This window comes from Sphaerodactylus townsendi, linkage group LG13, assembly GCF_021028975.2.
Source record: "Sphaerodactylus townsendi isolate TG3544 linkage group LG13, MPM_Stown_v2.3, whole genome shotgun sequence".
In the NCBI taxonomy this organism is placed as follows: domain Eukaryota; kingdom Metazoa; phylum Chordata; class Lepidosauria; order Squamata; family Sphaerodactylidae; genus Sphaerodactylus; species Sphaerodactylus townsendi.
Genome location: NC_059437.1, coordinates 765,514 through 909,692, shown reverse-complemented (window position 1 = coordinate 909,692; position 144,179 = coordinate 765,514). Strand labels below are relative to the sequence as shown.

Here is a 144,179-nt window from a genome sequence, read left to right as displayed (position 1 = left end):
TAAAGAGCAAGGATTGCTTTCCAGAATGAAAGCCCGCTACAGAGGAGCGTTCTGCTTGCAAAGAGACGGAAGGGTGGAAATGCACCCAGCTCCATCCAGAAAGACATCTTCTGCCCCAGGCGAGACCAATCTCATCCGATTTCGGACGTTTGGCAGGGCTGGCCCTGGTCAGTACTTGGATGGGAGACCACTAAGGAAGTGCTACGCTGAGACAGGCAATGGCAAAGTGACTCTGCTCATCTCTTGCTTTGAAAACCCCCTGGGGTTGCAGGAAGCCTTCTGAGGCTTGATGGGAAGGAAAAACACGTGCTGTGTTTTATTTTAGACTGCCGAAAAACTGCATTCTTTGGGCCTTGAAACACCTTTCTCTTATTATTATCCACGTTTGTAAGGAACATTCGTTGCATTGAAGAGATCTGGGGAGCTCACTCATTACATTATGCTACGCGGGCTGTGCCGCATTATCCAGCTCCGTGCACCTGTTCAGTGTTTTCTCTCAACCAACCAACCGATGCAACGTTGCAGATCAGCCAATGAACAAAGACGCGTTGCATCAACCGCTTTACGTGTTCGAAAAGTTTTCTCTCAACAGGCCACCAGCAGCCCCATTCCAGACTGAGCTCCAAACCGCTGCGGCCAAGCATGCTGGGGAGAAAATGGGACTTGGCCACTAGGTTCTCCTGAGCCAACCAAGCACTCCCTCAAGAAATGCTCTCTTGCTAAAAGGCATCTCATCCCAAGCAGCCAACGTCTTTGTTAAGGATCACAAACAGATCTCCAAGAACTGTGTCACTGGATCAGTGTTTCCCAACCTTTTCGACGTCACAGTACCCTTGACCTCACTCTTCATATCTCACGGCACCCCCGCCATACCACTCCCACCGTCCCCTCCCAGTGCCCCTGCTTGCCGCCTCCCACTTTCCCTTCCCTGGGGGAAGGGAATCACTGGGGGAGGGGCAGGAAGTGGCTGCTGACCTTGCGGCAGGCCCTGCCCCATGGTCCAGCTCCGTGTCCTTGCTGGGGCCGGCAGAAGACACCACAAAAGTGAGGGAGGCTGGTAGCATGGCACCCCAGGGTACCACGGAACCCTGGTTGGGAATCGCTGCACTGGATCTTTGAAGAAGAAGAAGAGTTTGGATTTATATCCCCCCTTTCTCTCCTGCAGGAGACTCAAAGGGGCTGACAATCTCCTTGGCCTTCCCCCCTCACAACAAACACCCTGTGAGGTGGGTGGGGCTGAGAGAGCTCCGAGAAGCTGTGACTAGCCCAAGGTCACCCAGCTAGCGTGTGTGGGAGCGTACAGGCTAATCTGAATCCCCCAGAGAAGCCTCCACAGCTCAGATGGCAGAGCTGGGAATCAAACCAGGTTCCTCCAGATTAGATACACAAGCTCTTAACCTCCTACGCCACTGCTGCTCCTTTGGTCTCACCAGTTGTCTGGATGGCTTTGAACATCATTATCATTGTGTAATACTGCTGATATTCGGAGATGGACCAAGAGCAGAATTTCTTATGAATAATGTACAACGTTGGTATCCTCAGGGCCACAGAATTCTCCAGTCATTTGCCTGGGGCCAGAAGGATCTGGCCAGCTCACTACAGAAACACCACCTGGCCTAGTGGTAAGACCTTAATGTGTATGCAGCACTGAGGTCACAGGCTGAGGGAGGAAGCCAGAATGGGCAGCTTGCAAGATTTTCCCCCAAAGCGGATTATGAGCAACGGGTTACCTCTCCAGAATCCATGTCCTGAGGCCTCTGGTCGAAGCGTGGCAGAGCATCCGTGTTTCAGGTGGAAGAAAATACCACGTCCTAATATTGACATCTCCAGTTAAAAGGATTGCCTGAGAATCTGAAGGGCCGACAAGTCTGACCTGGGCAGACCGATAGCGTGACTCCACGAGTGACCTATGTTTAGACTGATCTCCCGTCCAGGGAGCCAGACCACCGGTCTGCCAAGCTCAGGTGTCTCCATCTGCCAATGGTTATCCAGAGTCTTGGGCAGATCTCTCACTTCTACCTGACCCTTTCGAGGGATTGAAAACGGGATCTTCTGCATGCAAAGTGAAAGCGCCAACTGTGAGCAAAACCTCTCGCCCTATTCAGGGACATAGGTATAGATTTTTAATGGGGAGGGTTTGGGGGTGGGGCCACACCCCCACCTGCCCCTAGGGCATGGCCACACCTCCCCAAGCCCCGCCCCTGGCCTAGTGCTTATAAAAGCAGCTCTCCAAGGCCGGGGACGGCAGACTCCCCCGCCCTGCCCTCCCCTGCCCCCCACCAGCTGGGCTCCCAGCCGGCAGCCGGCAGTTCCTTCTGCCCTCCCCTCTGGGCAGAGGCATAGAGGGAAAATGGAGCCCAGTGCAAAATCTGAGTTTTGCGCCCCCCCTCCCCCGGGGCAGCCGCTGTGATGCTGGAATCCACCCCCAAACAGCATCACTTTCAATGGTATTTAAACTAGAGAGTCCAAATTCTCCTTTTAAATCCACCTTAAAGGGAGAATCTGGGGTCCCTAGTTAAACAACATTGAAAATGATGCTGTTTTGGGGTGGACTATCCCCCACCCTGAAACAGCATCACTTTCAATGTGGCGTAGTGGTTAAGAGCAGGTGTATTCTAATCTGGAGGAACCGGTTTTGATTCCCCGCTCTGCCACTTGAGCTGTGGAGGCTTATCTGGGGAATTCAGATTAGCCTGGGCACTCCCACACACGCCAGTTGGGTGACCTTGAGCTAGTCACAGCTTTTCGGAGCTCTCTCAGCCCCACCCACTTCACAGGGTGTTTGTTGTGAGGGAGGAAGGGCAAGGAGATTGTAAGCCCCTTTGAGTCTCCTACAGGAGAGAAAGGGGGGACATAAATCCAAACTCTTCTTCTTCTTCTAAACTGAGGACCTCAGATTCTTTCTTTAAATTCATGCCAAAGGGGGTGGATTTAAAGGGAGAATCTGGGGAAATTTGGGGGGTGCCTGCTTTCAGGGGTGCAATTGTTAAGCTAGAAGCACCAAACTTTCAGGGTATCTTTAGGAGACTCTCATGATGATACCACCCAGGTTTGGTAAAGTTTGGTTCAGGGGGTCCAAGGTTATGGACCCTCAAAGGTGTAGCCCCCATCTCCTATTAGCTCCCATTGGAAACAATGGGGGATGGGGCACCCCCTTTGGGAGTCCATAGCTTTGGACCCCCTGGACCAAACTTCACAAACCCTGGGTGGTATCAATAAGAGACTCTCCTGATAATAAATCCCAGGTTTGGTGGAGTTTGGTTTAGGGGGTCCAAAGTTATGGACCCTCAAAGGTGTATCCCCCATTTTCTATTAGCTCCCATTGGAAACAATGGAGGATGGGGGCACCCCCTTTGGGAGTCCATAACTTTGGACCCCCTTAACTAAACCTCACCAAACCTGGGAAGTATCATCAGGAGAGTCCCCCAAACAATCCCTGAAAGTATGGTGCTGCTAGCCCAAACAATGCGCCCCCTGCAGCCCAAAAACCAAAAAAACACTAAAAATGTTTTTAAAACCCACAAACGGAGGGGCAGAGCTTCGGACATGAATGGGGGGGCTGAACCCAAGGGAACCCCCCCCCCTTACCTACGTCCTTGCCCCTATTGCTTGTGAAGAAAAAAAATACGAGTATTTGAAATACATATATTGGCCCTTTTTGCACAAATACAATAAAAACATTTCTAAAATGTTTTCACGTCCTCCTTTACCATGACGTTTGCTTGCTCGCATCCCCTCGATTCATGGCCATTACGTGATTTTTCCCTTTTTTGTGTGTGAGTTCGTTGTCAAATCGATGCTTTACAACCTCGTGCTGAGATTCTCAGCGCCGCCTATACTCAATGCAACAAAGAACATTACCCCTCCATTTAAAAATTCACAGAAATGATCTAATAAATAGGAATGGAGAGTGACCCTAGAAAATGGTGCCGGGGGGGGAAGTTCAGGGGCAGCTGAGAGGCGAGGAAGACATTTTAAAGCGATTACATAGCAAGTGAAGCTGTTTTTGAAAACATTTCAGTCTAAAAAATAGTTTTTAAAGGGGATTTACTGAAAACGTTTTGAGGCTACAAATAAAACATTTTGGGTAAAGCAATGCGGAACATTTTATTTCCTGTCTCAAAAAGTTTTTAAAAGTTTGTGCAGAAAGGGCCAATGATTTATTGCTGCTGTTCTGGCAGAAAGGCACCTTGAATTCAAACATCTAACACAAAAAACATTGACTGGGAGCTGGATCTAATCAGTTGAACACTGCTACCCGACACAGCCGGCCAGAGTACATCACTTCCGTGCCCCTACATTTCATTGGACAGCGACAAGATACCTGAACACAGCCTCCAGATCCTTGAGCACATCAAGCAGCCCAATGTAACAATACAGATGTGTTCTTCTTTAATATAATTGACTGCCAAACTGCTTCCTAAAAGCAATTTCTGCACAAAAAGGCCTAACACCGTGGTGTCGAACCTTTGGCACTCCAGATGTTATGGACTACAATTCCCATCAGCCCCTGCCATCATGGTCAATTGGCCATGCTGACAGGGGCTGATGGGAATTGTAGTCCATAACATCTGGAGTGCCAAAGGTTCACCACCACTGGCCTAACACATCCCCATGTTGGATAAAGGGTCAGTCAATGCATGAAGCTGTAGACTCAAAACTTATTTAGATTTTTTTTTATTTCAAAAACTTCAAGGCATGAGGTCTATTGAAAAAGTGGCTATTGACTTTGTAAACAGAACAGAAGTGTTAAAGACAATTAAAAATGCGTACAGTTTAAACCAGGAGACGTGATGAGTTACAAAGAATGTTTTAACCGTAAGCATAAAAACTGCACAAAAGTTGCACAAACAGGAACGTATTATATGCAACACTGTTGACTAAGATGGTTGTACACGGAATATCATCACAGTTTCCACCCCCCTGCCCCTTATTGCTCAATGCAGTGTTTTCAGGTTAAGGGGATAGGTCAATGTCAGGACACGAAGATGCAATAGTCACAGTTTGGCATATGGAGGTTCATGTCGCTTCTGCGTGAGAACATACACTGCTGCTTGTATGACAGCGCAGCACATTGACTAGACTGGAGGTGGAGGGGGGAGAGAAAGAAGAAACAAAGCAGCCCCCTTCACAGTAGTTTGACATGCTGACGGTCCGTGTTGGGAAGGACGATCAGAGCATGGGCAGAGTGCTGTTTCCAGTTGAGGCTGGCCTCACCATCGCCCTGTCTCCCACCTCTGCACAAAACCTAACCCCCAACCACATCAGAGAGAACAAGATGGTATGCTTCTGCACAGTACCACTTCAGGGGGTGGGGGGCAGACTGCCGTTCTACTGTGACGCGTATTTGCCAAAAAGTCCTGCATATAGTAAAATAGCATAGCAGGAAAAAATATGCCTGCCCATGTGCATATTACCACATGCAGGGAATTTTTTTTTTTTTACTGTTGAGCATTCATACAACACCCCCACCTGCAGACTATAGTGGTACAGCCCGTAAGTCTGCTTCTGCCAAGGCTTGACAGCTAAGACATGCTGTGGAATGCCTAAAAATGCTCCAAGCCTTGTAGGGAATCTACATTTAAAAAACGGCTTGGGCTTCCCGCTCTGCCAAAGAGATAGACGGCCAAGGGTCAGGTCTCCAGCTCACTGTGCTATTTTCTAGCTGGAACAACACAAGGCACTTCTTCCTCTGTTAACTAGGTGTGTTTCTGTAGATCTACTCGACAAAGTGAGGCTATCTATGAAAAAGAACACATACTTGTCAGCGGGGCGGGGGGGGCGGGCAACAGAGCAAGGAGAAATCCAAGAGGTGAGGCTCAGGAGCTCTTGCAGCATCACAGGGGAAACAAGAGAAAAGTGGCGCACATCTAGCAAATCCGGGGGGCACATGATTTTGAGATGCGCCTGCTCGAAACAGGGAAAACCATTTGCCTTTAGCCTGCCGGCAACCTGCTGTATTCTGGAAAACTTATTCCGAGATATTAAGAGACAGGTAACCAGGTCATAAACTGTACTGGCAGGAGTCTTTTGGATCTTAGCTACTTTCTATGCAGTTAGATACACCACAAGCATAGCAGAGATGCACTATCGCCATACCCTATTTTCCTTGCAACGCCCAAGGAAATGAAGGGTTTCCCATTGCTGATGAATCACGGGGGTCTTGGGGGGAAGGAGGTGTCATACTGCATAAACAAGCCTTACATGTTATCCTTGTATACTAGCCAAGACACAAATTGGTCTGGGAAACACTGCCCATCTCATTGGGCAACAAGCTATTTCCCGTAGCCACACTGTCTTGAATCTGTCTTGAATCTGGCACTTGCACGCTTTGGTAGGATGAACAACATTTTTATACCAGTGGAGTTTTTAAAGAAGTCACAAGACCTATCCGTTCTTTAACCTCTTATTCCTTTTTAAAATTAGGGTTCAGATTGCCGTCTGGTTTTTGAAGGTGCGCCTGGCCTTCAATTAAGACACAGCGCCCAAATGAGGAAAGCCGGCTCATGTTCAGGCTGGCTCAACAGTGGTGCAATTATTTGAAATGTAGCACAGAACAATGTCCTACCAAGACCAGAGGGCGGCACCATCTCAACACTGCAAATTATAGCTAAAAATACAAGTGGACAGAGGGGAATCAAACACCTGCGTGTCCTTCTCACCAATGACTATTCAAGAGAGTCCCTCTCCCAGGGGACTGTGTTGGTCTCATGTGCTATTTGGAAGGGATCATTCCAGCAGCATCAAGAAATCAGGAGGTGAAGAAATGATATTTAATCACCATTGGCAATATATAACTATCTCAACACCACTGATAATGATGGGGGGGGACCCATTCTGTTCTATTTTGCGCAATGTAGTAGACTTGGTAAGAATTTTCACTTTTCCAGCCCTCCTCTGTATAATACTGGGGACATTTTAACAGAGCATAAAATGCCACACAAATGGCCACGTTCTATAAAAAAAAAAGTTTGAATGAGCAGAGAGAGCAGCCCAGACTTTACAAAGGTCATATTATCAGTTTTAATACTTGACATTCCATTTTTAAAAAGCCAACTGGGCAGTCGTCTGCCATCGGGGATTTGCCCCTCCGGGCCAGGAAGTTCATCTGCGAACGCTAATACTGGGAGACTCCAATTTGAAGGCTGGCCGTTCTGTTGAAATTACAGACTTTTTTCACTCACATCTGTTTAAAGAACCCTCCAAGGACGTCCATGGCCACAGGCACTTTGATGCCCACCCAAAGCTCCCAGCGAGCAACAGTTTCTTGGTTCCCCTGCATCGTGGGGCAATGCTACACAGTTCAGACCTTTCTTGGCACTTTGGTGCGCCCTCTGCTGGCCAGGATCACAACAGCCCACTTTCTGGTCCCCACTATACTGCAGCAGAAGATATTGCAAAGGAGTTTTTGGGCTGCCCGGTTCTCCGTCACCGCCCCGCACTTGAAGTCAGAGGCTCCTTGGATGGAAGTGGCCTGACTTGCTCAGTATGATTCAGCCGGCTGCGGCCTGTGCCCAAGCGAGAGCCTCTTCTGGCACAGTTTCCAAAATCAATCCTCTGAAAAGAATCGATCAAGCAGGCCTTCAAGGACACCGCTCCGCCCAGGACTACAGGGACAGAACGATACGGAAAACAGTTCCTTGGTCGCTTTTGAAATCTGCCACGCCATTTTGGTAGGACACTCCACTCAGATTTGGGTGCAATACCTTTGCACCTTTAAGGAATAGAATCGTGGGGAACGGCCTCAGTAATTACCATGAAATCATAACCATTCAGGCAAATGATTTAAAATTGCTTGCTTCTAAAGTTTTTTTTAAAAAAAACTTTTTTAGTCTATGGCAATGATCCAAAGCACCCCCACTGGGATTTGTAATTCTTTCCTGCTTGAAGAACAGACCCTTCGCCCCCCGCCCCCCTGCCAGATCTCAAACTGCATTAGAAAGCCCTCAGATTTGCAAAAACAGTTTGATGAGAAATGCAGGCCCCCGTCCCTCAGTTCGCTTTTCTTTGAATCCCACATACATAAATATTTAAAGTGAGGCTTTCAGATCTTGTGGTCACAGATGTGGGATGCAGTTTTCTCATTCATTCGCTAAGCGAAATCCAACCCATTATGGCTTTTGCCACTTCATGGCACGTGGATGGGCTCGTACAATCGAAAAGAGGATCACAGACGTCATTCGTTCAAAAACAAACACACCTATGCGTAACAGTTGGCAAAATAAAAGGCGCTATATTACATTTTGTAAACCTTGGCATCATACCCCCATTCTGCATTACGCAATGACTCAATATTTACAACCCTGCTGTGTAAAGCAACTGATATTCCCGCTGCCCACCCCTGTGAAAACCAAGCCATTTTGCACATCTAGAAAATGACCAGTCCAGTTCTATTGCAAGTCTTATGCAAGAAGATTATCATAAAAGAATTACCGAGTATTGTAAGCTGACCTTGACTGTTTCCGCTGAGAATTGGAAGGAGGAGTGTGATGCTGGAACCAGTAACACAACACGGTGCCGCTGAGTCAGAGTGGGAAACTAATAAGGCCGCGTGCTCAGAGCCAGGCTTTCAAGCAGCACTGAGATTATATTGTTAGTGGCAATTTTTTATCAATTACTATTATATTAAAAAAAACCCAGAGTGCATGTACAAGCTTCATTATGGAACATAAAAATGTGCAAATTGTTTTCTTCTTAAAACAAAAGAAAATAAACATAGCAAAGAAGATATTCTGCCTAAGAACATATTTTTGAAAAGAACCACGGCAAAGCAGACCATCTTCTCTCCAACATCCCCTACAAGGCACTACAGGTAGGAAATGACAGGTAACATGAAAGGTAACGCTGCTCCTCAGTCGGGCCGAAATATGGGATATTTTGGTAAGAATTCTATTAGTATCACCTACAGAAGGAAACAAAAGCAAAACAAAAAGATACGTTAACGGGCACAGTCATCTATTTGAAGCTGGGAACATTGGGCACGCTGTTGGATTTTATGTCAGGACGAAATATGCCTGAGAAGGCATTTAGATTTTTTTCTCCACTCCGCATCATGTAGGCTCTCTTTCCCTGAACCCTCAAAGACAGCGTCATAAGGGGACAATGATGTCATAAGGGGACGACCAAGTGGCCCCAATGTCTCAGGGCAGATGAATACCCTGCCAAGACAACCTGTTCTCCGACTACATTATTAATCCCATGCGAGCGTGGAATTATGGCAGCATATCTTCGTCTGCTGATTAATCCCACCCAGAGGAGAGCCTTGGCTACTGCAAGATGTCATGTGCTGCCATCAGCTCTGCTGGAGGGAAGATTTAAGAATATGGAACGTTCTAAAAGAGTTTGTTCATATGATATGACTACAGTTGAAACACTTGACCATTCTTTGTTTCTATGCCCTAAATACAATAAGATACGCATGAAATACACGAATTCCATTTTCTTGCAATGTTCTCAGTGGCATGAGTGTTATAAGATACCCAATCTCCTGAACTGCTCTGATGTGCTCTTTTGTGAAACTGCGGCAAATTTTATACTGGAAATTAGTAGTTTTAACTGCATTTCTTAACCTTGTTTTGTTTTAAAATGTTGTCCTGTTTTATATGCCAATAAAGGCTTGGGTTGTTGGGCAGATGAATACTTCAGGATCAGCTGCTTCTTTGCCTAGCTAGCCAAAAGCTTTGCTTCCATGAAAGAAATGAAAAATTCCCTTTCGAGGTGAGCCTCCAACATTACATAACCAATCCATGTAACAGCAGGGAAGTCAATCATCACTGAAGCCCACCATAACAAGAGGTAAAACTGAGGCGGGTTCCACAGAGGCCAAAAACAGCAGCGTGAAAACGGCAAAAATGGTTTAAAGCAGCATAAAAGGGTTTCCACACCGCTGTTTTTGGCCCCTGTGGAATCCGCCCGAGGGTGACTCGCCTTTGAGATGAGAAATCTATCCACTGTATTCCCTTGGACAGCTTCTCCACTTTTATTTATTCATTTATTCAGTGCATTTATACCCCGCCAATCTCCCAAAGGACTCGGGGTGGCTTACAAATAAAAGCACGTAAAACAATACAATAAGTAATATAAAAACATAAATATTATAAGCTTTAAAAACAGATCACAAAAGATGGCATGAAAAAACTACCTGGGGACATAAAAATGGATGCACACGCCGTATCCAGACGAGGACCAGAAATGAATTTAGAAAAAGGGATGCCCGGCTGGCCCGGCGGAACATCTCTGTTTTACAGACCCTGCGGAACTGAAACAGACTCCGCAGGGCCTGGAAGTCACCAGGGAGAGTGTTCCACCAGGCTGTATGTAAGCCCCACTGATTTCATTGGACTGACTCCCAAGAAAGTGTGTAGAAAAATGCAGCCTTTTGAGCTCTTATTGCTACCGGTAGTAAATAACATAAAATGGCCAATCAGTCCAACGGAGAGAAAAATGTTTTTTTGTAACCAAAGACTGAAAAACAAGAAATACTTACATATTCCATCATATTGCTGGTTTCACATTTCCGTTTGCTCAACTTCCAGTGCAACCCAAGCTGGGAAATAATTGACAGCATTGGACAGCAATCAATATGGGCAGCATAACTTTAATGTTACCATTTGTTTCAACTACTCTTCCAGGAGTCCATTTCCTTTGTCAGCAGCTATTCTGGAGACACTGAAGCCCTTCCGGATGGCCCAGGGGCTGCACGGCTCTAGCTTCGTGCATTAAACACCTTCCTTGCAGGGGTAGCTTAGCACCACATGACACACACCGTGCTAGGAGGAGGGGAGGTTCTTATACCCTTCTCTTCTCTATCTTTTAAGGAGTCTCTCAGCAGACTTCTTTCCCTTCCCTTCCCCAGAACAGGCACCTTGTGAGGCAGGTGGGGCTGAGGGAGTTCTGAGAGAACTGTGACTGGCCCGAGATAACCCAGCAGGATTCATGGGGAGGAACAGGGAATCAAACCCGGTTCTCCACATTAGAATCCACTACTCTCAGCCACTATGCCGGTGGTGGCGAACCTTTGGCACTCCAGATGTCATGGATTACAATTCCCATCAGCCCCTGCCAGCATGGCCAATTGGCAGGGGCTGATGGGAATTGTAGTTCATAACATCTGGCGTGCCAAAGGTTCGCCACCATGGCACTATGCCCTGCTAGTACCGCCCTCTACTGAATGTAAACGAGCTGTGAATTCAGCCACAGAGCAACCTCCAGCCTGCCCTGCTTTCCCATGATGTGCCGACTCCTCTGGCTACTGCAGGAGCAGGTGTCGTTTCCAGCGTTCAGGGCCCACGAGGGAAACTTCTTGGAAACTAGCAGCCTGCAGGCGATCTACGCAGTTTATTTGCACGTGGTTTTACAAGCAAGGTTTCTTTTCAACCAGCTGCATGCTTTCAGCAAGCTTGGATGACCTGAAAGGGATGAGTAAATAGGCATTTTCTAGATACCAACAACAGCTGCTCTGCTATTAGACTCCTTCCCAGAAGGAGAGGATGAGTTTGGATGTCTACCCGTCCTTTCTCTCCAGTAAGGAGCCCCAAGCAGTTTACAAACTCCTTTCCCTTCCCCTCCCCGCATCAGACAAACTATGAGGCAGGTGGGTCTGAGAGAGTTCAGAGAGAACTGTGACTACCTCAAGGTCACCCAGCAGGCTTGATGCGAAGGAGCAGGGAAACAAACTCACTTCACCAGATAAAAGTCTGCCACTCGTGTAGAGGAGAGGGGAATCAAACCTTGGCTCTCCAGATTAGAGTCCATCACTCTTAACCACTACAGCAGGCTGGCTGCAGAACCAGCAGAATTAAACTGGGGGGCGGGGGGACGGGGCGGGGGGGGGGGGGGGCGTGCCATCCAAGATGTGGTTTTGAGGATCTTAATGTGATGTTGCAGGCCACAAAGAAGAATGTCTGGTCTAGCGATCAGGTAGATATGGGTCCAATAGCACCTGGAGGCCCAATGAGATCTGGGGGATATGTGCTTTCAAGAGTTAAATCTTATACCCTGAAGATCTTGTTGATCTCTGCCTGGAGCCAGCACTGCCAGCCAGCCCAGACTTCCCCGCCTGGCCATCATTCACCTCGGGGGGAGTGGACACAACTCCCCCAGGCTCAGGGCAGCATCCCAGCCAAGGCTCTGCTGAGGAGGGAGGCAGGGGTGGGTGGGAGACATCATCCCGGGGTGGCGCCAGGTGGATGGGGACCCAGCCACAGCACCGGCAAGCAGCAAGAGGGCCCTGCCAGGCCAGGCCGCAGCCTGGATGCGGGGGGGGGGGGAGTCGGGGGCCAAAGGGAGTGATCAGGACAGTCCAGGGAGGCCAGCCAGGAGGACAATTGGCAAAATGCCACAGAAGAGCCTGGCCCCGCCCCAGTCCCTGGCTAGGTGGGCTTTTGAGTGGAAAAATCAGACAGACAGCCTGAGAGCCAATCAAGGCCAAGGGTGGGGGGTGGGGGAAATTGGAGGCAAAGAGGAGAGAGAGAGGAGAGAGAGAGAGAAGAGAGAGAGAGGGAGAGAGAGGGAGAGGAGAGAGAGGGAGGAGAGAGGGAGGAGAGAGAGGGAGGAGAGAGGGAAAGGAGAGAGGAGAGAGGGAGGAGAGGAGGGAGAGGAGAGAGGAGAGAGGAGAAAGAGGGGGAGGAGAGAGAGGGAGGAGAGAGGGAGGAGAGAGAAAGGGAGAGGAGAGATATGAGAGAGAGGGAGAGGAGAGAGAGAGAGGGAGAAGAGAGAGAGGAGAGAGGGGAGAGAGAGAAAGAAGTGCGGCATTAACAGAGGGGGAGACCAAGAGCAAGTGGGGAGCATCAAGAGTCAGGCTGGGCTCTTCCCCAGTTGAGGCTCTGAGGGGATGACCCCAGAGGGCCAACAGCCTGTGGCCCACCCACAAAGGGCCCAGGTCATCACACAGCCCAAAGATCAGGTCCCAGAACAGACCAAAGGTTGCCCATGAAGGGTAGGAGGGAAGGAATGACCCCGGGACTGACCCCAGGCCGACACAGGGGGTGCTGCTGGACTCCTTAGTCTCTCGGGTGCTACTGGACTAAAATCTCGCTCTTTTACTGCAGACCAACACGAACCTCCTCTGAAACTACGGTTCAGCAACGTATCCCCAGTAAGCCACACACAACTGATTTAAAATAACAGCATTCGACCTACAGCTTAAAAAAAAGATCCATAAAGCCCCTCCTTTGCTTACCTTATGATATAATCTGTTATTTTCCCATTCTAACAACTTCTGAATTGATCTTCTAGTCTAGAAAAAGAAGCCAGGAGCATGTTAGGGTGTGGTTCGGTTCACTTTCTTAACAAGGTCCCATGACTCAGGCAGAGGCAATATGGTTTTGCACAGAGCAACTCTTCCTGCCTTGCTCTGCTCTACTCTAGGGGAGTCTGAAACATGAAACACGGTGCAAGAGAATGGGAGGTATGCCGCTTTCTCCCCCAACTCAGGAACAAAATCCTACCACTTGGGGTAGATACTGTTGTTTAGCACTAGTGATACCAAACCCTCCAGGGGTGTCTCTTGTTACGGGAGACCACAATGTCCAGGGGCCATCTCCCATTTCCTACCTGGAGAGAGGGTAAGCTGGCATGCTCCTTTCAACCCTGCTGGCCCAGAGGGTGCTAAAGAAGAGGTCGAGTTCTATCCTGCTCCCTACATGAAAGCTGCAATAGGTGTCCCAAGGACCATCTGTATTTGAGAGCTTCTAAAAGAACAGACGAGGCCCAGCTAGGCACCAAATGTCTGGACCAGAATTCCCTTTGGCCAAGGGGCAAAGAACACGGCAGTGATTAAAAAAGTTGGAGGTGGGTGTTCATACAGCTTTGTAACACATGGGCTCAGCGTTCTGAAAATGTCAAATAGGCGAGACGTTTGTTTTCCAGTTTAAAAGTTGGAGCTATCTTCCCCCCCCCCCCATTTTTTTTATGTATGCAATTACTTGAATGACAGAGCATCTCCTGCCTCCTCCAATGTATTTCTACACAAGTCTTAATGGGATCTTGCAGGCCACACAGGTATATTTTCACTAGACCTCTCCCTGTGAAGAGGGCCAACTCGGGGCTGAAGCTCATGCAGAGGTGCAACGGGCAGTGTTCTCCATGGGCAAGCAATTATTTTACACATATGTACTGGGGAGTGTTTGGCAAACTCAGGGTTAAATGACGCTGTTCACCCTTCCTGGGTCTGTCCCTAGGCCACGTCAGGAGATGTGGTCCAGGAGTTCTGCGCTTCTAAAAAGCATGTGGGTTTGATTCAGATCAGGAGCATGGCATGCTGGGAGAAAGTTTACACCCCCCCCCCCCAACCCGTGAAATGGTCACAGGAAGCTATTTTGCCAGCTGGTGAAACTTGTTATTTATAAGTTATACATTAAAGGGGGAAACAGCAATTGCTTGAGAGTTTCAGGTTGAGAAAATGGCACTGGGTGTGTATATAAGCCCCTCTGAGACTGAGCGAGCTTTGAAAACACAGGGGCCCCTTCCGCACAGCAAATGTATAATGGGTTGCAGTTGGCATACAGTAACCCGTTTTCCTGTTTTCACGTTCACATGCATCCGTGCAGGCAGCGATTGGAGCCCACAGAAACAATCCGGGTTGCTGTCGTGTCTTCACATGGAGACGCATCTCTCTCTTTTTTATTTACTTCCCACCGGTGCATAGCTACGCAGGCACGAACAAAGGAACCCCCACAGCCATGCTTGACATCTCACGATACGACTATCTGCATCTGCGTAGCTATGCAGATGTAAGATGTAAAATTTTTAAAAAGGAAAACGGGGGCGAATAAAGTGCCTCCTGTCCAGCTGTCTGCTTGCAAGCAGCTGCGACCCGGGATTTTTGAAAAAAATTCACTAGTAGTGTGATTCTCAAAAAAAAAACTGGTTTGGGGGAAACAGCACAGGGCAGACTCATTTTGGAGGGCAGGATCGATGCAAAGTCCCCTCCCCCCCGCCCCCAAACTGTTTTTCAACTGTCCTGCACTCATGTTGATTGGCTCATGCAGAACAGGCCAGGGATGGATCCAGTTGCCCTTTGAGTGCCCCTTTTCCAGTCTAAGAAGAGTTTTGGATTTATATCCCCCCTTTCTCTCCTGCAGGAGACTCAAAGAGGCTGACAATCTCCTTGCCCTTCCCCCCTCACAACAAACACCCTGTGAGGTGGGTGGGGCTGAGAGAGCTCCAAGAAGCTGTGACTAGCCCAAGGTCACCCAGCTGGTGTGTGTGGGAGTGTACAGGCTAATCTGAATTCCCCAGATAAGCCTCCACAGCTCAAGTGGCAGAGCTGGGAATCAAACCCGGTTCCTCCAGATGAGAATGCACCTGCTCTTAACCATTACACCACTGGGGGAAACAGCACAGGGCAGACTCATTTTGGAGGGCAGGATCGATGCAAAGTCCCCTCCTCCCGCCCCCAAACTGTCTTTCAACTGTCCTGCACTCATGTTTATTGGCTCATGGGATGGATCCAGTTGCCCTTTGAGTGCCCCTTTTCCAGTCTAAGGAGACTTCCTCCATCTTAACGGGCTCTTCCTTCATGGAAGGCCACTTAAGTTGGAAGGTTCATTAGAGCAGGAAGGCTTCACATCTGAGTCAAAACTAAAGGTGGGGTATAAATATTTTAATAAACAGCCTTTGCTTGGTGAAACAGTTGGGTGCGGTTGGATCCACTCCACAGCATCCCTATTCTACATCTGTCATCCTGACCTGGGATAAGCCAGTCATATAGTTAGGTCTTATTAAACCCTCTTTTACTAAACATGAAGGAACTTCGGGACTTCCTCAAAGTATCTTTCCTCTTAAACAACTGCGCTTCTGAAATAAAGGACGGTGGGGGAAAATGTAGCTCAACCCAGTCAGTCACACTCAGGCCGGAAGAACTGCCCCCCCTCCCCCCCGCAGGCTCACGGGAAAGCAGCAAGAAAAGCCAGCTGGGTTGGATCCAGCGCATTTTCCCAGTCTCTTTCCCCCATTCCCTTTCCCCCCCTTTTCACCAGTAGACACGCAGGTCAGACGCAACCTAGTGAATCACTGAGAAATGCAGCGTGACTCCTCTCAAGATGGGCACTGCGGGCTCACAGGAGCGTCCAGTGGATTTTTACTTATCGTGGCACCCAATCAGAGAAATGCTGCATTCCTTGAACGGTTTGGAAATGAAGGCGGCTGGTCAGCTGCGGGCCACTCTGGATAAAACCACTGCCTTGATCTGTGTACTTACTCTTTTGTTCAGACACACAACTGGCCACAAGCTGCACCCCAGCGTACAGCAGCAGCACAAACAGCCACAGAGAAGCCATTTTACACTGACGGGGAGATTCTTCTTCAAGCACCCGTTCACACGACTGATGCTGGTCTTGAATTCTTCAGGGGCAACCTGCAAAGGAAAAAAAGGGGGGGCATGTGAATTCACGTTGGGATTTAAACACAACTAAATAGTATCAAGAGCAAAGAACTCCTGTTTCGAATAAAACAAAAGCAATAGTCCCTCCAATGGTGGTAGGGAACTGCACGGAAGTTCCCTATCACTGAGCTGCACTGAGCCACCTGATAGAGCGCTGCAAGAGCTCCCCCTGCTGGACCCGCCAGATCTGCACAGCACCAATACAGTGTCTGGGCAGCTTACAGGGAACCCTGAACAAAAGCACAATGTTCCAGGGGTCATTTAGCACAGTTCTGGGTTTTAAAAAGAGACAGACAAATCAGAGACTTCCTTTTTGCACAGGAAACAGGGCTACATCATAACAGACTGGCCCAGGAAAATGCACCGTGTTTCTGCTGATGTGATATCGAATTCTGCATAGTTAACATGTCACATTTTACACTCATGCTTTGTCCAGAGGACAGCTCCATTTCCAGATCCTGCAATTCCTAGTCCTATTACATTGCTTATTAGAGACACCATTCTCTTGATTGGCCTGATTTACTTTCTGTAGTCTGCCTAGAGCAGTGGTCTGCAACCTGAGGCTCTCCAGATGTTCATGAACTACAATTCCATGCTGGCAGGGCTGATGGGAATTGAAGTTCATGAACATCTGGAGAGCCGCAGGTTGCAGACCCCTGGCCTAGAGTCTCAATGGGAAAGGTGGACCAAAAATAAACAATAAAAACATAAACCTCTTATCACCTGATCATCTAAATCAGATCATCAGCGCTAAGTGTGGACATGGTATAATATTGTTCTGTCTTAAGTTGTCGTCTCTACCAAGTGGGAAGGCTCCTGGTATTTCCTGGGTGGGTAGATGAATTATTTTTTTGACACAGAGCAAGGGGGTTATTATCCTGACTACAGAATTCTTTGGGGAACATTTTGTCTTCCCTATTTCTTTCCTGTGGTTTGTCAATTTCAAAATGCCAAGGGTCACTTGGCATTTGAAATACTGACAGCCCTCTTGGGGGATTTCATTCGGGTTTTTTTTACAATACAATACAATACAATACAATACAATACAATACAATAGACCTTTACTGGCATAAGATACAAAAGCGTGAGTATAGACCATCACTAAATTTAAAAGAGTTGTACATGGCGTCTATGAGTAGTTTTACATTCTAAAATTACACTTCATTTATAAAAATAACGTAGATTAAAAAATTTTGTCCATTCCATTGTACACGGGATTGTGAACAGGTACAGTAAAACTACACTTAAAAGACAGGATTAAGATATTCGTTATTCATAGCCTATTTACTAAAAGGTATAGCCTTCCCCAAGATCTATAAATTGTATATACTAATTAATACTATAAATTACTATAATACTATAAATTACTAATACTATAAATTAATTAAATTTCCATAAAATGCAATAAATAACAGTGAGCTCCTTATAAACACCTTCTAAAATACCCCAGGAGTATCAGAGGTATGGAGTATTTCACATTTAAATAGTTTTGTACTTGCCTATTTTATCGGGGTTTTTTAAACCGCGATTTGCATATTAGCGTATATTAACATATAACCTACAGGCCAACTTGAAGCGTTGCATTCAGCATCCGATGGCCGGCCATTTAGTAAGGAATCTATTTTAAGAGCGCACAGAATCCAAAGGCTACGAAACTTTAGAATGATGGGAGAAGTCTGAGGCCTTCTGGGGCAGGATGAGCGGCCCGTCTGCCGGCCCTCAGCACCGTGGATCCAAGTGGCCCACAGAGGTCAGCATCCTTCCTTCAGTTCTGAACCTCACAAGGAAAAATCCCAGCCACAAAGATGGAAAGAAAACGAAGCCACTTGTGACCCTCCTAAGATTGGGCGACCAACTACCAGGTGGGACCTGGAGGTCTCCAGGCTCTAGAGCCGGGGGTCCAACATGCAGCCCAGGAGCTGCAGCTGGCTCCTTCAGAGGGTTGCAATAGAACCGAACAACTCGAAAATTCAAAATTGGCACACTGACCTGGATTTGTATGTAGACATCATTTACAATAATTCAAAGCAATTCAAAGAAAAATGAGAAATTTTTCCATGTACCATCTATGAATGGACTCAAGGTACAGGAGATGTCAGCTCTGTTGTGAAGTTCAATTTGGGAATGATTGTTTGTCAATACAGTTGGTGAAGATTTGTGTAGTTCCATTTTGAAACCATACAAAATATGGACACATCAAGAAATTTGTGGAACTCATTAGTTTGAAGTCTCATATGGACCTTTGTCATTATATCTTGAACAAAATGATGAAATTGTATTTTGATATGATTTATTGACACTGGCACTTTATATATATTATGCACTTTAATTTTCTCATTATAGTATATTAGAATAAGGTTAGCACTAGTGTAAGTGGATTTACATGTGTGCAATAACAATGAAAAAATAACTTTGAGTAAATGTTGCTTTGAATTATTGTAAATGATGTCTACATACAAGTCTAGGTCAGTGTGCCAATTTTGAATTTTTGAGTTGTTCGGTTCCATTGCATTGTGCTTGGCACACTGTTTTCTATCTTGTGGTCCTTCAGAGGGCTGACTGGGCCTACGAGCCAGCTGAGGCAACCCTCCCCGCATGGCCGATCTGGCCTGGCGAGCCCCCAGCAGGATCATCGGTCCGTGCAACCTGCTCCCAACCTGGCCTGGTGAGCCCACTGAGGGCTTACCAGGGCAGGCAGCCATCGCACCCCACTGTGGGCTCGGCAGGCCAGGCACTCACCCCGCCCTGCTCCCGATCTGACCTGGTGAGCCCTGCCCACCCCCACCCCCCCAAGCCAATCTAGGCTGGTGAGACTGCCGTGGGCTCAGCAGCTGGGGCAGCCACCGCCACCACCCCCCCAGCTCAGCCAGATCAAGTCACATATCAGCCCTCCTAACAAATTAGTTTGACACCCCTGCTCTGATTCCCCTGGAGAAAAATGTCAATTTGGACAGCAGACTCTATGTGTCTGCAAACTCCAGATGCTCATGGACTACAATTCCCATCAGTGCTGTGCACTGGCCATGTTGGCAGGGGCTGATGGGAATTGTAGTCCGTGAACATCTGGAGAGCTGAGTTTGCAGACTCCTGCTCGACGGCATCACCCTTCCCCGGCTACCCTCCCAACTCTCCAGGAATTTTCCAGCCTGGAGCCGGCGGCCATATTCGAAGGAGCCTGCTGGTCTTCCAGAGAGCTGGGAGGCAACCATGTGAAGAAGCAGAGTGTCTGCCAGCATGATGACTGCAAAACAAAAACCAACCCCCACCCGCACCCCCCAGGGCACCTTAAAGGCTCACCCTGAACTGGTGGCACAGCTACAACTCACCGGCAGGCCCAGCCGAACTCATCTTCAGCGGCACCAGAAAACCAGTTCTCCCCAGAAAAACTTATTTCAACACCCTGCACTTTCATGCCAAAGGAAAACAATCAGTCTGCAGCAACCCCAAAGGCCTCCGTTTCATTTTTATGCCGCCCTTCCACTAAGGAACAGGTAGCAGACATGGCTCTCCTTCACCTTTCACCCTCATCACCCAAGAGCCAGATTGTCTGGAAGCCTTTGAAAGATAACGAAGGAACTATCTCATTTTTTTTAACACCCACAGAGCAGCTTGCCCCCTCAGAAGCACACAGAGCCGCAAAGGCAATGAATGGAACTCAGGGGAGAGAATCCAGTCCCAAATGGGAAATAGCTGGGCAGGGGGCCAGGAAGCCTGCAAGAGCAGCCCCCCTCCCTCGCTGGAATAGCAGGGAAAGCACACTGGCATTTGAAAAAGACTCTCAGACCCATCCAGGGGAACAGAGCTCTCCTGAAAGTGTACATAGCATGACTCACGCCAGACACCACAAACAGCACCCCACGGATATCTGTGGGTCAAGCTCCTGCCTCAACAAGAGACTTTTGGATAGCGAGAATCTGAGGTCCAGCACCGATCTGATCATCCACGAACGGCAAAACTTTTAACTCACCTTCCTGGGACTTTGCTAACAACAATGCTAACAACGTGTCTACACACATGAAGCAGAAGCAACAGGGGGGCAGCATGTGAATGTCCCATCAGGACTCTGCTGACTTATAGTCACCCCGTAGCAACTCTGGAGTTCCTTGGAGTCTCCCATCCAAATACTAAGCAGGGTGGACCTCGATTAGCTTTCCAGACCTGACAAGATCAGCCTATCCCCGTGGTGGCGAACCTTTGGCACTCCAGATGTCATGGACTACAATTCCCAACAGCCCCTTCCAGCATGGCCAATTGGTTTGGCCATGAACAATTGGCCATGCTGGAAGGGGCTGATGGGAATTGTAGTCCATGACATCTGGAGTGCCAAAGATTCGCCACCGCTGGTAGCCTGAGCCCTCCATTGGAGACTGCAGGGGGGAGCCACACTCACTCGCTTGCTTGCTTGCTCGAAAAGGAAGTCAGCACGCAAAGGCCAAAGTTTCTGGCTGCCCCATGTCATCGGAGGATGGATCATTTTTTTCCTTAAGCACAGAGAGTGTTTTGAAATTGGTTCTTTTAGCTGTACTTTTTTTAAAAAAATATCATTTAAAGTGGAATTAAATTTAAAATATTACTTAAATTATCATTTAAATATAATTTAAATATTATTTGGATTGGATTCAACCCGCAGTCTGGATCCACAGATGCCCTTTAAGGAGTAGCGGATACTTCCTGTTGAAAAAACCCACAACTTCAACGGCAGGTCTTTTGGCTGAGAGGAAAGGCCCATTCTCAGAAGGCGTTCCCTTCGTGTTCTGTTTGTTGGCATCTGATTGGTCCCTGATGGAATGCTGGACAAGATGGATTCTTATGCCGCCCAGCAATCTCTATGCAGCCCGCTCTATCACCTCTGGATTCCTAATTCTGTCTGCGTGAATCCAGCCGCTAACAATGGCAACTTTACAAGCACCCCATTGCTCAAGATGCAGGGGAGCACGCTCAATTTTACAAAGAGGAGCAACCATATCAAAAGCAGAAGTCTCCGACACTGCGGCCGCATTAAAAACTGGCCAATTACATGGAGCCCAGAGCTAAGCAGCCCAGGAGCATAGGAATGCAGGAGGAGGTGCCCTTTAAGTTGGAAGCATTTCCCAGGGACTGGAAGGTAATGTGAGGGACCTCAAAGAACAAGCAAACAAGAATTGTGGTCTTCAGTACAACTACATTTAACAGCACTGGAATTTGTCTGGCTCTAAGGAAGAAACATAACAGCAGCAACCCCAGAGCACACTCTAAAGAGAGTTTCTGCCAGGCCCGGCACACCATAAAAGGAACGCGGGGGTGGGGGGTGGGGGGGTGGGAAGGGTCGTAATATTTTACAACAGGATACAAGAGCGGAAGAGAACAAGCGAGGCCCAGCAGGCCCGGCTCTGTCTGCTTCTGCCATTGTGGTCCCAGCCCTATCAATCACACCTTGCGCTGCATCACAATACCAAGGGTAAGGTTTACGACTTATACTTCCCTACTTTGCCAAACACCAATTTCCCCAGAGGAGCCCTGCTTGGTTTAAAATCAGGGCCGGAAGCCGGGCTTTCTCCTGGGAGGCTCCTTGATGGCTCCAGGCGAGAGGAAAATGGGAATTGGGAGGATCTAAGGCCATATATCAGGATGAGGTACACAACTTCATTCTCCAACAGAAAGCCAACGCTAAGAACAAGCCTCTCGTTTCTGAGTACCCCAATTCTAGACACAAGCTGCATTTTGAAACAATTACGAGAAAAGTATGAACAAGGCTATGAAGGAAAGGAAGGTCCAGTTAAAATGGATCATGTGTTTATTTTTTAAATTATTATAATGTTAAAAATGGGGAGAAGTGTGCTATGGCTTGTTGATTAGATCTGTGTTCTATTTTGCATCTTTTCAACACATGTATATGAGTTATGCACTTATTTATATACTTATGGATTTACTGGCTACATGCTATGAAAAGGTAAACAAAAGATCCTAATCCAGCCCTGAGCAACTTTCCAAGAGTCCAGCCTAATATTTTTGTCTCACTGGCACTCAGGAAAGCATGCCACGTTATCAGCACTCACAAAAACATGCCACAAAAGCAAAGAACCGTAACAGCCTGAGCACTTTTTTATTAGAACAATTTAATTAATGATTATATGACTTCAATCTTTTTAATAGTTTGTCATTACTCTTTTAGAACTTTACTGAAGCATTATTAAAAGTTTCCTTGTCTGTATTTCTGTATTTCTGACTTTAGCGATGTTAATTCTTCAGTTTCCACAATGTACCATAAGACAGTACAAGTTAGTTATCACTCATTTTAAGTCATTTTCCCTAGCACAAAAAGGAGCATGCCACCAATACCAGATCAGTGGAGTACTGAAGAAATCCACTATTATGTTAGCAGCTTAACTTGAGCTCAAGGCTTACTTAAAATGAAAAAAGAAGTTTTGGGGAATCTTCGTTCTATGTACTATTTTATACAGGCACATGTCTGTAAAAACCACATCACCAGTGGCTAACTATTAGTGGAATGGCTTAAAGCAGTGGTGGCGAACCTATGGCACGGGTGCCAGAGATGGCACTCAGAACCCGTTCTGTGGGCACATGTGAACAGAGTTCATCATGTGGGGGGGTGGAAAATCACCCCCCCACACACACACATCTAGGCTAGCCTGGGCACGATCCTTTACCTGGGAGTAAGCTCAGCTGCTGGCAATGGGGCTTGCTTCTGAGTAAACCCTCCTTGGGTCGTGATTCACCCATTTGAAGCGTTGCACAGTTGCTTCACCAAGCTTACTCACGAGTAATGTGCGCCTCAAAGCCAACCGTTTTTTCTAAACTAAAACCTCAGTATTCAGGTTAAATTGCCGTGTTGGCACTTTGCGATAAATAAGTGGGTTTTGTGTTGCAATTTGGGCACTCGGTCTCAAAAAGGTTTGCCATCACTGCCTTAAAGGAACCATGTACAGTTCCAGCTCTGCATTAACAATAAGATATTTCTCTCAACCAGAGAGTTCGACTCTGCATTTACATGTCAACTTGAGCACAAGAACAGCAGAATGCAAGTTCTGCAGTGGCTTCTCGCTCATTCCGTGGCAGGCCCGATGAGGCCGATTGTTACAAGTCACCTCCATTTTCCAGGCATTGCACAATCTTGCCCTAGCAACAGCCCAACACAGAAGGCCTCCAGGACCTCTGTAAAACAATTTGTCATGTATCTCAGGGCAGCGGAATGACCTGCTGGGCAGCTGCTGGAGGTGGAAACCATCCCCATCATTGGACCAGTCTAATTTGAGGCTTCTTCCAGGTGTTGCGGGATCAGCCCAGAGCCTTTTCCTTCCACGCCCAAAGCAAGGTCAACAGGACCAGCGGGAAGGAGATAATACTGCTTAAGAGGGAAGGTGGGTGACTCCCCTGTCGGATGAACAGAGCTCCACAAATGCTTTTGCCAAGGCGATTTGTTCTCTCTCCAGCGAGCGCCTCCAAAGCTCAGCACGAGCCTTTCCTCAAGAAAAAATCAGGGGCTCATTCCGCACATGCAGAATAATGCACTTTCAAACTGCTTTCAATGCTCTTTGAAGCTGTGCGGAATAGCAAAATCCACTTGCAAACAGTTGTGAAAGTGGTTTGAAAACACATTATTCTGCATGTGCGGAAGGGGCCAGGACTTCTGAGACACTCTGGAACTCAGCAGAAAAAAGCCCACTTTTTCAGGCAACCCCAATAGAGTCCAGATACCAAAGTCTGCTGAAATTTGCAGCCTTTGTAAAGCCCCTCCTCTTAACAACAGAGTCCCCCTGCAAGTGGAAAATCAACACATCAGGGAGAGACCTTCTAATCTGCAGCTCTCCCTGCTGTGCTAGCTTGCTGCTTGCATAGAGGATTTTTTAAAAATAGGATGACTTTAGCTGTCAACTTCCTGCAACAGAACTGTCCACTCAGTTATTTTAGGACTTCCTTATCTCGTCCTGTAGGAAGTAGATGAGGAACTTTTATTAAAGGAGTAATTTATTAATGCTAAATCATTGTTACGAGACTTATAGCCCAAGAAAGTGCTCTGCTGTTCTTAACATGTCCAGTTGATACAGAACACGGAAGCAAAATTATTATCAGGAGTTGGGTGGATCATGCACATAACATCGACTCTGCAGTCGCTCTGTTGGCTGCCAATAGGTTACCAGGCACCATTCAAAGTATTGGCTAAAACATATGGTGGTGACAGAGGAGGTGGGGGCTATTCACGGGTGGTGAGACCACTCAGACAGAGCGAGCCCGGCTGCAAGTTAACACCTGGTTACAGCAGCAGCCTCCTTCAACCCCCCCCTAGGGTGGCAGCGGGGGTCAGTGGCAGAGTCCCTTGACTGGCACCCTATAGGAAACCTACTAGACGAGTCTACTGCTGAACAAGAACTATGTGGCAGCTGCAGAACTCTTGGCTATTTGTTGTCAAGGGAGGAGTTAACCCATATAAGTGTCCAATCAAGGGGATAGAGTTAGTTTAGAGTAGTTAGTCAGATGGGAGTTTTCCCTTGGTTAATATTGTTTAGAGTTAGTGGTGAAATTGTATATAGCATGTTGACAGCGTTAGTAGTAGATTTGGATTTTGTATTAGGCTTAGCTTTGTAAGGTTAGGAGGGTGGGTTAGTGTTAGTGGCTAGGAGGTTAAGAGCAGCAGTGGCGTAGGAGGTTAAGAGCTCGTGTATCTAATCTGGAGGAACCGGGTTTGATTCCCAGCTCTGCCGCTTGAGCTGTGGAGGCTTATCTGGGGAAATCAGATTAGCCTGTACACTCCCACACACGCCAGCTGGGTGACCTTGGGCTAGTCACAGCTTTTCGGAGCTCTCTCAGCCCCACCTGCCTCACAGGGTGTTTGTTGTGAGGGGGGAAAGGCCAGGAGATTGTAAGCCCCTTTGAGTCTCCTGCAGGAGAGAAAGGGGGGATATAAATCCAAACTCTTCTTCTTCTTCTTCTAGGCTGGGTTATTATATTTCTTTTGTATCAGTGCTATTGTTAACCTGTTAAGTGTGGAGGGAATTAGTTTGGAGGAAGGAAGTTGTTCGCCATCTATAGGTGTTTCTAGTATTTGATTTTTGTGTTTTCGGTTTCAAATTTACAGAGTTGTTTGTATTCTATCGTATTTGAATGATGTTTAAAATTATTATGTATTTTACTGATATTTAATTATTTCAGTGGCGTAGGAGGTTAAGAGCTTGTGTATCTAATCTGGAGGAACCGGGTTTGATTCCCAGCTCTGCCGCCTGAGCTGTGGAGGCTTATCTGGGGAATTCAGATTAGCCTGTGCACTCCCACACACGCCAGCTGGGTGACCTTGGGCTAGTCAGAGCTTCTTGGAGCTCTCTCAGCCCCACCTACCTCACAGGGTGTTTGTGGTGAGGGGGGAAGGGCAAGGAGATAGTCAGCTCCTTTGAGCCTCCTGCAGGAGAGAAAGGGGGGATATAAATCCAAACTTTTCTTCTTCATATATCTTGCTATTTTGTATGTTATATTGCTTGATACTGTAATTCCTATATTTTGATTTATAGTTGTTGATGTTTGCTATTCTATATTGTTATAGCTTTTTGCTGTTGCTCTTTTTGTTCGCCGCCCTGAGCCCTTCGGGGGAGGGCAGGATATAAATTAAATATGACATGAAATGAAATGAAATGAAATGCCCTTCATGGCCAAGGTCCCTCCTGTCCACAAGACCGGCTCTCTCGCTATGCCCTGCCTTGGAAGTGTAGGTAGTCTGAGCTGGGCCTTCTTCAAGTGCCAACCTGCAAGTGGGCAAAATCAACAACTGCCCAGAAACATGCCCTCTCTGGCGTGGAATGACCTGTTTAACAAGGCGAGGAAGGCGCCCGCATTCTCAGCTTCCACAAGCTACCACGTTTCCCCGAATATAAGACAGTGTCTTATATTAATTTTTGCTCCCAAAGATGTGCCATGTCTTATTTTCAGGGGATGTCTTATTTTTCTGTGTTCTGTTCGTCAGGCATGCTTCCAAACAAAAACTTTGCTACGTCTTACTTTCGGGGGATGCCTTATATTTCACACTTCAGCAAAACCTCTACTACGTCTTATTTTCTGGGGATGTCTTATATTCGGGGAAACAGGGTAGGCAGAAATGAATTATTCTAGAGTGTTTTCTTACACAGGTAGTAGCACCATACTGTAACTACCTAATTTAGAAAGATGCTCCAGTAAAGGGATTATACTACTTTCTATTGCAATTAGTCTGCTTCTTCTATGTAATTTTTGCATTGGTTAAAATGTCATGTTTAAATGCTTGGGTTTTGAGCTCAGGCTTGCTTCAGCAAAGTTTCAGATTTCTGACTGGATCCAGATGTCTACTGCACTGTTTATTGGATTCCCCCCCCCCCCCCCCCCAATCTTGTTGATAGTATTTGACTTACACTATGCAATTCACTTCAAGTCTCAGTGAGAAAGGGGGACCAAAATTAACATGAACTAAAATTTCCTCTCCTAGGACCTTTCCGCACGGGCCAATAATGACGCCCTGGGGACGGCAAAAACGCCGTCCCCAGGGAGCCGTTCGCACAGGCGGTGCTGCCAAATCACAGCAGTGCCGACCTGGCTCCCTTCCCCCTCCCCCAGGTGGCCTCAGGCCGCCTCCAAAAACCTCCCTCCTGGAGGGAGGTTTTTGGAATACAGCATATTCCCGGCGGCGCGGTGCGAATAGCACCGCTGGGAATGCACTGTTGTCCCCGTCCTTCCCCACTCACCTCGTCGCCATCGTCGCCCTGCTGTCCTCCGAAGGCCCTCCCTCGCTGTCCTCCGACCCCTGGAGGTCGGAAGGCAGCGTGGGTGGGTCTATGGAGGCCAGCAGGGCGACGACGGCGACGAGGTGAGTGGGGAAGGACGGGGAAGAGGCGGGTCAGCCAGGCGACGGCGTTCCGCGGCGCAGTCGTCCCAGCGTCGGTGGGTCGGTGTTTATTACGCCGACCCAAGCCCTTCCGCCTCCGTGCGGAAAGGGCCTCAGTAATCTCCATTACATTTTTATCAGCCCTGCCAAGAAGTTCTGAATTCTCCCTTTCTGAGTTCTGAGAGCCAGCGTGGTATAGTGGTTAAGAGCAGGTGCACTCTGGAGGAACTGGGTTTGATTCCCTGCTCTGCCACTTGAGCTGTAGAGGCTTATTTGGGGAACTAGATTAGCTTGTGCACTCCAACACATGCCAGCTGAGTGACCTTGGGTTAGTCACAGTTCTTTGGAGCTCTCTCAGCCCCACCTACCTCACAGGGTGTTTGTTGTGAGGGGGGAAGGAAAAGGAGTTTGTAAGCCCCTTTGAGTCTCCTTATAGGAGAGAAAGGGGGGGGGATATAAATCCAACTCCGCCTCCTCACAATTTTGCCAAGGGGGTTAAGATAAGAGACAGAGAGCACAGCTGATGCAGGTTGCCCAGAGAGCTTCACGGCGAGTGAGAATATAATTCTAGGCCACCCCAAAACAAGCACAACACTGTGACCACTGGAACACCCCACCTCTTGGTAGCAAAATGGCATTCGCGAGGAAGCATGCATGTGACCTACCTAAGCTCTGTAGTTAAACGGGGATATGAATTTGGAAGGATGCTCAGTCCACAGCAATGTGATGGGCCCTGTTTTTACTCTTCTCCTTAATACAGCCAGCAAAGAGATGACTATTTACGAGGCAGTCACTGAAAGGAGAGAAATACTGCCACTCAAGTCAGAGCTCAACGTGGAAGATAGAGCCTGCACATTTCTCTTCCTTGGTTTGACACAAACACTCTCAAAAAGAGGATGTTTACCGCAATGTCTTCCCCTTTTATAAATCCATTTTCTGCATTTTTATAATATGTCATGTCTGAATCTTTTGCCCTGTTCCTACTTTTTGTACTCTTAATCCTAATGCATTGTTTATTGAATGCCTCACACTATTTGACCACACTGTTTTACACTGCATAATCTGCACTGAGGCTCAGAAAGAGGCGGGGGGGGGGGGGTTTACAAATTAAGCAAATGAACAAACTTGGATAAGCCCTGTATTAGGGCTTTATTTTGAGAGAGAAGAAAAGATTATTTGCCACATGGGCAGCCCCATCCAAAATGCCAGGTGGCGAAAGTCCAAAGGCCCGGCAACCGGTGTAACAGAGGCAATGGCCAGATATAAGCCAACGAGTGTCTATTCCTCCCTCAGCCACACCTCCAGATTGCCCCTGCTATGCTGGCGGCGGGGGCGCAGGGATGCTGACCGCCTTGTTCCACCACTGTGGAGGGCCACAGCGACCGCCCACCAGTGGATCCACCCCCAGGGCAAATGCCCCCAAAGAGGGTAAATCTGCCGGAGCAACCCCGAATGGCTCCCAGCGGCAGATTCAGCCTCCTCCTTTGGACAGGGCTGTAAATTAGTTGGACTAAGGCACATTTTCTGTGGATACTGTCAGGAACAAAAGTTAATAGCTGCAATTCTGTTCTGCTCAGAAACTGGCTAAAGGAGGGTCATCAGAAGCGGTACAAATATGTCAATCCCATCCATTCCTTTAAAAAAAATCTTTTTAATTGACATGGCTGCCACGTCATTAACAACACTGCCACGCAAGGGATACCCAAGTCCGCTTGAATCTCTGAAAACCTTGTCCAGCATGAAGTCAGTGGATCGAAGGGAAGATATATATATGTTAATAAACTCCAGCAGGCAATTTTGAACTAGTGTCACCATTTAACATCTGCAGGAGTGTTTAAAATATTCAAGGCACTGTGCAAGGATAAAAGTGTATCCTGCAAGATATGCTTGAAGTAGCTTGTTAGCAGGAAACTGAAATTAACCCAGATATAAGAGAACCAGGGAGAGTTACACTGGCATGGGTTTCAATAGGATGATATGACTAGCAGGAGTTTAAGAAATCTGCCAAGGATCCAGAAGGCATCCTGCTCCTATATGTAGCTTTTCCTGCACTTGGTGAACGTTTCTGCAAATTATAAGCATTTTGGTCTACAGTATTTGATATGAAGAACAGTTTTCAATATGCAGGCATACAAGTAGCTGAAGGGGGAAAGAGGCTTTTTAGGTTAAAGTTGGTACAAACTCTGACTTACCTTCCCTGTCAGAACAGAGGGAAATTCTGTGTCAAACTTGTTGCTCAAGCCAAACCTTAAAAACAAAAAAGAAAATGCATTTCCACCCAACCTAGGCTTCTTTCTTTTACCATGATTACACAGTACTTGTTTTAATCAATAAAGCATTCAAATGGGCACAAAAGTGAGCAGTTTGCAGAGCAATGCAAGCATGTTAACAGAAACTTGGTTTAGCAAGTAACTCCAAGACTGCCTGGTTTTCTGGGCTGCATGCCTGTGGTCTGGTAGTTTTTGCTCCTAAGGTTTTGCATGGTCTCTTCAGAGGCATGTCATGGTAATGTGTTTCTCTCTGTGGCACAGTAAAACACATCTTACTGTGAATATCTTCTGAAGACACCATCTGTAGATGTGGGCAAAACTTTAGGAGCAAAAACTACCAGACCACGGCCACACAGTCCTGGAAACCCAAAACAGCTAGTTGATTCCGGCCACGGAGGACAATACATTAACTTCAAGACATTAACTTCGGCAATGCATTAACTTCAAGACACTAAGAACATAGGAACTGGGTCCTTGTGCTTTTCTTTATAGCTGTCAAGGCAATGACGTTTTCTGTTCTGACAAGTCCACTAACTCACCACTTAAGCCGTCAATTTGATTAACTGTTAACTGATCTCTTTTGGTATTATTCTAAGGCTTGCAAGCTAACCGTGTTCAGAGTTTAGAACCATTATCCACTGGAGCTCACTCCTCTTTCTGTACATGAACAGTGACATTACAACACTTTAATAGTCACCCCAAAGGATTTGTGATAAGGTAAGATCACCCAACAGTGCTACCTTGGCTTCTTAGCTTATACTCCAGTATAACTTTGGCTTCAAATACCAGTCTTGCCCCTTCTCTCATGCTTCAGGAAAGGGGTTCATTGTTGTTTGTGTGTGTTTTAAACATGGAAGTATGATATATATTTATACTATGCACATTCGTCTTTTAAAACTGCTCTGGAATTTGGGGCTGTACCTGGTAATGGCACAATGGCAGCCAACAGGAGACTCCCACAACTGGCCCCAACCTCCTCCTGCGTTGAACTAAACCATGCTAGAAAACTTGTCAAATCCAAATCCAAAACCTTTATTAGGCATAAAACCAGAGTGTGTCATGAGTCCCAAATATAATAAAAAAGATCATTATTGCACAACTTGCAGTACACAGAGTAAAAATGTAGCAACAGCTTCAGAGATTTCAGCATTAGAGTTATTTAGAAGCTTAGCCATTTTTATCTTATCAGAAAGGAGCATAAATCCTGTTGGTAATACAGTTCTCAAATCAGTTCTGATGTTGTTGTATTTTGAACAGTGAAGCAGAATATGAGAAAGTGAATCAGTTGTATTAGGACAGAAACGACAGCAACACTCATTTTGTGGGATATTAGAGAAGCGACCTTGAAGATGTACTGAGGGAAAAGAGTTACACCTTGCTCTAGTCATGACCCATCTGCAATTGTAATTAACAAGATGTTCCAGGTATATAGCAGGGCTAGATTTCTGAGGGATAATCCCAAAGAATATTGGAGAGCAAGAGCTTTGCGCTTTGCTCAGGAGAAATTGATATTCTTGATCGAATAATCTAGACTTTAAGCGATGGTAAATCTCCGGAGCGGTGAGCATTTGTAGGGCCTCCCAAGAAAAGCCCAAGGAAAAGATCTTTTTTTCAATACGTAGCCACCATTTCGAAAGCTGAAGCTCTCTCATTTCTAACTGGGACAAACTGTTAGGGTCAGTGCAGAAACAAAGACGCAGCCAAAACTTAAAAGTAACAACCCATGCCCTTGTAGAAAACTTGTCATAGTTTTCCAGAACTCATCCAGAGACAAAAAAGGGAGGGGGGACACAGGTAATGAATGCAGTAAGCGTGTGTCAATCATCTATTAAAGCATAATATTTTCCTACACTCCAGGTGAAGAACTTCAGCACTCTGAGGGACTATAGGCCCCGTCACAGAATCTGGCATCAACTTAGCTGTGTGCACAATAAACAGACTTGTTGATGAAAGTATCAAGGGGTTCTGTAAGCAGGCTCCTAGTTAAATGTGCCTTTTAAGGTGCAATTCTTTGATTCTGATCGTTATCATATTCTGAATATCACACAACAATGTTACATTAGTTGTAATACTCGGGGCTGTATTTGAGAACAAATATTCAAAGCCCGTGGTGGCGAACCTTTGGCCCTCCAGATGTTATGGACTACAATTCCCATCACCCCCTGCCAGCATGGCCAACTGGCCATGCTGGCAGGGGCTGATGGGAATTGTAGTCCATAACATATGGAGGGCCAAAGGTTCACCACCACTGCATCAAAGCTATCTCCAAGGCTTTATCCACAAACACAACTCAGGTGCTAGCTCTGAAATGTTTCAGATTCATTTCAAGAAGAATTAAATCTGAACCAGCTGCTGGAAGAAAGAAAGAACTTCACCAAAACAGAATAACAGTGCCAAGCGCTGCCCCTCAACCTGTTGCTTTTCATTCTAGCACAAGCAGTAAAAGGAAGAAAGGCAAACAGAGCACTCGGCCTGGGTTTTGTGCGTCTTTGTTCAAAGAAGGTTGACTACCTGCATATCTGGTTGTAGCCTCAACTTTGACGGCGGGCATCAGGTGGCAGAGACAGGCATTTTGGATCAACTGATGAGTTTATATCAGACCCACAAAGCTCTGGCCCCTTCCGCACATGCAGAATAATGCGTTTTCAAACCACTTTCACAACTGTTTGCAAGTGGATTTTGCTATTCCACACAGCTTCAAAGAGCATTGAAAGGAGTGAAAGTGCATTATTCTGCATGTGCGGAAGGAGCCTCTGCATGTGATCAGGGGTGTAACATTTCCAAACATTTTGGAGACACAGAAAATACACAAAACAAGGGGGGGTGGAGGGGGGGACTAGGGGGGACTGAAATATATATAATACTTTCCTATCAAACTTAATATTCCTTAATTTAGCACCATGCACTAATTTAGCACCATAAAATGCACCTCTTATAACTAAGTTTCCATGCATATTTATGGAGTTTAAACTTATATTTAACACATAATAGCATATGAATTGTTGCCAAAATTGTTTATATTTAAACAAAGAAAACCCTGAAAATATTCTATATGTCAACAATAGATATATGAATTATCATTAACTAATGTTGTAGAATGCCTTAAATAAAAATTGTCATACTGTGCATTTTGAGTAAAGCCTTGTCTTTCACTCATTCCAAAAAAGGTGGGGGGAAAGAGTTTTTTACGGTGTTTTCCAAATTTTGTAGTCTTTCCATTGGAAAAGATTAAGAAAGTCTTCAATCTTTTTCATTCTAAACATTTGGAATGAATGAAATGCTTTTTCTGACCATTTGTTTAATTTAAAAAGGGAAAATATGTCATAGGAGGTTTTTTTCAGTGCTCTCCAAAATATCCCAGTTTTTCTACTAAAAAAAATTGAAAAGTTCTTAAGACCTTTGCATGCTGTACATTCTGAGTGTGAAAAAACTTACTTTAAGATGCAGTTCATTCATTCTAAAAGAAAAAAAGCCCACATTCATTGGAAAAGTTGACAAAACTACCCGGGGGGAGGGGGGGAATGTTTGTCCCCTGATTTTCCTCTTTTTTCGTGGGATTTAAAATCTGTAACTATGATGCTGGCAGCCATGATTCTGGGTAATAATTTTAAATACATTTGACAAATCAAGAATACCTTTGTGTAATCCTGAATCTCTATTTATCCAGTTAATTAAAAAAATATACAGCTGCACACCTGAGAGGTGGAAGTCATACCCTTAAAGTAATAGTAGTGACAACAGGGGAAAGTATCCAGGTTTTAAAAGCTTCCTTTCCATTTAGCTCAACGTTTTCTAGAATGATTTAATAAAAACCGATTCCTATACCAGTAGAAGTCAAGTAAAACTACAGTTCCTCCCTATAGTATAAGGGGTTTCTGCGAGCATCTGAAGGGTAACTTGATGAATTGTGGAAGCCAGCAGGGATTTGTTCCTAACAGGCCCTGCCAGACTAGCCTTGCTTCTTTCTTTGATTGAGTGCCGAGATTCAATGTGATGAGCTCACTGGATCGTGGGAAGGCTGTTGATGTTATTTACCTTGATTTCATTAAAGCTTTTGACAGGGTCTCATGTGATGTTCTGATAGGTTAGCCAGAGTGCTGCAGACTAGACTCTGAGATAGTTAGACAGACAGAACTGGTTGCAGAACCACACTCAAAGAGTATGCTGACACCCAGAGAAATTTTCCAAACCTTGAAAAGTAAACTTCTAGAACAGGAATATCATATCTTGTTGGGGAAAGCAAATAAATCATGCTCACCCCTCTCTGTCAGAATAATACCGGAACAGGGGCACATAGCCAAATATCTTGAATTATTAACTGAACCCCAACAGAGATGGATTATCACAAGAGCCAGATCCAATACCTTCCCATCGGCCATTACAAAGGGTCGCTACTTATCCATACCTCTCCAGGATCGGGTTTGTCCACACTGTAAAAATCAAGTGGAGACTCTTGCTCACATTATTCTTGAGATATGTCTGAGATATGTGGGCATTAGGAATTTCTCTCCCAGGCTGGCCCTAGACAAATCTGAACGTGACTCTGACTGTTCTGTTGTGGAGCTTCTGTTAAACAACACAGATGGCATGCTCTTGGAAAAAGTAGCAAAATGTCTTTTACAAGTGACAGAACTTTCTAAGTAATGTATACTGCTATACAGTCTTCCTGTCTGTGCTTTGAATGTACTCTTGATTTGTATTTCAAAAATGTCTGGCAATGTTCTAGAACCTATTTTTAAATGCCAAATAAAGGTGGTTGTTGTTAAAAAAAAGAGTAATTGCCAAGGGGATTTTATCTGATTGGAGGGAGGTGTCCACTGGGGTGCCACAGGGCTTGGATCTGGGCCTGGTACTTTTCAATATTTTTATAAATTATCTGGAGGGGGGGAGGGACTACTCATTAATTCTGCAGCTGACACCAAATTGGGAGGAGCGGAAAATCAAGACAAAATTCAACAAGATCTGAATGCCCCAGAAAAGTGGGCAGATGTGAACCAGATTCAGTTCATCCAGGATAAGTGCAGAGTTCTACATCTGGGTAACAAAAATGAGAAGCACACAAACTGGATTTACTGCATGTGAAGAAGATCTAGGGGTACGGGTGGATTGTAAGCTGAATATGAGCCGTCAGTGAGATGCAGCGGCAAAAAAAGCCAATGCAGTCTTGGGGTGCATCAACAGGGGCACAACAACCAAAGCACAATATGTCATAGTACCACTGTATACTGCATTGATCAGGCTGTACATGGAATACTGCGTGCAGCTCTGGAGGCCTCACTTCAACAAGCATGTGATCCAGGTCATGAGACCAAGCCCTATAACAGGGGCGGGCAATTATTTTTTCCATGGGGCCACATAAGAAACAGAAAATATTGTGGAGGGCTGGGCCAAAAGGCAGGGGGGCGAGGCGGTTTTGAAAGCCCCGCAGAAGCCGGCAGCCAAGGCAACCGGCTTGTGCGGGGCTTTCAAAGACTCCTCGCTCCCCAGCACGGCAGGGGGGCCAGTCAAGGTCATCCGGCGGGCAGGATGTGGCCCGCGGGCCATATAATGCCCAGGTCTGCCCTATGAGGAAAAGCTCAGGGGCTTGGGAATGTTTAGTTTGGAGGAGTTGGGGGGAGGGTGTGTGTGACTGCTCTTTACGTTTTTGAATGGCTGTTACTGGGAAGAAGGTAGGAAGTGATTCCTGTTGGCAGCAGAGGATAGGACTTGCAATAATAAGTATAAATGAAGGGCGGAAAGTACTGGCTGGACATTAGGGAAAGGTTTTTTGCAGTGGGAGTAATGAAGCAGCAGAAGTGGCTGCCCGGGGAGGTAGGGAGCGTCTCCTCTCTGGCAGTTTTGAAGCACCAGCAGGACGAACATTTGCAGGGATGCTTTAGGTCAGTGGTGGCGAACCTATGGCACTCCAGATGTTCATGGACTACAATTCCCACCAGATGTTCATGGACTACAATTCCCATGGCCAATTGGCCAAGCTGGCAGGGGCTCATGGGAATTGTAGTCCATGAACATCTGGTGTGCCATAGGTTTACCACCACTGCTTTAGGTGGATCACAAACTAAGCAGAGGGTTGGACTAAATCAGTGGTGGCGAACCTATGGCATGGGTGCCAGAGGTGGCACTCAGAGTCCTCTCTGTGGGCACGCACAAAGAGAGTCACCCCCCCACACACACACACATCTAGGCCAGCCTGGGCCACTGGGCTCAATTATTAGCATTAAACCTAAGACCCAGTTTTGGGGAAGCAGTGCAGGTAACCCTGTTAAGCGCTGTTAAACCCCACTGATCTTCATGCAAAGAGGAAAAGTGCGATCCTTTACCTCGGAGCAAGCTCGGTTGCTGGCAATGGGGCTTGCTTCTGAGTAAACCTTCCTAGGGTTGTGATCACCCATTGGAAGAGTTGCACAGTTGCTTCAAAGCAAAGCCATCGACTACCACCAAGTTTACTACTGAGTAACGCATGCATCGGAGCCAACCCTTTTTTCTAAACAAAAACCTCAGCATTCAGGTTAAATTGCCGTGTTGGCACTTTGCGATAAATAAATGGGTTTTGGGCTGCAGTGTGGGCACTCGGTTTCAAAAAGGTTCACCATCACTGGACTAAATAGCCTTCCAACTCTATGATTCAACAAAAGTGCCATCTCTTATTTTGCACTCACTGACCTCTGGAACCAAGATGGCGAACCCTGTCAGCCCCAAACTCTGTTCTGGCAAACAACAGACCTGACAAATAGAACTCATTAATCCTGAGACAGAGAAAGAAGAGTAGCCCAGCATTCAAGCAGACAACCCAGGTGGAATCTTGGAAATGTCCTTATCTGAATGGCCTAGGATCAGCCCTGGTCAGTCCTTGGGTGGGAGACCACCAAGGAAGTCCAAGGAAGCAGAGGCAGGCAATGGCAAACCACCTCAGTTCATTTCTTGCCTTGAAAACCCTACAGGGGCGCTGTAAGTCAGCTACGACATGATAGCCCTTTCCACTACCACAAGTCTCATAACCATAGTCCATGAAATTAGAAATTAGCCGATGAAAATGTCTGCACACTCTATTATGTCGACTTAGCATTAGATTAAATTGAGAGTCTTCCAGACTAGGGGACTTCCAGACTAACCCTGACTGCACAATAAACACAAAGAGATGGGGGGGGGGGGCAGATTAGGGAACAGATTAGGGAACGCCTCAATTCAGACACAATTACCATATTTTTAGAAGATTTAGCAGATGCTGTTACCAAAGCAACATTTTAAAAACCCTTTCCAGGCAATTAGATTTCCAACGGCCAATCAGAAGCCTTGCTGGTCAAAAGCTTCACCTATCCCTGTCCACTTTCTAAAAATACCTGGTGGACATCTTGAAAGGTATCAGCAGGCACTAGCAGCAATTAAGCACAAGAGTTTCAAACAGAATCCAGCAAGAAGCTGCTGTGAGGTGGAGAATATAGGTATATTCAATACAATCAGAGTAGGACTCACTTTGTCTGGCTCACTCACAACAAAAATGTCTTCCTTATAGGTTTGGATTTCCCTCCTTTAAGGCTTATGCACACTACTCTGGTGCATCTTTCTCTGCCAATTGATCAACATGTGCCGACCTGGCTGGCCCAGGCTAGTCTGATCTTCTTGGCTCTTAGTACTTGGATGGGAAACCACCCAAGGAAGCCCAGGGTTGCTGTGCAGAGGAAGGTCACAGGAAGCCACTCTCTGTATGTTCCTGGTCTTGGAAACCCCTCTGGTGACTCACATACACACACGCTTTATCTCCATCTGGTAGTTGTCTGATAGGACACTACCTCTTTTAATCAGATCTTTTCTCACCTGTGACTCGCAATTTAATACATCAGTTCTTGTTCGGAGCCTTTCAGACTTTTGCAGTAACTGCTTCCATTCTCCTCACCCTTCGGAGGTGTGCCTCCCTCTCACTGAATATAATACTTTCTCCTTCCCGCAAAGCAGCCTCCGGCTCACAAAAACTTCTGCTACAATAGAGGTGCCATTATTTAAAGGTGCCACAAAATTCTTTGTTATTTTGGCTGTAGCAGCCTAACACAGTGACCATTCTGGAGTAATGACTGATCATGCACTCATTACTTGATTCATTTCCATTTCTTTGGATGACAGGAATATCAAACTGTCATCTCACTTTGTTATGATCTTATTAGCCGCAAAATCAAAAAGAAGGTGGAATGACATATGACAAATTCCATTTATAACTAAGCTCCCTCTCACCAAGTCTGCTATCTTGGATGCCACCCGCCCTCAATTTTCTGCGGAAATTTTAAGTTAACTATTGCCTTCTCTGATTTTAAACATTAGCTTGATTTTATTTTTGCAAACTGTGGTAAACTGCGTCGTCCCCTGTGCCCTATATTCCACCTTGGGGGCTTGTCCATATTATGCTGATCACCCGATGTGTTTGTCATTGTTTATGTTATCATCTGATTTTAAGATGAAGGTTGATGGTTTTATTGGTTGTATACCGCCCAGAGCCGTTTGGGGATGTGGCAGTATATTAAATCTGATAAACAAACAAACAAACTACACTTTCCAGACAAGATGGAAATAGGTCCACCTATAGCAGTGGTGGCGAATCTATGGCACTCCAGATGTTCATGGACTACAATTCCCATCAGCCCCTGCCAGCATGGCCAATTTATATCCCTCCTTTCTCTCCTGCAAGGAGACTCAAAGGGGCTGACAATCTCCTTTCCCTTCCTCCCCCCACAACAAACACGCTGTGAGATGGGTGAGGCTGAGAGAGTTCAGAAGAACTGTGACTATCCCAAGGTCGCCCAGCTGGCATGTGCTGGAGTGCACAGGCTAATCTGAATTCCCCAGATAAGCCTCCACAGCTCCAGCGGCAGAGCGGGGAAGCAAACCCAGCATGGCCAATTGGTTCGCCACCACGGACCTACAGAATGAATTTCCTTCTGATGGAATGTTTTGCTCTCTCTGATTCATTAATATCTGTTCTGCATAACACATTTTCCCAAGTAACTACTGCCTTATTTGTCACTAGGAGCTGGCAACTGAGATATCTCTCTTTGCCCGACCTGCTAAGGTCATCTCCTGCTTCATTCATCTGTGAAACAAAGACAAGAGGTCCTGGTTGCAGTAACAACACTGAAAAAGCAGTCCTAATGCAGATGAAATGCACTACCTCAGTTTTTAAAGAGAGGCTGGGTGGCCATCTGTCAGGAGTGCTTTGATTGTGTGTTCCTGCACTGCAGGGGTTGGACTTGATGGCCCTTCAGGTCTCTTCCGACTCTCTGATTCTAAGCAGGTCTACTTGGAAGTAAGTCTCATTTGACACTCAGGAAAGTGCTTTTAGTATTGCAGCATGAACTTTTTTTAAAAAAAAATTCTTAATCACAGGAATGGGCTTCCATAGAGGAGACCTTCAGCCTAACAAAAGGGGCTCTCTGCCACTGCAGTCCCAGAGAACAAGTCAGCGGGCAACATCACTGAGTTCTTATCCAGTGGTTGGGAACTGGCTGGGATAAAGCTGGCATTAAACGAGTGACCCTCCAGGGGTTTTGGTCGTGTTTATGTGACCCAATACAAGGGGTTTCCACCAGCAGAGATGAGCCAGCAGGGTGGCATTGGTCCTGCGGAGTGCCTCAGGACTACATTCTCTGCCACGTGCTCGTCAACACTTGCGTGTTACAGTGTGCAGCAGTGGCGCAGTGGTTAAGAGCAGGTGCAACAGAAGAAACGTGGCTCCCCCCAATCACTGCCTACTAGCCATGGTCTCTTAACATGCTCACTAAAGGGAGACTCCACAACCAGAGGCAGGAGCAGCAGTGGCGTAGGAGGTTAAGAGCTTGTGTATCTAATCTGGAGGAACCGGGTTTGATTCCCAGCTCTGCCGCCTGAGCTGTGGAGGCTTATCTGGGGAATTCAGATTGGCCTGGGCACTCCCACACATGTCAGCTGGGTGCCCTTGGGCTGGTCACAGCTTTTCGGAGCTCTCTCAGCCCCACCCACCTCACAGGGTCTTTGTTGTGAGGGGGGAAGGGCAAGGGGATTGTCAGCCCCTTTGAGTCTCCTGCAGGAGAGAAAGGGGGATATAAATCCAAACTCTTCTTCTTCTTTTACTGCATGATGAAGACCTGCCTCTTCATTCAGGCATTTGCTTAGCCTTCCTGGAAACCCTCCCTACTGCTGCTAATCTGGGGTGCTGGGAGTGGAGGTTGGGTGTTATTTTAATGTGATTTTTATTGCTGTTTTAATTGTTATATTTTATTGCTGTTTTAATTGTGGTTTTTATTGTTTTTTTTCCAACCTCTGTAAGTCACCTAGAGAGATGCTAGTACGAAGCAGGGTATAAATATAAACAATAAATCTATAATGAAAAAACTAGAAATGTAATAAAAGACCCAACATGAGATGGATTGATTCAATAAAGAAAGTCACAGCCCTCAGTGCTCAAGGCCTGAGCAAGACCGTTAAGGATAGACAGTATGTTTTGGAGATCATAGGGTTGCCATTGGTTGGACTTGCCAGTGCTTCTCTCTCACTCACTCACTCACTCACTCACTCACTCACTCACTCACTCACTCACTCACTCACTCACTCACTCACTCACTCACTCACTCACTCACTCACTCACTCACTCAGCAGACGTTTTAACATATACAAAGGCATGTACATGTACACATGAAACTCCCTTATACTGAATAAGATCATAGGTCTATCAAAGTCAGTCTTGTCTACTCTGAACAGTGACCAGATTACAGTCAAGAAATGATGTCTGATACAGCAATGGTCACTGAACTGGATCCAAACCATGGGGTTAACTCCAAAGGTGCCCTTCTGGTTCTGGGAAGGCTTCTTAGATTTCAGCCTTTGGATCCAAGTGACAACAAATATCACAAGCAGAAAAAAAATAGATAGCAAGGAAGTGTCAAAAAAAGACAATTAAGGGATTTAAAAAATGGATCATTTTGTAAACATTAGCAATGACAAAGAAAGGAGAATAGAAAATAAAAGACAAGTAAAAAGAACAGGATTCTCACCCAATCAAGATTTTCTTTGGTCATCCTGCAGGATATATATTTTACAATTTCCCAAGAGACTGCGAGCAAAATATTTTAGGTAACAACAAGAAAAACTGTGATGGAAAATGGACAGAACAGAGAATGTTGAAATGTAGCATCAGAGGAAAAGATAAGACTGAGATGCAGCATCAGAGGAAAAAATAAACCAGATGCATGGTGAACACTACAGCAGTCACCTTGTGCACAGCAGCTAATCGGCTAGTGCAGTAGTGGCAGCTATAACAAGCACCAATGCACACACGCACACACAAACACGACCAAAAATGTCCCGGTTTTTTAAAAATATGCACAAAGTCTGAATTAATGCAAAATGCAAATTAATGCAAAATGACTAATAATAAACCTCAGGGTTTTTTAAGTTTAAAAGACTGTACTTGCTCATTATTAAAAAGGTTTAGAAAAAACTTTTAAAACATAGGAATGCATTTAATGGATTAAAAGAGAAAGAAAGAAAGAAAGAAAGAAAGAAAGAAAGAAAGAAAGAAAGAAAGAAAGAAAGCAAGCAAGCAAGCAAGCAAGCAAGCAAGCAAGCAAGCAAGCAAGCAAGCAAGCAAGCAAGCAAAGGCCCTCTGCTTATATTACAAATGTTTCAGAATTAAACTGTTTTCTTCATATTAAGAAATGTCTACCAGACCGTCAAACGCTCGGGCAATTTTGACCCCGTTCCCCTACTCAGGCCACTTGACTATTGGCCCATGTGGGCCTTGTGACCCTGGGTCTAAACTTTCCCAGAGGTCTCCAGGGGAAAGACCACGCAGAGGAAGCCTCCTGGCATTCAAGTATTATGGGAGAAAAACCAATGATTAACAACCAGAGAAATTTTGGAAAAAAAAATATTCAACCTCTGATTTAACAATCAAAATGAAGACAAACCATTACATTTAGAAAACAATGTTAACAAAAATGTGTGTGTGTTTTAACCTAATTTTGAAGGCTGTTTTTTAAGCGAGAAATGCTAAAAAAATGCAAGAACTGTGGGGGGGTGGGATCGAGAACTCCCATCTAAGTGAATATAATAAGCTCCTGCAGCTCTACAGCAGAACTAGCAAACATGTTCAGTAGGGATGTCAGCCTCCAGGACCCCCCAGAATAACAGCTCATCTCCAAAAGGCAGCAATACGTTTCCCCTGGACAAAAAAAACATTCTTGGGAGGGAGGCCCCTCTGCGGCACTGGACACACCCCACGGAAGCCCCCGTCCTCCCCAAATCTCCAGGAGTTCCCCAATATGGAGCTGGCCACCTAGAAGAAGAAGAAGAGTTTGGATTTATATCCCCCCTTTCTCTCCTGCAGGAGACTCAAAGGGGCTGACAATCTCCTTGGCCTTCCCCCCTCACAACAAACACCCTGTGAGGTAGGTGGGACTGCGAGAGCTCTGAAGAGCTGTGACTAGCCCAAGGTCACCCAGCTGGCATGTGTGGGAGTGCACAGGCTAATCTGAATTCCCCAGATAAGCCTCCACAGCTCAGGCGGCAGAGCAGGGAATCAAACCCGGTTCCTCCAGATTAGATACACGAGCTCTTAACCTCCTACGCCACTACTGCCATCCCCTTGCAGATGTCCAGGCAGGACCTGGGTAACGTTCAGAGGCCATTAAATAGTGTCAGTTCTATACTGCAAAAAACTTTTCTGGTCTGCGCTGCAGCATATGAGCCACGGGACTGAATTATGCAAGGTTGAGGAAGGTGCAGAGGAGGAACCGCAGCAAAGAATAAGTGGGCCGGACAGGCCAGTTGTGTTTCGCAGCAATTCAGCCAGGACAACAGGGTGTGGAAGAGCTTGCTCTCCACTGACAGGACTCTCATCAGGTCCGTAGTGACCCATTTGCTATAGTTTTGGAGCCCCTCAACCATTGTGTTCACACACGCACCAACTGGGCTTCAGACTGCTCTCCTCCATGGAGTAACCCGGTCACAAACTTTCTCCCCGGCCCAGTTCAACTACCATAGTAAAAGAGGGGGAAATGTCAAAGTGAGGTTTGTTTAGTGTTGCCTGAAGACGCCAAAGCAGTGGACGGGGAGAGACGACCTCAGCCACATCTCACAGATGTGCTATCTACACTCCTGTCATCGACTCCTCCCAGACATGCCCCATAAGGCTCTTGCCTTAAATCCAGAACTCAGCTTTGCACATCTGTCTCTGGTATACAGCTGTTTATAGGAACACTGGCCCCTTCAGATCCACAACCGTTTCTCTGCAGGAGTGAGAAGCACAGAGAAAGTTGGTTGGGGCAAAAGAAAAACACTCTACATGCGCTCAGACATGCCTCATGTCTGAAATCAGGTTCCAGGAGATGCCCTTTATATATGCTCAGCCACCTGTCTCTGCTTCACAGGCAACTAACTTGGCCTAGAACGAAATATGAGGCTCCAGAAAAGGCACCGTGCACCTCCTTCAGGCCTCTCAGCCTCCTAAATGGGCACAGAAGTCTTCTGTCGCATGTCCTTGAATAAAAGGAGTTCCAAGAAAAGCACTCTGCACACACTCAGAGACACTATAATTCATGGATTTCCTATGCCCTAATACTGAAGACAGGAGAATCTGGCTGCACTCACAAGTCCCGGATGGCTTCCAAATCAATTCACCAACGGGAGAACAGGGAGTTTTGGGGAAAGCACTCTGCACATGCTCCAAGATACCTCCCCGTATGCAAACATCTTTACACCTCGCATGTCTCAGAGAAAGGGGTGCTGATGGGGTGGCACTCTGTACCCCCTCAGGAACACTCTTGCGCTAAGAACCCGAACGCCCGGGGCCCGCCCACCCCACCCCACCCCACCCTCGGCCCCGCCCCCTCCCCGTCGTCCCCTCCCCAAGATCCTTACACAGTGAAGTGCCCGGCGCCCCTCACAGCCACGGGTTCGGGCGCGTCCCGGGGCCGCGGCAGCTCCTGGCTCCTCACCACAGTCTCGGATTCCTCGCCCTCTTCCTCCTCCTCCTCCTCCTCCTCTTCCTCCAGCTCGTAGATGGTATCGAAGTCCGCCATGTTGGGGAGCAGGACGCTCATGGCCCCCTCCGCCACTGCGCATGCGTCACACGGGAGGGGGCCGGGAGGGAGAAAAGGCGGCCTTTAGTTCCGCGCAGGCGCAGGCGGGTCGAGGGCGGGCGGGAAAAGTGCCCGGGAAGAACGGGCGACGGGGAGGAAATTTCCCTCTTTGGAACGCGCGTCATCAAGAGCCCTTCATACGTGGTCTGTGACTCGTGTCAGCGGGTTGTAAACTCGGGGCTGTAACGTTAAAAGTACGATTTTTAGCGCACTTATATGGGAATGAAGTGGTCATGAAAGCGAGGGCTGACCAATGGGCCTGTGACCCGTGGGAGCTTCTGTGCAAGGTGAACAGTTCACAGAGAGCTACATAGTTGCACGTGTGTGGTGGATCCTGCACAACATCAATATAACGTCTTTAGGTGTAAAAAGATCCATTTTGAGGTTTTGTGTTCCCACAGCACAGGAGAGCACCGGCGTTCCCAGCCAAAATGGATCTTTTTTAAAAAATAGTTTATAGAATAGAATAGGATCTTTATTGGCCAAGTGTGATTGGACACACAAGGAATTTGTCTCCGGTGCATATGCTCTCAGTGTACATAAAAGAAAAATACATTTGTCAAGAATCATAAGGTACAGCACTTAATAATTGTCATATAGGTCTAGTAAGCAATCAGGAAACAATCAGTAGTAATGAAAACATAAAATGTAAAATCATAAAATAAAATAAAATGTAAAATAAAATGTCAGCACAGGCTATAGTCATACAGTCATAAGGGGTGGTGAGGAGATGGGTAATAGGAATGATAAAAGTAGTGCAGTAATTATATTAATAAGTAATATAATAAATAGGGTTTGACATTATCGAGGGAATTATTTTGTTTAGCAGAGGATGCAGTATCTCGGAAAAAAAACTGTCTCTGTATGTCTAGTTGTCTTGGTGTGCAAGTGCTCTGTAGCTAATGCTTAGAGGGTAAGTAAGGGAAGAGTTGAAACAGTTTATGTCCAGGGATGCGAGGGGTCAGTAAATATTTTCACAGCCCTTTTGACCCGCAGTATACAGGTCCTCAATGGAAGGTAGGTTAGCAGCAATTGTTTTTTCTGGGTAGTTCTGATTTATTCTCTGAAGTTCATTGTGTCGATTCTTGTTATTGCAGAACCAAACCACACAGTTATAGAGGTGCAGATGACAGACTCAATGATTCCTCTGTAGAACTGTATCAGCATCTCCTTGGGCAGTTTGAGCTTCCTGAGTTGGCGCAGAAAGAACATTATTGGTAGTTCATTATCATATAATTCATAATACAATCATTTATAAGCAATTAAGCAAGAGATCGCAAGAGAAAAGAAAGAGAGAGAAAGGAAGGAAAGAAAGAAAGAAAGAAAGAAAGAAAGAAAGAAAGAAAGAAAGAAAGAAAGAAAGAAAGAAAGATGAAGGAAGGACTTCCAGCTAGGTTTACATATCACTAAACTCAAAAAAGAAACATTCTAACCTTTACCATCTTACAGTCTATACATATTTATTTACATACACACACACACACATATATACATACACAGAAACTCAATAATGTACAATTTGTTACATTCATGCAAGTTCTTATTGAATTTAAATTGCAGCAACAAGCAACCAACAATCAAAGTAATCATAGCCATCATCATAACAAAGATAACTCAAAAATATTTTTTTTCCTGGCGAAGAAGAACTTTTCATCTGATATCACATTCTATCTTAATAAGTACATCTTCTTTCCTGCCTGCCACACAGAGCTCTTATCAGTTTCACCTGCCGTTTTGTGTTCTGCAGAAGATTCTTGGTGGAGATTCCTCACACAGGTTTAATCTGCTCGCAGCTCATCCCTTTGTTATTTTGCTGTAGGGGTGGGTTAAAGAATTAGCTCTAGCAATTCTCATATACATGTCATTTTTTTTCCAAAAAAGTTGAAAAAAATGACACAAGTACGGAATCGCTAGGCTGAACAAACTTAATTCCTCTGCATTTGTAGACAGCCCCTCAAAACAATAACAAAAAGGAGAAACAACACAAGCACGGAATCGCTAGGCTAAGCAAACTTTATTCATCTACTTTTGACAGCGAAATAATTCAGGGAAACTGTCAGGAGGTCTGTTATTATGGGGATTTTGCTATTGCTACTTTCTGTATGTTGGGGTGGTGGAATGGGTTAATTGCATTTCTAACTGACTTACAACTGTCTTCTGTATGGTGTTATACTGTACCAGGTGCTGCTCAAGGTCAGTGCCTGGCCATCTCTACTGTTATCTCTTTAACAGTTCCTTTTGGGCACACTTTCCCAGGATGGGGGGTGTAAGCTGTTTTAACTACTGGGTTTTGCGTGGGCAAGCCTCAGTTCTGGCATGACCAGAGAAGATCCTCAATACTCAATAAACTACTGTTCTTACACATGAGTTTGTTTCAGTTTTTGGGATTCTGACAGAAACCTCCCTGGGGAATCTCCACAGAGCTTCACAGAAATCCCTGTCAAAACAACAAAAAGGAAAAATAAAACGTGCACAGGATTGCTAGGCAAAACAAACTTTGGTTGTTGTGGGTTTTCCGGGCTGTGTGGCCGTGGTCTGGTAGATCTTGTTCCTAATGTTTCGTCTGCATCTGTGGCTGGCATCTTCAGAGGTGTATCACTGTGTTTAGTGAGAAGGGAATGTTTAGTGGGGTATATATTGTCCATGTCCAGAGTGGGGAACCAATCAGTAAGTGTTTGGGTAGAACTTGCTATGCAAAGGTGTGATTGAGTGCATTGTATTGTGGGTGGGGTTATCAGTCTATTAACATTTGTAGTCGCGGTTGCATTCCTTGCAGCAGCACTATTGGTGAATGCAAATCCTGTGTCTGGGTGGAGTCCATTGTCTTGGCATGCCCTTAACCTTTGATTCTGGTGTTTATAAGTACTGGTAGCCAAGCTTTGTTAATTCTCAGAGTCTCTTCTTTCTTGTTGAAGTTGTCTTGGTGTTTGTGAATGTCAATAGCCTCCCTGTGCAGTCTGACATAGTAACCTTCCAAATTGTCCAGAATTTCAATGTTTTCAAATAAAATGTTATGTCCAGTTTTGTTTAGGACATGTGCCTTCAACAATACATTAAACAAACCTCTGAATTCATGTGATTTCTATTCCAAAGCAACACAAAACAACTTTCCTGTCCACTACAGGTGGTTTAATAATCATGGATCTAGTGCTCATGATGTTGCTGTAGCGCATTAGAAAACAAGAGTTCTGAACAGGATAAAAGACCTGATTTGACTGCCTCGAAATTAGAATAATCTATACCGAGCTTTGTTAGGTAGGCACTAGGAACATTTTAAAACGATCCAGCGTGTGGCGAATGAAGTTACAATTTTGGCTTTTTCTTTTGGTGAGTTGCAATATACTAAGATTTGTGAAAATATCTATTGTAGTAATGCACTGCTGACCCAGCAGCACCGTGGTAGAACGTTGGGACGCCAACGGACCTACGGCCTTCTGGTCGCACCGCACCCCCACTCCTCATCCCCCCCCCAGGAGTCAATGGTCATGAACTGTTCGCCTGGCTCACCGGGCTTAGGGACACGTGGTCTTGCCCCCAGGTGAGGATTAGGTCTTCAGACGCCACGCCTCCTCTCCTCAAGACGTGAACAGGTGAGATCATGCATCACATGATGATCTCCCCGACCTCCCGGCCTCCGGCTCTCCCTGAACTCCCCCCGGTCCTCCCTCCTACACTCGATAGAATAACAATAAAAGGTGCCAGGAACCTACGCTGGAGACCCGCTTAGGAACACGGACCGTTCCGGGCTTGCTGATCTCCACCAGATAGTTATCTCCGCTGGCCTTCGCCTGCTTCTGCTGACCACGTGGGTCGTATTCATGTTGCGCCAAACCCTCGGGAATCCCTCTGAACCTCCACCCTGCTCTACCGTCAGCCTGGGGAAGGGCCGCTGATACCGAAGTCCGGCTGGATCGGCGCATCCAGGGACCACCGCTTTCAGACATCGCCTGTCGTCCGGATCGCATCCAGAGACACCGACACTCTCTCGTCCGGTCGAACACCGGTGAGGTATGGGAGCTTGCAGCAGGGCTGGCGACAAGCACGCTGGACGAACTGGTGCTGCTAGCAATCAGGGTCCCCAAGAAGAGGAAGTGAGCTGCGAAACTGGTTGGAGGAGATTGAAGTTTCCAGTGTCCATGTGAAATTCCAGAGGGGGGGGACATTGAATCTTATGATCATCGGGCGACTTCGCATAGAGCCCGCTACCGGCTGTCACTGCTACTGACGGAGACATGTTATGTCGCCATCAGCCCGCAGACCTATGGTTCCTTGCTGTAGGTCACTCCTTCTCGATCTTTCACCTTCAATTTCAACCCCGACCTTTCTTCGTTCACTAAATTGGACGCTCTGTCCTCTTCTGGCCCCTTTGCTCTTCGGCCCATTTTCAAACTTCCCGCGTCAGCCGCCTCCCCTTGCTCCGGCTTCATTTCCAAAGCTACCAAGACTACCGGCGCTTCACGTAATGGCGCTGGTTCTTTCAAAACTGCAGAGCCGATAGCCACGATCTGGCAGCAGAAACCCTGACGGAAGACGGCGCCTATTCTATTGTGCCCCGGCCCATTTACAGATACCGAGGGAGAGGATGGCGCTGTCCGGCGTGGGTTGTCGAAGTATCGCCTCTTGTTATAAATATCCTCACTGAGTTCGAAAGCGGTAAAGCGGACGTAGGAGTCACCAGTCCCTAAGTGTGAGAGGTATGCTAGAGGCAGTCGCTGTAGGGAATCACTTAATGGTTCCGACGACTGGAAGACCACTCTTCCGCGATGCTCCTGAGCCCTGCACAATTTGTGATCTGGGAAAGCGAACTCCGCCAGCAGTGTTTCAGCAAGGTAACCGCCTCTGGCGGGCGCCACACCGCACAGCTTACTGCCTTTATGCCTCTGCAACCCTGCACAATCAGATTGTTCTACCTGAGGCCATCCCACGATCGCCTCCAGTAAGCCATGGGCGCTTTTCAGGTCATAGTTCCTAAATGCCAGCCTAACCCAGAGCTTCCACCATCCGCAAAACCCCAAGAACCCTATGCCGAAGCCTAGAGCAGGCTCCAGGAAGTTTCAAAAGGCAGGTTGACAACGGGAGGCTCAGGGCTAGCCCTTGCTGCCTTTGCCAAGGAGAACGCCTCCGCTTGAGTGCCGCAGCAATCACAGGTATAGGTAGGAACCCTGAACTGGCCGACATGCTTACAAGGCTTGCCAGGATATCGGGTCCTTTCGCCCACTCACGCTGACCTCCTGGGTCAGCAGCTCCCTCCATTGCTAAAACCAGCCCTGCAGGCAGATGTGTTTCAATTGCCACCAGTCCGATACACTCTCAGAGTACTGTAGGCTGCCCAGTGGGGGCCTGCACCAAGGCCGTGGGGGGGTCTCCCCTGTGGGAAGAGGACCCCAGGAGGCCCGGCCCCTCGGCTTTCTCCACCTTTTTTTTAAACAAGAACTATCCCTTATTGTAGGGGCCACTGACTCAAGGTTCGGAGCTCCCAGATACACTCCTAAATGTAAGGGTATCCTGTAGGAACGGGCTCACGAGGGCAGCCGTGACCAAGGGCTCCTACCAAGAGCATCCCGCCCCACCTCTCACACAGTCCAGAGGCCCAGGTAAACCCCAGGGTGCAGAGAGCTCCGGCACGGCCATCGGCGAGGGTGGACCGGGCTGCCTGACCAGTGGTCATTGGGGCACACGGCGCACCTGGGAAGAGGGAGGGAGCAGGCTGACCGAAGCCCCCCCAGGACTCGGGCGTGGCCCATCGCCTCCCATTGCTGGAGAGCCTGAGGCGCAGTGAGCCCCCACTGCCCTCCCCCACATGGACCACAATGGCACCCCAGTATGGGTGGGTAGAACAGTGCCCCACCGCCCAGAGAAAAATTGACTGCCATGCACCAACCTTCGGAGGGAACAACTCACAAGTGGGCCACATTGAGACCTCAACACGCCATGGAACACTTCTGTCTTTGGTGATAAAAAGAAGAGTGGGTCGGCGGCTTATCAAGTTAAGCAGGATCTCAGGAGCAGCAAATGCCTGCATCCAACCCATGGGCTCCTTTCACGCGGCTTTACCCAACCCCAACCTTATCCCCTCGACTACCAGGTCCTGATTGTTGACCTGAAGGATTGTTTCTTTTGTATTCTCTCTCTCCTAAGACCGGTATTTCGCTTTCACGGTACCGTGCTTTTAATCATCAGCAGCCCAATGGCCAGATACCAATGGAAAGTATTGGGTTCCCCAGGGAATGCTCAACAGCCCCAATTCTTGTGGCCGCTTTTTTGTCCATCACTCTGAAGCCCCCCCGCTACCAAAGCCTGGCTATAATCTCATCCATTACATGGATGATATCCTAGTAGCCGCACTGCATCTATCCTCTCTGCAGTGGGATACAACGCTGCTGGCCGGCTACATTAAAACAGTTGTACCTATACACGCCCCAAAGGTACAAAAGAACGAAGCCATTCTTGTATTCAGTATAAACTCCTCCACTCCTACTCTGTCATACCAGAGATGTAAATCAGACACGCCCACGCCTCCAGTTTGTGCAGCTGCTCGAACCCTCAACTGGTCCGGCCCCTTCTTTGCCCTCACCACCTTTGCTCAGCCCCTGTTCTCACTACTCTGGCCAAAACCCAGGGACAGGATCCAACTCCACCCAAAGCACAAGGACGCTTTTCGAAAGTGCAAGGGAGGGTCCTAGCTCCGCTGACAGTGGATCGGGTCCCTCAAGGATCAACCTCTCCCCTTCCTCTTGAACACCCTCCCAACCGAGTCCTAGGGTACACTGACCGCCACAAACCCTCTTGGTCGAATGGCTCTACCTACTCCTATGCGTGTCAAAAAATCTCTCCACCCCGGCCAGCTTTAATTTAGGATCTCATCAACCAAGGCCAGCGACTATGGTAATAATGGTGGGTGGGACCCTCAAAAAATCGCCATGCCTCTAAACAGAGCAGAATTCCAGCATCTCTTGAACGCTTCTTTTCACCCTCCAGCTGGCCCTGAGGATTTCGCGGGAGATCCTCTTTCCACCTCCCCCCCAGAGTCCTCACTCTCTCTCCACTCTACCTCTGTCCCGCTCGCCTTTAGCGCCTCTCTGTCCCACTCCAAAGCTTCCACCATCTTCGCTGACGGGCAAGGCCGGGCGCCATTGCATTTCCAACAAAATGGTCAATGGCAGACCGCTTTACACGCCGCCTTCCCAAGCTCTTCCTCGCCAGCCAACGGAGCGAATCCCGCCGCAGCCATTTGGCTCTTTCAAACTTTCCCCAACCTCTTCTTCAACCTTTGTCGATTCTACTGCGGGCGCGACGTGGATCGCTTCACCTACCCGAGCCTACTAATCGAATTTTAAACCTCATGAGTCTCTTTCCTTACATTACGGAACCTACTAGCATCCAGAACCTCTCAATACTTCAGAGGGGCTATACGCGCAGCCACACGCCCGCCTCTTAGGTTTCTCAGCGAGGGGAACCAGCTAAGTAGACAACGCAATTTTACATCTCCACCCCTCTTCTCCTCACCCTTCCAGTCACACGATTTTCCACCAGGGGCAAAGCACTCACTGACCTGTAGTATCCTCTCAACCATACACCTATCGTTAAATCTTGTGCTCACTGCTCACGCCTTGGCCCTCAAGCCAGACCCCGGGTAAACCCGGAGGGGCCCTTCTGGCAATGACTTGTGGCAAATGGACGAACTCCCGTCCCTGCCCTAGCCCTGGAAGCACCTACATGTAACTATAGATACCTACTCGATACGCCCACACCAATTCCCAGGCTAAACAACCAATCACCGCCATCCAGCACCTTTTGCATGTATAACTGGCTATGGGTCACTTAAAACGGGACAACGCGACCCGGTGATATTCTTCCCAGCTACGTTCCTAGTTCTGTAACTAACTGGGAATCGTATAACACACGGAATTCCCTACAACAGCACCGGCAAGCTTATCGCTGAGAGAGCAACGCAACTTCAAAGAAATTCTAGCCAAACAACTAAAGAAAGGGGAGGTAGCCCCCCTCATTTAGGCCAAAGGCCACATACAACAGACAGTATCAAAAGTGCACTTTCACTATCAATCATTTAAATCTGCTCGCTTCTACCATCAGGGTAAATAGATCACCCTCAGAGGAAAGACACTTGTGGCAGTCAGACTCTCCCCACGCCAAGGTCTACTAACGCTAGTTCTAGATCAACCTGGAGCGGGACCGCCCCTCATAACCTGGGGAAGGTATGTTTCAGTCCTTTTCTCCCAGGTCCTTCTATGGGATTCCATTCACATGTCCCACCAGCTTCGAGGGAACGATGCTAAACGGTTGTACATACCCACTTAAGATGGAACAGGTCCTCTCGAGTACCCCCCCGGCCCCATAGCTTCAGCAGACTTACAATCAGCATCGGAATCAATTCCTCAAGATCTGAGAGGGATCCGCAGAGGCTTCAGAGCTACGATCAGCTCTAACCCTCAAGACTCCTCGCGAGCAGCCGCCCGCCTAGACACCCAAGAATCCCAAAGCTGCAGCTCATGGCTATTGCCATGGGATTTTACAGCCATCAGCAGCTACCACACAACTACCCCCCCACCGGGTGACAATCGGCCACCCCCTGCAGGATCTTCATCTACAACCGCCATCCTCTTTTCCTCCCAGAATCGCCGGGCTGGAATTTGAACTACAGCCAAACATCCCTGATTGGTTAACCCTTGAACTTCTCCGCTGTTTTCAGCCGCCATCATTGTCGAACACGCCTTCTTCACAACCTTTTGCTCGTGGAGAATCACTGGAACCCGTAATGCTAAAGACTATCAGTAGCTCTCTCATTTATCTTGAGAAATCCATGGATTCTAACGCTTATCACTCTGTAGCCTTATAGTCAAACAGCAAGAGCCATGCATTGGACAATTATGCAAACTAATGGCTGCTCTTCCGCATATCATCCAGCCCATGTATCATTTAGCCATGTTTTATTGTTTAAATTTTATTGTATGCCCTAATTCTTTTAGTTATGTTATTTATTGCTGCATTTCCGCCTGTCTGTCTGCTTCTGCTACCCTGTACTCCACCAGGGAGCTCCTTGACGCTGCCGCCGCCCGGCCTGCCTTTCGATCCTCCTGTCGGTTCCGACGCGGGTCGCCTTCCAAAGCGGAGTTTGTCTCCTCAACTTCCCCTTGTGGGAGCCCCCCGACTTGTTTCCTGTAACACTGGCAGACTATTGGTCGGGTTGGTCGTGCCTTAAAGTGAAGTCCATCAATTTAATTCCATTGCTCTGGACGCCTTGGCCTCCGGAAAGCAGCAGGAACTTCGCTGCTTAATTCTAGACAATCGTGGCCGCTATTGATTACTTATTGTTATTACATCACCAAGGTTGTGAGAATGTACATAATATGTGTTGTTTTAATCTTCTGATAATTCCCTAAATTGATTCATATATGAAAGCACGGAGCCAGCAAGAAGTTGTATCTAATCTGAAATATGATGTTTTGTCTCATTGGTGGTCAGCCTCTGGAGCTGGCTGCCGGGAGGATGGTTGAGTGCTATTGTGCTGCTCTGCATTGGTTTAATTGTGTGCCCTCAAGTATCGGATCTTGTTTCGCTCCAATGTGTGTCTAATATTGCCTGTAATCGCGTAAGAAGCCCCTCGGACTTCCCCACCAAACTAAGTTCTAATGTTACACGCAGCTCGGGTCAGCTTGACCAGACGCATGGAGGAGACAAGCGCCCCTTTAAATCGCCTAGCATTTCCTCGGGTCCCCTTTCTAAAATGTGTGCGAGGAGCTGTAGTGGTCGCACTGCTGACCCAGCAGCACTGCAGAACGCTGGGACGCCAACGGACTCCACGGCCTTGGTCAAGACCACCTCACTCCTCATCCCCCCTATGAGTCACGGTCATGGAATCCGTCTGCCTGAAACAACCGGGCGAGGGACAATGGTCTTGCCCCCCAGGTGAGGATTTCTTCAGGCTCAGACGCTTTACGCCTCTTCCTCCGGTGACGTAGCCAGGTGAGATCATCATGCATCACATGATTGCCTCACTTCCCGCCTCCGAACTCCCGGGTCCCTCCTCCTCCTACACTATAGAATAACAATAAAGGTGCCAGGAACTGGCACAAGTGGGACTCAAGTAGGAACATCGGACTTCCGGGCTCCTGCCAGCGAAGGATCTCCACCAGATGTTATCTCCGCGTCTCGTCTCGTTCTTACGCTGACCACGTGGGTCGACTACAATCTATGTTCTTATGCAAGGGCAATAATGTGCAGCTCTTGAGCAATAGTGTCAGGATGTGGTGAGTGTGTGGTCTGTCCTTGGGAGGTGGCTGCCGGCTGCTTCTGGCTTTCTGCCTGGGATGGGGATTTTCGCTTCTAGGTTATCTCTACTTGCCTGTGGGAAACTATGCTTTGTTTATTCTGTATTGCTTTGAATATTGGCCTTGTTTATTCTGTATTGGCCCGAACATGAAATGCCACTATGTAAAATCTATCAGAGGTCTGAGGCTCTCAGACCTCGCATTGCCTGTATCTGACTATGACTGCCAGCACAATAAAGAACTGAGAACGGTTACTTTGGCCTGGACTTTGCTAGTTCGGTACATTTACTTAGTTACTATAGTTAGTTAGTAGTGTGGTAAGAATCCTGTGGATCTGTGAGAAAAACATTCATGAGCAGCCATCTTTTTTTCACCCATGATCTTGTACCATGATGCCACACAGGATCCTTGTTTTTTTAGTCAGATTTCTGTATGAAGATCGATACAAATACCTTTATTGGCATACAAAAAATAGGTTAAGATCATTACTTGTTAAAATCAGTAGGTTAAAAAGGGGAAAGTGCAATAAATAGTTCAGCCAGTTTCAAATTTTAACAAACCTTCCTTTTTAGTATCAGTGAGAGAAATTTGGCAACAGAGCTGGTGAATACTGCGCCCGTATCTGCTTCTTTTTGCTTAGAGCTGTTTTGGCCTGGAGTGCTGGGGTGATCATTTTCTCTCAAAGATCGTTATAAAGTGGAGAGTCAAGAAATATACAGGAAGCAGAGTCAGGTGTTTCAGAGTATGGAGCACGAAGAAACCTTCTAGAGAGAACAGACAATGGAGAAGAATTAAATCTTGCCATCATAAAGACATGTCTATGGGAAGGAAAGTCAAAGGTAGAAAAACAAGACAGATTAGAGTTATGGTTAAACTGGATACCTTGGATCTGAGGAGGACAAATTCTTGAATCAGATGGGAATAAGGTTACCATTTCATGATCAGTAAATAATAAAACAAACATTAGTGTATTTTTCTTGCTCTTTGCCAGACTGGCAGGAGAATTGGATTGTGATGTTGTGTGTTATGATGTTGTGTATTATGCTGGATGGTCCTAAGAAAAGGTTGTATGCAGCTGTTGTGTTGTGGTATGGTCTCGTGGTTCTTTTGTTAGTTGCGGAAAAGCCTTGCAGGGAATCTGTTAATATTTTTCTCTCCGTCCTTTCCCTGCCTCATGAAATGGAGCTTGTTTCTGTCCCACTAGCAGTATTCACATTTTTTTTAAAAAAAAAATCAGTTTCCAGGATTTCCAGATGTTAGAATTAGGTGGGGGTATAATACAAAATTTCCTTTGACATTAGCATTTGATTTTAAAAGTGTGTTATACTTACAAACTGTAACCTACAGTGGTTAGGAAACATGCTTGCTGCATGAGAAAGACCATGTTCAGTTAATCATTATTTCTGACTGCTGATGTGCCTATTATTAGTAGTTTGCCAGTAATATACTTCCTACATAAGCCACCTATCACTAAGCCAAATGCTGCAGTCATTTTACCCCCATGTCATTGGCTGGAGCAAAAAAGATGCATACTTTCTACTTTTAGGTAGTGAGTCATTGCAGGAGGAGTTTCTGATATCTCTGAGGACTTTCAAGTACTTTGAATATATTCCCAGTACTTGTGTAGGGATAGAAGTTCATTGAGGAGAAAGAATCAAGCTTGTCATGTTTGACACCCGTATGTCCTGAAGGGATGAAAACAGGAATCCTGGATGTCAGTCAGCAACTGGGATCTGCTGAATTTCAATAGGCTGCAGTCCATTAGTTGTACGCGATGCTGGGAATAAAGTAGCAGGCAGGTCAGCTGGGCTGACAGAGCCTGAGTCACTCTGAGTGGATCCGCTGCTTCCGTCAAACTGAGAGATTTTCTTTTTGATCATTTTCCGCTCTTTGGCACGGCGATTCTGGAACCAGATTTTCACCTAAAAGTAGTATGAATACAGCTTATTTGTTCATTGAGACAACTGGTGCTGCTGCTATTGTACAGTAGGCAGTGTGGTTGCCAACCTCCAGGTGGGATCTGGGGATCTCCCAGTTTTACAACTGATCTCCAAGCAACAGAGATCCATTCCTTTGAAGAAAATGGCTGCTAAGTGGACTCTATGGTATTATATAGGTGGACTCTATGGTGGACTCTATGGTATTATATCCTGCTAAGGTCTTTCTCTTTCCTTAACCCCACATTTCCCAGGCTGAACCCACAAATCTCCAGGTATTTCCCAATGTGGAACTGGTTACCCTAGTAAGTGCCATTGGGAATAAATCTGCTGGCCTAGGAGGAGAAGAAGAGGAAGAGTTTGGATTTATCCCCCACCGTTTTCTCCTGTAAGACCGCTTTCAAACTCCTTTTCCTTCCTCTTCCCACAACAGAAACCTTGTGAGGTAGGTGGGGCTGAGAGAGTTCTGAGAGAACTGTGACTGACCCAAGGTCACCCAACAGGCTTCATGTGTAGGAGTGGAGAGGCCAATCCAGTTCACCAGATAAGAATCAAACCTGGTTCATCCCATTCCAAACACTACATCACAATGGCTGCATGCCATAATGGTTAAAAGCAGCAGACTGCAATCTGGAGGACCTGGTTCAGTTCCCCACTCCTCTACCTGCCTGCTGCGTGACCTTGGGCCAGTCTCAGTTCTTTCAGAACTCTCTCAGCCCACATGGACACAGGAGGTGGCAAACTACTTCCAAAGTCTCTTGCTTTGTTTTACACTCTCACACACAATATTTATAAATCTGTTCCCCCGGACCTACATTAGTAATTTTTAGCAGTCTAGTAGTCTGAGGTCCCTCCCACACAGCCAATCTTGGACTTCACTGTAGCAGGAAGACCTGACTGTGCAGGCAGATGCTGAAGAAAAGGACTGTTAGGCCAAAAAGCTTGGGTGAAGACATGGAACTCTGCAACTAGTGTCCTTCTCCTGTTTTGTCTGTATTGTATCCTTTCTGTTTTTCTCATACTGAGGAGAACAAGCTTCGTAGGTCGTATCTGCAGAGAAGCTGACAAAAAAGCAGACATGATTGGCGTTGGAATGGTATTATAGCCGATAAATCTCACAGATAAAAATAACGCAGGTGTTGGAACAGGGTGATTCTTTCCAGCATGGCTTGTGTCAAGGGTAGGGGCTGTTGTGCTAATTCCCTGCGGTGCACGGCACTCTAGGATGCTCTGCTGACACACAAATGCCACCTGACTGCATGGCTAAGCTGCTCTGTTCCTTCCAGGAATGCTGCTAAAACTGGGCATGGGCAGGAGCAGGTCTATTGGTCTCTCTGGCCAGTTTTGCCTTTCTAGGTCAGGATTGGCTTTGTTTTAGGCGCGAAATCCTACCCGGTCATTTATTAACTAGCCTGATGTTTAGAATTGTATGTATTTTCCTTTTCCTTTATTATTGAAAACTATTTTATAATATGCTTCAATGACAGATAAGGAGGCACATAGATATGATTTGTTATAGCAATGGATATGATTTGTTATAGCAATGGATGAAGATGTAAATAGTTATTTAAATGTAAACAAGACTAGAATGTATCAACTATAACGTTTGCTCACTTATCAGTATGTAATTTTTTTCTTTTCCTGTCAAATTTTTTTGACTGACTTTAGGTGAAGAAGTCTACTTATTAAGATTTTGGAAAGAGAATAACTGAGGGTAGATATACACCCAAGATAAAGGTTAATAGATAGGTCAAGGAGACCGCTATTAGCTTTTTATGATAACCCATGTTTATTATGGTTTACTTGATTTGTTTTGGTTTGTTATGTATTTTTACTAATGTAACCATATAGATTGTTGATTGTAAATGTACTATTCAAAAATTTAATAAAAATTTATTGTATAAAAAAAAGGATTGGCTTTGTTTTCACTTTACTTTAATTCTCAATAAAAAATAGTCCATAAAGCACAACACCTTCTCGGGCTTATTCGGGCTGGGCCTTACAAACATTCAGTAAGATACTGTATGCAAATAAACACAATTCAGTAGTTTCCATTCTATAAGGACGAAATTAGTACATTGTAAAAGTTAGCCAAAATATTAGTAAGTCTACTGGTGGATTTACATCAGTCATCTGATCCCAAAAGTTTCAGGACTTGTTTGAGATGTTTTAGAGCAATTTTTGTAGTCTCTTTTTTTCAGACTCCAAAAGGAGGTTTAACACTGGCTCATTCTGCACATGCAGAATAATGCACTTTCAAACTGCTTTCAGTGCTCTTTGAACCTGTGCGGAATAGCAAAATCCACTTTCAAACAGTTGTGAAAGTGGTTTGAAAACGCATTATTTTGCATGTGCGGAAGGGGCCACTGAGTGGGCTGGAAAGGTAGCCATAAGCAGAGCTAACATATTAGCTCTTTGCTCAGCATACACCTTTCTTTCAGGAAAACAGAAAATGTGTAATGGATTCAACTGTTTGGGCTCCACAGGGATGTAACCTCTGCTCACTTGGGATTTCTCCTAAATCTACCGGTTAGTTCTGCTAAAGGGAGTATGTTAAAACAGGATTAAGGAGAGCAAACTGTTCTAAACATGAACCAGGAGACAATATGAATATTTATTGTAGGAAAAGGGAAATGAGGGCATGAAATCCAGATAAATAAGTGAGCAGATTCTCATAAGGTCTCACAGCTTTAAAACATAAGAAGCTGTTGTAAGTGTTCTTACAAGCGCAGATAGAAGGTTTTTGTATTATTTATCTGTTCATTTGGTTCCATGTCAAAAAGAGACACGTTGTTATCCTTTTCAGATTTGTACAACATAAATAAGAGAAGCTGATTGTTAGCGTACGTAAGCACAATTGTTTTGGAGCTTCCAGTATAAATTACAGGAGCTAACTTTTTACAGCACCACAGAGATATGTCAGAAACTGACTGTAAACAGGTGGATAATTATATTTCCAAACCTTGAGATGTGTATGTGCTACAGATTTTATACTTTGAAGAATGTTTAAGTTCATGAGTTTGTAACATAATTAAGTTTCACAAGGTCAGCCAACCAATTAAGATGTGATTTTCAGTTTATCATGAAAAACAAAATACAAAGTTAAGTGGTTTATTGCACTTAATATAGAACAGTAAATTCAGAAGTAGCCAGATATGCTACTTAACATGATGGATTTGATTATGATGATTTCAGAGGAGCATATTTATATTTTTCCAGAGACCATTTCGTCAGACACATTAACTAAAACTATATTGCGTTGATCAACTTTCACACAGCTGTCTTGCTATCTTGATTCAATCAGCCTGTGTTGCCCACAGATTATCCACAGATAGCCTAGCAGCAGGGACAGATTGGACCCCTGTGATAGTCCTCGAGCAGAAGCAGACGGCCGCCCTTTACTTCTCCCCACTGCTGGCTGGGTGCAGATCAGGCTGTTCTGACCCCAGTTGATGGTGGCACGAGAGGGAGAGATGGGTGAGCCCAGTGGTGGGATCCAAAAATTTTAGTAACAGGTTCCCTCGCCAGCCCCCCCTCAGCAAAGGGGGCAGCGGCGTACCTAGGCAAACCTGAGCCCTGGGGAAAACCTGAGTTGGATGCCCCCCCCCATTGGCAGCCACCCCACCATGACCCCCCCCATTTTTTTTTGCACCAGGTCATTTCTAAATCATCATCACATTATAGAAAATGCCCCAACTCACAAATTTGAACACAGCAATGGTGAAACACACAGGTTCTTTGATAGAGGCTGGTGAGATAAAAGGTACGAAAGGCTGAGAATCAACGAATTGCAGTACCTGAAAGGGATTAACCCAGTTCAGGGAGTTACATTATTAGCCGCAATTGCTATATGGAACCTTCATGTTCAAAGGCAGTGTGCCTCTCGGGGAGGTGAGGGCGTGGAGATGGGAAAGCGGACCCAACTAGTAACCCCCTCTCGGCACACACAAATAATTAGTCACCCACTCTCGGGAACTGGTGAGAACCTGCTGGATCCCACCTCTGGGTGAGCCTCTGGCCTCGTTTGCTCCTGGTCTGGTCTGGGCAGCCCTGTAGGGCTCTGGGTCACTAAGAGCATTCCAGGTGAGTTAAAGGTCCAATCTGCCATCGAGTAGCAAGCCATGCCTATATCTTCAACCTCTACATGGGTTTACTAACAAGTTACTTAAGATTCATATTTAGGCGTGAATAGTTGCTCTGCTTGTATTTATTTCTTTCCTTTTTTTTCCCCCCACGAAGATAAGTGGAAGTTGTACCCTGAGAGGGCTGGACAGCTTATGATGAATCATTAACCCTTTCCGACTTGCCCTCTTGTCTTCCCAGACATGAATGGAGAATTCCCTATAATGTATTGTAGCTCTTCCTCTATCAAAGTTTTCCAGTGTTGATTCGGGTCTTTTAAGATGCTCCTGATGTTCTCAGGTTGTTTTGAGGTGAATGTTTTGGAACAAACTGTAAGACAAAGACTCCTTTAAAGTGGTTCCCTAAACTCTATTGAGGTGCTAAGATGAAGCACACGCCACACAAAGGAATGGCAAGTTCTTATCAAGAGAGAGAGAGAGAGAGCTTTTTTCACATTCAGAAACACAAGCCAATTGGCTTGGAATTTACAAGCCCTAAACAAATGTCAACTTCTCTTTCATGTCTGGGAAGACAAGAGGGCAAGTAGGTGGAGGGCCCTCCCCCCCCCCCTGCCCCTCAAACTGACTGTGCAAAGTTTCAAACCACCTAAGCTGGATCTGGCAGTTTCTTTAGTACAGTAAGGAGAAGTTCTTAACTACCGTGTTTCCCCGAAAATAAGACAGTGTCTTATATTAATTTTTGCTCCCAAAGATGCACTATGTCTTATTTTCAGGGGATGTCTTATTTTTCTGTGTTCTGTTCGACGGGCATGCTTCCAAACAAAAACATTGCTATGTCTTACTTTTGGGGGAGGCCTTATATTTTGCACTTCAGCAAAACCTCTACTACGTCTTATTTTCTGGGGATGTCTTATATTCGAGGAAACAGGGTAAATAATTTGGAGTGGATTCTGAAGGTTGGTCGGGGTGCTGTCATCACTGCTACTGAATTCCCACCCAGAAGCTCCGAGGGACTTGCTTTTGAATCAACCAGCAGAAGTAATTCTTCAGAAGGGCTTTTTATATGTGCCCTGGTGCATAGAGCATGTCAAGTAGGTGCCATCCATTTCCAAGAGTTTGTTGAACTATCCCAGTTACATTGTTGCTCTACAAGTATTTCAGTTTCCCCAAACCAATTAAGGTCTTAACCTTGCAAAAGTGAACATGTGAAATGCAATTGTGTTGTCTCTGTAACTCCTATGTAACTTGGGGAGGGGGGGTGAGGGCGGGAAATGACGAGAGGAATAGTTTCCCCTGGACCCTTTGGTCATAAAATTCACACAACGGGTTCTTCTGAAGACAATCCAGCTGAGAGAAAGCCCCCCCCTCCTTTTGCTTGCTGTGAAAATTGGCACCCCTTCCAGCAATATCACCGCTGAACAAAAGAGGAGCAGGATGAGGCTGAGAAACATATCAAAGCCCAAAGGAGCGCTGGAGGGTCTGCAGCTCAGTCTGAGGAGTCTCAGACCCTAATGAAGCGTATGCATGCATGTTCCAACTCACTTGCAAAGGGAAATGCATAATCAAGGCCTGCTCTTCTCACTACCTAAGTTGAGGAAGTGTTTCATCTTACTGACAGCCTGCGTCTGTGTGCCCGTCTGGCTGTTGTGGCAGGGACACCTTTTTGGGAGTAGGATATGCTTTTTCTTCCCCTCCCTCTCTACAACTTTTCATTTATATCATATATAATTTTGGGAGGGCTAGTTCAAAAACCCACCACTCCAAACTCATAGGGATTAAAAGTTCCAGTGGGAGAGCTGTTCCAGTTTGTTGTCTGAAAACCAAACCAGAATCAAGTGCAGCCTTCATTATTCCCAAATTTACTGAAGAAGATGCTTTCATGCGCTAGAGACCACTTCGTCAGACACATGAGGTAAAACCGTAGGGAATAAAAACACATACACAGCAGACTGGGGGAGGGTTGTGACAAAATGCTTGAAAGTATGAGTTGCAACAGGTATAATGTGTCACATTGCTATTCAAAACTCAGCAGTATGCCTGATAAGCACTCTAACTATTACAATACAACAACCTTTATTAGGCATATTAAAATAGGCTCCAGAGCATTACAGACATTTCTGAAGTACAAATCAAAAGTACATTCAAAACACAGACAGATAAACTGTATCTAGCATTGGACGTTACTTAGAAAATTCTGTCACTTGTAAAATAAATTTTGCTACTTTTTCCAAGAGCACGGCCTCTGTGTTATTTAACAAAAGCTCCACAACAGAGTTGTCAGAGTCTCTTTCAGATTTGTCTAAGACCCGCCCAGGAGAGAAATTCCTAATACCCACATATCTCGGACAGTCGAGTATAATATGAGCAAGAGTCTCCACTTGGTTTTTGCAGTGTGGACAGACCCGATCCTGGAGAGGGATAGATAGGTAGCGACCCTTTGTAATGGCCGATGGAAAAGTATTGCATCTGGCCCTTGTAATAATCCATCTCTGTTGGGGTTCAGTTAATAGTTCAATATATTTGGCTATGTGCCCCTGTTCTGGTACTATTCCGACAGAAAGCGGTGAGACTGGGAGACACCTTGATCACTAACTATTCACAACAGCTGTAATTGGTGAGGACACTATTTATTTTATATTTATTTCAGATTTATCCTGCCTGATCCGCACAACTTAAAGCAGCTAAGAAACACGTTGCATGTCTTTATGCCTTAGTTAATAGAGTTATTCCTACTGATAGTTCTGATTCATCTGTTTCTCACTGCTCTTCCCCTTTGAAGTGTCTGGGGTTGAAGAAGGAGGGTGACTTTCTGGTCAGCAGCAGCAGCAGCAGCACAGGGCCCTGGCAGAGGGCAACAGCCTGCCTCAGGTGTCTAAAGTTTGATATTGGTGATGCCAAATTTATGTCCATTTACACTTTTGCATAAAGGACATCATTGACAGATGATTGAATTGAACTTGTTGGAAGGTGGGCAAACTGCACTGATCTAAAGTTGGGGCTCTCTAGCCTCACTTAAGGTGGATTGCATCAGTGGCAAAACATGATTTTCTTTTCTTTTGAAATCTGAGCCCACATTTTTCTCCTGGGACTCATGAGCACTGCTCCAGGTTGTAAGAAAACAACTGCAGTAGTAGATATGAATGTCAATAATGGAATCAAACTAAGATTTGTCAATTGTGTGCAGGCTACCTGTTGTGGGTTTTGGGGGGCTGTGTGACCATGGTCTGGTAGTTTTAGCTGCTAATGTTTCGCCTGCCTGTATGACTGGCATCTTCAGAGGCATGTTGCATTAGGATGTGCTTCTTTCCGTGCACAATGTGGAGTGTTTTGTGTAGTTGGCATGCTCAGTACTGTCTGTGACATGACTCTGAAGATAGCCAGCCACGGATGCAGGCAAAATACTAGCAGCCAAAACTACCAGACCACAGCCCAGAATACCCACAACAGCCACCTGATTCTAGCTGTGAAAGCCTTTGACAATGAGTGTACAGTCTCATCAGCTCATCAGCTGAGACCATTCCTTCTGAGATCTGGGGTCATAACTCTGGCACTCTGACACCATTTATTGTTCACATTATGGAGCTTAATCATATTTTAAGGAGTTCAGTCATGCACGCTTTTCAGAAATCAGTGACACCAGAGGTAGATGTTTAAAAGGTATATTTTAAAAATGGTTAAAAGGCAGATTGCCAGTAACAAGAAACAACCCGTTCTAGGATGTAAAGATTGAATAGCAAGAAGCATGGTATTTTAGGAACATTTTCTTGTGGTTGCTTTTGATAAATTTTTGAAACCTCTATTACGTCCTGCCTTAGCAGTCTGCCAGCCAACTGTAACTTGTGAATCCATTTTGGACTATGGTTTCCTATTCTGCTTTGCTAGCCAGCCAAAACCCCTCTCTGAACATTCACACATCTCTGAACATTTTGTTATCTCTGTTGTCAATTTATTTGTGAATGAACTGGCTTGACCACACTGAAAACCCTGTTGCAGATGATTTCAGTATTATAATGACAGCACCTTTCCCAGCGATTTGTGGGCGCAGGCAGCAGGCCACATCACATTTTAATTGTGTTTCTGCCTTGCAGAAGGACAGGGCAGGCTGATAAGTCTGTTGCTCACATTGGACAGGGTGCTTTGACCCTGAAGAGGACTGCAGTGGCTTGACTGATGGTGTTTTTTGTACAATGTAAGGCAGCATGTATAAAATGCAAAATTCAAGCATACTATACTGGGCTGAGCTACGACTGTCACTTCAAGCAGGCTGGGTGACTTTGGTTCCGTCACCCTCAACCTTACTTACCTCTTAGCTGTGCTGTGCAGACAAAGGAGGGGGAAACATAGCTGCCTGGATTTCCTGCCTGGAAGAACAGGATTTCTGTACTGCAAAAATAGTTTCTGAGATCTAGTGCAAATTCATCAGTATCCCGTCATTCCCTGGTCCACCGTCTGCTCTCTGACACCCATTCCAACCCCTGGTTTTCCATAATTGAAGAAAAAATGGCCTTTATTGGACTGTCAGTGGATTCACTTTGCCCCTTGTTCTATTCAGAAGCTTATAGGAAATTAAAAGGTCAACTATTGGATAGAGAGTTCTCTACCCTAGAGGAGAATGATGTAAGACACCCACGGGTTCCCGTGGGTGAGAGAAGTGATGGAAGAAGGAGGAGGTAGAGGAGGAGTTTGGATTTATACTCCCCTTTTCTCTCCTGTAAGAAGACTCAAGTTATATTAACCAACAAGGAAATGCAACTGAAATGGGATCATTTCAGTGAAAGAATACACAGGCTACAATCCTAAAAACGTGAGAATAAGCCCCACTGAATATTTTGGAATTTATTTCTGCGGAGGCCGGTTTAGGAGTGCTCCCTTAGCAGGCTAATCTCAGTTTTGAATGAAGCAGGTGGATTCTATAATTGACGGGCCTTGCATCTTGCTAGCTACGGGATCATTCTGCAGTTACTTTTTTCTTTTGATACTTGAGGCACAATGAAGCCAATGTGAAGCACCCCTAAGTTCCCGGGGAGGGGGTGGAGAAGGCACTCCAGATGTTATGGACTACAATTCCCATCAGCCCCTTCCAGCATGGCCAGTTGGCCATGCTGGCAGGGGCTGATGGGAATTGTAGTCCATAACATCTGGAGTGCCAAAGGTTTGCCACCACGGTGCTAGAATGTACCTTGACAGCACACAGTTTAGTGCAGGGGTGGTGAACTCATTTGTTATGAGGGCCAGATAGAACATAAATGTGACTTGGTTGTGTTGGGCCCTGGTGGGGAAATGTGGCTGCCTTGGCTGGCAAGCCTCCAACAGGATCCCCAGATCAGATTTGCATGGGGAGGGGGGGAGGTGGCAGCTACCTGAGAAGGCTTATCAGGCCTGTAAGACAACTGAACCCACCCACCCACCCCACACACTCAAAAGGCCGCATCTTTGATATCCCTGCTTTAGTGGAATTGCTAGCTCTCAGTCATTGCTAAGCTCTAAATACCTGCACAAAAAGATGTCTCTGGCATCTAGCTTGTCACAACGATGAGAACTTTAAATAACTCCAGAAGTGGCCTTCTTAAACAGTTTGCAACACACACACACACACACACACACACACACACACACACACACACACAGAGGCCTGCAGCTATTCTCCTGAATAATTAATATTGCAAGACCCATTACAACGGGAATAAATTGAAAAGTTCTGGCAAATACTTTTAAGGTTCCCAAAATACAGTCTTGCTTTTCATCTGCCTACGAGGGACATCAGTAAAAATACATCAGCATGAGGTAGACAGTTTGCTCAGAGGAATTCTGGAGACTAAAATGTCTGCATCCCTCATCTGGAGATGGTGAGACAGCAGCTCACAAACACAGCCCCACAATTCATTCATTTCAGTAGACATAGCCTGGAGTTATTCTGTTTAGGACTCCCCACCCCCACTCCCACCCCCAATACTAAATGCTGTAAGCCTTTTACTTTAAGACAGAGATTTGTTATGGGATTTATTTCTTCATTTAACCTTTTCTAGATCATCTTTATTGAGAGATTTTGATCTTTGTTTAATTATTAACACCATTTATTTATTCATAAGGCTATTTCTGATGTGTGGCTGACTCCAGCAATGCAATCCTGAGTGGAATTGGATCCTTCTCAGCCTGTTTTCTTCTATGGGTTGAAAAGGGTGGGAGGCTGTTTAGGACTGCTCGGCAAACATCACCAATCTTATCGAATCGACAACATGCTGTCATTTTATACTTCTGCAGTGGAAAAGATGGTGGTTTCAAACTACCCAACCCATCAGCCAGGACAACACAAATTGGTTCCAACCTAGATTTCTTTTTTTTGAAGTCTCCTTTCAAAATCATGGGGACAATCCAACCGCAGTTTGTTCCTTCGTTTTCACCCTGCCCTTCCCGATGGAAGTTTAGCATTTTTACCTGCTGTCGATCAGGTCAAATGCTTCAGATACTTGGGGGTAATTTTCCAGTATAATGGCAAACCTACAGCTCATATCCAATCCCTTGTCCAATCTGCTCAAAAGAGCGCCCAAGCAATACTGAGATTCTACCGTACCCAGGGGGGAGGATACATTCCAGCTGCTGTTAAATTGTTTACAGCAAAATCCATTCCACAATTAACATATGGAGCCCAACTAGGCAACATATCCAACTTTACACCTCTGGAAAAAAGTTACAACAACATTCCTTAGATCTCTATTCAATACACCAAAATGCACGTCCAACACTGTATTGGGAACATACTGAAGCAGGAATAGCTAAAGTGGAAACTATAGTCTGGAAGAGAGCCATCAAATATTGGATTAAAGTCCACCTACACCCCCAGGGCCTATTACCAGCATTTCTGTCAACATCACCATACCCAATCTGGTCGGAGAAGATTATCCTGAAGCTTAAACAGATTGGGCTAGACCCTATGCTGATGCTTGAATGGGACTTGCCCTTAGCTCTTAAGATGGTATATCAACGATTGGATGACATTGACTACCAAAATGATAATGCCTCATTTCCTGCTCTATATAGACCATTGAAATCTGGTAGTGGTACAGTAATGGCCCCCTACATTCAACATATTACCATAGCCAAATACCGATGGGCCTTTTCTAGAGCACGGTTTGACGCATTTCCATCATCTATGCTTATAGGCAGATTTGGGAAAACCCCTTGGCATTTGAGGAAATGTGTTTGTAACTCTGGGGACGTTGATTCTATGATACATATCTTGTTACACTGCATGCTGCATAAGGCAGAAAGAGAGCTCTTTATTTTACCTCTGCTTGTGCAACACAGCTTGATAATTGCAAAGGATCCTGACCAAGAGATCAGGAAAATGCTGTTGGAAGACAAGGATGCAACCATCTCCCAGCAGGTAGCAAAGTTCTGTGCATTGGCGTATAAAAAACGCAAGGGCCTACTTATTCAGGGATGAGCTGAAAGCCAAACATTCATGTAAATGGTTAGCTGTAATAATTGTTGTAATTTGCTGTTGTGAATGTGTGCTGTTGTTTTGTTTTGTCTTTGCTGGCCTTTGGCCGTATTAAACTATCTATCTATCTACCTGCTGTTGATTTCAGCAAGAGAGCTGAGCTTGTGCTCTCCATTAGCATCTCTTTGTCATTGAAATCAGCAGGGCTTTAACAGGGTCTAACTTGGAATGGATCGTGTGAAGTTTAGGCTTTTCCTGCTAGAAAAACAAAAGGAGCTGGAACGGTGGTGCTTGACACACTTGGATACAGGCTCCCATCAGGCTGGTGCAAGTCGGGAAGAACATACAACACTCACCCACATTGTTAGATGACCCAGTTTTCCTCATCCATTCGTAAGACCTGAGCCTCTGATTCTGGGGAGAGATGTGATTTATATTCATGGTGTCTACTGAGGACGCTGCAGGATTCAGGGAGGTGTAATTAGGGACAATACAAGAGACCCGCCCAGGAGTGGATCCACTAGTGCCGGAGCCTCCAGAGCCATAGGTGTTTCCAGTCCTCTTCTGGCAGGTTGTAGGGAGATCCCCAGCCTCCCGAAGGCTGCCCGTGGTTTTCCATGCTTTGTACATGATGGTATCCCATGAAATTGGTATAAGGCAGTGGTGGCGAACCTATGGCACGGGCACCAGAGGTGGCACTCAGAGCCCTCTCTGTGGGCACACGCAAACAGAGTCCCCCCCCACACACACACACATCTAGGCTGGCATGGGCCACTGCGCTCAATTATTAGCATTAAACCTAAGACCTAGTTTTGGGGAAGCAGTGTAGGCAACCCTGTTAAGTGCTGTTAAACCCCACTGATTTTCATGCAAGGAACTAAAGCACGATCCTTTACTTGGGAGTAAGCTTGGTTGCTGGCAATGGGGCTTGCTTCTGAGTAAACCCTCCTAGGGTCGTGATTCACCCATTGGAAGAGTTGCACGGTTGCTTCAAAGCAAAGCAACCAACTACCACCAAGCTTACTCCCGAGTAACGCACGCCTCGGAGCCAACTGTTTTTTCCATACTGAAACCTCAGTATTCAGGTTAAATTGCCATGTTGGCACTTTGCAATAAATCAGTGGGTTTTGGGTTGCAATTTGGGCACTCGGTCTCAAAAAGGTTCGCTATCACTGGTATAAGGTGTCACAGAGGCAAAGTTTTGTGCTGGCAAGTTGTGGTTGTTGCTTCTGATGGAACCTGGATACATGCTGGTTTCTTTTCCCGAAAGGTAGCTGACATGCCTGATGATTTTAACTGGCGGTGATACTTTGGCATCCTGGTCCTTTTCCTATTCCCCCGGAACTTTAATGGGAAGGATAATCTAATTCCTGGTTGTGTCCTGTCATCCGGCAACTGGCATCACCAAGACCAGGTCTGGGGTCAGCCTGTCTGCCTACTTCTTAATTGCATTTGCATGCAAATGAAGGGCTGACCATTCCCACAGCCCCACCTTTCTGCTGGGCCTCCTTTCCTCACCTGTTTTTGTGGTTGCATTTTTAGCCCAGCGCTGCTATAGCTATTTGTCAAGGGCTGTGCTTGCAAAAGAGGTGCAAATTATGATGAGTTCTGTCCCTTCTTGGAAGTGTGGGCTTTCTTTTGGGGCCCTTTGCACCCTGACACCATGCCAGCTAGCACGTCTTCATTAATCCCGGCAGAGAGGGAGGAAGTAAGTGTCTCTAACAAATGAAAGTGAAGGGAAGGCAATCCCACCCACCCCCCTCTTTCCACAACAACAGGCAATGAGTAGATGGTGAGCAGCAGTTGGGAGGTTATTGGATCAAGTTGGTGGGCTGGGCCACAGCATTGGGCTAGGACAGTGGTGGCGAACCTTTTGCACTCCAGATGTTATGGACAACAATTCCCATCAGCCCCTGTTCCCCCCCCCCCCTGTTTTCAGGCTGATGGGAATTGTGGTCCATAACATCTGGAGTGCAAACTAGGATCTGGGATACCCAGGTTCCAATTTTCACTTACACTATGAAAACTCGCTGGGTGACCTTGGCCTGCCCAGTCCATCAGTCTAAGGTACCTTACAGGGTTGCTGTGAATATAAAATGGAGGAGAGGAGAATGATGTAGGCCAGTGGTGGCGAACCTATGGCATGGGTGCCAGAGGTGGGACTCAGAGCCCTCTCTGTGGGCACACGCAAACAGAGTGCCTCCTCCACACATCTAGGCTGGCCTGGGCCGCTGGGCTCGATTATTAGCATTAAACCTAAGACCTAGTTTTGGGGAAGCAGTGCAGGTAACCCTGTTCAGCACTGTTAAACCCCACTGATTTTCATGCGAAGAACTAAAGTGTGATCCTTTACCGGGAGTAAGCTCGGTTGCTGGCAATGGGGCTTGCTTCTGAGTAAACCCTCCTAGGGTGGTGATTCACCTGTTGGAAGAGTTGCACGATTACTCCAAAGCAAAGCCACCGACTACCACCAAGCTTGCTCCCGAGTAACACATGCCTCGGAGCCAACCGTTTTTCTAAACTAAAACCTCAGTATTCAGGTTAAATTGCCATGTTGGCACTTTGCGATAAATAAGTGGGTTTTGGGTTGCAATTTGGGCACTCGGTCTCGAAAAGGTTTGCCATCACTGGTCTAAGGTACCTTACAGGGTTGCTGTGAATATAAAATGGAGGAGAGGAGCATGATGTAGGCTGCTTTGGGTCCCCACTAGGGAGGAAGGTGGGGGATTGAGGAAGTAAATAAATAGGGCAGGGTAGGGCAGGGCAGGGCAGACCTCTGGGGAATGATGATCCATCCGGAAAATTTCCTGGGCAAACTTATTTGAAATGAATAGGAACTGTGCAAGTTTGCAGTAGTTTGTGACTGTGGTACAAAGCAGGAAAACTTCCTGGAGAACGGTGTCCCCTGTTAAATAGCGAGCGGGCATCCTTTTGGCCTTTGGCCCATGGGAAGAGAGAGCCTTGCTTCAGGTTTGAAGAACATCTGGTCTTTGAAGAACATCTGGTCTTTGACTGCAGCATACACTGAATTACATCCTGATTTATGGAAAAATAACCGTATTGATAAGAGTTATTTTTCTCAATGTGTTGAATGTTAGAATGTTGTAAGCTGCCCAACCCTGTGAAGGGAGGGGCAGAATAGAAGTCAAATAAATGATAATAATCTGGCATTAATGACTTTATTTCTCCTGCCTCAGGCCCCTTCCGCACACGCAAAATAATGCGTTTTCAAACCACTTTCACAACTGTTTGCAAGTGGATTTTGCCATTCTGCACAGCTTCAAAGAGCATTGAAAGCAGTTTGAAAGTGCATTATTCTGCATGTGTAGAATGAGCCTCAGAGTGGACTCCTCTAGAGAAAAAAGAAGTTATATCTCAGGGTTCTTGTTAATTAATATTGGTGGTATCTTTTCTTGTGCACCCTAAAAGATGCATCTCTGGGCACTTATGCGGAAGCCCTGCAAGAAAGCCAGCCAAGGCCTTGCCATCCCCAAATCCTCTGTGAATGCTGGAAGAATGTTTTGCTTCTGGGCCGGCCTTTGGGAAGGAGTGGCAGAGGCCCCACTTAGCTTCTGCCCTTTGGCACAAAGAGATACTGGTAGGTCCCTCTGGACACATGCGGGTGGTGAAGGGCTTTGCGAAGCCAAGCGAGTGAAGTGTCTATCATATCTGCCAGAAAAATCCCAGGGCAAAATATGCTACTTAGGGTTACTAGTTCACAAAAGTCAACTCAAATAAAAGATGACTGTTGAATTCCACTCCAGACAGCATGATGCAGCTGAATTAGTGTCCCATGTGAGTGCGTGTATGCAATTCTTTTCCTTCTTGTAAGATCACTACTTCCCCTTTCCAGGTCACTGTTAGATAACCATGTATATATATTTATATCTTGCTAGCTTTGTTGCTTTATCAGGAAGACAACAGATAAAGCGTTCCTTCTTGTGTTGCCTAGTCTCTTATCTTGCTTTTGTTTAGATCTATTTTAGTTCTGCTTCAAAACCTTCATCTTGATTGGATCATGTTCCCCCTCCAGCAACTGGGCATATAGATTTGATAGCAGCAGGCCTCTTTAGATAAGATGTTTCATTTAAACAAATCTATGCAATGGATAAGAACTTCAACTTCAGCCTTGGCTAGCGGCTGCAGGACAAGGATGTCTGCTAGAAGAAGCTCTTTCTCAACTGCTGTTTCTGATATCCCAAAAGTCGACAGAAGTGATAGGGAGATCAGAATATTTACATGAACAGTCCAGTGATTTTTTGGTGTGCTTTTTTCCAGAAGATTAAAAACCCAGTAGGAGTGAAGGGGCAGAGCACCTCTGCATGCTGAACAGAATGGAAAGAGGGCAGATCAAAGAACAGTCACCATCGGCTGTTTCTGCAGACTCATGAGTTGGATCAATAGTGCTTTCCGCACAACACAAATAAGATATCCTGAGAATGGGGGAAAGGTGTCTCGGGAGGAAGTCTGCACAGTTTTTTCTTTTCCCCGCCTTTTTTACACACACACACACACACACACACACACACACACACACACACACACACACACACACACACACACACACACACACACAATTAGAGCACAGTAATTCATTTTCGCAGCAGCTTGTACCTGCCATTTTCTGCTGCTTGAGAGTCCATACTGTTACCATTTACTGCATGACTGTTTCCCACAGAGGTTTCCTTTGCTTGCAGCTCATCCAACTGCTACTGTGTTTCCCCGAAAATAAGACAGTGTCTTATATTATTTTTTGCTCCCAAAGATGTGCTATGTCTTATTTTCAGGGGATCTCTTATTTTTCTGTGTTCTGTTCGTCGGGCATGCTTCCAAACAAAAACTTTGCTACATCTTACTTTCAGGGGATGCCTTCTATTTCGCACTTCCGCAAAACCTCTACTACGTCTTATTTTCAGGGGATGTCTTATATTTGGGGAAACAGGGTATTTCCTTGTAAAACATTCATGAATAAAGTTTGTATTCCCTGGTGATTCAGTGCATGTCTCCTTCCTTCCTTCCTTCCTTCCTTCCTTCCTTCCTTCCTTCCTTCCTTCCTTCCTTCCTTCCTTCCTTCCTTCCTTCCTTCCTTCCTTCCTTCCTTCCTTCCTTCCTTCCTTCCTTCCTTCCTTCCTTCCTTCCTTCCTTCCTTCCTTCCTTCCTTCCTTCCTTCCTTCCTTCCTTCCTTCCTTCCTTCCTTCCTTCCTTCCTTTTTGTTTAAATGGAGGTGTCTTTACATAGACACCGAGTATCATGGCTGCTTGAAGGACTGGTCTACCACACATCACGAAGCATTGGGTACGTCTACCCAATGGTTCTTAATAGGCGGTAGACCAGCCCTTCGAACTGCTACAATTCTCAGGTTCTCTAGCTTTGAAGACCTCTCCCTCTAAACAAAAAAAGGAGGGGAAAATGACAGTTTTAGTCTGTATTTCTCCAGTTGTAGATTTAAGGTGGGTTACAATGTGCATCAAAAACCATTCAGTGAAATCATAAAACAGTCTATGAATCCACCAACTGTTATAAACAGCACAACCAAGTAACAACAATATCCACCAACAGAATTCATTGACTGTCTGAAAGCAGTCACAGATAGCTTCACTTTTCACTCATGATGAAATTTAAACTGCAGGACTGCCACCCTAACATGCACTGAAAGAGTATTCTGAAGTGTGGGGAAACTAGAAGAAGAAAAAGAGTTTGGATTTATATCCCCCCTTTCTCTCCTGCAGGAGACTCAAAGGGGCTGACAATCTCCTTGCCCTTCCCCCCTCACAACAAACACCCTGTGAGGTGGGTGGGGCTGAGAGAGCTCCGAGAAGCTGTGACTAGCCCAAGGTCACCCAGCTGGCGTGTGTGGGAGTGCACAGGCTAATCTGAATCCCCCAGATAAGCCTCCCCAGCTCAGGCGGCAGAGCTGGGAATCAAACCCGGTTCCTCCAGATTAGATACACGAGCTCTTAACCTCCTACGCCACTGCTGCTCCTAGAAAGAATACCCCCAAAGGGGCAGTTTCTGTTCTGACCTGGGTATAGGAGGGAATGACTAGCATTTCCCAGAAGTGCTATAGAAACTTCCCAGAAATTTCCATATGTTTGTATTTGGCAGATTTGTCCTGGGCCTCTTCAAAATCGATTTGAAACAACTAACATAATGTAACTAAGAGAGATTCAGCAATCAATAATAAACATTTAAACAGCAACAATACCACAGTTAGTATAATGTGGTAAAATGGATTGGTCAACAGTCAAACCATCCCCATTTATGTGCTCAATCAACAATTAGTAAAGTCAGCAGCGTAAAACAATCACACCATAAAAGCAAGCCATAAAAGCAGCTAGGAAGATACCAGTCCAGTTCAATAAAACATTGATAAGATGGGATAAAATTTAGTTAAAGGCCTAAGGGAACAGGGGCATTTTAGTCTGCTGCTTAAAAACCAGTAAAGTAGGCTCTAGTCCACCTCCCGGTTGCTAGAGGGAGCTGGCAGTCCTGGGTTCTAGGCAGGTTTCCAGGAGAAAGCATTCCACAGGTGGGATGCCAGCCCCAAGAAGGCCCTGTCTGTGGTTGCTGCCTGCCTTACTTCTGCAGATGGGAGTTCCAAAAGTAATGCTTTGGAGAAGTTCCTTAATTATGCATTATAGGAGGGTCCCAAGCTATTTCGGGATTTAAACGTAAGCATCAGTTCTTTGATTTATGTCTGGTAACAGTTATGCGTCCAGTGCACACCTTTTAGCATGGATGATACGATCTGTAAACCCAGCCCTAAGCAGCAACATGACTGCTGTATTTTCAAGCAGTTGAAGTTTCCAGAGAGTCTTTATAGACAGCCCCGTGTAAAACACATTATGGCAGTCTATTCAGCATGTGATTAGAGCACACGGATCAGCAAAGCCAAATCACTTCTTTCAAGGATCTGCCAGAGCTAGTGGATCAGCTGAAGCCAATAGCAGACACCATATTGCCATATTTTCATGGCCCAGGCGAGCCTAATCTTGTCAGCTCTTAAAAGCTAAGCAAGGACAGTCCTGGTTAGTGCTTAGATGGGAGGCTACCGAGGAAGTCCATGGTCCCTACTCAGAGGTGGGGGAATGGCACTGTTGGTTTCTTGCCTTGGGAGACCTTACAGCAGTGGTGGCGAACCTATGGCATGGGTGCCAGAGATGGCACTCAGAGCCCTCTCTGTGGACACGCGTGCACAGAGTTCGTCATGTGATAATAGTGTAATTATGTCAGGGAGATTATTAGCATTAAACCTAAGACCTAGTTTTGGGGAAGCAGTGTAGGTAGCCCCCTTAAGCGCTGTTAAACCCCACTGATATTCATGGGAAGAATGAAAGCGTGATCCTTTACCTGGGAGTAAGCTTGGTTGCTGGCAATGGGGTTTGCTTCTGAGTAAACCCTCCTAGGGTCGTGATTCACCCATTCGAAGCGTTGCACAGTTGCTTCAAAGCAAAGCCACTGACTACCACCAAGTTTACTCCCAAATAACCTGTGCCTTGGAGCCAACCATTTTTTCTATACTAAAACCTCAGTATTCAGGTTATATTGTCGTGTTGGCACTTTGCAATAAATAAATGGGTTTGGGGTTGCAGTTTGGGCACTCAGTCTCGAAAAGGTTCGCCATCACTGCCTTACAGGGTCACCATAGGTCAGCTGCGACTTGACAGCACTTTTCATCACGATCAGGACATTCCAACAAACTGGAGTTTGTGCTGTACTAGATGTGGTTCAGGGCCAGCTTTAAGCCAATCAGACCAATTGCTCCCAATTGGGTCCCACACCTAAGGGGGCCTCACACTAGGACAGTGGCATACTACCAACAGGGTGGTGGGGGGGTGCAACGACCCGGGCGGAGCCACGGCAGAGGCGTGGAGGGGGCAGGCGGCGCCACAGCAGGGACGCGAGCATGCCCTGGGTGCAGTTTCTCCTTGCTCCACCCCTGCACTAGGTTAAGCTACTTTAATCTTGTCAAGTACACACAACAATACATTGCAGGTTTTACATAGAATAGCAATGGCTGTAATTTTCTTCTGACTTCTTAAAAAGTCAGTAGTGTTTGTTTATATTGTATATTTTGAATTTTTTTTACTACACTTGAATTAAATAGTATGTTAATTATAGAGGGATGGCGACTTTCGCATGTAAAATAGTCCACTGTTTTGTGCAGAGAAAAAAGCAAGTGAGATAACTGTTTCATAATAAATGCAATAACAGCATGACTCATTTATATTGTATTAATATTAATAGTAATTTTTAGAAATCCCAAAAAGATTATTTGTTTCCAACAATGCTGTTTGTTTACTTTTTGAATGATTTTTTTCTAAACAGACAATAAAATTACTATTTTAATAAATTATTTCACAGTTTCTAAAACAAGTGGTTTTTATAACTAGGCACTTTTCAAAGGTGATCTACATGTTTTGCTTGTTTACTTGTAGGCTTGCACATACGCAATTTTATATTAAAATGTACCTTACATCAGGTTGGTCCACTAACTCACATGCACTTTTAAGCACACATTTTGATTCCTTTCCATTTTACCACAGAGATATAACACCTGTAGACTATAAACCCCTGGGGCTGATGGGAATTGTAGTCCATAACATCTGGAGTGCCAAAGGTTCGCCACCACTGCAAAAGTCTATATTAAATATATCTATGATTCTACAGACCTTGACTGTGAACCCCCCCCCCCCCCCCGGCAAATGTTCCCAATTGGGCCCCACAGCCACTGAGGCTGGCCAGGTGCATTTGATTTTGGGGTTTGCATGACAGGCAAGAAGGAAGGAGAAAAAGAAAAAGCAAGTGTCCTGTCTCATTACAAGGAAACATAATCTAAGAATTGGGATGGAGAGAAAGATGTTTTTGGTGGGGGGTGCTGTTATATAGGCCAGTGGTGGCGAACCTATGGCACGGGTGCCAGAGGTGGCACTCAGAGCCCTCTCTGTGGGCACATGCGCACAGAGTGCGTCATGTGGGGGGGAAAGCACTATTAAACCCCACTGATTTTCATGGGAAGAACTAAAGCGCGATCCATTACCTGAGAGTAAGCTCAGATGCTGGCAATGGGGCTTGCTTCTGAGTAAACCCTCCTAGGGTCGTGATCCACCCATTTGAAGAGTTGCACGGTTGCTTCAAAGCAAAGCCATTGACTACCACCAAGCTTACTCCCAAGTAATGCGCGCCTTGGAGCCAACTGTTTTTTCTAAACTAAAACCTCAGTATTCAGGTTAAAATGCCGTTTTGGCACTTTGCGATAAATAAGTGGGTTTTGGGTTGCAATTTGGACACTCGGTCTCGAAAAGGTTCGCCATCACTGATATAGGGAGTAGGATGGTAAACGATCACTTTATTAATATCTTGTTTTTGCTGCCTTGTCTTCTGCTTTTATACTCCATTTTCTGCATTGTCTGTGTATGGTATGCCATTTGTGGCTGTCTGCATTATCTTCCAATTTCATAATTTTATAACCACTTTCATTGTTCATTGGCTGTCTGATTATGTGTACTGTTTGATCTTATGGTTTTTATATTTTGTGGTCTGAAGTAATTAAATAAATATTCCATTTTAAAAACACACCTCCTGGGTATCATCTAAAAAAAATTTAAACTGGTGTAGTATATCAGGCAAGTGTTAAGAGATCATATCAGTAAATACGGCAACCCATCCACATGCTTAGATATACTTTGTCCTTCTTGGCCCCAAAAACTCCTTGTTCCTCACCAACCACTCCAGATGTGAAGGAGCCGGATGCATTCCTCAGCCTTCTGCTAATAACTATTTATGGCCCGCCATCTAAGGCCCACAGACAAAGCCTTTCCTGCCTATCATCTGGCAACAGATGGAATCCCACCAAATCACTTCTGCGTCCTCCCTCTTTTTTCAAAACAAACAAAAATAAGCTAGAGAAGAAACAGAAGCTTTGCAGAGGATTTAGGCCCTTTATAAATATGGAAACAATTACACTTTCAATGTACTGTTTAAACACCAAGTGCTATAACTGCCCCTTCTAAAGAATTAGTACCCTGTTTCCCTGAATATAAGACATCCCCAGAAAATAAGACATAGTAGAGGTTTTGCTGAAGTGCGAAATAGAAAGCATCCCCCGAAAGTAAGACGTAGCAAAGTTTTTGTTTGGAAGCACGCCTGACGAACAGAACACAGAAATAGAAGACATCCCCTGAAAATAAGACATAGTGCATCTTTGGGAGCAAAAATTAATATAAGACACTGTCTTATATTGGGGGAAACTTGGTATGTCTTAACTGGCAGTAAAGTCTCTGGAGAAAGTAGCTGAGCTCATTAAATATAGATGTTTATTTGAAATGTTTGTATACCAGCCTGTCTCCTGACCCAAGACATGTAACAGTGATATAAGAACAGTAGAAAGGCTATTGGACTGGCAATAAATATTAATATCAGAGATATAAATTATATTGAAACCATATTAAAAACTAATCTAAAATTCGCTTATGCCCCAGTAGCAGGATTATTCTTATTTGCCTGTCCCAAAAGCTCTCCGGAAGAACTGTTTTTCAGCCTAACTGAAAAACTGGAGTAGAAGGATTCCCCTCTCCCAACCCTATATATTCTTGAAGGCTGCTTTGATAAAGGCATGAAGCAGCCATTGGAAAAACTCAGATGTGGCCACTGCAGAACATTCTTTACACAAAGGAGTTACTGACAGTAGAAGCTGCTGGGAAAACAAAGTCACCAAACATGCAGGGAAAGGCTGTCCATCAAGAACAGGGGATTCAGGTCATGAAGGGCTTTGAAAATGAGCAACAGAACATTGAACTGGACCTGAAAATTAGCCAGCAGTAAGTGGATCTCAGAATAAGAGTAACAAAGTCCAGCTAGCATAAATTGAAATTTCTGGATTATCTTCAAGGGCAGTCTTATGTAGAGTGTGTTACAGTAATCTAGCTTTGAGGTTACTGAAACATGAATCAGTGTTGCCAGACTGGGCATCTGGATATAGGCGACCAGCTTTCTAACATAAGCATAAGCATTTTATTGTCATTGTGCACGCACAACGAAATTTACAGCAGCATTCCTCGATGCACACAATTTCAGACTCATACCCCATCCTCACTTTCCCCTTCCTCCACCCATCCCTACACAGCCCCAAACACATCAACACGAAGCCGCGGAGTTCAGCATCGCCACAGCTCTAGAGTAGAAGCTGTCTCTAAGCCTCTTTGTCCTAGTTTTGATAGACCTGTATCGTCTGCCGGATGGTAACAGCTCAAAAAGAGAGTGTGCTGGATGAGACGGGTCTCTCAGAATATTTTGGACTTTTTTTAGGCTTCAGGAATTTTAGAGTTCTTCCAAGGAGGGGAGAGGGCAGCCGATAATCCTCTGTGCAGTAGTGATCACCCTTTGGAGCGCCTTCCTATCTGCCACTGTGCAACTGGAGAACCATACACAGATGCAGTAGGTTAAGACACTCTCTATAGCACAGCGGTAAAAGGACACCAGGAGTTTTCCATTCAGTTGTTGTTTCCTTAAAAGTCTCAGATAGTACAGCATTCTTCTTCACTATCAAGGAACACCTTTAACGGCTAAGACCGGCCCAGAATGGCTAAGATCACCCCTGAAACAGCTATAGGGACCGATGTGTGTCTCATTGCTCTGCTATAGGATTGCTAACTTTTGTTCTTGCTTTGACCCCCACCGCTGTTTAACAGTTGTTGACTTGTGCCATTGTATGGCCGGCGGGCATAAGGATAGTTCTACTTGCGATTCTCTTGTCTGTCAATCAACATCAGCATTCCTTGATTTCAGAGTGTGGCAATCCCATTCTTTTGGCGTGCACTCCGGTCCTTTCAGCATTTCTTTTCTCTGCATTTGCTCCCACTCCCCTCCCCTACATTTCAAAGTGGAATAGTTCTGGCAGGAAATAACTTTCTGACGTTTCTGAATGTAGTCAGGGTCTTTTTTTGGCATTTCTTTTCTCTGCTTGGAAAATATAGGAAACCAACTATGTATTGATTCAGCATCAGCAATATAAGTAGCCAAGTGGATCCTTGGATCTCGCCATTCTGCCTTCCTGTATCTTCTCGGCAATTACCTCTTTCACTCTTACATTTACCAATAAATGTGGAGTCAGCACGTAGTAGTTAAGGAGAAGAAGAGTTTGAAGAAGAAGAAGAGGAAGAGGAAGAAGAAGAAGAGGAGGAGGAGGAGGAGTTTGGATTCATACCCCCCCCTTTCTCTCCTATAGGAGACTCAAAGGGGCTCACAATCTCCTTACCCTTCCCCCCTCACAACAAACACCCTGTGAGGTGGGTGGGGCTGAGAGAGCTCTGAGAGAGCTGTGACTAGCCCAAGGTCACCCAGTTGGCTTGTGTGGGAGTGCACAGGCTAATCTGAATTCCCCAGATAAGCCTCCACAGCTCAGGCGGCAGAGCTGGGAATCAAACCCGATTCCTCCAGATTAGATACATGAGCTCTTAACCTCCTACGCCACTGCTGCTTTGGATTTATATCCTCCCTTTCCTCTCCTGCAGGAGACTCAAAGGAGTTTACACTCTCTTTTTCCTCCCCCGCCCCTCCACAACAAACACCCCGTGAGGTGGGTGAGACTGAGGGAGCTTTGAAGAACTGCAACTAGTCCAAGGTCACCCAGCCGGTATGTGTTGGAGTGCACAAGCAAATCTGGTTCCCCAGATAAGCCTCCACAGCTCAAATGGCAGAACAGGGAATCAGACCGGTTCTCCAGATTAGAGTACACCTCCTCTAAACCCTTCACCATGCTGGTTAAGCATGGTGGGCTTTAATTTGAAGGACTGGGGTTTCATTCCTCACTCCACCACGTGAGCGGCACACTCTAATCTGGGGAACTGGATATTTCCCTCATGAAACCTGCTGAGTGCCTTTAGGCTAGACCACCACACTCTAATCTGGGGAACTGGATATTTCCCTCATGAAACCTGCTGAGTGCCTTTAGGCTAGACCAGGGGTAGGGAACCTGCGGCTTGAGAGCTGCGGCTTGAGAGCTCTTCTGCCCTTGCACTGCGGCTCCATGAGCCTGAAAGCCGCTTCGACCCCATCTCCTTGCTCCGCCCTGCAGGCCAGCAGGGCAAGGCGCACCAACCGCCCACGGCATTGGCTGGGCTGCACTAAGCGGGCTTCCTCTCTCGCCACGCCCCATTGGAGCCGGGTACGGCGTTTTCAGAAGCGGCCAGCAGGCCGAAGCCGCCGGCTTCATCTCTTGCCCGCCCTGCAGGCAGCAGGGCGGACGCATCCATGCGCTTCTCAGAATGAGCGGAGTAAAAGGTAAAAAAACCCAATATATATAGTGTTATCTTTATTTTAAATGTCAAAAATTATTTGCGGCTCCAAGTGTTTCTTTTCTCGTGGAAAACGGGTCCAAATGGCTCTTTGAGTGTTAAAGGTTCCCAACCCTGGGAAGGGGTAGGGAAGTTCTCTCTGAATTCTCTCAGCCCCACCTACCTCCCAAAGTTTCTGTTGTTGGGAGAGGAAGGGAGAGGAGTTTGTAAGCCGCTTTGAGAATGCTTTCAGGAGAGAAAGGCGGTGTATAAATCCAAACTCTTCTTCATTTCATTCTTCAGACAAAGCGCTGCTTTAAACAACATCTGTTCACAAAGACCTTTGAAAACGACTGCGAGCAACACTTTGGAAATCTAGAAATGAGATACACCTTCCAAGTTTTTTCCTTACCTTTTCCTGCCATTGTCTCCAGCATGTCAACAAAACGAAGAAGGCAGTTTTCCAGATGCCCCGATCCCACTTTTGAACTTGGGAGCAGTGATTGAGTGGTTAAGCTGATCTGCAGCTCTCCTTTCCAAGTAGAAATGTTCATTTCAGGAAGAGTTTGCTTCTCCCCTTTTAATGGCCACTGTGGTATATGAAAGGACATTTGAAAGATGTTGATGATGACTCCGCAACATAATCTTTGTGCATGGCATTGATACTAGCACGAGTTAAAGCAACTGGACCTTGTCCAGATGGCTCAGCACCTTAGAGGACTGGTCGCTGCAAGCCAGTCTGATGTCATGGTTAGTGTCGGCCGACACTCTGAAAGGTCCAGATTCAAATCTCCACCTGTCATGAAGCTCCCTGGCAAACCTTGGGTTTCTCTTTGCCTCACCTACCACACAGGACCAGAGGTGGGATCCAGCAGGTTCTCATCAGTTCCCGAGAGTGGGTTACTAATTATTTGTGTGTGCCGAGAGGGGGTTACTAATTGGGTCTGCTTTTCCGTTAGAAATTCCATTAGGTCCAAAAATCATAAAGTCCTGTTGTTTCCTATGTGGCTGGTTAGCGAAGGTAGAAAACGGGATCATTCTCCCTGTTGGGCTGTTTTAAAAACATGTTTTAGAAATATGGTAAAGTTCCTTGTTTCAGGAAAGTCTCCTTCTTTTGATTTCTAGAAACAAAACGAAGTATTTGAAAGTATTAAGTATTTGGCAGGCAATCAATTAGAGGAGAAGTAGTTGTTTCTGTTGGCAGGAGACAATAGGACTTGCTATAATGAGTTTAAATTGTGGACAGAAAGATACCAGCTGGAAATTAGGAACTTTTTTTTACAGTAACAGAGAAATTATTAATGCCCCGCCCCCAGAATGCCCGGCCACGCCCCCGTCATGCCCCGCCCAGCCCCATTGGCGCTATGCCACTGTTTGAATCCCACCACCATGGGAACCTGTTACTAAAGTTTTTGGATCCCACCACTGCACAGGACTGTTGTGAGGATGAAATGAGGAGGGGAGAAGCATCTCTCAGAGGAAGAATGGGATAAAAATACTTGGGGTATCTAGCCTTTTCAACCTTTCCTTAATGAAGGAAAACTGATAGATTTCCCAAGTGTTTTTATATGGTTCATTAAGATGATTTTCCATTTGCTGAATATTTTAAACTAAGTTTTCAATCTCTTTTATGCTTGTGTAGTGGCCTGCTTACAACTGCTAGAGTACATGTGCAGCCTTTCATCTGTGTGGGTGCTCTGGGCATCTGGTTGCCCTTTCTGAACATGCTTTCTTATCGGAGCTTCTCGGAGACAGGAGTACTCCCAGCAGCAAGGTCATCCTGATGCAAACCACCATATTCTCATACTTTGTATATTTTCAAACTATTTATTAAAACTATGATCACCGTAACTAGTAGCAAACTAGTGAACATCATGGCTTTGACATTTCAAGCAATACCTTTACAAGTGTTATACAAGTAACTTTTTGTTATCCTAAAATATTTGTTATCATTTGGGGGGGAGGAATACATAAACACAGAGGTGGGATCCAGCAGGTTCTCACAGGCTCCTGAGAGTAGGTTACTAATTATTTGTGTGTGCCGAGAGGGAGTTGCTAATTGGTGATTTTGCCACGTGATTTTTGCCTTAGTTACGCCCCTCCACTCAGCAGTAGTGCGCAGAACTTGAAGCAGTGTAGCAGGAGGTGCACCCGTGTGCGTGGCAGCCTGTGCCTGTGTGCATTCATTTCCTGCCCAAGGACCGGCACAGCGGCTGCATCCTTGCCACAGCCCCGCCCAGGAATGCCCAGCCACGCCCCCGTCATGCCCCGCCCAGCCCCATTGGTGCTACGCCACAGTTTGAATCCCACCACCATGGGAACCTGTTACTAAAATTTTTGGATCCCACCACTGCATAAACAGGTGAAGAATTTATAGACAGGCATCTGCTTCTTATTCCGGGTCACCAAACAAGATGACCAAATGAAAAGTGCACATCCATAGGAAACAGCACTGATTCCAGCAGCGCTCGGCAGCATTTCAGAAGACCAAACTTTGAGCCCAGCTAGATATGACATGAACACGTGAAGCTGCCTGATATTGAATCAGACCATCCACCCATCAAAGCCAATCTTGGCTGCCCCAACTAGCAGCAGCTCTATTGGATCCCAGTCACGGGTCCTTCATACCACCTACTACCTGCTCTTCTTACCTGGAGGTTCTGAGGGTTGAACCTTCTGTGCCTCCCTGTGCAGTTTGAAGCATCTTTTTTCAGGGAAGCTACTTAATCCTTTTACATTGGCTCTATTTCTGTGCAAAATTTGCTCCCCTCTAGCTACTTTTCCCTGGGTGAGAAGAAGAAGAAGAGTTTGGATTTATATCCCTCCCCCCTTTCTCTCCTGTAGGAGATTCAAAGGGGCTTACAATCTCCTTGCCCTTCCCCCCTCACAACAAACACCCTGTGAGGTGGATGGGGCTGAGAGAGCTCTGTAGAGCTGTGACTAGCCCAAGGTCACCCAGCTGGCTTGTGTTAGAGTGCACAGTCTAATCTGATTCAGCAGATAAGCCTCCACATCTCAAGTGGCAGAGCGGGGAATCAAACCCGGTTCCCCAGAATATAGTGCACCTGCTCTTAACCACTACACCATGCTGGCTCTCAGTTGGAAATGAGATTCTAAAGCCCCCACCCACCCACTGTTCTCCCAGTCAAACATTCAATGCTGCTTTAGAAAGAGAGATACTTGAGCCTACACATCACACCTAGTTTGGTTGTTAGATTTTACGCTTAAGGAAGATGGAATGAGCCTGTTTGACTTCAAAAGAAGTCAAAAGTTAAGTGAAGGGCTTGGCTTTGACTGACAAGTTAATTTGAAATGGATTTTATATATTTTGGACCCATTATTTCAAGCATTAAGGATTATCCCTGTATTGTAAAATAACAACAAAACTGCCTGATGTAGTTATTGGCTCAAATCCCACTACGATACTGAACCAGGGTGAAGAACTGTACATAATTTGACTGGAGTGACAAACCCAGGTCCGGGGCGGCTACTGAATCTGTTATCTTGTTGGCTGCAAGGTTCTTTCTCTTCTTTAATCAGAAACTTCAGCTTGAATTGTATTTGCAAGCATCAACGGTGTCATGGCACAATGCCTGAATCAGTGAGCCATGGTGTCCAATACATGAGCTAATCCAAACCAGAAAACCAGTAGGTCTGAGCCATGATTTGTCTATCGTCCATTTGGAACACAAATCATGGTGGAAGGTTCCATGTGGTGAGTGATACAAGCCATGATTTAGCAAGATGCCTGGGAAGAGCGGCAGCACGGTCTTATCTGGAAACAAGGAACATCTACGCAGCTCTCAGGCAGGCAAAATCCAGATCCTGGGGAGAATTCATGGCCTGAATCAGGGACTAACCCAGAGTGGCGATGGCGGGAAATGCTTCAAAACCTTGTAGGGTTTTCAAAGCAAAAGGTGTCCAGAAGCAGTTTGCCATTGCCTGCCTCTGCGTCGTGACCCTGAATTCCTTAGTGGTCTCCCATCCAAATAGTGATGAGGGCTGACTCCACTTATCGTCTGAGATCCTATGAGATTGGGCTAGTGGCTCGCCCGGCCGATCACGCCTCGCCAGTACCAGGGGTCAGGAACCAGAAATGGTTGAGAAAAGCGGAAGAAAAAATTAAAATGAATAAGATATACAATATGTCTTTATTGCTCAGTGTCTAACAAAAATTGAAAACAATGTTAAACGCTTAAAATGATAATAATTCAATAGAAATTTGGATCAAAAGATTATATCTCCAATGATATCCAAACAATTAACTGATTGCACGTAATTTATTACATGGATTGACTAATGTGTTTCAACCAGGTGGGTCTTTACTTCAGAGCTCGGAATGCCGAGACACACAAACAGTACAAAACAGTACAAAAGACAAAGAATCCTGTAGAAAGGTGGATGATGCGCTCCAATCAAATGTAGGTCATAGAATTATTGCAAGGTAGCCGTCACTATTACTGTAGGAAAGGGATTGCCGAAGTGTGTGGTACTGTCCCCTGGGCGTGGTAGGAATATCAAAGGGGGCTGTGTGGAATGTTGAGGCAGGTAAGAGGGCTGCAGAGAATTTTGGGGTGGAGGGGAAAGGTGTAGGGATTGCTGGGCCAGCTGGCGAGGGAAATATCATGTTCTGGTGCAGCAGCACTCTCCTCACTCAGTAGCTCGGGGTGGAGAGGGAACCAAGGCAAAGAACTCCACTTTGCAAAGCAATATATATATATATTTGGTAAGAATACTCTCCTCGCTGTGTAGCCTGGGTGGGTGGGGGGGAGCCAAGGCAAAGGCATCTATTACCAGTGGTGTAGCACCAACGGGGTGGCATGATGCCCCAGGCGCATGCTGGTGTGGGGGCGGGTGGGCAGGGACACATGCGTGCCCCAGGCGCAGTTTCCTCTCGCTCTGCCCCTGTCTATTACTCAGTTCCTGTGCCCTATTTACATGGTTCTCTCAAAAAAACCTTCATGGCTGCTAACCTGCACTATGGGACAAAAACAAGATGTACTTTATCGCCTTCCTGACATCATGTTTAGGAGAGCAGGGCTGCAGCGCCGTCACCCAGCTTCTTTTCAAGCTGAGAAACAGGCTGAAAATCACTGACTGTGGGGATGCAAGACTTTTCCTTCGTGCCTCGCAGTCCGATGTTGCACCCAGCACACCCATCCCATTAAGACTGTGAAGACATCAGGGGGGAGATGCAAACATGCCTTTTCATATTGCTAAAACAGCTCAATAAATTGGTTGACTTTTACTAGGTCATGTTTTATTTGTGAAGTACATAAAGGTGTTTACCATGTTAGAAGTTGTTTTGAATTTGCAGGAGACCTAATGCCAAGAAAGAGAGGGTGTGTGTGTGTGTGTGTCTTGGGATGTGGCCAAAGAGCCAAGGGGCAGCAGCCAGACAAAGTTTGAAAACCACTGATTTAGGAGGTCATATTATGGGTAGTAACGAAAGACCAACCATCTGCCCTTAACCAGATACTCACCAGACACAAACCGGCACACATTTTGTGAATTTGTTTCCAGTTCAGGACAGATAGTTGGTCTTTCATGATCACCCATAATATGAGCTCCTAGATTAGTCATGATTTCTGTCTTGCAGTAATTATATGATCTGCATTTGATTGGAGACTCATAATCCAACTTTCTACCAAATTCTTTGTGACTTTCATAACTATTTCGAACCATATAAGTACTGTTTGTGTGTCTGTGTACTTTGACCTCTGAAGCAGACCTATCAGGTCAGTCCATGTAATCTTTTGACCCAAATTTCTATTGAATTGTTTAAGCAATTGTTTTAAGCATTGAACGTTTTTAGCATTATTACTTTAAGCACTATGAAATAAAGATATATTGTATATATTAATTTTAACTACTTCTCCTGCTTTTCTCAACCTATTTTGGCTCCTGGTTTATTATACAGATTGGTTTTTTTATTTTCCTGCTGTTATTTTGTACATGCAGCCTCAGCACAGTGTATCTGTCTAGGAGTACCTGTTCGATGCTGCACAGTGTGGAGGGAAAGGTGTCTTCCCACCTGTCCCGTGATGCTTTTGGGATTTTGCCTTTGCACCATCTGTCTGCAGCTGGTTCTCCTCTGCACAGAACCGGTGACGAACAATCACCTGTTCCTCATGACTCTTCTTCCTTGGTCAGGGGAGGGCCTTTGCAGCTCAGTTTCAGAGGGGTTTTATTACAACCATAACTTAAGAACATAAGAACATAAGAACAAGCCAGCTGGATCAGACCAGAGTCCATCTAGTCCAGTACTCTGCTACTCGCAGTGGCCCACCAGGTGCCTTTGGGAGCTCACGTGCAGGATGTGAAAGCAATGGCCTTCTGCTGCTGCTGCTCCCGAGCACCTGGTCTGCTGAGGCATTTGCAATCTGAGATCAAGGAGGATCAAGATTGGTAGCCATAAATGGACTTCTCCTCCATAAATCTGTCCAAGCCCTTTTTAAAGCTATCCAGGTTAGTGGCCATCACCACTTCCTGTGGCAGCATATTCCAAACACCAATCACATGTTGCGTGACGAAGTGTTTCCTTGTATTAGTCCTAATTCTTCCCCCCAGCATTTTCAATGGATGCCCCCTGGTTCTAGTATTGTGAGAAAGAGAGAAAAATTTCTCTCTGTCAACATTTTCTACCCCATGCATAATTTTATAGACTTCAATCATATCCCCCCTCAGCCGTCTCTCTCCAAACTAGAGTCCCAAACGCTGCAGCCTCTCCTCATAAGGAAGGTGCTCCAGTCCCTCAATCATCCTCATTGCCCTTCTCTGCACTTTTTCTATCTCTTCGATATTCTTTTTGAGATGTGGCGACCAGAACTGAACACAGGACTCCAAGTGCGGTCGCACCACGGCTTTATATAAGGGTATGACAATCCTTGCAGTTTTATTATCAACTTCTTTCCTAATTATCCCCAGCATAGAGTTTGCCTTTTTCACACTTTAAAGAGAGAGTGAAGTGCTGTCTTATCCTGCCTTATAAATTCCGGCATCCATAGCAATCCTGATGTAGGTGTTCACTTGTGAATGTAATTTTATTATTTTTTATCTTATAATTTGATTTATAGGCAACCCTTCCCCATAAATGGCCTCAGGGTGGCTGACAACAGTAGTTTTGTAACTGAACAGTCAATACCACAATATACTGTGCAATGGCGCCACAAGAATCAGTCCCTAACTTAGGAGAATTAATGGCCCTTTCCGCACTGGCCTTTAACAGCGCCCTAGGGATGGCAAAAACACCGTCCCCAGGGAGCTGTTCGCATGGGGGGGCGCAGCTGCATCGCAGCTGCACCGCCCTTGCGCCTCCCCAGCGGCATGAAGCCGCTGTTTCCCAACCTCGCTTCCCCAGCGAGGTTTTGGGGAAACAGCGGCTTCCAGCGAACGGCAGCGGCTGGAAGGCGCCATTCCCCCTCCCCTTTCTCAAACGCCTCACCGTGTCCTCCAGCCTCCGGTGCGTCGCACAGGCCAGGGGACTCGCCCCCCTGCCCTGCGACTCCGAAGCGGTCGTGCAGGGCGGGGGGGGGGGCATGTCCCCAGGCGAAATCTGTGGCGCTGCGGAGGCCGGAGGAACCACTGATCGAAGAGGCGGTATTTTAAGAGACGGCGCAGCCTGCAATAGCGGATGCTAAGCCATCCTCTTCGATGCATAACGGGACCATTCGTGCGAACGGTCCCGGGGGGGGGGGGGGGTACGGCGTTATGTACGTCGACCCAACCCCCATCGTGGCCGTAAAACGCATCGGAAGAAATGGCCAATGAAAGGGAGGGACAGGGGAAGGGAAGGGGAAAAGGGAGAGCAGCTATGTTAGATGCCATTGCTGCGCTCAACTCAAAGAGCTCTGGCCTTGGTTGAGCAGAGCTGGATATTTTTGGGGCCAGGGACCACCCATAAGTTGTTATCCATAGAGCAAAATGCTCTATTGGGGGTCTCACATGTACAAATGTCCCTGACCCCTCAGGGCTTTGAACCAGATTCAGTTCCCCTCTAGGAGCCAGTGCAACTGGTGATTTTGAACCATGAATTCTCGAGTGCAAATGAATGTTATTGGATTCACACAGTGGTCTCCCCCTAAATTTTCACCTTGGGGAAAAAACCCTCTTTGTTTTTATGACATGGGTCCCTTCCACACATGCAGAATACTGCACTTTCAATCCACTTGTTTGCAAGTTGGTTTTGCTATTCCGCACAGTAAAATCCAGCTGCAAAGTGCATTGAAAGTGGATTGAAAGTGCATTATTCTGCATGTGCAGAAGGGGGCATGGTTTTGTGTTGCAGTAACTTGGCATCTCAGAATAAGGGAGGATGTTTTCCAATGATCCATTTGAACATTAAGAGGAGAGACCTTCTTGTTGGATCAGCTGAATTGGTCCTGTAGCCGGAATGAATAGGACAGTGATGGCGAACCCATGGCACGGGTGCCAGAGGTGGCACTCAGAGCCCTCTCTGTGGGCACGCGCAAACAGAGTGCCTCCTCCACACATCTAGGCTGGCCTGGGCTGTTGGGCTCGATTATTAGCATTAAACCTAAGACCTAGTTTTGGGGAAGCAGTGTAGGTAACCCTGTTAAGCACTGTCAAACTAAAAAGCATGATCAGCCTTTACCTGGGGTAGTAAGCTCCTGTTGCTGTGGCAGTGGACTTTGGCACTAAATAAACCCTCCTAGAGTCATGATTCACCCGCACTGGAAGGAGTTTGCGCGATTTGCTTCAGAAACAAAGCCACCGATTACCAAAGAAGCTTATCACACAATTAGCATGCGCCTGGGAGCTGACTGCGTTTTCTAAGTGGAAACCTCAGTGTTCAGGTTAAATTGCCGTGTTGGCGCTTTGCGGTAAATAAGTGGGTTTTGGGTTGCAATTTGGGCACTCGGTCTCGAAAAGGTTCGCCATCGCTGGAATAGGAAGTGATTTTTGTCTGACTCTGATGAGGCAACTGTCAAAGAATGAGGGTGGGAAGCTCGGTAGACACAGACAATACTACAGTTAGCCAGGGATGCCAATTGTGTCTAGTCAGCCTACGCTGAAGTGTTTTTCATGTTTATGGCCAGCCTGTGTGTGTCTTCGCAATTGCCCTTCTGAATGAATGCTGAGGGGGAATTCCCAGACTGGGCTTCTGTCAGCTCCATCAGGAGGGAGAGAGAATGGGAGGGAGCTCAAGGGCCCCCCTCTGAACAGGCACCACAAAGGGGGTCCCTGAATACTCTGGTTTCAGTGTGGATTCCTGGGCCCTGCATCTGAACGGTGCTGAAAATGGGGTGCTGTGTGGTTTCCGGGCTGTATGGCCGTGTTCTAGCAGCATTCTCTCCTGACGTTTCGCCTGCATCTGTGGCTGGCATCTTCAGAGGATCCTCTGAAGATGCCAGCCTCTGAAGATGCCAGAGGATCTTCAGATCCTCTGAAGATGCCAGCCACAGATGCAGGCGAAACGTCAGTGGAGAATGCTGCTAGAACATGGCCATACAGCCCGGAAACCACACGGCACCCCAGTGATTCCGGCCGTGAAAGCCTTCGACGGTGCTGAAAATGCTTTGAGATTTGAAACCAGAGTGTGAAAACTCGTGGTAGGGCGGTTTCTGAGCATTCTCAGAGTGAATATATAAAAAATAATTGTAGGATATGTTCATACCATAAGGAAAGGGGGGGATAAATTAAACCAATGTTGACGTATTTTAAAGAGATTTGGGCTCAGTTCAAATATAACACAAACCTGTGGTTTCATTAGACTAACTATGTCTGAATGCAGGTTAGTTAATGGCCATCAAATCAGGATCTAAAACTAGAAGAAGAAGAAGAAGAGTTTGGATTTATATCCCCCCTTTCTCTCCTGTAGGAGACTCAAAGGGGCTGACAATCTCCTTGCCCTTCCCCCCTCACAACAAACACCCTGTGAGGTAGGTGGGGCTGAGAGAGCTCCGAGAAGCTGTGACTAGCCCACCCCCCCCCCCCCGCCCCCCCCCCCCCCCACCCCCCCCCCCACCCCCCCCCCCACCCCCCACCCCCCACGCCCCCCCGCCCGCCCCCCCACCCCCCCCCCACCCCACCCCCCCCCCCCCCCACCCCCCCCCCCCCCCGCCCCCCCCCCCCCCCACCCTCCCCCCCCCCTATCCCCTCCCCCCCCCACCCTTCCACCCCTGACCCCCCCCCCCCCCCCCCCCCCCCCCCCTGCCCCCCCCCCCCCCCCCCCCCCCCCCCCCCCCCCCACCCCCCCCCCCCCCCCCCACCACCCCCCCCACCCCCCACCCCCCCCCCCCCCCACCCCCCCCCCACCCCCCCCCCCCCCCCCCCACCCCGGAAACCCCCCCCCCCCACCCCCACCCCCCCCCACCATTTTGGGCTTTCTTTGAAGCTTGAGGAATTGTAGAAGTTCTTCCAAGGAGGGGAGAGGTCAGCCGAGAATCCTCTGCTCAGTAGTGATCACCCTTGCTGGAGGCGCCTTCCTATCTGCCACTGTGCAACTGGAGAACCACACACAGATGCAGTAGGTGAAGACACTCTCTATAGCACAGCGGTAAAAGGACACCAGGAGTTTTCCATCCAGTTGTTGTTTCCTTAAAAGTCTCAGATAGTTCAGTCTTTGCTGGGCCTTCTTAACCACCGCGGCAGTCTGTACGCCCCAGGTCAAGTCCTCTTTAATCATGACGCCCAGAGATTTAAAACTAGCCACCCACTCTACTTGATCTCCATTTATAGTCAAGGGCTGAATTTCTGAGCTGTTCCTTCTATAGTCCGCTATAAGCTCCTTTGTCTTGTTGGCATTAAGAACCAGGTTATTTTCCCTGCACCATGAGAGCAATCTAGCAAGCAGAGACCCTTTCGCAGGTGAAGATCCCTGCTACTGAGTGTCCCATCAGGCTCACTGCTGCCTGCTCGTGCTGACAGCGGCTCTTCGGGGGGTTTTCCCCACATCCTCTCCTACTTGACTTCTTTAAGTGGAGATGCTGGGTTTTGAACCTGGGACTTCCTGCATGCCAAGCAGGTGCACACGCCCAGAGCCACGGCTCCTCCCTTCTCCTTCCCCTTCACTGCAGCTACAACTATTGGCTTGTGAGTACATCCATATGAAAATTAGCAGCACGGTGTGGTGTGCTGCTGCGTCTCCCAGAGGGTGTCGCTTGCGAATTCTTGTGCCAGGCCTGGGCCCCCACAAGAAATTATTTCTCTCTCCTAACCTCTGAGATTGACAGTGGACCTCGTCCAGTGTGAGAGATCTTTCCAGCTTAGTGCTCATTGCAGCATGAATGCAAGTTTTCAGCCCAGTCATTCCAATAAAACCTACAAAGCGACCCAGTCCAGCATGGGTCAAGATGAAGACCAAGGCTCGTTTCGCACATGCAGAATAATGCACTTTCAAACTGCTTTCAGTGCTCTTTGAAGCTGTGCGGAATGGCAAAATCCACTTGCAAACAGTTGTGAAAGTGGTTTGAAAATGCATTGTTTTGCGTGTGCGGAAGGGGCCCAAGAAGAACACATGCAAGTCAGAAGCTTGCTGGTAGAACAGTCATGTGTAAAGGGCCATGGGAAGAACATGCAGAACTTAGGTTGGAGCAGAGTTTCTCACAGTGCAATCTCCACACTTTCCTAGCATTAAGCCGCACTGAAAAGACCTAAGCAGGATTTTGAATAGACCTGCTTCTCCCTGAGTAGAAAAACTTCAGACAGCTGAGATCATTCCTTGGCTGAATGAAGGAAGGATCATTCCCAAGAAAAGCCAGGCACAAACCTCTCTCTCTGTTTTCCCGTTTACAGAGGTGTAATGTGAGTTGAAGCTTTTTATGGCATGGAGTTAAATCATATCACCTGGCAAATAACATCCCATTAAGTCTTTGACATTTTTTCCTCTGGGCTGAAGGCAACCCTATTAATGCCGGTTGTTTTCCTGGGATCTGTAGCTCTCGCCCTTCTCTTTCAGCCACCCCAAATTTGCTCTGCCCCACCTTTGATCCTGTGTTAAAGAGACAGGGCAGTTTTTCTCTAGGCTTGCTGGCAACTCCATTTGCACCAGTAATCTCTGCCCCCCTCCCCAAATCTTCATCATTGCAACTTGCATCTATAAAACATTTCCTTGTCTGAATAGCTTGTGATTGGGATCTTCTTTATTCCTTTGCCCGTCGATTCACTAGCCCCTGGGGAATGGCTGCGGGTGACTGTGCTGGTTTGTGGCCATACTAGCAGGGGCTGATGGGATTTGTAGTCTATGAACATCTGGAGAGCCGCAGGTTGCAGACCCAACCCTTTTGGTGGCTGCAGGCACATTTGGAATTCAGCAACAAAATGGCTGCCACAGGAAACAGAGCCTGCCACAAAATAATGGCCATAAATTCATGTCAGTAGAAAAAGAAGAAGAGTTTGGATTTATATCCCCCCTTTCTCTCCTGTAGGAGACTCAAAGGGGCTTACAATCTCCTTGCCCTTCCCCCCTCACAACAAAAACCCTGTGAGGTGGGTGGGGCTGAGAGAGCTCCGAAGAACTGTGACTAGCCCAAGGTCACCCAGCTGGCGTGTGTGGGAGTGAATTCCCCAGATAAGCCTCCACAGCTCAGGCGGCAGAGCTGGGAATCAAACCCGGTTCCTCCAGATTAGATACGCGAGCTCTTAACCTCCTATGCCACTGCTGCTCCTACCGATCCTTGTGTTGTGGTGACAGCTTTTACCAAAACAACTTTTTTTAAAAAAAATCTCCATATTCAATCAAACCTCCAATAGTCAATCAGAACTGCCTTGCCAGGCAACAAACCTATTTTGGCCCACACACTTCTGAACAACACTTGATGGGCTGGAGGAGTAGGACTGGTTTTTATACCCCCCAATATTTGCTCACAATCACCTTCCCTTTCCCACAACAGACACCGTGTGACATCGGTGGCGCTGAGAGTTCAGAAAGAACCGTGACTGGCCCAAAGTCACCCAGCCGGCTTCATGTGTTGGAGCTGGGAATTGAATCCAGGTTTCCGTGTTAGAGTTCACCGCTCTTAACCATGACACCATGCTGGCGTCAGCTGGCACCACGGCGTCTCCTGTATCAGCAGGTGGCTTTTAGGACTCAACTAGAAATGGCGGGAGGGAGGACAGACCTCTGAATGGATCCGCACTGCCAGGTTTTTGGAAGTAGGTTAAAGCAGTGGTGTCAAACGTGCAGCCTGGGGGCTGGATCTGGCCCCTTGAGGGGGCTTATCAAGTCGTAAGTCCATTGAGGTAACCTCATTGAGGTAATCGGGCCAACTGGCCTTGGGGGTACAAAATGCTTGGGAATCAGCATGGGGGAAACAGCAGCCGGCTGCCAGCAGAAAGAATGGTCTTCCTGAAATGTTCCAAAGAAGAGCCACTTGTAGCTGACTTATGGTGACCCCTGGAGGAGTTTTCCAGGCAAGAGACATTCAGAGGTCGTTTGCCTTTGCCTGCCTCTGTACAGCGACTCTGGAATTCATTGGTGGTCTCCCACCCAACTACTGACTAGCGCAGCTTCTGGCTGATTCTGCACAGGCCAGATGGAATGGGTTGAGACCCCTTATTTAAAGCTTTTTGGAGGGGGAAGTTCCCACAGAACCCTTCCTATTTGCCAGAAGCCAGGTTAAATGGTTGCTAAATTAGCACCCCCCCCCCCCCCGTTTAACCCAGGTGCCACGCACTTCCTGTTTGCCTGGGCGAACTATGGCAAGCAGGAAGTGTTCAGTCCCCAGTGTTCACCATTATGGTGGATTCCCCAGGCAACCGTCATTAGAGTGGATTCTCTAATAGGTGGGCCTCGCGTCATACAGGTAGGTGGGTGGGGAGATTCTCGGGTGGGGGGATTCTCAGGGGGTAAATTTTCAAGCAGTGGATTCTCAGGTGGGGGAATTCCCGGCTGCGCAGTTTGCACGGAAACCCTGTTTCTTGAGCCAACCGTGCTGCCTCTTGCTGCCGGGATCCCGGCGATCTCAGCTCACCTGACGCCACCGTGCAAACGTTTCCATGAACCCATCTTGCCTGTGCAGAGTCAGCCTCTGAGATCAGTCTGGGCCATCCAGGTCAGGGCTAAGCATTATTTTACCTATTCTGTGTAGGTAAATCTGGTGTATTATAGTCCATACGTTACCTGTCTCTCTGAAAGTCTTAAGTTTGCAGCCAATTCAGACTTCCTTCTGATTGTTATGTATCTGTTGTAATGAAATTCTTTCTCCAGTTCTAATCTCTGATGATCTGTGTAAACTACCCGGTACTTCTCTCTTGTTCTTGTTTTACCTGGTGGGAAAGACAAACACAGTATTTTTCAACAGAAGTTCTAGTGCTTCACTTGTCTCTCATTTTCTGGGTATGAGTTGATGGTAGAATACTTATTTTTCTAGAAATTTTCAGAGTTCCATTCCGACCTATGCTTGCTTTCTCACCAGTAGCAATGCAGTAGTTGTCGTCGTAATAGTAGCAGCAGCAGCAGCAGTAGTAGTAATTTTATTTATTTATTTACTTTATATATCACTGATGGTGAACCTTTTTGAGACCGAGTGCCCAAATTGCAACCCAAGCCCCACTTATTTATTGTAAAGGGTCAACCTGGCAATTTAACCTGAATGCTGAGGTTTTAGTTTAGAAAAAACCAGTTGGCTCCCTCTTCCTCTGCCCCACCTGCTCAAGCAGAGGCCAGCCTGCTCTAGCCTCCAGCAAGTCCTGCGCGAACTACTTTGTGCCCTTCTAGCATCTCTGCCTCCTCTGGGCCCCCCCCCCCCCCCGGCAGCAGCCACCTGGAGCACAGGCACCAGGCCCGCCAGCCAAGTCCTCCCTGCTCACCGTGGTGCGCGCACGTCATGCTCAGTTGCCCAGGCCAGCCTAGATGTATGTGTGTGTGTGGGGAGTGATTTTCCACCTCCACATGACGAACTCTGTGTGCACGTGCCCGCAGAGAGGGCTCCGAGTGCCACCTCTGGCACCCGTGCCATAGGTTCGCCATCACAGCTATATGCGGTAGGTGCCTATGTGCTTTATTTGGAACACCAGAATTATAGTTTGCCAAAGCAGTGGCAAATAATACACATCCCCCCCTCCTGTTTCAGTTATTGTAGTAGACGTTTATCCAATTCTCGACCTCAAACATGCCAGTGGGGGGTGGGGGCAGAGATGTCTGATTTCATTTTTCTCCGATGAAATGGAGCTGAGCAGAGTTCTGCTCTAGAAGCAGAGTTTTTCACTGCTGATAGGAGAAAGTTTTCTCAGTGAACTACTAAAGAAATCCCTGAGTTAGCATGGAAGGAGTCCCTGTTTTCCCTCAATGTATTTCTTCTCAAATTCTGTTAATTCTTTCCAAATTACTGAGGATAGGCTTAAAAACACCAAATCACTGAGGCTTAAAAACAGAAGGGAAAATAAATTCCTGCTGATGCCCGTGAGAGAAATCCCACACGCCATGGACTTCAGGTTCTCCAATGGATCACCATTGACTTCAGAGTGCCTGAAGTGCTTGGGTTTTGCCAGGTCAAAGCTCAAACTATAAACTTAAAACAAACTACATCTAAGGCAGTGGTGGCGAACCTATGGCTCGGGTGCCAGAGGTGGCACTCAGAGCACTCTCTGTGGGCACGCACAACCCCCCCCCCCACACACACACACATCTAGGCTGGCCTGGGCCGCTGGGCTCAATTATTAGCATTAAACGTAAGTAGGTAACCCTGTTAAGCGCTGTTAAACCCCACTGATTTTCATGCGAAGAACTGAAGTGCAATCCTTTACCTGGGAGTAAGCTCGGTTGCTGGCAATGGGGCTTGCTTCTGAGTAAACCTTCCTAGGGTCGTGATTCACCCATTGGAAGAGTTGCACGGTTGCTTCAAAGCAAAGCCACCGACTACCACCAAGCTTACTCCCGAGTAACGCACGCCTCGGAGCCAACTGTTTTTTCTAAACTAAAACCTCAGTATTCAGGTTAAATTGCCATGTTGGCACTTTGCGATAAATAAGTGGGTTTTGGGTTGCACTCGGTCTCGAAAAGGTACACCATCACTGGCATATAGCATCTTACCAGGGACTTGGTAAACCTGGTGTTTTTGCTGCAGAAATGAGTGGGGTGGAATTGTTAGGCCCCTTATAGCTGCCTTAGAGGGCCAGGAATGGTGCAGGTCTGTTAAAGGATCACCTTAATTCAGAAGTTCTTACTTGTTATAGGTCCTTTCTAGGAGCATGCAAAAGGACAACTAGGTTTTATGTGCTGATAGGAGTAGAGCAAATGGAGAAAATGTACCCTTTAGTAGAAATGTGTGATTCTGACTGCCAGATAAAGGGTATTCATATATTATTAATAATAAGCCTTTATTTGGCATAACAATAATCATAACACAATAAAAAACCTGAGATAAAAGGTACACAAATACAAAGGTTTAAGATAGAATATAAATTATTGATTGTGCATCACCTCCAGTAAAAACCGTGGTACCAATTCACAAGTTTCATTGTCAGAATTGTCCAGAAGCAAAGGAAGTCTACCTGATTCTCCCATTTCACTAGGTATCCTAGAAAGAATATTGGAATATTTTGATCTGATATTAGCAAATTTAGGGCAGCAAAGCAGTTGATTTGCCAATGGTATTCATATATTTAAGTCTTCCTCAATGGGAACCAGGTAGTTCACGTGGCAAAATGTTGCTCACCTGGTATCTGACCCTTGTTACATCAGCTATATTAGGATACTTCAGTTGTTCTAGCAGTCTGAGCCTCAGTTTGTGGAGGGGGAAGGGGAGGGTTTTCCCATTGGCCATAAAATTCACAGAGCATTTCTTCTGAAGGCCATAAAAGCAATGAGAAGGCCTCTTTATTTGCTGAGAAAATCATCGCCCTTTCCGGCAATATAACCACTAAAGAAAAGGAGAAAAAGGAAGAGATGGGGGTGCATATCAAAGCCGAAAGAAGTGTTAAGAGGGGGTCTGGTGCTTGAAATGGCAGATAGGCCTCTGAACTAAAGACAATGGAACAAGGGATGGGGGGGGGGATGACTGAGACCTCACAACTAGTTTACAAAGCAAAATAAATTAGCATTCAAACTGGCTCTCGTTCTCCTTGTCTTTGCTGCCAGTGAGATGCTTCTGTTTTACATCACTTCACGTCTTCCTCTGAATTGGTCTACATCTGTGAGTTGCACAGGGACACTGCGGTGTGAGATCTGCAGAAAGACATCTCAGTCTTCTCCCGCGGAAGATGCCGACTGCCAATTCCTGCTGGGGTTATGCGCAGAATAGGTTCCAGAATAGATCTGGCTGAAACACACTGCTCCAAGGCAGCCGTGACAAGGTCCTGACCAAAATCCAGATAAAGGGCCAAACCAGAAGGCCACTGAGAGCTGTGTAGTTAGAGCTGCAGCAGTTTTAAAAAAACAACCCTCAGTTCTCAAGATGCCCAGGATCTTGAGAACTTAGTTTTTAAGACCTCTGGGGTTATATGTCTTGTCTGGTAAAGCTGACACAGTGTTGAAAACTGGGAGGATATTCTGAGGCTCACTTGAAATGGCAACTTAGGTTTAAACATTTAGTTTTCATTCCCACTGAAAGAAAATATCTTTGCACTTGTTTAACCTTCTAGGCCCTGGCCTCTGTCTTTTCTTCCCCCCCATTATTAATATTTTAGAGGGTTTTCCTTCCTACTCCTGGAGAATACATCTGTTTCGCTTATATTACTTTGTACACTTTTATTGCTATGTAAATCCATGAAATTCATAAAATGTGTTCATTTGAAGCAGAATCCTCTAGGACAGTAGTGGTGAACCTTTTGCACTCCAGATGTTATGGACTAAAATTCCCATCAGCCCCTGTCAGCATGGCTATTGGCCATGCTGGCAGGGGCTGATGGGAATTGTAGTCCATAACATCTGGAGTGCCAAAGGTTCGCCACCACAGCTCTAGGAAGTTCTCCTGTATAAGACTCACTGGAATGGCCATGCACTACACCAGCGGGGCATTATCCCAAGTTCTATGTTTTGGCAGTAAGGTTAGCCAAACCCCAACAATAACTTGCCACAGCCCAAGGAAGCGTATTAAATTGATGAACTGTAATAACTATTACTCATATACTAGTCAGCAATCAATGAACTCAAAGAAATCATATGAAATGTCCAATAAATACTGTTAACACATAGTCCGTTTCTACTCATTCATAGTCCATTGAAAGAACAAGTCAAAGCGTGCTGGGACCTCGGTCCACTCACCACGCTACCAAAATGTGCAAATAGCCGGGAGAACAGCTGAGCAGGTTGAAGATGCGAAGCGGCGAGGAAAGCCTCTTAACGCGACGTGCAAAGCAGCAAGCAGCAGACTCTTAACTTGACGTGCCAAGCAGTACAGCAGAATGCCTATGCGCTAAAGTGCGTTTTCGCAGGTCTTCATCAGTGCAAAATTGTTGCAGTAATACTAGTTTTCAACCAGTCAAGCATAATTGCTACTAGTTACCAAACTGTGCTATGAATCCTTCACTGGATGTTACCTCTTGAACTCATAGTAGTCTAACCTCATGGACATTTCATATGATTTCTGTTTTGGCTAACCCGGTTCCTGTTTCTATTCCAATTTGCTATCTTGCCTTTTTTCCCCATTGGCAGTAAGGTTACCTTGGACGTCTTTGAGCTACATGTCTAAATGAAGGTGAAGACAGAGTGCTGGAGACTGAAAACAGCTACATCCCGGGGTGTCTTCATCCTTAAACAAGTGGAAATGTATCTCTAATGTTCTAAATGGCTGACGATGTCTCCTTTATTCTATTAAGAATAACAATAAGATATCTTTTTAAAGCCAGCATGGTATAATAGTGAAAGTGTCTGATTAGGATCTGAGAGATCCTAGGTTCAAATTTCATGCCATGGGAGCTGGCTAGGGGACCTTGGAGCAATCACGCATTCTCTGCCTAAGAGTACTTTACGCTGGGGCGTAACGAGGCAAACTGTAGTCCTGGGCAAAACCTGAGTTGGATACACCCCCCCACCCCATGGGCAGCCACTCCACCACAACCAAAAATTTTTTACACCAGGACATTGGTGCCTGCAGGGGGTGCATTTTTAGACATATCAGCACCAACATTTCAGTGTATCATCAGGAGACTGTCCTTATGCTACCCCCCAGGTTTGGTGAGCTTTGGTTCAAGGAGTCCAAAGTTATGGACTCCCAAAAGGGGTGCCCTATCCCCCATTGTTTCCAATGGGAGCTAATAGGAGATGGGGGCTACAGTTTTCAGGGTCCATAACTTTGCCCCCCCCCTGAACCAAACCTCACCAAACTTGGGGGGTAGCATAAGGAGAGTCTCCTGATGATACGCTGAAATTTTGGTGCCGCTAGCCTAAAAACCGCGCCCCCTGCAGGCCACAAATGGAAAACCACTAAACATACCCAAAAACGAACCCTGCATTTTGATGCCCCCCCCCCCAAGGTGGTGCCCTGGGCAGCTGCCCACCTTGCCCAATGGGCATTACGCCCCTGACTTTACGGGTTTGTTGTAAGAATAAAATGGAGGCGAGGGCGATGATGTACGCTACTTTTTGTCCCCATGGGGAAGAAAGGTGGGATAGAAATAGAGTAAATAAATAAAATAAATTATGTTCCTGTATCACTAATGTTGTGAATGACTCACTTTATTTCCTGTATCTTTTAAAGAATAATAATTCTTAATAATAACTCTGGAAAAAATGGTTCTGCACTGTATAAAGCCTGTGTCTGTCCCCAGTTCTTCCCTCTCATTTCTCAGTGTCCTGACTTTGGGCTTTACTGGGGTCCACCTGGACTTTTCTCTTTCTATGGAGATTCAGGTGGCCCATGTTCCCCAGATTGCTTTTTTTCACCTTCGCCAGGCCCAGCAGCTGGCCCCCTACCTCTCCCAGGTCGACCTGGCCACTGTGATCCATGCAATGGTCATCCCCAGGCTGGACTACTGTAACTCATTCTACGTGGGCCTTCCCTGAAGAACATAAGAACAAGCCAGCTGGATCAGACCAGAGTCCATCTAGTTGGCTGATCTGAAAACTGAAGCTGGTCCAGAATGTGGCGGCTTGACTTCTTACAGGTGGTTCCTTTAGAGATCATATCACCCCCGTGTTGCACCGCCTGCACTGGCTCCCAGTGTTGGTATTAACCTTTAAGGCCCTTCACGGCCTAAGGCCCTCATACCTACGTGACTGTCTTACCCCGTAAGTCCCAAGCAGGTCTCTGCAATCTGCGAGGCTAATTTACTGGCAGTCCCCCACCCCTCCATGATGCGGCTGGCTGCTACCCAGGCCAGGGCTTTTACGGCCCTGGCCCCTGCCTGGTGGAACACTCTTCCATCTGCTGTTAGGGCCCTGTGGGACCTTGGTGAGTTCCACAGGGCCTGCAAAACTGAGTTATTCCACTGTCCCTTTGGGGAGGCTGGCCACAGATTGCCTGCCCCCTCGTAAGGCCCCCGCATTATATTCTTACACCATCCCCAGCACTGTCCCTGTGTTGTATCTTTGCTATTTTGGGCGTTGCTGTTCCCCTCCCGGCCTTTGGATTGGACGCCATCAATCCATCAATGTGGGTTTTATGATAATGCTGCTACTGTGATTTTAAGAGATTTTAATGTTTATATTTTGTATTTTGTTGTTTTATTGCTGCTATTGTACACCGCCCAGAGCCCTTTGAGGAATTGGGCGATCTATGAAATCTAATTAATACTAATACTAATAATAATATGAACTCTAGTGCAATGCCGCCATTTTAACGACATGCCGTTTCAATAGTATTTTAGAGCGTTCCTGTTTCCATTACAGCCACCCCATAATAGCAGCCTCATTGTCCTCATCTGGCAGGTTGGGTGCTGACTGCGAATGGCTTCTCAAAGGCCCTCAGGGGAGTTCATAACTGAAGCTGAACTGGTTCTTGGTCTTAATAGCCTCAGATAAGGACTCCAATGGCCCCCCTTAAGCTAAGGATGCCCACACTTCAACATTACGGCACGTTTCTCTGTCAAGAAAACGAAAACCTGGCTCATTTGGTTGTGATTGAATAAATTACTTGTATAGTCATAGCGATAAAACTTTCTCTGCTAGGATTGCCGTTGAGGCACAAGAGGATGGGGAAAGTGTGTCATGATGATCTTGTACAGGCAGTGGTGGAGGTTCAGCACACTCATTCCTATACCTCTGGAGAAGAGGTCTCATTTCAATTGCAAAGTTTCCTGAAACACATCCTTCCCCCATCAGTGCTGTACCCACTACTTGTGAGAGCGGCAATGGAATGGAAGCCCTTCTACTCCCTAAAGCCAACCTATGGCGCTCCACATGTTCCTGGACTACAATTCCCATCCGCCCCTGCCAGCATGCCACCCATGCACTAAAGTAATGGTTAGGAGAATGTATTTCCTGATGCTCCCCACCCCGCCATTGGTTTGCCTACTGGCATTTCCTTCTAACCAGCTGCAAAATGGGTTCCTTCCATAAAACATCAGAAGTATTCATTCATTCATTCATTCATTCATTCATTCATTCATTTATTAGGTTTATATACCGCCCTCCCCCGGAGGGCTCAGTGGGCTTTGACTCACAAAACTTTGTGCTGGAATAAATCCCGTTAGTCTTTGTAGGGCTGCCATCTCTGGATTGTGAAATTCCTGGAGATTTTTTGGGGGGGAGCCTGGAGAGAGCAGGGTTTGGAGAGGGGAGGGGCCTTAACAGGGTATCATGCCCTAGAGCACTGATCTCTTTGACCTGGAGGCAGCTGCAGTCCTAAGACATCCCTAGCCACCTGGTACCTGGCAATCCTGTTAAGTCCTGTTTTCCCCTACCTCACAAGGTCGCAGTGCTGCTCTGCTAGCTGTTATTTCAAGGAGCAGGGGAAGCACTCATCATGAGAGTGCTCCTTGGCAGGCACTTGGACTTTCACTGGGCCCTCCAAGAACAGCCCTCGGGCCCTGACCCAAACAATCCGCCATTTGGGCTCTCTCACCCACTGCCCAACTGATGGCCTCCAGAGCAACCCTTTTCTCCAGGGAACTGATCTCTGTAGATTCCGGGAGATCTCCACCCACCCCCCTCCCCTGGAATTTGGCAATCTTAATTTTGGTCCTTGTCTCTAGGACACATCCATGCAGATTCCTCCCCCCTCCAATTTGAGAGGGATGGTATGGGGAGGTGGTGGTTTTCAAATCGCACTCTTGATAACCCCGTGGCTCCTTGAAGTCTTATCTAGGATGCTTAGAGGATGGTAGGGGAGCTTTCCTGAAAGACAGGATTCCTGGCCTCCTTGATCCTGGCGTGGCCTGACCCCTTGACGAAGAGGGGAATCTCCCAGGGGGCGAAGCCCTGCAGGGGCAGAACTGGTAGGACCACAGGGAGGCTTGGCTTGGAGAAGTGGGACGCTCAGCAGAGTTGGGACACTGTGTTGGCCACGGCGGCCTCCCGTGGTCATCAATAAGGATGCCACCTTCCAGGTGGGGCCTAAAGATCTCCTGCCATTACAGTTGATCTCCAGTTGACAGAGATCACCTGGAGGATCTGGAGGAAATGGCTGCTTCGGAGGGTGGACTCTAGAGCAGTGATGGTGAACCTTTTTGAGACCGAGTGCCCAAATTGCAACCCAAACGCCACTTATTTATCGCAAAGTGCCAACCCGGCAATTTAACCTGAATGCTGAGGTTTTAGTTTAGAAGAAAACGGTTGGCTCCCTCTTCCTCTGCCCCACCTGCTCGAGCAGGGGCCACTTGGCTCTAGCCTCCAGCAAGTTCCGCGTGCACCACTCTGTGCCTCTCTAATATCTCTGCCTCCTCTGCGCCACCCCCCCCGCCACCCCAGACAGCAGCCACCCGGAGCACAGGCAACAGGCCTACCACCCGAGTCCTCCCTGCTCACCATGGAGACTCAAAGGGGCTGACAATCTCCTTGCACTTCCCCCCTCACAACAAACACCCTGTGAGGTAGGTGGGGCTGAGAGAGATCCGAAAAGCTGTGATTAGCCCAAGGTCCCCCAGCTGGTGTGTGTGGGAGTGCCCAGGCTACTCTGAATTCCCCAGATAAGCCTCCACAGCTCAGGCGGCAGAGCGGGGAATCAAACCCAGTTCCTCCAGATTAGATAAACGAGCTCTTAACCGCCTACGCCACTGCTGCTCCTGCAGGAGACTCAAAGGGGTTTATAAACTCCTTCCCTTCCTCTCCCCACAACAGACACTCTGTGAGGCAGGTGGGGCTGATAGAGTTTTTAGAGAACTGTGATTGCCCCAAGGTCACCCAGCAGGCTTCATGTGTAAGAGTGGGAAACAAACATGGTTCCCAGATTAGAGTTTGCCACTCCTCACTACTATAAAATGCAAGCTGTCTACATTAATTGATGTAGAAGGTGTCTCTTGAAGGTAAAACAAAGTCTGAGTGCCAGCAATATGAGGACCATCTCAACATAGGACTGCAGACCAATTCAAGCAAGTGTGGGTGAAGTGCTGTCAAGTTGCAGCCAACTCAGAGTGACCCTGTGCTGTTTTCAAAGCCAGAGACATTCAAAGGTGGTTTGCCATAGTCTTCCTCTGTGTAGAGACCCTGCATAGAGATTTCATTGATGGACTCCCATGCAAACATGGACCCAGGCCAACCCCGGTCAGTTTCTGGGATGTGCTTGGCCTAGCCAGGGCCATCCAGTCAGGGCTGGTGTACATGACTCGAATAGAAAGGGAAAGCTGTGCCTGCCTCCCATTCTCCCTGTCTCCGTTTTTCTCTCTCCTGCTTCTTTTCCAGTTGTGATTCCTCTCTAGGGAGGAAGGGGCCATCCAGAGGGGCCATTTCGCTAGTGACTCTTAGAAAAAGGTCCAAAGCCATTCTGTTTTCTGGAGCTTCCCAGTTTATTTTCTTGTTTTAGTTTACTGATTTTAAAGGCGCTGGGGCAGTATTGAAAAATTGTACTGGATTTTAACTGGATTTTCTGTAAGCCACTTTGAGTCTGCCATGGGGAAGGGTAGCATATTAATCAAACAAATTTAGAAGAAGAAGAAGAAGAAGAAGAAGAAGAAGAAGAAGAAGAAGAAGAAGAAGAAGAAGAAGAAGAAGAAGAGGAGGAGGAGGAGTTTGGAGACTCAAAGGGGCTTACAATCTGCAGGAGACTCAAAGGGGCTTACAATCTCCTTGCCCTTCCCCCCTCACAACAAACACCCTGTGAGGTGGGTGGGGCTGAGAGAGCTCCAAGAAGCTGTGACTAGCCCAAGGTCACCCAGCTGGCATGTGTGGGAGTGCACAGGCTAATCTGAATTCCCCAGATAAGCCTCCACAGCTCAGTTGGCAGAGCTGGGAATCAAACCCGGTTCCTCCAGATTAGATACATGAGCTCTTAACCTCCTACGCCACTGCTGCTCCTTACTTCATTTATACTTACTTCATTTATACATCTCCTTTCTCTCCAGTACAGACCCAAAGCAGCTTACGCTATTTTCTGCACCTCCATTTAATCTACACAACAACCCTGTGAAGTAGGTTAGGCAGATGGTGTGTGACTGCTGTAAGGTTACCCAGCAGGCTTCCATTGCAGAGTGGGGATTTTACCAGTTGTAGGAAAGGAAATATGAAAAGGAGTCTGGTGGGTCTTTAAGGATTAACAAATGTATTCTAATAGCTGCCTTTCTGGGCTAAACCTCACTCCATCCAAGTGTGAAGTGGAGCCTCAGTCGGAAGCACTACCACCCGCAGTACTGCCAGCTCCAGATTGGCAAATTCCGGGAGATTTGGGAGGTGGCGCCTGAGGAGGGCAAGGGTTGGGGGGAGTCGGTAGCTCAATGGGGCAAAATGCCAGACAGGCCCCTCCCCCTCCAAAGCAGCCGATCTCTCCAGGGAAAGAGATGCTTTTTGTCTGGAGATCTCCCGGTCCTACCTGGAGACGGGGCAACCCTGAGAGATGGGGAGACTAAACGGTGAGGTTAAAAGGCTGCGAAATGCAAAAAGCACATTTGTTTGCAAACCTGCTGCATTTCGTGGCCTATTAACCCCACTGCTATCAGTTCTTTTTCTTCTCACTCCCTCCCCGACTCTTTGAACTGCAGGTCCACTTCCTGCATCTGGCAGAACGGGCTTTAGCCCACCAAAGCTTCGGCAGCAATGACTATGCAATGCTATGCAGTTATTCCAGTCTACACTTATGGATGCCGGCATTTTTGCCTGTTTGTAAAGCGCTGAGTAGATCTGAAAAAAATCTGCTCAGGATTGCACTGTCTGTAGATGAGTCTTGAAGGCATTACGAGGTTGCCTTTTGGGGCTGACGCAAAAGGCTCACTTCGTGACCCCTCTGGAATAATGTTACTATGGGGTAACGGTTTAAATAATAAAAGCTTAAAGAAGCTCAGGTCAAAAAGAAATAAAGTTCTGAAAAACTTTATTTAGCCAACTTAGGGCAGAGACCGGGTCAGGGGAGCCATGCAAAATGGCAGTGGGTTCTTACTTTTATAGTATTAATGACGAGTTACAAGGAAAATGGCAGCAAAGAATACACCCAAAGTACCTACATCATCAATTAATCATACAAAAGGTGGAGATTTTCCCTGTTCCCACAGTATTTTGGGGTTGACCAAAGTCCCCATTGGAAGATATCAGCATTTCACCCTTTTGACGTATAGTGAACCAAGAACCTTTGTTTCTTCTTATCATTAATGTTTCTCGTTGCCCTGTTCCTTAAACAAGGAGTTTGAACATTCCCATAGGCCTTTCTATTGTTTTAGGAAGAGGGTAACTTTTAAAGTATCTTCTGGGTACAACAGGGTCTCAGAAACAGTTTAGTATGCACATTTTGTATAACTGAACAAAGAGGCATCTTTGGAGTTATTTGGCTGAGTTAGCATTATTAGTAAAAGAATAGGTTTAAGGCCTGCATGGTTTCTTTGGTCAGCCGCTTTTATGGTTGCCATCTCTCCATTATAAAGAAAAAATAATGGAGGGAAAGAAAAGTTTATCTTTCTTTAATGAATCTAAAATCCTTTCCCCTTTTTCTTATATATTTTTTTGCTCTCACTTTTTATCACTTGCTGTTTTTTTCTTTTTTTTACTCTTCTTCCTTCTGTGCTTACAATTTTTGTGAAGATAGTTGGAGAGGCCTGTGGAAATAGTATTGTGCTTCAGTTTTCTCTCTTTCAATTTTCACTATCATTATTAGAAGGGGAAAAACAGAAAAGAAAGGCACAAGCTTGCTTCCATACTGAGAATTTTGTAATATATATTTTTCAGTGTAGAATACAAACCCAGTTCCAACATTTGGTCGCATTCCAATGGACCCAAGACCTAGAAGCAATGGCAGGCCAAACAGATTACAGGGTGGGGCTATGCAGATATCAGATGGTTTGATTACAGCGCAATCATATACATATATCTACTATAGGTATGTAAAAGGCCATCAAATCGCAGCCGACTTACCGCAACCCCAAAAGGTTTTCAAGGTAAGCGATTAAGCAGAGGTCATTTGCCTTTGCTTTTCCATTTTCAGTCTTACTTGGTTGGCAGTTTTCCATCTAAGCACCGACCCTGCTTACTTTCTGAGATCCGATGAGATTGGGCTATATTATATCACCCACGTTCCCAGATCTCACTTTGGGCATCTCCAAATGCACTCTTTAACTTCTCCCAGGTAAGTGAATGCCTGCCTGCCATTCGCTCCAACCAGGAAAAATAAATCCCTTGGGAACCCTGATGCAGGATGGGTTAACCTGACGTCTGCTGTTAATATTAGGCAGCCCAGACCATTTGGACAGAGTTCCCCCCTGAAATATGTTATATCTTCTTATAATATGCAAGTCTCCACCCCACCCCATTTTCTTCCCACCCCCACCAGAGTGATGGGCTAACTCAAGCCACCAAAAGCCCACTGTAAGCATGATATCTTCCTGGCTTATGAAACAAAAATCCAGTAAAGCATTCCTTCGAATCCTTCACCTCCCATTTCATTTCGTATCTGGATCAATGCAGCAGCTTCTCAGATGAGAGTGCCCAGTTGTTACCCAGATGTCAGTTTCACCAAGGGATTTGGTGTCTGTTTCTCCAGGCGCTCATCAAACAGGTGCCCTGATCAGCAGGTGGTTTTGGTGATGTGTAATGTAAGGGTTGACTGCCTGAGTCACATCTAGAGTTTGAAGAAGAAGAGTTTGGATTTATATCCCCCCTTTCTCTCCTGTAGGAGACTCAAAGGGGTTTACAATCTCCTCGCCCTTCCCCCCTCACAACAAACACCCTGTGAGGTGGGTGGGGCTGAGAGAGCTCCGAGAAGCTGTGACTAGCCCAAGGTCACCCAGCTGGCATATGTGGGAGTGTACAGGCTAATCTGAATTCTCCAGATAAGCCTCCACAACTCAGGTGGCAGAGCTGGGAATCAAACCCGGTTCCTCCAGATTAGATACATGAGCTCCTAACCGACTACGCCACTGCTGCTCCTTGGCCAGGAAGATATCTAGAGCATAACTGGCTAGAACACAGAAACGCCCACGAGCAGCAGACATTTCTAATAGCTCACAGGCATAAAGCAAAAGTTTCATTCCAAATACTTGAGATTCTGTATTCAGTACCTGGGATTTGCCACATGACGTTTCTGTGTAGTTACAGTGGCTGAGGGCTGGTAGACATTTTGCAAAAGATGTATATATGCATGGCATGTGTGTGTGTGTGTAGATATAGATCAGTGATGGCGAACCTTTTCGAGACCAAGTGCCCAAATTGCCATCCAAAACCCACTAATTTATCGCGAAGTGCCAACACGGCAATTTAACCTGAATACTGAGGTTATAGTTTAGAAACAACGGTTGGCTCCAAGGCATGCGTTACTCAAGAGTAAGCTTGGTGGTAGTCGGTGGCTTTGCTTTGAAGCAACCATGCTACTCTTTGAATGGGTGAACCACGACCCTAGGAGGGTTTGCTCAGAAGCAAGCCCCAATGCCAGCAACCGAGCTTACTTCCAGGTAAAGGATTGTGCTTTAGTTCCTCGCATGAAAATCAGTGGGGTTTCACAGCGCTTAACAGGGTTACCTATGCTGCTTCTCCAAAACTAGGTCTTAGGTTTAATGCTAATAATCGAGCCCAGCGGCCCAGACCAGCCTAGATGTGTGGGGGTGGGGGTGGGCGACTCTGTTTGCGCGTGCCCACAGAGAGGGCTCTGAGTACCACCTCTGGCACCCGTGCCATAGGTTCGCCACCACTGATATAGATATATATATAGAAAATCCCAAAGAAAAGATACTGGGGACACTGAATCAAATAGAGATAACAATTACCAAAATTGTACATTAACAAGTCATTAGGTCTGGCTTGAGAGTTCTTGAAGAACCTGATGGCATGAAGTTGCTTCCATAGCAAACCTGGAAATGATGTCATACCTCTCTAGGAATCACAAGAACAACCATAGAGATTTCAGTGACTCCTGGAGCAGACTGATATCATTTCCAAGTCCAACCGGGAAGTGACATCATGCTGTTGCTGATGACAAGGGATATTTTTTGTTATTTTATGCTGGGCTGTCTTGTGCTGACTTAAAAAGCAATAAGAACATAAGAACATAAGAACGAGCCAGCTGGATCAGACCAGAGTCCATCTAGTCCAGCTCTCTGCTACTCGCAGTGGCCCACCAGGTGCCTTTGAGAGCTCACAGGCAGGCGGTGAAAGCAATGGCCTTAAGAACACAAGAAAGAGCCAGCTGGATCAGACCAGAGTCCATCTAGTCCAGCTCTCTGCTACTCGCAGTGGCCCACCAGGTGCCTTGGGAAGCTCACAGGCAGGAGGTGAAAGCAATGGCCTTAAGAACACAAGAAAGAGCCAGCTGGATCAGACCAGAGTCCATCTAGTCCAGCTCTCTGCTACTCGCAGTGGCCCACCAGGTGCCTTTGGGAGCTCACATGCAGGAGGTGAAAGCAATGGCCTTCTGCGGCTGCTGCTCCCGAGCACCTGGACTGTTAAGGCATTTGCAATCTCAGATCAAGGAGGATCAAGATTGGTAGCCAGAGATCGACTTCTCCTCCATAAATCTGTCCAAGCTCTTGTTAAAGCTATCCAGGTAAGTGGCCATCACCACCTCCTGTGGCAGCATGGTGTTTGTTTTGTAATTAAAGCTGTAGCAGAAGAACATTGTTGTCCTGCAGTCTGCCATCCACAGTTCAAAACACACTTCTGAAGGCACAAGCAGGCCACAGATTGCATGGGACCATAGAGGCCATGATATGCATCCTGGTTCCTCCTGCCCCAGAAATGTAACTTCTAATGACGCAGGCCCTTTCCGCACGGGCCAAAAATGGCGGCCTGGGGACGGCAAAAACGCCGCCCCCAGGCCGCCGTTCGCACAGGCGGCGCTGCTGAAACGCAGCAGTGCCGACCTGGCTCCCCTTCCCCTCCCTCAGGGCGGCCTCAGGCCGTCCTCAAAAAGGACGCTGTTTGAGAAAACAGCGTGTTCCCTGCGGCGCGGTGCGAACCCCTGGAGGTCGGAGGGCAGCGTGGGCGGGGCTTAGGAAGACAGCAGGGCGACGACGGAGGCAAGTAAGAGAGGGACGGGGAAGAGGTGGCTTCATGTGGAACCACCTCTCCTGCGCCGGCCTCTGCTGGGGCCACTCGCACGCTTGCGTGCGAATGGCCTCCACCCCCACGCCGGCAGAATTCTTGCCGGTGTGACGGCGCCCGGAGGCTTGTGCGGAAAGGGCCTAAGGGAAGGAACCCTGAAGAACAGCCACTCTCACGACTAACAATGTTTTTAAATCATGCCTGGCATAAAGACAAAAGGCTCATTCCGCACATGCAGAGTAATGCACTTTCAAACTGCTTTCAGTGCTCTTTGAAGCTGTGCGGAATGGCAAAATCCACTTGCAAACAGTTGTGAAAGGGGTTTGAAAATGCATTATTTTGCGTGTGCGGAAGGGGCCAAAGAGTGGCAGTAGTTTACTGGGAACAAGGAGCAGAAATTGGGGACCACATCCACAGAAGTAGGGACAGATGGAACATAAACACCCTCCAAGCTGTTCCTGGCTGCACCACAGTGACTATCTTTGCTGTCTGCACAAACCCCTCTTTCTCTCTTCCTGTTCTCACTGGGGTGGGGTTGCTTCTGAGGGTGGGACTGGTGCAGAATGGGAGCCGGGAGTCAGCTTCTAGAGGCCTGTCAGAGTCTATTGATAGAAACATATAGCTTATGTTTAAGCCAATGCATTCTAGCCACGCAAAGTATAGTAGGAGTAACACATAGAATTAAGTATCCTATATGAAAAATATTAGTTGAAAGAATTGAGAGGGGCCACTAAACTTTTTAGAAAGTCTAAAAGACATGCTGTAAAAGTTGAGCGCAGTCTTCTCTCACAAGAAGCAAGGGAAACAAAGGAGCACAGAAGAAAATAGATAAAGGCGAGAAAGAATTCAGCTGCTATGGAGAACCAAACATCAGAAGTTTTGAGTTAAGTTTTTCTTGAAGTAAGGAGGGGTGGAGGGTGGGAAGAGGGGTGGAATGAGATGACCAAGTTTGTACGTCCTCTGGGCCTATCACTATGGTGGGAGGGAGATGCTGTGATGATAATGATGATGATGATGATGATGATGATGATAATGCATTTTATTGAATTGATTTTAATTAATTAATTGCTACCCTGCCTTTCTCACAAGATGGCTGAGATCATATGACTGGCTTCCATAGCAGATTGAGGATTAGAATCTGTGGCCCCTTCCGCACACGCAAAATAATGCATTTTCAAACCACTTTCACAACTGTTTGCAAGTGGATTTTGCCATTCCGCACAGCTTCAAAGAGCACTGAAAGCAGTTTGAAAGTGCATTATTCTGCATGTGCGGAATGAGCCTGTGTCTCCAGCACCCTTTAACCACTACACCACACTGTCCTTCTTTCTCCCTGAGACCAGAGGTAGTTGACAAAATATGAACAAACGATTCAAGCAGAGAGCAAAGGAAGAACTCCAATAAATAATGCAACTGGGGCTAGATTGCAGAACCAGTAAAACCATGCAAAGGAAAAGCTACTCTAGGGTATCTCATAATGCAATGAAGAAAGAGGAATACAAAAGTCAAGGACATTTCAGTAAACAAGGGAAGGTGATTCATACAATAGGCTGCAAATGCAGCAGCTGCGGGGAATGGATTTTCAAAATACAAGAGAACCCCTGGGCCTGGAATGTCAGTGAGGGCACCAGCCTGCCCCTGCCTTCAGAAGCAGTTTCCCTGAGTGTGGGGTAGAGTTGCCCTTCTGGGAATATTCTCTACACACAAAGCAGCAAAAACAAGGACCCCCCCCCCCTTTTTGCTTCATGGATAAATGGCAAGGGAGTCCTTTCTCCCCCTCCCCCTCTCCTCACTGCCCAAGGTCGTGTTCTGAACCTTTGGGTTCTGCTTCATTGATCAGGCCCACTTCCCCCAGCTTCTGTGTAGGCTAGTCCATCTCCTGGAAATAACAGATCTCCATGTGGTCGAGATCAGATCCTCTGCTGGGGGGCGGGGGGGACAGGTTGGTCTCCATAGTATTATGCCCTGCTGAGGTCCATTTCTCTCCCAAACCCCAAATTTCCAGGAACCTTAACGTTCCAGAAATTTCCCAACCCAGAGCTGGCAACCCTACTGTGGCTGTGGGCAAACTGACTTGGTCTAGGGAAGCTGGACCCAATTCCTAAAAATCTGGTCTGCTTTGGCCCTGAAAATGAAGTGGTCTAGGCAGGTAAGGCAAATTGAAAAGTCCCCAGTTTGCTTCTCAATCAGTGGCGTAGGAGGTTAAGAGCTCGTGTATCTAATCTGGAGGAACCGGGTTTGATTCCCAGCTCTGCCAACTGGGCTGTGGAGGCTTATCCGGGGAATTCAGATTAGCCTGTGCACTCCCACACACGCCAGCTGGGTGACCTTGGGCTAGTCACAGCTTCTCCGAGCTCTCTCAGCCCCACCTACCTCACAGGGTGTTTGTTGTGAGGGGGGAAGGGCAAGGAGATTGTAAGCCCCTTTGAGTCTCCTGCAGGACAGAAAGGGGGATATAAATCCAAACTCTCTTATTTTCTTCAAAATATAAATATTTATTAAAACGCATGCCCACTCTCAAGAGGGAACTCTAAACTGATAGGCTGTGGTCAGCCATTTCTATTTCAGGAAGTAATCCTACTGCAGTGTAGCAATTCTCAAACTTTAGCAATCCTCAAACTTTAGCAATCCAAGGACTCCCCCATAACAACTGCGGAGTCTATGGACCATTCCCTCTGCCTACAAGGGCCCTGAAGAGATATTCCCTCCAAAATTCAAACTGTCCATTTCCCTTGTCAACTGTTTTAACAAAGTGGTCGTGTGAATGTGATGATTTTAAGTTATAGTTCACTTTGGATTTTCCCACCTTTATAAAAATAAAATAATTGAAATTGTTCCTCAACTGCTCAGTGTGGACATCTCTCAGAGAGGCAGAGGTCTGCTCTGAGAAAACACAAAATAGACCCGTTCTCTTCTGTCAGAAATATAAACTTAGGCACCAGAGGCTGTATTACTTAAAAAAAGAAGAAAAATGAAGCTTTTATTCACAGAAACAGAAATAGTTTGTTGAAATTCTAAATAACAAGAAATATGAAGCATGTAAGCTGAGATATTATATACAAATTATTGCTGTAGCTTTCTTTGTATTTGGTTGCAATATAGTTCAGTTCTCTATCTTACCGGTAATTCCTTTAAGATGTTACATTCAGGCTGATATATACAGATATTTATTCTGAAATATTGGTGGAATAATATTCAGTATTCAATTCTCCTTCCTCTTAGTTAGAAAGTCCTTCAGATTACCCTCTGGTAAGTATTTCAAAACAGTTCTCCTCTCACAGACTTTAAAGATAATCTCTTCACTAGAGACATCTTCACATATGTTGCTTTACAGAGCAGGAATTACTTCTATCGCTCAGAAATTCCATTTCCTCTCTTTTTTCCTTTCAAAATCCCACAATTCCTATAAGCGTCACTGCTTAGACTCCAGATTTCCTTTAGTGCGACTGTTTTGTTACACCAGGGACTCAGTACAGATTCCTCTTTAATCTGACTCTCCAGTCCCTCAGTTTTAAAGCTACTCTTATTAAAACCACCACAGAACGGAGCTCATTTCTCACATCCATTCACTTAGCACACTCTGAATAGAACTCCCCTCAAAATCTCTTCACACTGACTAAGGCTCCTTCCGCACACGCAAAATAGTGCGTTTTCAAACCACTTTCACAACTGTTTGCAAGTGGATTTTGCTATTCCGCACAGCTTCAAAGAGCACTGAAAGCAGTTGGAAAGTGCATTATTCTGCATGTGCGGAATGAGCCAAAGTGTTGGAATTCGTTACACTCCCCATTGTAATTAAAAAATATTCACCAAATCCTTCTCTCCCCCCTCACAGCATGAGCCACATGCCAGGTACAACAGATCTACGGATCCTGCGGAGTATGCCTGAAGAACCTCTGTGGTGCCCAGACCCCAGTCAGAGAGATGACATGAATGCACAACTGAGCCTTCCATTGAATCAGCCCTTGGTCCATCGAGGTCAGTATTGTCCGCTCAGGCTGGCAGCCACTCTTCTCAGGTAGAGACCTTTCACATCACCTGCTGCCTGGTCCTTTTTAGCTGAAGATGCCAGGTTGAACTTGTGACCTTCTGCATGCAAAACAGAGGCTCTGCCACTGAGCTGGGACCCCTCCTTGTTCAAAGCACATCATGAAGATGTGTCTCTGGTAATCCTTTCACTAAACCTGCAAGGCTGGCCGGCCCTGTGTGCATGTGCATTCCGCTGAATCACATCTGACTTATAATGACCCAGAAGAGTTTTCAAGGCAAAAGATGTGCAGAGGTGGGCTGCCATTTCCTGCCTTTGTGTGGGCTTGAGAAGGCTCTGAGACAGTGATGGCGAACCTATGGCACAGATGCCAGAGGTGGCACTGGAAGCCCTCTCTGTGGGCATGCACATACAAAGTTCATCATGTGGGGGATGAAAAATCACCCCCCGCCCCACACACACACATCTAGGCTGGCCTGGGCCACTGAGCATGACGTGCGTGCACCACGGTGAGCAGGAAGGACTCGGCTGGCAGGCCTGATGTCTGTGCTCCAGGTGGCTGCTGCCCGGGGGGGGGGGGGCACAGAGGAGGCAGAGATGCTACAGAGGCACAGAGCGGTGCGTGCAGACTTGATGGCTAGAGCAGGCTGGCCCCTGCTCAAGCGGGTGGGGCGGAGGAAGAGGGAGCCAACCGTTTTTTTCTAAACTAAAACCTCAGCATTCAGGTTAAATTGCTGGGTTGGCACTTTGCGATAAATAAGTGGGGTTTGGGTTGCAAGTTGGGCACTAGGACTCAAAAAGGTTTGCCATCATTGCTCTGAGAGAACAGTCGCTGGCCAGAAGTCACTCAGCCAGTTTCACATGGAGGAGTGGAGAATCAAACCCAGATTAGAGTCAGGACTACCTCTCTCCTATTGCCCTGAGGTTCCCTGTTGAGTTCATTGCAAAGGCAAGAGGCCATTCTGATGTGCACCACCTCTCTGCACAAGTAGAAGAGCTTTAAATCAGCGGTGGAAAAATATTTGGCATGCTAAAGGACCCCATTTAAAAGAATCTGATGTAGGCACTGAGAAGGACTGAGAAGGACCTGCCTTGGACTGAAATAATGAAGCGTGGCTGGAATCAGGGTAGGCAACACTGATCTAAGAAATGCAACCGCCTCATTTAGTCAAAGGCCACTTGCTATGTGAGTGGACTTCTCAAGGAGCCCTTGATCAACTTCCAAGGAAACCCAGGATTCTCCTTTGCCAACTTTGAAATTTGGGGGGGGGGGGGCAGATCCTGGGGGGAAATATGATTTGGGAAGGGGAGAGATCTCAGCAGGGTGCATTGCTGTAGAGTCCACATTGCAAAGCTGGCGTTTCCTCCTGGGGCACTTCAGTAGTCTGTAGAACAGTTGTGATTCCAGGAGATCTCCAGGCTCCACCTGGAGGTTGGAAGCTACACAGTTGGACCTCCAAATTTGAACTCCCCCCCCCAAAATCTCATCTCAACATGGATAAGAGGGCAGAGCTGTTGCTAACGAAACTGCAAGCAGAAGTCGATGCATGTCAGAGACTGACCGTCAGCTGCTTGGCTGCTTTGGGCCCCTGCTGTCTCCGAGTTGTCAAGAGACTGGAACCATCAGATTCATTCTGCTAGATTGGAAGAGGCATTATATGCATCTGCATCACAGGCACGCTTGAAATACTGGCCCCTTCCGCACACGCAAAAGAATGCGTTTTCAAACCACTTTCACAACTGTTTGCAAGTGGATGTTGCTATTCCGCACAGCTACAAAGAGCACTGAAAGCAGTTTGAAAGTGCATTATTTTGCATGTGCGGAATGAGCCTAAGTAGTACAGTTCTGCCCCACATCTCAGAAATGATATCACAGAGTAGAAGAAGTGAAGCAATTTTAGAATAACCAGAATACCACCCTGCACAGAAAGACGGAAGATACTAGTCATTCTTCAGCCAGGGTAGACTCGACTGAATTGAAGCCAAGGAAATGTTCCCTATTGTTATTTAGATACTTTCTAAATAGAAGTTTGTGCTGTGTTGTTGTAGCCATAAAATACATGGATTAAAAACAACCTCATGGGGATTTTGTTAATTCGTTTCCTTAACGTTTCATGCAATGTTTTGCTTGTTTTAGCAAATGATATACAGTAGGTTGCTAGCTTTGGCTCATTCCGCACATGCAGAATAATGCACTTTCAAACTGCTTTCAGTGCTCTTTGAAGCTGTGCGGAATGGCAAAATCCACTTGCAAACAGTTGTGAAAGTGGTTTGAAAACGCATTATTTTGCGTGTGCGGAAGGGCCTTTGGTGTGATTTAACAGATGGGTCTTGTACAATCTGAAACCATGAGGGGTTTTGGTGGAGAGCGGCTGGCAGCTGCTTCTTCCCAAGGTTCTCCTCTGGGTTCATCCGGCCCCTTCTATTTTGTCACAAGGAAGTAGACACCCCAGCAGCCGGAACCAGGAGGCCTGACCCAGCAGATCAGTGCTCTGCAGGGTTGCTCAGCCACTGACCTTTTTGACTGGGAGTCCAGATCAGGTAGTTCTCAGGTATAACACAGCCCACAGAGACAGATCCATGGGTGACACTCACTGTGTCTTGCCCCCAATGGCAAGCCATCCTAGAGCCAAGCACGTGCTGTTGCATTGCGGGGTGGCCAATTAAGTTTTCCTCAGAGGTGTTTCACAGGGGAAAGAACCATAGTGGAAATGCATCATTTGGCAATATGTTCTGTTTTAAGAGATGCATCTATTGCCACGAAGAGCAACGATACGCTCGCTGTGGGATATCTTTTTAAAAAAAACTGGACAAATGCACAGAAGATAGATCTATCTCTGGGATTTAGGTGTAACAAGACAAATGGAACCTCCATAGTTAAAGACAGTGTATACCAGTGATGGCAAACCTTTCTGAGGCCGAGTGCCCAAACTGCAACCCAAAGCCCACTTATTTGTAGCAAAGTGCCAACACGGCCATTTAACCTGAATACTGAGGTTTTAGTTTAGGAAAAAACGGTTGGCTCCAAGGCATGCATTACTCGGGAGTGAGCTGGATGGTAGTTGGTGGCTTTGCTTTGAAGCAACCGTGCAACTCTTCCAATGGGTAAATCATGACCCTAGGAGGGTTTATTCGGAAGCAAGCCCCATTGCCAGCAACCAAGCTTACTCCCAGGTAAAGGATTGAGCTTTAGTTCTTCGCATGAAAATCAGTGGGGTTTAACAGCGTTTAACAGGGTTACCTACACTGCTTCCCCAAAACTTGGTCTTAGGTTTAATGCTAATAATCGAGCCCAGCGGCCCAGGCCAGCCTAAATGTGTGTGTGGGGCACTTTGTTTGCGCGTGCCCACAGAGAGGGCTCTGAGTGCCACCTTTGGCACCCGTGCCATAGGTTTGCCACCACTGGTGTATACCTTTGATTGCTGGGAAAGGGAGTAAACAGAACAGTGTGTCTGCTTGTATCCCAGGAAGGCGAGACAGATTGAAGCCAGCTGGGCTGATCCAGCAATTCAGTTATTCTTGTCTCCTGAACTTTCACGGTGCCATCCTAAGCAGAGTTCCAGCTTCCTGAATTTCCCAGGAAGGTCACATCAGGATCAGTCACTACAACTAGTAGCTGATAGAGATAAATTTATTACTTTCCAAATGGCCAGGTCTGTTCCCACCATCATAATGACAAAGAACAAGGAGGCAGGCTGATGTAAGCCCTGCTCCACTCCTGGTCATCAGCCATGTGGATTGTCAGCTGGCTTTATTCTGAGATATTTTAAACCAGGGGTAGGGAACCTGCGGCTCTCCAGATGTTCAGGAACTACAATTCCCATCAGCCCCTACCAGCATTGGCCATGCTGACAGAAGCTGATGGGAATTGTAGTTCCTGAACATCTGGAGAGCCACAGGTTCCCTACCCCTGTTTAAACGATCAGACCATAACTTTCCTATGAAAATGGCTGGACATTTCTTGTTTTCATTTTGATGGGAATCACTGCTGTGATTTATTTGCAGACGCAATAAAGGCTGACTGACTGATTTGACCTTTCTCTGTCCCTTGTAGTCCATGAGTTTAGAAGAGCAAAACTCTGCTTTTGGATGATCTGGCTCCTCTTCAAAAGGGCTGAGAGATTTCCATTTGGCTTTGGAGGGGCTTGCCAAGTAAAGCCCACAACTACGTCCTTGATTTTCTGCTGAGAGGCAGGAAATGTTTTAGAGACCCTCACCCATCTTGCTTTGCCCTCGCACATTTCTCAGGTGAACCTGAGTACTTGCAAGGACCCATCCATGTGGGACATCTTAATGACCAACACATTATTACGGTATAAATTGTTATGGATCTGGCATGGGCCCATTTTTTAAGACGCATCTGGAAAAGATGCATCTCTAAAACATGGAAGCTTGTGTCTAAATGAATCTGTTACACTCTAGTCCTCAACCCAGAAACAAACCGTACTGCAGTGATGGCGAACCTTTTCGAGACTGAGTGCCCAAATTGCAACCCAAAACCCACTTATTTATTGCAAAGTGCCAATACTGAGGTTTTAGTTTAGAAAAAACAGTTGGCTCAGAGGCGTGCGTTACTCAGGAGTAAGCTTGGTGGTAGTCGGTGGCGTTGCTTTGAAGTAACCATGCAACTCTTCCAACGGGTGAATCATGACCCTAGGAGGGTTTACTCAGAAACAAGCCCCATTGTCAGCAACCGCACTTACTCCCAGGTAAAGGATCGCGCTTTAGTTCTTCGCATGAAAATCAGTGGGGTTTAACAGCGCTTAACAGGGTTACCTACACTGCTTCCCCGAAACTAGGTCTTAGGTTTAGAAGAGAAGAAGAAGAGTTTGGATTTATATCCCCCCTTTCTCTCCTGCAGGAGACTCAAAGGGGCTTTCAATCTCCTTGCCCTTCCCCCCTCACAACAAACACCCTGTGAGGTGGAGGTGGTGGGCTGAGAGAGCCTCGGAGAAGCTGTGACTAGCCCAAGGTCACCCAGCTGGCGTGTGTTCAGGATGTAACAATACACAGGCTAATCTGAATTCCCCAGATAAGCCTCCACAGCTCAGGCGGCAGAGCTGGGAATCAAACCCGGTTTCTCCAGATTAGATACACGAGCTCTTAACCTCCTACGCCACTGCTGCTAATAATTGAGCCCAGCGGCCCAGGCCAGCCTAGATGTGTGTGTGTGTGTGTGGGGGGGGGTGACTTTGTTTGCACGTGCCCACAGAGAGGGCTCTGAGTGCCACCTCTGGCACCCGTGCCATTGGTTCGCCACCACTGCCCTACTCTGTTCAATAGGCCTATCTCTCAAATAAGTAGTCTTTGTGAGATAGTTTGCCCCTTTCTTTGGTAATTTACAGTGCAATCCTAAACAGTTATACCTTTCTAAACCTGTTGACTTCAGTGAAACTCTGTATAGGATTGCCCTGTCAATAATAATTTGAACCACTGATTATTGCCTTGGTTTCTGCACACCTAAGTATCATAAAAAGCTTTATTGCTAATTAACTGTCGTATCACCCTCTGGAATTTAAGTGCACTAATTAGGTTTTTCTGGGCTGGAAGTTACATTGTTATTTTAAATGGTTTTGGATTAGATGCAATTGAGTAAAAATTAAATGCTGGATTTTTCATGCCGGATGAGCACCACTATTCCTCAAAACGATTCCAGGCCACCATGACGCCATTTATTCTACAGTGTCCACTCTACATGGAGAACTGCAGCCAAATGGCAGTCTTTGGTGGGCGCAGAGCACCCTGAAATTGGTAGACCTTTTGAATCACAGGCCATCTAATCCCACCCCCTGCTGAATGTAGGATCAGTTCGCTCTTTATGAACCAGTTTTTATTCATTTTGGTCTCTGCTTGTGGTGCCAGTCTCAGCACTGAATGATACTGCGTAATCGGACATCAACCTTTTTCTTCTGTTTCCAGCCAGCATGATATAGTGGTTAAGCATAAGCATAAGCATTTATTGTCATTGTGCACGCACAACGAAAATTTACAGCAGCATTCCTCGATGAACACAATTTCAGACTCATACCCCATCCTCACTGTCCCCTTCCTCCACCCATCCCTACACAGCCCCAAACACATCAACATGAAGCCACGGAGCAGTGGACTCTAATCTGGAGAATCGGGTTTGATTCCCCACTCTTCCACATGAGCAGTGGAGTCTTATCTGATGAGCTGAATTTGTTTCCCTGCTCCTCCACATGAAGCCTGCTGAGTGACCTTAAGTCACAGTTCTCTCTCAGCCTCACCTGTCTCAAAAGGTACCCGTTGTGGGACGCAAAAGGGAAAATGCTTTGAGATTCCTTAAAACTGGGATATTGAAAACCAACTATTCTTCTTTCCTGTTAAGGAAATACATCGTAAATCTCTCTCACTTGCTCACTCAGTCACACTAGGTTGTGTTCCTGTTTTTGTTTTTTAACCAGCAATTTAAATGCCCGGGAGTGACCTATCAGATCTGATGGTTGTTTAACTGGCTCTCTCCGTGTTAGATTCCTGCATTCTCTGAAGGGTCTAGCATTTTAAAGAGAAGGAGTTCCTTTCATCCACAGTTTGCATTTGAAGTGCTAATTTGTGCATGAAACCCTGTAAATCAACATAGCATCAAGGTCTGGTTCTCCCTCTCCTTCCTCATGCAGTCCTCTGAAGAGATGAAGCCTCATTCTAGGGACTCCTGCAAAGGGCCTCCTGGAAGTCTGTTTCATTTCTTTGGCCCCATTTCCTAGCCAAAGAAGTGAACGGTTCAGCTCTTCAAATGGCAGTGTATTTATTTGCATTATTAACAAATAATTCAATTGCTTTTCTTACTCTGCTGTTATACCAAAAGATTTGTTGCCACCCTCTTCCATCCTAGAAAGCTCCTTTTATAATTATCCATGATGGGATCATTTTTTAATTTGTTCCAGTTTTGATACTAGAAGGCCAATCAATCAATCATTCTTCAAAGGCACAATCAGCAGAGGATTCTTAAAGGGGGAGACCCTTTCCTTGTACCCAGGTGATTCCATTCTCTCCTGCTCTTGTGGGATGGGGCTGGGGGTTAGGGGAAATTTCTGGCAGAGAGTAATGCTAGAGGTTTCTTTAGTAGAAAGGCATCTTCACCAACTTACCTGTGGAAGTGGATTGGACTGTCTTCCTCATCCATTCGTAAGAGCTGTGCCTCGGACTGTGGGGAGAGATTTGCTCCGTGTTAATGGTATCTACAGGAGGCAAGGCCCCCAATCCGGCCGGGTTCAGGGTGCTGTAGTTGCCAGAGGTGTAGGAGATCTGCCCAGGAGAGGAGCTGCTCAGGTTCGTGGTGGTCGCTGTGCTGGAAGGTCCTGGCCCATACGCATTCCACTCTTCCCTTGGCGTGCTGTAGTGAAGCCCCCAAGACCCTGCAGGCTGTCCACGGCTGTCCACGTTTTGCACCTGATGATATCCCATGTAATCACTGTAAGGTGTGGTGGAAGCAAAGTTCTGAGCTGGCAAGCTGTGGTTGTTGCACCGCAGAGATCCTGGATACATGCTGGCTTCTTTTTCCAGAAGGTAGCCCACGTCCGTGATGCTCACCCCCTGGCTTTGTCCTGCCCAGGCATCCTGCTTGGCTCCTTTGATCTGGCGCCCCCTCCTCTTTCTCTCACTCGCTCTCTTTCCAAGCCCCAACTGGGCCTGCCGGTGACTCAGGCTGGTCTGGAGGTCTCTGGGCTACACATGAGTCACCGCTGCGTTCCCAGGTGCTGGGACTCCCAATATGCGAAGGTGGGGCCTGATGCCGCTGATAACGGTTGGCTGCTCCCCAAGGACATTTGCATCCCAATGAAGGGCTGGCCATCTCAGCCTCCCCACCTTGCGGCTCTTGCGGGTCTCTCCTTTCTCCCAGGCTGGTCCTTTTTGGCCTGGCCCGGCCCTTTCCCAAGCACTCCATCATGCCAGTCATGGATCCCACACGCGGGTTCCACAGGTCACTGGATTTCCAGAACTGGGATAGCAAAGACTCTTGTGGCATCTTAAAGACAGACATTTTTTGTCATGGCAGAAACTTTTGTGCGCTCAGTTCCATCCCCCACCCCACCCCTCCCCATCCAAAATAGCCACAATAATATTGTTGAGGTGCTGCAACCATTTTTATAGTTATATCAGTAAAAGGGTAATTTTATTCTGTATACTGGAGATTTAAGTGAGAAGGCCCCTTCCGCACATGCAGAATAATGCACTTTCAATCCACTTTCAGTGCACTTTGCAGCTGTGCAGAATAGCAAAATCCACTTGCAAACAGTTGTGAAAGCGGATTGAAAGTGCATTATTCTGCATGTGTGGACGGGGCCAATGTTCTTGTCAGAAAGCTGAAAGTGCAGATTTTTAGATATAATTGCTTAAAATGTTTTTTTTCCCCAAATCATGAACCTTCTGTGCTGTAGAAGATCATGTAATATCTGAAACATTTTCATCATTTTCCTTTGGAAAGGTCTCTGTGATATGATTACAGAAATTAGGGGCACACAGTTCACCTTACCATTGTAGTAAAGATTTTGTCCATGAAAAACTGAGATGAAATCAGTACTAAATTACTTCTGAGAAGGAGGCTGTTCGAATGGCTTCATCTCACAAATATTTTTTTGTGCCGTGGGAAATTTCATTGGGAGACAGGGAAAAATCTGAGCAAGATTTCAACCGCCTCTCTTGCATAGGTTAAATTTTAAATGAGAAATGTTTCAACACAGCCAAGTTGCGCCTTTGATGTGCATCACTTTTTAAAAAATAGTCAGCAATTCAGTTTAGATGCTAGCTATTTATTTGTTTGTTTGTTTGTTTATTTTGTTTCATTTATATCCATCATTCTCCCCATTTGCTCTCCTCTCTTTTATCCTCACAGCAACCCTGTGAAGTAGGTCAGGCTGAGATAATGTGACTGACCCAGGGTTACCCAGTAAACTTCCATGACAGAGCAGGGATTCAAACCTTGGTCTTTTAGATCCTCGTCTGACACCCTAACATGCCACTTTTAATGTGCAACCACTATTTAAATAAACTAACTATGGCTAGTTTGTCCATATAGGTCACTCCTCCAATGTGATTATTTAGGATCCATCATACCAGTGTCAAAAACCCTGGTTCGAAGTTATTTTGCTAAGCCCAGCTAACTATAGTTTTGCTTGCTGCATGAAAGCCGGCGCCTTGGCTGAAAGAGTGAAGGCAAGGAAACCAGCATTGGCCAAGGCAAACCAGGATATGAAATACCATTTGTGAGCTAAGTTCTGGTTTCAGCAGTTAACTGTAGTTTCAATAAAAAGGTGTCCTGCTATATATGAACTTAGCTTGCGCATAAAAACCATCCATTAGCCAAAACAATTAGTGATGCCGTGGTATAACTGCAAGAAATATGAGAAATTTGCGTGTAAGTTTCTATAACAACCTTGCCCTCTCCAGATGGTCACACAACTTCTTTTCTTCTTTCAGCTGACATGACTGCAGCCCAATGTGTCCAGTACAATTTACTCACATGTAAGTATGCACAGGATTGCAGTCTGAGGTGTGTGCTATTCTGTGGTTTCTTGTGTATCCCAAGTCTCCTGGTAGGCTACCCATCACAAGCAAGTTTGTCATGTGGAGGGGAATTGACCCTGCAATATCTAGGCTGGGCTTGATTATTAGCATTAAACCTAAGACCTAGTTTTGGGGAAGCAGTGCAGGTGTAAGGATGGCAGGTCTGCCTGGTTCTCTCCCAGCCAGCTGGCCTTGACGGAATGCCTCCAGCCGGGCGGCGGGCCAGAATCGGCGGCAACAACCTTGGTGGACGGCTTATCTTGCTGACCAAGATGAGCATTCCGTTCCCATGAGATGGGCCTGGATGGCCCAGGGAGGGGGAAGGGATTGAGTACGTTATAACCTGTAGTTTGGGTGGGAGGCCTCATTCCTGTCATGTCGTGTGTGTGTGCTTTCTAAGATGTCTGAATAAACGGTCTTATATCCAAAAGCCTTTTATTTCTGCTCTTTGGAATTCCTTACAGCAGGTAACCCTGTTAAGTGCTGCTGAACCCCACTGATTTTCATGCGAAGAACTGAAGCCTTGTTCTGGGAGTAAGCTCGGTTGCTAGCAATGGGGCTTGCTTCTGAGTAAACCCTCCTAGGGTTGTGATTCACCCATTGGAAGAGTTGCACGGTTGCTTCAAAGCAAAGCCAATGACTACCACCAAGCTTACTCCCGAGTAATGCACGCCTTGGAGCCAACCATTTTTTTCTAAACTAAAACCTCAGTATTCAGGTTAATTTGCCATGTTGGCACTTTGCAGTGAATAAGTGGGCTTTGGGTTGGAATTTGGGCACTCAGTCTCAAAAAGGTTTGCCATCACTGTGCTAGAGATCCGTGGATCAGTAGTACCACTCGCCCAGCATTCCAGTCTGGAGATCCTGGGGCCGGGGCAGTCAGGACTCAGAAGGCTGCTTCAGTAGAGAAACAGCCCTGAGAAGAATTAAGACACCCGCATGATCCCGTCGTTCGCGTTGCCCCTCCCAAGCAGCTTTTGCATACGTTGAGTTAGTCTACAAGGTGACAATCCTGAAACACACTGGAATAAATCCCCTTGATCTCATTAAAACTTATTTCTGTAAGTAAGCATTATGCCTAGGATCTGCATTGTAAGGTAGAAGAAGAAGAGTTTGGATTTATATCCCCCCTTTCTCTCCTGCAGGAGACTCAAAGGGGCTGACAATCTCCTTGCCCTTCCCCCCTCACAACAAACACCCTGTGAGGTGGGTGGGGCTGAGAGAGCTCCAAAGAACTGTGACTAGCCCAAGGTCACCCAGCTGGCGTGTGTGGGAGTGCACAGGCTAATCTGAATTCCCCAGATAAGCCTCCACAACTCAAGCGGCAGAGCTGGGAATCAAACCCGGTTCCTCCAGATCAACGTGCACCTGCTCTTAGCTACTATGCCACTGCTGCTCCCTGTTAAAAGAAAAAATACCAGTAAGGCTACTCATGGAGTCAAACATGACTAGTAAAAGATCCAGGAGTTAAAATACCTGCTTTGAGGGTTTTTTAAAAGCATAAATTGAAAAAAAAAATGTCCTCTGGAAATTTTTCCTGTTTTGCTTGTTTCTCCTCATCCATGACTCTTCATGTCAGTGGAAACAACTGAACTCAGCCAGACAGAAATGTCTTTGAAGCTGTGTCCACATGGGTTATTTGTCGCCAGAGGCATAGCTCCAAGGGGATAGGGGGGATGCACAATGCATCAGGCACGGACCCCTGTGGGGGTGTGGTGGGGCTGTTCCGGGGTGTGGTGGGGTGTTCCAGGGGGCGGAGGATGCACCAGTATACTGGCCGTTTCCCCCTTGCTCCGCCTCTGTTTGCCCCAGGTAGGATGCTGTTTCCCCTCCACCTTCCTTTCTCATTCATGCACCTTTTTTTCTAATGGACAATAGAAGAAGAAGAAGAAGAGTTTGGATTTATATCCCCCCTTTCTCTCCTGTAGGAGACTCAAAGGGGCTGACAATCTCCTTGCCCTTCCCCCTTCACAACAAACACCCTGTGAGGTAGGTGGGGCTGAGAGAGCTCTGAGAAGCTGTGACTAGCCCAAGGTCACCCAGCTGGCGTGTGTGGGAGTGCCCAGGCTAATCTGAATTCCCCAGATAAGCCTCCACAGCTCAGGTGGCAGAGCGGGGAATCAAACTCGATTCCTCCAGATTAGAGTGCACCTGCTCTTAACCACTATGCACTGCTGCTCTTAACCACTACGCGCTGTATATCAGGTGCTCTGAATTCCCACCTTTCATTTGTATGAGAAGTATGCCTCTAGGCCCTTTCACTGAGGAGATACAAGGGGAAAGGTGTACTTGCTAGAGATTTACTTTAAAAAAATGACAGGTGGGAATTCAGAGAATCTGATACACAGATCTTTTTCTTTTTTAAAGACAGGAAAGCGCTCATGGTATGGCAGGGAGGGACAGGTTGCTACCACCAGGGGACCAGGATAGGGAAACTGTGGGAAACCAGCCCTGTGGAAGCACCCTTGCCTTGCTACAGTGATGCCGCAGCACTGGGAAATCACACTGGTCTGTCCCTGTGTGGAAAACACCTCTGGGTCTCTTTCACTTGCTATCCAAACCAAACCTCTGGGACTGAAAAGCATTTAAGATCACCCTTTGCCATCAAGGGAAAGAGCCTGAGGGAATGCTGAGAGGCCCGCCCATATGTTACTTTTTCTACAGTAGAGTTTATATTTTGTGCTTCAGTATTTGACATGCCTATGTTAAAAATCTTCTTAGGGTTAAATGTTAGTGGGTCTGTTGTTGATTGGTTTTGCCAAGGTGCTCTGGTTTTGAAATAGAACCAGGAAATAGTTTTTGTTTGTTTAATTCATTTGTACTTCACCTTTCTCCGCAAGGAGGACCCAAAGAAGCTTACCGCATTCTCCTCTCCTCCATTTTATCCTCACCCCAACTCCGTGAGGTAGGTTAGTCTGAAAGTGCGTGGCCGGTTCCCCCATCGCCCATCCAGCTTCCGTGGAACGGGTGGAGATTTGAACCTTCCAGATACCAGCTGGACATTCTTGGCCACGACACCAAATTGGCTCTCTATCTTTAATCTGTTTGATAATGAGCATTCAAAACATGGGGGGGGGGGGGGGGACTTGTAAAAAAATACTGTCCCCTTAATGATGTGATGCTCTATTACACCCTCATTAATGAGTTGACACATTAAAGGGAAATCTCTGTTAAAGAGGTGCAAAGTATAGTTAACTGTTTGGTTGATCAGACACGATTTCTCCTTTCTAAAAGCACCAGTGTTTTAACACCTATTCCCAGAGCCCCCCTCCTCACCTCCCACCCCCAGAAAAAATATTTTTGAGGGGAAGGGGCTGCTGATGTTTGGCTTTTCTGTTGATAATCGGACACTTTTTGTCCAAATGTGCCCAAATTTGCCCAGATTCCGGCTGAATCTGCTATTTGTTTCATCTGAATCTCCAACCCTCAAAAGTGATGCTGTTTCAGGGTGGGGGAGAATCCACCCCCAAACAGCATCACTTTCAATTTTGTTTTAACCGGGGACCCCAGATTCTCCCTTTAAGGTGGATTTAAAAGAAAAATCTGAGCTCCCTAGTTTAAACACCATTGAAAGTGATGCTGTTTGGGGGTGGATTCCACTGGAGGTGTTTTGTGAGAGATGCTGCTGACATTTGTTTGGTGAATGTTTTGCTGGGGGTGATTTGTGAGAGATTTGCATGCTTAATACCCACTTGCACTGGCTTGGAGTTGTTTCTCAGGCTAACAACCTACCTCATAGGGTTGTTGTGATTAGGAAATTAGGAAAAGAGTTGGTGGGGAGAGAGCCATGTATGTTTTGCTGGGACTGGGTGGTGTTTTGTGAGCTGGTGCAAAAAATCATTGTTTGTTCATGGTGGGGGAGGGTGGCCGCCCATTCGCCGGGGTGTGTGTGTGTGTGTGTGCCAAACTCAGGTTTTGTCCCCGGGCTCCAGTTTGCCTAGGTACACCACTGCTGTTCTTGCCTTGCTCGTCCCGTGTGCTTCTGGGGGCATCTGCCTGGCACCTCTTGCCCTGCCATTTAATGGCATCTGCTGCATCTCCCAGCTCAGATTGCAGCCTTTGGGCTCTTCCAGTTGACCCCAAAACTGCTTGGCTCTGATCCTTTGAGCTGCATGGAAATTAACACTCCTCACACCCGCACAGTCATCTGTGTCCCCCACCCCTGCAATTTTCTCTCTCTCTCTCGATCTGTGGATCCCAAGGAAGTGTTCAAGGGTGGGGTGGGGGTTGTTGAGCAGATGAAAGCGGAAAAAAAATCCTATAACTCTTGGGAAAGTAGTGTAGGATCACCCAGCCTTTATTGTCCAGGACATCCAGTGCAATAAAGGGCTCTGGAGAACTTGAAATCCTGCTCTATAACTATTCATATCATCCTTTGTTACATGGAATAAACACTCAAAGCAACTTACAACACAAAGGAAAAAGAAAAAAAATTAATTTAAAGCATGATTAAAATTTAGAGAGAGAGAGAGAGAGAGAGAGAGAGAGAGAGAGAGTGTAAAGTGCTGTCCAGTCACAACTAACTTATGGCAACCCTGTAGGGTTTTCAAGGCGAGATCTGCAGAGGCGGTTTGCCATTGTCTTCCTCTGTATGGTGACCTTGGTGGTTTCCCATCCATCCACCCAGACTGACCCTGCTAAGCTTCTGAGATCTGACTAGCGGCCCAGTGGTGGCGAACCTATGACATGGATGCCAGAGGTGGCACTCAGAGCCCTCTCTGTGGGCACGCGCAAACAGAGTCACCCCCCCCCCCCCGCACATCTAGGCTGGCCTGGGCTGCTGGGCTCGATTATTAGCATTAAACCTAAGACCTAGTTTTGGGGAAGCAGTGTAGGTAACCCTGTTAAGTGCTGTTAAACCCCACTGATTTTCATGCAAAGAACTAAAGCACAATCCTTTACCTGGGAGTAAGCTCAGTTGCTGGCAATGGGGTTTGCTTCTGAGAAAACCCTCCTAGGGTCGTAATTCACCCGTTGGAACAGTTACATGGTTGCTTCAAAGCAAAGCCACCGACTACCACCAAGCTCACTCCTGAGTAACACACGCCTTGGAGCCAACAATTTTTCTAAAGTAAAACCTCAGTATTCAGGTTAAATTGCCATGTTGGCCCTTTGCGATAAATAAGTGGGTTTTGGGTTGCAATTTGGGCACTCGGTCTCGAAAAGGTTCGCCACCACGGGACTAGCCTGACCCAGCCAAGTCAGGGTCATCAACAGCACCTAAGAAACATTTTGAAAACGCTGTGGAAGAAGAATGTGACTGAAAAGATCCTCAACAGATACTGAAGGGCCCGTGGTGAAGAAATCCCTCATGCCCATCCAGGCAAATGCCAGTTCTGATTGGCTATGGCTCCCCCATTGAGTGTACAGTCGGTCAAAACCCATTTGTCCTCTTTCTAATACGGATTTTTGTAAGGCTTACATGTACGCAGGTCAGTGATACACGGGAGCTTTTCTTTAGTTGCCTTTTCAACCTGCTGGAAATAATTCAGGCATGATCAATAGGAGCTCATTCAATGCAAGAGCTCAGCACTTCCTTCTCCTTCGTAGTCAAGGCACCCTGATTTCCTCTCCTTTTTCTGCCTCTTCAACAACTCATTTGTTTTGGGAAACCGTCCCTGGCAAATCACACAACAACCCCTTCTGTCCCTCCTCCCATAAAGATGTGACAATAGATCAATCAAGGATAGAAGCAGTCTTTTTTTCTTTTAACTGTAGTCCCAGCCCTGCAGCTACATGGAGGGCTTGGCTCCGCAGCTACACTATGTCGTTTGTGCAACCTTGTCAATACGCCCCATCTGTCCCTTGCATCCAAATACTGAAAAGCTGTCATGGTCCAGGATTCAGCAGTGCCTGAACCTTCCTGGGATCTGGCTACCTTTTGCTCTACTATTTAAGCAACATTTGATTTCATGCATTGACATGTGTCTTATATTCAGATCAGGTGATGACCAAACATTGGTGGAAGTTCTTCTGTACTGCTGTTTATAGAACTCAGCCAACCTATATAACAGTGGTGGCAAACCTTTGGCACTCCAGATGTTATGGACTACGATTCCCATCAGCCCCTGCCAACATGGCCAATTGGCCATGCTGGCAGGAGCTGATGGGAATTGTAGTCCATAACATCTGGAGTGCCAAAGGTATGCCACCACGGCTATATAATCTAGGCAAGGATTCCCAGCATGCTGTTTGTGGGCACCATGATGCTTGTTGATGCCATACTTAGTATTTTCAAATGGTGGGGCCACTGGGGATCTTGCCCAGGATGGCCGCTGATTGGCTATTGAAGACCTGATTAGCTGATTAAGGTAACATTGCTTTGGTGGCCACACCCAGTTTTAGTGTTAATCTGTCTCTCTTCTTTCCTAGTGTAATAAGCTAACCATCTTCTTCAATGCACTTAGCTTTCTCTGGTGTCTGTGTGGCTCCGCCCCCAACAGCAGCCATTTTGGGACTGTGCACATAAACCTGTCTCAGAATTCCAAAGGTGACCACTGGCTGAAAAAGGCTGGGGACCACTGATCTAGGCAAATAGTAAGAATCCAAGTTGCAGGAAGTTCTTCCTAACGAGCTCTGTTGAAATGAATGGGATGTGTGTGAGATTCAGTGGAATTTTCAGGTGGATTCTGCCCCAAACATCTATCAATTAATCCGTCTTTGTTACAATGATGGATCAGCCAAGACTGGCACACAGAGTCATCAGCGCATCTAGAACAAATATTTACACGATGTCTTGGATGATTTCAATTGCTTTGTCGCTTTTTTGGCAAGTTGCTTTGTTGCTCTTTTGCTTTGTCACTCTGCTATTGGTTATCTGTTTTCAATATTTCTGGGAGCCAGACACACATCAAGTAGGAAACCATCTAAGTCCTACCAGCATTATCATGTGATTCAGCTGTTCATAAAACTGGTAGCTGCATCAGCTTATTGCAGTGGTGGCGAACCTATGGCACGGGTGCCAGAGGTGGCACTCAGAGCCCTCTCTGTGGGCACGCATGCACAGAGTTCATCATGTGATAATAGTGTAACTATTTAAGGGAGATTATTAGCATCAAACCTAAGACCTAGTTTTGAGGAAGCAGTGTAGGTAAATCCTGTTAAGCTCTGTTAAACCCCACTGATTTTCACTAAAGCGTGATCCTTTATCTGGGAGTAAGCTTGGTTGCTTCAAAGCAAAGTCATTGACTACCACCAAGCTTACTCCTAAGTAACGTGCGCCTTGGAGCCAACCATTTTTTTAATACTAAAACCCCAGTATTCAGGTTAAATTGCCGTGTTGGCCCTTTGCGATAAATAAATGGGTTTTGGGTTGCAGTTTGGGCACTCGGTCTCGGAAAGGTTCGCCATCACTGGCTTATTGCATAATATCAAATACAATATCAAATACTCTTGGTGAACCATTTAAAAATATTCATTTTTAATTACCCTAAACAGAAATTTAAAAAATAACAACAATGGTGGCCGGTCTCCAAATAAGCATCTGGAAATGGTTTCCAAATATTTTGAAATCTATCCATGGGCAAATTCTCAATATGCTGTATATTCAGAGATTGATAAAGTTGTAAAGCCTTCAATCCACTGGATGACTGAAAGTGGGCATTTATCTTTTCAGTGTAGCAGTACTCACCCTAATGAGCCATGACCACAGAACTGCCAAGATAGCTAAAGACCACATTGGTTGTTGGGAAGTCCTTTTTTTATCTTACAGTCTGAAAACCTTCAAAACCAGCAGTTTGCTCCACGGTTGCCACAAATTCTGTGAGTGCTTCCACACAAATGGTGGGCCCATCTTTGCCTCTCAAACTGAGATGCAGTTTCCTATATCTTCCACATCATGTACATTTCCACATGATTTCCACCTTCCAGGGTCTTCCCTACTTGGTTGGCATGTTTTCCAAACCTGCTTTGTTTGATCTTTCCAGAAAGAGAGCAGCCAAAGGGAGTTTGCACTAGTAGTGATGTAATAATTAGCAGTAATAATGAAAATATATATCATAAACTCATATACATCTCTATCATCCTTAAAATCTCATATCAACAAATAGCTGATAACAATAAATATATAGTATATGCCATCTTTTATTACTGTTTTAATATGTTGCAGAGTCACTAAATTGTTTATTCGATGTTGTGATTTTAGTTATATGTTGGTTGTAAGCTGCCCTGAGCCCTTCGGGGGAGGGTGGGCTATAAATGTGAATTAATTAATTAAAAGTTATAAAAATTTGATACAAAATCCATGAATTTGTATAAGAACTTAAAAGCATAAATAGAATGTCCCCTTTCCAACATAGACATTACACGCAATTGCTGTGTACTTCTGGAGTGCAGTTATTAATGCAACGTTTTAGGCAAACTAGACCTCCATAAAGCACAGAGGTAAGACTAAGGTAAGAACTGATGAAGACTGACAAAAATACCTTACCAACTTTCTGGGAGATTTTTCCTTGAAGGCATTGCTTCTTTTCTAAGAGACTGATATCTTACCAGGAGAGTCATAGGCTGATTCCGCATGGGCCAAAAACAGCAGTGTGAAAACGGTGTGAAAATTGTGTAAAAGAGTTTAAAACGGTGTAAAAGGGTTTATACTGTTTTCACACTGTTTTCACACCGCTGTTTTTGGCCCATGCGGAATCAGCCATAGAGTCCCTATGAATGTTCCTGGTTACTTGCAGCTATACATACAAAGGATTTGAATACCCGTTAATTCTTTGGACTTGTCATTATGGACTGGGTTTCTGCTGAACTCATATATGGAACTGTTCTATGTGATTTGTGACAGGTTTTTCCTGCCCTATTTACTTCTTGTAAATTGCGCTCTGCACTTTGTTTACGTATCTGCACTTCAATATTTATTAAATCACTCGGTTATATGTGTTATAGATATATAGCAGCGGTATAGATATGGTGCATTTCGTTTTGCTTTGACTTGTGTATACTAAGATTAAGGAAACAATTACCATAATCATAATCTTATAAATAAGACCAAACAGATCTTGCAAGAATTTTAAAAAGTTTAATGAGAGTTTATATAGATCAGATGGCACAGAAATAGGAAAAAAAATGGCATTTTATGTAAGGAAATTGCAAATTCCAGAGTTAACTGAAGATAAAAATATGTTAGGCAATCCATTAACAAAAAAGAAGTACGTTCAAATATTGAATGCTTAGCACAAAAAAATAACCACCCACATTCACCCACATTCGAAAGTTTTACTACAGAAAATTATCAGACTTTCAGAGAAATATTGGCTAAACTGATACACAAAGCATTGCAAGTATTCTAAATAAGCAAATGTTTCCCACTTTCATGGATTTTGGGTAAGATAATACTAATTTCTAAACCTGGAAAAGACTGTATGGAGTTCATTTCTTACTGAGAGTTGCGTAGCTCTCTCAAATAACGACTATAAGATTTTGATGCCGTTATTTGCAAGTTGCTTAACCAAGATTATTGCTAAGTACATAGGCAAGGATCAGATTGGTTTCATACCCAAACATTCTTTAACTTTGCATATAAGAAAAGAATGTAACTTAGCTGAGTATGTCAGTAATGGAAAAAAATCTGCATTTATATTTTTCAGTGCAGAGAAAACATTTAATCATGTAGAATCTAAATTTCTTTTGGCAACACTTAGAATATTTGGGTTCAGAACTGGACACGAATTGGGCTAATATTCTTTATTCCAGCTCTTTGGCTAGACTGGCAATTTCAGGCTCTCTTGCTCCTTGCCATCATGGTGTAGTAGTTAGCAGCAGACGGACTCTAATTTGGAGAACTGTTTTTGATTCTCCTCTTGTCCACATGAGCAGCAGACTCGTATCTGCTGAACCAGATTTGTTTTCTAACTTCCACATTCCTGCTGGGTGACCTTGGGCCAGTCCCAGTTCTCTCAGAACTCTCTCAGCTGCACCTACATTACAAGGTGTTTGTTGTGGGGAGAGAAAGGGAAAGGAGTTTGTCAGCCCCTTTGAATCTCCTTATAGGAGAGAAAGGAGGGTATAAATCCAAACTCCTCCTCCTCCTCCTCTTCTTGTGGCCTTGCTTTTTGCACTAAGTGTAAGAATCATTAGCCATTCATATTAGAGAATCATCAGAAATCAATGATATTAAAATTATGGACCATTATTATAAATTGAAATTATATGCTGATAACTTGGCAGTTATCAGTCTAGTAGATTTCTTAAAGCGATTAATAAATTCATTTCTCTCAGGTTATAAGTTAAACATTTCTAGAACTGAAGATCTACATGAGAAAAACTGGTTATGTGAAGTATTTTCAAAAATATTTAGGTATTTGGGGATACATACCTGTAGATTTAAATTTTTGTAAGTATACCTCAGCCCCAATCTCCAGGGAATTAAGGAGCAACTACTGTAATGGTCTTCTTTGAAGTTACTTGGCAAAAAATGAAAAAAAAAAAACCCAGTAAAAATCAGATTTGGGTTTTTCAGGCTTCCAAATTATCAGGAAACCCGAAATCTCTGTCCTGAAAAATGTCCTCCCCCAGATTCTCCTGTTAAACTGATTTGGCTCCATTGTAGCCAGTGGGGAACTTCTGGGGGTGTCTGTAGGGAGCACAGTTCTCAAGACGGAGGCACCAAACTTTCAGGATGGCATCAGGAGACTTCCTGGTTTTGTTCAGAGGGGCCCATGCTAAGGGTCCTTAAAGGGGTAGCCCCCATCCCCCATTGCCCCCTGAACCAAAGCTTTACCAAAATTGTGTGCTCTCATCAGAAGAATTTTCCAAAGCCCCCCTGCAACCTTAAAAATACAGTAGGCTGACCAGCCATCCCGCTTTTGGCGGGACAATCCCGCCTTCGCACAATTTGTCCCTCGTCCCGCGGGTTCCTTGCATTGTCCCGATTTTTGGGAGGCTGCCGCACTGCCTTCTGGGTCACCCCCCCCCCCCCCCACCCCCCCCCCCCCCCACCCCCCCCCCCCCCCACCCCCCCCCCCCCCCACCCCCCCCCCCCCCCACCCCCCCCCCCCCCCACCCCCCCCCCCCCCCACCCCCCCCCCCCCCCACCCCCCCCCCCCCCCACCCCCCCCCCCCCCCACCCCCCCCCCCCCCCACCCCCCCCCCCCCCCACCCCCCCCCCCCCCCACCCCCCCCCCCCCCCACCCCCCCCCCCCCCCACCCCCCCCCCCCCCCACCCCCCCCCCCCCCCACCCCCCCCCCCCCCCACCCCCCCCCCCCCCCACCCCCCCCCCCCCCCACCCCCCCCCCCCCCCACCCCCCCCCCCCCCCACCCCCCCCCCCCCCCACCCCCCCCCCCCCCCACCCCCCCCCCCCCCCACCCCCCCCCCCCCCCACCCCCCCCCCCCCCCACCCCCCCCCCCCCCCACCCCCCCCCCCCCCCACCCCCCCCCCCCCCCACCCCCCCCCCCCCCCACCCCCCCCCCCCCCCACCCCCCCCCCCCCCCACCCCCCCCCCCCCCCACCCCCCCCCCCCCCCACCCCCCCCCCCCCCCACCCCCCCCCCCCCCCACCCCCCCCCCCCCCCACCCCCCCCCCCCCCCACCCCCCCCCCCCCCCACCCCCCCCCCCCCCCACCCCCCCCCCCCCCCACCCCCCCCCCCCCCCACCCCCCCCCCCCCCCACCCCCCCCCCCCCCCACCCCCCCCCCCCCCCACCCCCCCCCCCCCCCACCCCCCCCCCCCCCCACCCCCCCCCCCCCCCACCCCCCCCCCCCCCCACCCCCCCCCCCCCCCACCCCCCCCCCCCCCCACCCCCCCCCCCCCCCACCCCCCCCCCCCCCCACCCCCCCCCCCCCCCACCCCCCCCCCCCCCCACCCCCCCCCCCCCCCACCCCCCCCCCCCCCCACCCCCCCCCCCCCCCACCCCCCCCCCCCCCCACCCCCCCCCCCCCCCACCCCCCCCCCCCCCCACCCCCCCCCCCCCCCACCCCCCCCCCCCCCCACCCCCCCCCCCCCCCACCCCCCCCCCCCCCCACCCCCCCCCCCCCCCACCCCCCCCCCCCCCCACCCCCCCCCCCCCCCACCCCCCCCCCCCCCCACCCCCCCCCCCCCCCACCCCCCCCCCCCCCCACCCCCCCCCCCCCCCACCCCCCCCCCCCCCCACCCCCCCCCCCCCCCACCCCCCCCCCCCCCCACCCCCCCCCCCCCCCACCCCCCCCCCCCCCCACCCCCCCCCCCCCCCACCCCCCCCCCCCCCCACCCCCCCCCCCCCCCACCCCCCCCCCCCCCCACCCCCCCCCCCCCCCACCCCCCCCCCCCCCCACCCCCCCCCCCCCCCACCCCCCCCCCCCCCCACCCCCCCCCCCCCCCACCCCCCCCCCCCCCCACCCCCCCCCCCCCCCACCCCCCCCCCCCCCCACCCCCCCCCCCCCCCACCCCCCCCCCCCCCCACCCCCCCCCCCCCCCACCCCCCCCCCCCCCCACCCCCCCCCCCCCCCACCCCCCCCCCCCCCCACCCCCCCCCCCCCCCACCCCCCCCCCCCCCCACCCCCCCCCCCCCCCACCCCCCCCCCCCCCCACCCCCCCCCCCCCCCACCCCCCCCCCCCCCCACCCCCCCCCCCCCCCACCCCCCCCCCCCCCCACCCCCCCCCCCCCCCACCCCCCCCCCCCCCCACCCCCCCCCCCCCCCACCCCCCCCCCCCCCCACCCCCCCCCCCCCCCACCCCCCCCCCCCCCCACCCCCCCCCCCCCCCACCCCCCCCCCCCCCCACCCCCCCCCCCCCCCACCCCCCCCCCCCCCCACCCCCCCCCCCCCCCACCCCCCCCCCCCCCCACCCCCCCCCCCCCCCACCCCCCCCCCCCCCCACCCCCCCCCCCCCCCACCCCCCCCCCCCCCCACCCCCCCCCCCCCCCACCCCCCCCCCCCCCCACCCCCCCCCCCCCCCACCCCCCCCCCCCCCCACCCCCCCCCCCCCCCACCCCCCCCCCCCCCCACCCCCCCCCCCCCCCACCCCCCCCCCCCCCCACCCCCCCCCCCCCCCACCCCCCCCCCCCCCCACCCCCCCCCCCCCCCACCCCCCCCCCCCCCCACCCCCCCCCCCCCCCACCCCCCCCCCCCCCCACCCCCCCCCCCCCCCACCCCCCCCCCCCCCCACCCCCCCCCCCCCCCACCCCCCCCCCCCCCCACCCCCCCCCCCCCCCACCCCCCCCCCCCCCCACCCCCCCCCCCCCCCACCCCCCCCCCCCCCCACCCCCCCCCCCCCCCACCCCCCCCCCCCCCCACCCCCCCCCCCCCCCACCCCCCCCCCCCCCCACCCCCCCCCCCCCCCACCCCCCCCCCCCCCCACCCCCCCCCCCCCCCACCCCCCCCCCCCCCCACCCCCCCCCCCCCCCACCCCCCCCCCCCCCCACCCCCCCCCCCCCCCACCCCCCCCCCCCCCCACCCCCCCCCCCCCCCACCCCCCCCCCCCCCCACCCCCCCCCCCCCCCACCCCCCCCCCCCCCCACCCCCCCCCCCCCCCACCCCCCCCCCCCCCCACCCCCCCCCCCCCCCACCCCCCCCCCCCCCCACCCCCCCCCCCCCCCACCCCCCCCCCCCCCCACCCCCCCCCCCCCCCACCCCCCCCCCCCCCCACCCCCCCCCCCCCCCACCCCCCCCCCCCCCCACCCCCCCCCCCCCCCACCCCCCCCCCCCCCCACCCCCCCCCCCCCCCACCCCCCCCCCCCCCCACCCCCCCCCCCCCCCACCCCCCCCCCCCCCCACCCCCCCCCCCCCCCACCCCCCCCCCCCCCCACCCCCCCCCCCCCCCACCCCCCCCCCCCCCCACCCCCCCCCCCCCCCACCCCCCCCCCCCCCCACCCCCCCCCCCCCCCACCCCCCCCCCCCCCCACCCCCCCCCCCCCCCACCCCCCCCCCCCCCCACCCCCCCCCCCCCCCACCCCCCCCCCCCCCCACCCCCCCCCCCCCCCACCCCCCCCCCCCCCCACCCCCCCCCCCCCCCACCCCCCCCCCCCCCCACCCCCCCCCCCCCCCACCCCCCCCCCCCCCCACCCCCCCCCCCCCCCACCCCCCCCCCCCCCCACCCCCCCCCCCCCCCACCCCCCCCCCCCCCCACCCCCCCCCCCCCCCACCCCCCCCCCCCCCCACCCCCCCCCCCCCCCACCCCCCCCCCCCCCCACCCCCCCCCCCCCCCACCCCCCCCCCCCCCCACCCCCCCCCCCCCCCACCCCCCCCCCCCCCCACCCCCCCCCCCCCCCACCCCCCCCCCCCCCCACCCCCCCCCCCCCCCACCCCCCCCCCCCCCCACCCCCCCCCCCCCCCACCCCCCCCCCCCCCCACCCCCCCCCCCCCCCACCCCCCCCCCCCCCCACCCCCCCCCCCCCCCACCCCCCCCCCCCCCCACCCCCCCCCCCCCCCACCCCCCCCCCCCCCCACCCCCCCCCCCCCCCACCCCCCCCCCCCCCCACCCCCCCCCCCCCCCACCCCCCCCCCCCCCCACCCCCCCCCCCCCCCACCCCCCCCCCCCCCCACCCCCCCCCCCCCCCACCCCCCCCCCCCCCCACCCCCCCCCCCCCCCACCCCCCCCCCCCCCCACCCCCCCCCCCCCCCACCCCCCCCCCCCCCCACCCCCCCCCCCCCCCACCCCCCCCCCCCCCCACCCCCCCCCCCCCCCACCCCCCCCCCCCCCCACCCCCCCCCCCCCCCACCCCCCCCCCCCCCCACCCCCCCCCCCCCCCACCCCCCCCCCCCCCCACCCCCCCCCCCCCCCACCCCCCCCCCCCCCCACCCCCCCCCCCCCCCACCCCCCCCCCCCCCCACCCCCCCCCCCCCCCACCCCCCCCCCCCCCCACCCCCCCCCCCCCCCACCCCCCCCCCCCCCCACCCCCCCCCCCCCCCACCCCCCCCCCCCCCCACCCCCCCCCCCCCCCACCCCCCCCCCCCCCCACCCCCCCCCCCCCCCACCCCCCCCCCCCCCCACCCCCCCCCCCCCCCACCCCCCCCCCCCCCCACCCCCCCCCCCCCCCACCCCCCCCCCCCCCCACCCCCCCCCCCCCCCACCCCCCCCCCCCCCCACCCCCCCCCCCCCCCACCCCCCCCCCCCCCCACCCCCCCCCCCCCCCACCCCCCCCCCCCCCCACCCCCCCCCCCCCCCACCCCCCCCCCCCCCCACCCCCCCCCCCCCCCACCCCCCCCCCCCCCCACCCCCCCCCCCCCCCACCCCCCCCCCCCCCCACCCCCCCCCCCCCCCACCCCCCCCCCCCCCCACCCCCCCCCCCCCCCACCCCCCCCCCCCCCCACCCCCCCCCCCCCCCACCCCCCCCCCCCCCCACCCCCCCCCCCCCCCACCCCCCCCCCCCCCCACCCCCCCCCCCCCCCACCCCCCCCCCCCCCCACCCCCCCCCCCCCCCACCCCCCCCCCCCCCCACCCCCCCCCCCCCCCACCCCCCCCCCCCCCCACCCCCCCCCCCCCCCACCCCCCCCCCCCCCCACCCCCCCCCCCCCCCACCCCCCCCCCCCCCCACCCCCCCCCCCCCCCACCCCCCCCCCCCCCCACCCCCCCCCCCCCCCACCCCCCCCCCCCCCCACCCCCCCCCCCCCCCACCCCCCCCCCCCCCCACCCCCCCCCCCCCCCACCCCCCCCCCCCCCCACCCCCCCCCCCCCCCACCCCCCCCCCCCCCCACCCCCCCCCCCCCCCACCCCCCCCCCCCCCCACCCCCCCCCCCCCCCACCCCCCCCCCCCCCCACCCCCCCCCCCCCCCACCCCCCCCCCCCCCCACCCCCCCCCCCCCCCACCCCCCCCCCCCCCCACCCCCCCCCCCCCCCACCCCCCCCCCCCCCCACCCCCCCCCCCCCCCACCCCCCCCCCCCCCCACCCCCCCCCCCCCCCACCCCCCCCCCCCCCCACCCCCCCCCCCCCCCACCCCCCCCCCCCCCCACCCCCCCCCCCCCCCACCCCCCCCCCCCCCCACCCCCCCCCCCCCCCACCCCCCCCCCCCCCCACCCCCCCCCCCCCCCACCCCCCCCCCCCCCCACCCCCCCCCCCCCCCACCCCCCCCCCCCCCCACCCCCCCCCCCCCCCACCCCCCCCCCCCCCCACCCCCCCCCCCCCCCACCCCCCCCCCCCCCCACCCCCCCCCCCCCCCACCCCCCCCCCCCCCCACCCCCCCCCCCCCCCACCCCCCCCCCCCCCCACCCCCCCCCCCCCCCACCCCCCCCCCCCCCCACCCCCCCCCCCCCCCACCCCCCCCCCCCCCCACCCCCCCCCCCCCCCACCCCCCCCCCCCCCCACCCCCCCCCCCCCCCACCCCCCCCCCCCCCCACCCCCCCCCCCCCCCACCCCCCCCCCCCCCCACCCCCCCCCCCCCCCACCCCCCCCCCCCCCCACCCCCCCCCCCCCCCACCCCCCCCCCCCCCCACCCCCCCCCCCCCCCACCCCCCCCCCCCCCCACCCCCCCCCCCCCCCACCCCCCCCCCCCCCCACCCCCCCCCCCCCCCACCCCCCCCCCCCCCCACCCCCCCCCCCCCCCACCCCCCCCCCCCCCCACCCCCCCCCCCCCCCACCCCCCCCCCCCCCCACCCCCCCCCCCCCCCACCCCCCCCCCCCCCCACCCCCCCCCCCCCCCACCCCCCCCCCCCCCCACCCCCCCCCCCCCCCACCCCCCCCCCCCCCCACCCCCCCCCCCCCCCACCCCCCCCCCCCCCCACCCCCCCCCCCCCCCACCCCCCCCCCCCCCCACCCCCCCCCCCCCCCACCCCCCCCCCCCCCCACCCCCCCCCCCCCCCACCCCCCCCCCCCCCCACCCCCCCCCCCCCCCACCCCCCCCCCCCCCCACCCCCCCCCCCCCCCACCCCCCCCCCCCCCCACCCCCCCCCCCCCCCACCCCCCCCCCCCCCCACCCCCCCCCCCCCCCACCCCCCCCCCCCCCCACCCCCCCCCCCCCCCACCCCCCCCCCCCCCCACCCCCCCCCCCCCCCACCCCCCCCCCCCCCCACCCCCCCCCCCCCCCACCCCCCCCCCCCCCCACCCCCCCCCCCCCCCACCCCCCCCCCCCCCCACCCCCCCCCCCCCCCACCCCCCCCCCCCCCCACCCCCCCCCCCCCCCACCCCCCCCCCCCCCCACCCCCCCCCCCCCCCACCCCCCCCCCCCCCCACCCCCCCCCCCCCCCACCCCCCCCCCCCCCCACCCCCCCCCCCCCCCACCCCCCCCCCCCCCCACCCCCCCCCCCCCCCACCCCCCCCCCCCCCCACCCCCCCCCCCCCCCACCCCCCCCCCCCCCCACCCCCCCCCCCCCCCACCCCCCCCCCCCCCCACCCCCCCCCCCCCCCACCCCCCCCCCCCCCCACCCCCCCCCCCCCCCACCCCCCCCCCCCCCCACCCCCCCCCCCCCCCACCCCCCCCCCCCCCCACCCCCCCCCCCCCCCACCCCCCCCCCCCCCCACCCCCCCCCCCCCCCACCCCCCCCCCCCCCCACCCCCCCCCCCCCCCACCCCCCCCCCCCCCCACCCCCCCCCCCCCCCACCCCCCCCCCCCCCCACCCCCCCCCCCCCCCACCCCCCCCCCCCCCCACCCCCCCCCCCCCCCACCCCCCCCCCCCCCCACCCCCCCCCCCCCCCACCCCCCCCCCCCCCCACCCCCCCCCCCCCCCACCCCCCCCCCCCCCCACCCCCCCCCCCCCCCACCCCCCCCCCCCCCCACCCCCCCCCCCCCCCACCCCCCCCCCCCCCCACCCCCCCCCCCCCCCACCCCCCCCCCCCCCCACCCCCCCCCCCCCCCACCCCCCCCCCCCCCCACCCCCCCCCCCCCCCACCCCCCCCCCCCCCCACCCCCCCCCCCCCCCACCCCCCCCCCCCCCCACCCCCCCCCCCCCCCACCCCCCCCCCCCCCCACCCCCCCCCCCCCCCACCCCCCCCCCCCCCCACCCCCCCCCCCCCCCACCCCCCCCCCCCCCCACCCCCCCCCCCCCCCACCCCCCCCCCCCCCCACCCCCCCCCCCCCCCACCCCCCCCCCCCCCCACCCCCCCCCCCCCCCACCCCCCCCCCCCCCCACCCCCCCCCCCCCCCACCCCCCCCCCCCCCCACCCCCCCCCCCCCCCACCCCCCCCCCCCCCCACCCCCCCCCCCCCCCACCCCCCCCCCCCCCCACCCCCCCCCCCCCCCACCCCCCCCCCCCCCCACCCCCCCCCCCCCCCACCCCCCCCCCCCCCCACCCCCCCCCCCCCCCACCCCCCCCCCCCCCCACCCCCCCCCCCCCCCACCCCCCCCCCCCCCCACCCCCCCCCCCCCCCACCCCCCCCCCCCCCCACCCCCCCCCCCCCCCACCCCCCCCCCCCCCCACCCCCCCCCCCCCCCACCCCCCCCCCCCCCCACCCCCCCCCCCCCCCACCCCCCCCCCCCCCCACCCCCCCCCCCCCCCACCCCCCCCCCCCCCCACCCCCCCCCCCCCCCACCCCCCCCCCCCCCCACCCCCCCCCCCCCCCACCCCCCCCCCCCCCCACCCCCCCCCCCCCCCACCCCCCCCCCCCCCCACCCCCCCCCCCCCCCACCCCCCCCCCCCCCCACCCCCCCCCCCCCCCACCCCCCCCCCCCCCCACCCCCCCCCCCCCCCACCCCCCCCCCCCCCCACCCCCCCCCCCCCCCACCCCCCCCCCCCCCCACCCCCCCCCCCCCCCACCCCCCCCCCCCCCCACCCCCCCCCCCCCCCACCCCCCCCCCCCCCCACCCCCCCCCCCCCCCACCCCCCCCCCCCCCCACCCCCCCCCCCCCCCACCCCCCCCCCCCCCCACCCCCCCCCCCCCCCACCCCCCCCCCCCCCCACCCCCCCCCCCCCCCACCCCCCCCCCCCCCCACCCCCCCCCCCCCCCACCCCCCCCCCCCCCCACCCCCCCCCCCCCCCACCCCCCCCCCCCCCCACCCCCCCCCCCCCCCACCCCCCCCCCCCCCCACCCCCCCCCCCCCCCACCCCCCCCCCCCCCCACCCCCCCCCCCCCCCACCCCCCCCCCCCCCCACCCCCCCCCCCCCCCACCCCCCCCCCCCCCCACCCCCCCCCCCCCCCACCCCCCCCCCCCCCCACCCCCCCCCCCCCCCACCCCCCCCCCCCCCCACCCCCCCCCCCCCCCACCCCCCCCCCCCCCCACCCCCCCCCCCCCCCACCCCCCCCCCCCCCCACCCCCCCCCCCCCCCACCCCCCCCCCCCCCCACCCCCCCCCCCCCCCACCCCCCCCCCCCCCCACCCCCCCCCCCCCCCACCCCCCCCCCCCCCCACCCCCCCCCCCCCCCACCCCCCCCCCCCCCCACCCCCCCCCCCCCCCACCCCCCCCCCCCCCCACCCCCCCCCCCCCCCACCCCCCCCCCCCCCCACCCCCCCCCCCCCCCACCCCCCCCCCCCCCCACCCCCCCCCCCCCCCACCCCCCCCCCCCCCCACCCCCCCCCCCCCCCACCCCCCCCCCCCCCCACCCCCCCCCCCCCCCACCCCCCCCCCCCCCCACCCCCCCCCCCCCCCACCCCCCCCCCCCCCCACCCCCCCCCCCCCCCACCCCCCCCCCCCCCCACCCCCCCCCCCCCCCACCCCCCCCCCCCCCCACCCCCCCCCCCCCCCACCCCCCCCCCCCCCCACCCCCCCCCCCCCCCACCCCCCCCCCCCCCCACCCCCCCCCCCCCCCACCCCCCCCCCCCCCCACCCCCCCCCCCCCCCACCCCCCCCCCCCCCCACCCCCCCCCCCCCCCACCCCCCCCCCCCCCCACCCCCCCCCCCCCCCACCCCCCCCCCCCCCCACCCCCCCCCCCCCCCACCCCCCCCCCCCCCCACCCCCCCCCCCCCCCACCCCCCCCCCCCCCCACCCCCCCCCCCCCCCACCCCCCCCCCCCCCCACCCCCCCCCCCCCCCACCCCCCCCCCCCCCCACCCCCCCCCCCCCCCACCCCCCCCCCCCCCCACCCCCCCCCCCCCCCACCCCCCCCCCCCCCCACCCCCCCCCCCCCCCACCCCCCCCCCCCCCCACCCCCCCCCCCCCCCACCCCCCCCCCCCCCCACCCCCCCCCCCCCCCACCCCCCCCCCCCCCCACCCCCCCCCCCCCCCACCCCCCCCCCCCCCCACCCCCCCCCCCCCCCACCCCCCCCCCCCCCCACCCCCCCCCCCCCCCACCCCCCCCCCCCCCCACCCCCCCCCCCCCCCACCCCCCCCCCCCCCCACCCCCCCCCCCCCCCACCCCCCCCCCCCCCCACCCCCCCCCCCCCCCACCCCCCCCCCCCCCCACCCCCCCCCCCCCCCACCCCCCCCCCCCCCCACCCCCCCCCCCCCCCACCCCCCCCCCCCCCCACCCCCCCCCCCCCCCACCCCCCCCCCCCCCCACCCCCCCCCCCCCCCACCCCCCCCCCCCCCCACCCCCCCCCCCCCCCACCCCCCCCCCCCCCCACCCCCCCCCCCCCCCACCCCCCCCCCCCCCCACCCCCCCCCCCCCCCACCCCCCCCCCCCCCCACCCCCCCCCCCCCCCACCCCCCCCCCCCCCCACCCCCCCCCCCCCCCACCCCCCCCCCCCCCCACCCCCCCCCCCCCCCACCCCCCCCCCCCCCCACCCCCCCCCCCCCCCACCCCCCCCCCCCCCCACCCCCCCCCCCCCCCACCCCCCCCCCCCCCCACCCCCCCCCCCCCCCACCCCCCCCCCCCC

The 144,179-nt window shown here is 49.4% G+C and overlaps 2 protein-coding genes across 2 annotated transcripts; both read right to left on the bottom strand.

Annotated features, from left to right (window-relative positions):
- Window positions 1-4,661: 4,661 nt before the first annotated feature.
- Window positions 4,662-47,416, bottom strand: CHIC1 (cysteine rich hydrophobic domain 1). The gene is made up of 8 exons (XM_048514669.1): window positions 47,307-47,416; window positions 43,738-43,874; window positions 43,376-43,571; window positions 29,417-29,471; window positions 16,202-16,357; window positions 13,181-13,237; window positions 10,487-10,546; window positions 4,662-8,902 (listed from the first exon to the last, which is right to left on the bottom strand). Exons 1-8 carry the CDS (start codon window positions 47,414-47,416, stop codon window positions 8,852-8,854), a joined length of 822 nt encoding a protein of 273 aa, XP_048370626.1. The 3' UTR covers window positions 4,662-8,851.
- Window positions 47,417-55,600: 8,184 nt separating this feature from the next.
- On the bottom strand, window positions 55,601-121,647 carry CDX4 (caudal type homeobox 4). Its single transcript, XM_048514737.1, has 3 exons — window positions 121,166-121,647; window positions 94,703-94,848; window positions 55,601-55,807 (listed from the first exon to the last, which is right to left on the bottom strand). Exons 1-3 carry the CDS (start codon window positions 121,560-121,562, stop codon window positions 55,601-55,603), a joined length of 750 nt encoding a protein of 249 aa, XP_048370694.1. The 5' UTR covers window positions 121,563-121,647.
- Window positions 121,648-144,179: the final 22,532 nt, after the last annotated feature.

Bases quoted from the DNA above. Each gene is read 5' to 3' on its own strand.
- CHIC1 (XM_048514669.1), bottom strand. From the start codon at position 47,416: ATGAATACGACCCACGTGGTCAGCAGAAGCAGGCGAAGGCCAGCGGAG. The intron at 13,238-16,201 runs GTAAGTACACAG...TTCTTTTTCTAG, and splicing joins TTGTGTGTCTGAACAAAAGA to ACTAGAAGATCAATTCAGAA. The intron at 8,903-10,486 runs GTAAGTATTTCT...TTCCTTCTGTAG, and splicing joins CCAGCAATATGATGGAATAT to GTGATACTAATAGAATTCTT.
- CDX4 (XM_048514737.1), bottom strand. From the start codon at position 121,562: ATGTATCCAGGATCTCTGCGGTGCAACAACCACAGCTTGCCAGCTCAG. The intron at 94,849-121,165 runs GTAAGTTGGTGA...CTTTCCCACCAG, and splicing joins AGTCCAATCCACTTCCACAG to GTAAAACAAGAACAAGAGAG. The intron at 55,808-94,702 runs GTAACGTATGGA...TACTACTTTTAG, and splicing joins TAAGACTTTCAGAGAGACAG to GTGAAAATCTGGTTCCAGAA.